This window comes from Siphateles boraxobius, unplaced genomic scaffold (genome assembly GCF_051911475.1).
Source record: "Siphateles boraxobius isolate OS27281-9 unplaced genomic scaffold, OSU_SipBor_1 214, whole genome shotgun sequence".
In the NCBI taxonomy this organism is placed as follows: Eukaryota; Metazoa; Chordata; class Actinopteri; order Cypriniformes; family Leuciscidae; genus Siphateles; species Siphateles boraxobius.
In genome coordinates, this window is record NW_027508827.1 from 297150 (window position 1) to 441328 (window position 144179).

Genomic DNA, 144179 nt, shown 5'->3' on the forward strand with positions numbered 1-144179 from the left:
GCGGCATTTCCTGCCCAAGCGCTCCAGCTCATCGCAGAGCAGACAGAGGCCGCCGCAGCCGCAGCGGGCTAGAACAGCCCCCACCGCCTCTCAGCCCGCGCCTCAGGCTGACGCTCGACGCCGCTCGCGCTCTCACAACCGCAAGCCGCCTTCTGAGCGACGGGGTCCTCGGCCCAAGATTGTGCTGAACCCCGAGCCTCGAAAGCCGTCCTAGCCACAAGAATGAAAAGAGAGAGTGCGTGTCTCGCAAAAGCCGGACCACTCTCTCTGCAAAAGCTCAAGCATTACCCAGTCCCCTTACAGGCGGCTGGATATGTTCATACAGCAGTCAATGGGCCAGTCACAGAGCTCGCTCACCTGCAAACAAACGCCGTTTATACGGCGACGCACAGAAAACACAAAAAGAGTCTTTTTCTGCCTGTGTCACTAAGGGTTCACATGTCCACAAGGTGTGCATTCCCAGATACTGTCAAAACAGTGCCAAATTCATTCCCAGCTCAAGCTGCGCACCCCATGAATGTAGATCACGTGCCTACGGTCATGTACGCACCACTACACACAAGCACTGTTCACACAGTTATAAATTCATCCCCAGTAAAAGCGGGAAACATTATAAAAGTGACGCGTGTGCCTACCACTGTTTATGCACCCCCACTTATAAACACTGTCCTTACAGTGTCAAACACAACCCCAGCCCAGGCTGCGAGTTTTACAGACACAGCGCGCGCTGCTGTAATCACACACGCGCCCATTCACTCAGCTGCTCAGCGCGCGCCCGCGCCTCTGAGAGCTATGAGCTCAGGCGATTCGCTGGCCGGGTCCCTGCGTCACAGCGGCCCGCCCCTAGCCTGTATTCAGCCCATATCTGTACACACAGCGGCATGGGAAAATATTCCAGATATGCTGAAATGGGTATTGAATATAGTAAAGCACGGATACTCGCTCCAGTTCGCTCGCAGACCACCACGTTTTACGACTGTGGTCGAGACGAAAGTGAGAAAAGAGTGCTCGCATGTTCTACGCACCGAGGTGCGCAAACTAATAGAAAAGGGCGCTGTGGAAACTGTTCCCCCCTCTCTGAGCGAGGCAGGTTTTTACAGCCGCTATTTTCTCGTCCCGAAAAAGGATGGCGGTCTCCGCCCCATCCTAGATCTCAGACACCTGAACAAAGCACTAATGATTCGCTCGTTCAGAATGTTAACAACCAAGCATATCCTCGCGCAAGTACGCCCAGGAGATTGGTTTCTCTCAGTGGATCTGAAAGATGCTTACTTTCACATTCCAATAGCGCCTCATCACAGGCCGTTTCTGAGATTCGCTTTCGAGGGACAGTCGTACCAGTACACAGTACTTCCGTTCGGCCTGTCCCTGGCTCCCCGTACATTCACGAAATGTATGGATGCAGCACTTTCCCCCCTAAGGCGAAGGGGAGTGCGAATACTGAATTATCTCGACGATTGGCTGATTCTAGCACAATCAGAGAGTCAGTTAATAACACACAGATCTTGGATTATCAGCCATTTAGAATGCCTGGGTCTAAGAATCAATTTTGCAAAAAGCATACTATCTCCCAGCCAGAGGATTTCTTTCCTGGGAATAGTTCTAGACTCGATGCAAATGACAGCGCGTCTCTCATCAGAGCGCGCGCTCACCATCCGGCGCCTTGCAACATCATTCAGGGCGGGCGCGCTCGCCCCCGTCAAGCGGTTTCAGAGGATGCTCGGTCTCATGACCTCAGCATCGGCCGTACTCCAGCTAGGATTGTTGCATATGCGCCCTCTCCAACGCTGGCTCAAGAGCCGCGTCCCTACTCACGCGTGGCGTTCGGGCCACCTTTTAATCAGAGCGAACCACGGCTGTATAAAAGCCCTGACGCACTGGAAAGCCGCCGACTGGTACCAGTCAGGCGTGAGTCTGGGTGTGAACACAAGGAGAAAGATGATAACGACAGATGCCTCCAAAATAGGTTGGGGGGCCCTTTACGAGGGCAGGCCTGTCTCCGGCTTTTGGTCAAACCCGGAGAAGCGCCTACACATAAACTGTCTGGAAATGAAAGCGGTGGCTTTGGCTCTCAGAGCCCTGCTCCCACAGCTGAGAAACGAACACGTCTTGGTCCGAACGGACAACATGACGGTAGTATCGTACATAAATCGCCAGGGTGGACTCAGGTCGAGCTCCATGCATTCAATGGCCAGGAGACTCATTTTATGGTCCCAGCACAACTTGCGCTCGCTGAGAGCAGCGCATGTGCCAGGTGCCCTGAACCAGGGGGCGGACATGCTATCCAGAGACAAAATTCTCCCAGGAGAATGGGCTCTCAACCCGCTGACGATTCACTGGTTATGGAAAACCTTTGGCAAAGCGGAGATCGACCTCTTCGCCTCCAAGGAGAACGCGCACTGCCCTCTTTTCTTCACGAAAAGCATGGATGCGCTCGCCCAGAGCTGGCCGAGCCGTCCCTTATATGCCTTTCCCCCGATCGCGATGCTACCGCAGGTCATCAGTCGGGTCAGAGAGGAGAAAGACGCAGTGCTGCTGATAGCCCCACTCTGGAAGAACCAAACATGGTTTCCAGATCTGATGCAAATGCAATCTGCACCACGGCCGATTCCACTGAGGCCAGACCTCCTCAGTCAGGCCAACGGGATGATATTTCATCCCCGCCCCGATCTGTGGGCCCTTCATGCATGGCCCCTCAACGGGTTCCCAGGAACCTCACGAGCGGAGCACTAAAAACCATCGCTGAGGCGCGGGCGCCCTCCACGAGACGCTTATATGCCCAGAAATGGAAAGTGTTCAGTGTCTGGTGTAATGCCAAGGGCCTGAACCCTGAAACATGCGAGATTACGAACGTACTCGCTTTTCTACAAGGGCTTCTGGAGGCGGGCCGCGCCCCCTCCACGCTCAAAGTATATGTGGCGGCCATCACAGCATCACACGACCCTGTAATGGAACGTCCATTGGGAAGAAACGACCTAATTATTCGTTTCCTAAGGGGCGCTAGGAGGATGAACCCTTCACGCCCCCCCTCAGTGCCGATCTGGGACCTAGCTACTGTCCTAGACGCTCTTAAAGGGCCTCCGTTCGAACCACTCCGAACCGTGCACCTTAAACAGCTCTCGCTCAAGACTGCGCTCTTGCTGGCACTAGCCTCGGTCAAGAGAGTGGGCGACCTGCACGCGCTTTCGACAAGCGCTGCCTGCCTAGAATTCGGACCTAACGACTGCAGGGTCGTCCTTAGACCGAAACATGGGTATATTCCTAAAGTGCTCACCACTCCCTTCAGAGCACAGGTTATCTCCCTAACTGCGCTATCGTCCCCAGCAGACGAACACGACGCTAATCTACTCTGCCCCGTTAGGGCTCTCAGAGTGTATTTGGAGCGTTCTGCCCTATTCAGACAGACAGAACAACTGTTTGTATGCTTTGGCGGCCGTACGAAAGGTTCCGCCGTTTCAAAGCAGAGAATCTCTCACTGGATAGTTGAAGCTATAGCGCTGGCTTATGAAGCTAAGGGACTTCAATGCCCCTGGGGAGTCAAAGCACACTCCACCAGGAGTGTGGCTTCTTCCTGGGCATGGTCGAGCGGGATACCGATCGAGGATATTTGTGCGGCGGCAGGCTGGGCCTCACCGTCCACATTTATCAGGTTCTACAACCTACAGGTCCCGACACTGCATTCCAATGTACTATCAGCATGATGCTAGTTGAACTACGAGTTCGTATCTAGATTATGTATGTGCTTGTGTCACACTGAGCGCCTTCTAGCCGCTCTGTATTCTTTCCCACATATAAAGCTCGCCTCTGCCGGCTAGTTGGATGATAACTTTGCTTTTTTAGCTCAGGCACCTGCCTCTGGCTATCATAAGGCGAAGTTCAGCACGCACGGCGTTTTGCATGGTGTTCCCATAGCGTAAGCTACTTACGCAATAGGAGAGACCTCTCGAAAGGGAACGACTCGGTTACTAACGTAACCTCGGTTCCCTGAGAGGAGGGAACGAGTATTGCGTAAGCTGCCGTGCTTGTGCTTGGTTAGTTCGCTTCAGTCGTTTTAACCTAAAGAACTCTCATGACGGGGCGCCCAATATATAGCTGTTGGCCACGCCCATCTTGGCGGGCTCTGACGCGCGCGGGCGCGAAGCGCGCTCATTGGTCGCGCATTCAGAGTCGCCCCGTCATTGGTTCGAGCAAGTTGCCGCAGCACAGCCAATGACCGAGCTGCCTTCGTTCATTGCTGTCAGCTGTGCAGCTGCAATGCGTTTTACATAAAGACTTCAATATTCTCGAGAAAAGGAGTTTTCCCATAGCGTAAGCTACTTACGCAATACTCGTTCCCTCCTCTCAGGGAACCGAGGTTACGTTAGTAACCGAGTCGTTTTGGTTGGTAAAAACCCTGAAATTATTTCTAACCCATTACTTAAACTAGGCTACATTTACCACAGATTTTTAACCTTATTCTAACATGCATTTTCCTGGTCTTTAGTTTAGATACCCAAGCGCTTGTTACCTGGGGCCTTCAAGCTTCACATCCAGATCCAGGTAAGAAAAACTTTAGAATTTATACAATTACAGCTATAACTTTTCACAGGTAAGTAAAACATTGGTAAAATTGCAAACAATAGTGTGGGCTCCATACAATTACATTTTTTTTCTACGTTTTTATGTACCAACCACCAATAGAAGGCAGATATGATCACCTTTCTGTCTCCTCCCCACAACATACAGTAAAAATCACCAAATAGAGCAGTTTCTTATTATCTGTCAGTCTTTCTCTTAGGCAGTTTGGTAAGCTGTCAGTTGCCACTAACATTTACTCAACTTTTGTCTGTGATCATTTAAGTTCCTGAATCCTTAATCTAGTTATATATATATTGTAGAACGTCCTGGTTGCGTATGCAACCCACGTCTGACGTTCTTGACTGAAAGGGAACTAAAAACTTCCAGGCTTTAAAAAGTGTATCATAAAAATTAAATTGGAGAAAAATTCAATTAAATGTGGCTTCAGCAGACACCCACAACACTGACACCTGCACGTAGGGGATGCTATAATTGACAGGTGAACAAAATGTAATGCACCATTACACTGAATAAAATGACAGATTTCTTTCAAATTTGATCTGGGTGAAAACACTTAGAATAATGTAAGTACACAACTCAAAGTATATAACTGTTTTTTGTAGACATTTTAATACAAAAAGTTACATATTGCTTTAAATTATTTATGTGGGTTAATTAGTGGTGCAACGGATCAATATCTTCGGTTCGGCACACACGTGATCCGCTGATTGATTTATGAAAAAAACAAAATTTTTAATTAAATTATAATTCACAAAACTTTCTTAACCATCAGACTGTTTATTTTATGCTGTGCCACACTTAGTGGATGTTCACATTGCTTAATTATTGTAAATGGCCCATAGTTGTGAGGACGGGACACATAAGACAACAAACTTTACTAATGATTAAATTTCATTCTTGCATTTTTCATACTTAACAATAACTATATAGTGAATATGTTCCTTTGCTGCTTGACGCTGTCCATGATTTTTATTTGATTAACAACTAATTTGTATCCAAAACTCTCATGTTGTTTAAATCACAGAAAAAAACATATCATTTTTTGTATGCAACTAAGATGGTATACTTCTTTTTTACAGATCTGTGAAGAGTTCCTGACAATCAGCGGCATATCACTTGAGTCGACATTTATGTCACAGTTGGACAGGCATACTTCAAAGCTGTTGTCACTTTTCAACGCAAAAGGAGGAGCCGCTGGTCAAAGAATCAAGTCCCAAATGATGACACTCATCCAGGTAAGAGGAAAAAATGGTCTTATGTAAAACATTTTACATCCAAAATGTATTCTCTATCATGTGCTTAGACAGCAATATTTCACCTTGTTCCTAATGGGAAGGATGTTGGTGTCTGTGTATCTGCAGCATATGTTGAAATCTACTAAGCCAGTTATTATGACACATGGTGAGCACATTCATATTACCCAGAGGCTGATCATAACACCCTACATTGTCAGAATGTTTTTTTTTCTGAGATGCTGGTGATAGTGTGATATCTTGTAGTACAGTGGGGTATGTATAGTAGGACCTTTTATATCAATTGAATGGTTGCAATACGGAGGTTCTGTGGTTTGTGCCACTGTCATCCGGCTGTGAAATTTGATCAGATTATACTTTTTGACAGGATCCATCTGCCTCTGCGGAGAAAAGGAGAGAAGTGGTCCTGAGATTCCTGATTGAGTACATGGGGGAGAGACAGGAAGTCCTCATCAGTGTCCACCACGTATGTATTGTGCTTAAAGCTACTTAGAGCGTCTATTTTTCTGTCTGTTCTACTGAGCACAGTTATGTCCAAAAGACGTGTTTTCAACGTCTTTGTCACAAAAGTCGTATGTTGAAAACACATCCACTGAGGAGCCAGAATGAAAGTTATGACGTCTTTTTTTGACGTGTTCCTTAAGTCCAATATAGACGTTCATAGACGTTCACCTCCATTCGATATTAAACACTAGTTCAGATGTGGACCTATTTAACATAGAATAAATTGTCTAAATGGGACATTATATTGTTTCTGGACCAAATAAACACTTTCAGGATGCCTTAAATTAAAAGTCATGTTTATTTCAATGTAATTTCCATTTGTATTTGCAAAGCAACTGTCAGACATTGCGTGTCTTTGTCCATCTTAGCATCTGTAATTCACACATCTTTATATCGTGAGAGAAATCAGATTCGAACCAGGGACCTTCAGCTGCCTGCCTTAAGCTGAAGAAATAAAATACAGATACTTTGACTATTTCTGTCAGATGTCTACAGAAGTTCTTATTGAGAATTAATAGAGGTTTAGATGTTGATATTTATGTTTCATTTGAAGTCACCATTGTGGTGATCAGTGTTTGCTTTAGTTGTGCTCTTGATCCTCGCACGCCTTGTATTATCTTTTCTTTGACTGCTGTAACTGTTTTTAAAACGCAATTGTTATGGCAAAGAATGCCAAGATAAAGTGAGATAAGGTGTTTTCAGGTCCTTGTTGATGAAATCAGTACAAAACAAGCATTTAATGTTGTGTTTTTAAATTTACTGTTAATAGTTGGCATATATAGCCACCAGCCTTGTGAAACTGTAGTATCGACACCAATAGCATTAATATGATCATGTATTCTGATGGTGTCTAAAAAGCATGTGGACACGATGTTTTGAGCGAGTGTATCAAGTATAGTCGCACACAGACATCAAGATTTTTACATATGTGCCAATGGTGACAATAAAAATAAAAAAGCTTGGTAATCACAAATTAGTTTTGTACTATGAAGCTACCCATCATGCATTGCATCATGAAGCTTTTTAGTTTTTTTGATCGTCACCATTGTTATGATTCATATGCAAAATCTTAATGTCTGTGTGTGACTACATGATTCACCCGCTCAAAACATCGTGTGCACATGCTTTTTATTCACCATCAGGATATGTGATCATTGTTATGCTATTGATGCCAATGGTACAGTTTCACAAGGCTGGTGGCTTTAAATGCCAACTATTAACAGTAAATTTAAAAGGCAACATTAGATGTTTGTTTTGTGATGATTTTGTCATCAACAAGGACCTGAAAACCTGATATCACTTGATCTTGGTATTCTTTGCCATTACAACTGTTTTTCAACCACACAATTACAGCAGTCAAAGAAAAGTTAATACAAGGCGTACGAGGATCAAGAGCCCAACTAAAGCTAACACTAACTACCACAATGGTGACTTCAAATGAAACATAAATATCAACATCTAAACCTCTATTAATTCTCAATAAGAGCTTCTGTAGACATCTGACAGAAATAGTCAAAGTATTTATATTTTATGTCTTCTACTTAGGGCAGGCAGCTTAAGGTCCCTAGTTCGAATCTGATTTCTCTCACGATCCAAATGTGTAAATTACGATTATTAATGTGTGAGTGAAGTTTCTTTTCATGATTTTTCAACAAACGCACTCTGAGTTGGTTTGCAATTTCAAATGAAAATTACATTGAAATAAATGTGAGTTTTAATTTAATACATCCAAAGAGTGTTAATTTGGTCCAGAAACAGCATAAATTATGTTGAAAATATGTCCACATTTTCCACAGGTTCCATGAACGTTCATTACAGAACACGTCAAAAATATATATCATAAAAACATTCATTCTGGATCCTCAGTGGACGTCTTGTAACGTACGACTTTGTGACAAAGACGTCGAAAAGACGTATTTTGAACATAATTTTGCTTAGTGGGTGTATTACTATTTTGATGATAAGGGGTAATTACGTTTGCTCTTGAAAGATATTTAAACTTTGTAGCTTAATAAACAGTAATGTGATGACCAATCAGGGACAGGCAAGGCCAATTGCATTGTTTCATTGTAATGCATCCTTTGAACCAGAATAAGACAGTAGATTATGATAGTTTAATATATTAAACAACATAAAAAAGTTTGTCCAGAAAACTTTGTTTAACATGTAGCTGTGACATTTTGGAGAATTTTGTTGGACTAACATGCATTTTTATGTAGATTCACATTTATTTACAATTCCTAATATATGTGACTCAAAAAGCACAGTATGCTGGACAAATGGTCATTTCATTTTTTACAGTGTACCCACACTCTATGGCATTGTCATGGTAGACTTCACTCTGGTCACATGCTCTAGTCACAGTATCCGTCTAGTATTCACTACCTTTAGCAACAAAAGTACAATTATGACTTTCTGTCTTATGTCTTCTACCGGTCTGCTATATTCCTCTCATTACCCGTTTGTCTGACTCTTGATTCTTTTTTGTCTTCACCAATGGAATCGTGCTGACACAGAGGTGCACGCTGAGCTTGGCAGTTGCCCACTGAAAATGTACATGTGCCATCATCCCGACACGATTGGTATTATGATAGAAGGACAGCCCGTGGTCAGAGGTGTGCCACACCTGTCTAAAGCATGCTGCCTCCTGTTTGGACTTACCTATGCTCTCGACCTCAAGTATCACTCAAAACTGGTGTATACTTTTGAGATATATCAGAGGCTTTTTGTGGGATTGGACCCCATGCGTCCCAAGCCATCATCCAAGTATGCTAATCTCCTCACTAAGTTGTCATAGATGATTTCTCAATGGCATGTGCCATTGTTTGCCATCATTTGAAAAAAATGTATCACTTTGGTAGGTGAGTTTACTAAATACAAACTTCAGCTTTTAACATTCCAGGGACACTTCACTTTTTTTGGAAATAGGCTCATTTTACAAAACAAACGAGTTTTACCGTTTTCGAATCCATTCAGCCGATCTCCGGGTCTGCGGGTACCTCTTTTAGTATAGTTTAGCATATAGATCATTGAATTGGATTAGACTATTAGCAGCTCTCTTAAAAAAATTACCAAAGAGTTTCGATATTTTTCCTATTTAAAACTTGACTCTTCTGTTACATCGTGTACCAAGACCAACGGAAAATGAAAAGTTGCAATTTTCTAGGCCGATATGGCTAGGAACTACACTCTCATTCCTGCGTAATAATCAAGAAACACTCGCCGCCTTACCATGAGTGCAGCGGCACAATGATATAACGCAGCGCCTGAAATAGTCCACAGCTGCGTTATATCATTGTGCCGCTGCACTCATGGTACGGCAGCAAAGTTTCTTGATTATTACGCAGGAATGGGAGTATAGTTCCTAGCCATATCGGCCTAGAAAATTGCAACTTTTCATTTTCCGTTGGTCTTGGTACACGATGTAACAGAAGAGTCAAGTTTTAAATAGGAAAAATATCGAAACTCTTTGGTAATTTTTTTAAGAGAGCTGCTAATAGTCTAATCCAATTCAATGATCTATATGCTAAACTATACTAAAAGAGGTACCCCCAGACCCGGAGATCGGCTGAATGGATTAGAAAACGGTAAAACTCAACTGTTTAACTCAGAGAGAGTTGTAAAATGAGCCAATTTCCAAAAAAAGTGGAGTATCCCTTTAAGACTCATTTGACAGGTACGAGTTGCTCAGGTTATTTCCTTTTGTGTTCATTGTTCAGTGCCTTAATTAATGTGGACTTTGGACTGTGTTCTGTGCCGATCATTACCTCATGAGGTATATTCTCAACATTGTTGTGTGCACAATTTTGTTCAAAATATAGAAATACTGTAATAATTTTTTACATTGCAGTTCGTATGTGATACAATGTGATGTTATGGCTCACATTTACCTTTATCCAAACATTGCAGATTGGGCAGTTTGGATATTTCACAGTACGGTTCAGAACAGGTTGAAAATACACTTATACAGTGTTTTATATTATACTGTACATGTGCGGCCACATATATTTGCTGTTTTGTAGTCACTGTTAAAAGTGACAATGGTTAACATTGAATAAATGTTATTGTCTTCAATCTATCTTCTCATCTTTTTCTTCAATTGAATTTGTAATTGTTATTGACAAATTCTGTTTATGTAAAGTTAATCACTGAACTGCTTAGAATATACACATTTAGATTTATTTTCTGAGGTTATATCCATGACTCAATTAAAATGTTTATTCACATATGTTTAAGTTAATTTTACTAAGAAAATAAAGTTCATAAAACCTAATTAAAATGAGTGCAGGTTACTTGTAGCAAACTATAAAAACATTACCTGTACCAATAATAGTAGGTTTATCTAACTGAGTAATATTAGTATTATTAGTTAACTCAACTTGATTTTATTGCGTTCATATTAAGTAATGTTAAAGTGTTCAATATACTTAAAGGCTGCAAGTTGACTCAACCTAAAACATCCAATGCAGCCACTTGCCTCACTTTTTATAAGTTTTATAAGAAACGCTGTTTAGTTGTTCAGTGTTATGCAGGTTAAACGTCGTAATTAGCCAGCATAGGACGCAAATGAAAATAAAATTTGATATTTGTGATATTTAAACTGTGTAGCCTATTATTAATGAATATATTAAATATATTGTTCCTGTTTTATATATTTTAACCAGTGCTAATTTAAATACAATTAATGCATTTAAATGGATGAATAAATAAACATGTTGCCCAATTGTTATTTTCTTTATTTGTCTTTATTTATTATATTTGCAATGAAACGGTAAGTTACCTTTACATCATTAAAAATGGGTGTCTCAACTGTACCATGGTACTGTCTCAACTGGACCACATATCAATACAGTTGAGACAAAAAAGCACCTTATTTTTAAGAGCTAATTGTGGAAAATATAAACTCCGTATGGGTATTATTGATTGATAATATCTTAGTGTACAAGCTAATGAAATGTCATGTGGAAATCCACTTCTTTTGAGTATCTATTTTTGTGTGAAAAATCAAAACGCAAAAAGCGTCTCAACTACATCTTGAAAGAGCCGGGACATTTTGTAATATAACTTGTCGGAAATTGTATTCGTCTGAAAGAAGAAAGTCTTGATGACTTGAGGAGGGTGAGTACAAACAGAGTCTGAACAAATATTATTGGCTTAACTTCCTGCACTCTTTGAATAGCTAATACAATCTCCATTATCTGTTGTAAAAACTGATCCTCTTCTGAATGCTGACTCTCTCTCTGAATAAATGCTGAAGCTGAATATCCTGATTCTCTGATCCATCTGGAGCATTGAGGAGTTTTATACACACTGTTGAACAACAACCTTCTTAGATGCAGATTTATAATTCTTAACCGTATATTAAAGATAAAAATAGACTTGAGGTGTGGGAAGCAACCAGTGCCGCCATCGTTACTATCTAGAGCAATTATATACTCTTTATTTGTTATATCCCTAAAAAGTGCCTAATAATATTTATATGCTGAAATAATATCGGCATTATAATTATTATGACTATGATTAGATGCTTTATTTTTGGTTTGGCTATTTGTGGTGCTCTACACACAGCTATAGACTGTAAAAGGCGCACAGCGCGTGATGGAGCGGCGGCGCTGGTTTTGCGTTTCTGTTTGACTGCGGGGATGATTGGATTATTCTGGAACATTTGTGACTTTGTGGCACGTTTTGTCATTCTGCTCTATTGTCAGCAGATGTCACTGTTAACTGCATTCAGGGCGTTATTTGTTTTTCTCCCATTTCACCCATTATTCTTTCTCAAATGTTGAACAATTTTGGCACACAAGACACCTAACCTCATGTAACGGTGAATGTATTGTAAACGCATAGTTCATTAATGGCTACTAAATTAATTTATGTAGGCTATGGACTGTTAAGTGCATCAGTGCCCAAAATAAAACCTAGCTGGGTGGATGTCAATTTAATTAATCAGCAAACTAAAAGCTGCATGTTCAAATGGTCTATTAAACATAGAGGTAGGCTATCTGGAATTTCAGATTAATTTAGTTAATCAGGCATGAATATATTGTTTATCCTATTTTTTTAACAATCATAATCAGTTAACAATCATTGCGCGATTTACAAACTTAAACCATATAGTTAAAAGCACTAGCTCTTATATAAAAGACTTGTTTTAGAATAACTGCAGGGAGGCCTTATGCCATTTTATTTTTTATCTATTACTCTTTGATAAAGCAACCAGACTAGAAAGTTTAATACCCCACCTTTTTCATATTTCACGTAATTATCAAGCACTCAACTATGATAGCTAAAGACATATATTTATAGTTCATTGCAATTAATTTGACTTTTCTTCTCTGTTTGGCGTAATTTCACAGCACAGTTCCGGGAGCATCCAGAAACTTCCTCTCAGTTGAGCGCTGACGTGACGCGGCCGCTTTCTGTGTTTTGATTGGTCTGATTCACTGGACTTTTCCAGAAATGTATCGAGTGCGCGCTCTGGTGTATTTAAAGAGCGGATGGGTGGCAGATAATACGAAACTCATCAGAAGAAAAGCGATCTGTGAATCTAGCGATAAAAACCCTAGTCTGTATTGACTTTTTCCGTGACGAGGTGTAAATTAATTTTATTGAAGAGTCGCTCTACGGTAAGTCTACATTTATTTTACTTTAGGGTCTAGGTTAAATGCATTGTGTAGCCTAGTACCACTCATGCATCTACTTAATATGTTTCAATATTTGCTTTGTATGTTACTATTTTATTACATGCAGAGAGTCTATCTCCTGAATAAACAAGCAGGAGGCCAGTTGCATAAACTTTAAGACTGACTGTATCTTATGAACTAGTCTGACCAACCAGCAGTTTACCAAGATTTAAGTGAATTTTGAATTCAAATTAGACTGATCTACCATTTTATGTAACTTTATGTAACTTAAAAGAGAAATTTAGATGTAAGACTAGTCTGAGCAGTTTATGCAACTGTCCACTGTATTCACTGTTACACTTTATTTTTGCATTAAGAAAAACAGTTTGTTACTATTATACTCTAAGAGTACAATACCTATTTTCTTTGTACAATAGTATATATTTATATATATTCAGAAAAATTCTTATTTTTCTTTTTTGTGTTTTCCTAGTTTTTAACTAGTAACCAAGACATGTCATCAGCAAAAGGAGTAGCCATTGGCATTGACCTGGGCACCACCTACTCCTGTGTGGGGGTGTTTCAGCATGGAAAAGTGGAGATCATCGCCAATGACCAGGGGAACAGAACAACACCCAGCTATGTTGCCTTCACTGACACAGAGAGGCTCATTGGAGATGCAGCTAAAAACCAGGTGGCCATGAACCCCAACAACACCGTGTTTGATGCCAAGAGGCTGATTGGCAGGAAGTTTGATGACCCAGTAGTGCAGTCTGACATGAAGCACTGGTCCTTCCAAGTCGTTAGTGATAGCGGAAAGCCACAGGTTCAAGTCGAATACAAAGGAGAAAACAAGACATTTAATCCCGAAGAAATTTCCTCTATGGTCTTGATGAAGATGAAGGAGATTGCTGAAGCTTATCTGGGGCAGAAGGTGACAAATGCAGTCGTCACAGTTCCTGCCTATTTCAATGACTCGCAGAGGCAAGCCACTAAAGACGCTGGAGTGATCGCTGGGCTCAATGTCCTCAGAATCATCAACGAGCCCACGGCTGCCGCCATCGCCTACGGCCTTGACAAAGGCAAAGGAGCAGAACGCAACGTCCTGATCTTTGACCTGGGTGGAGGCACCTTTGACGTGTCCATCCTGACCATTGAAGATGGCATCTTTGAGGTGAAGGCCACAGCCGGAGACACTCATCTGGGTGGCGAGGACTTTGACAACCGCATGGTGAATCACTTTGTAGAAGAGTTCAAGAGGAAGCACAAGAAGGACATCAGTCAGAGCAAGAGAGCACTGAGGAGGCTGCGGACAGCGTGCGAGCGAGCCAAGAGAACCCTCTCCTCCAGCTCTCAGGCCAGCGTTGAGATCGACTCACTGTACGAGGGCATTGACTTCTACACGTCCATCACCAGAGCACGCTTTGAAGAGATGTGCTCAGACCTCTTCAGGGGAACACTTGAGCCTGTGGAGAAAGCCCTGAGAGACGCCAAGATGGACAAGTCTCAGATCCATGATATTGTGTTGGTTGGTGGTTCCACAAGAATCCCAAAGGTCCAGAAGATTCTGCAGGATTTTTTCAACGGCAGGGACTTGAACAAGAGCATCAACCCAGATGAGGCAGTGGCTTATGGTGCAGCGGTACAAGCCGCCATCCTCATGGGTGACACATCTGGAAATGTCCAGGACCTGCTGCTGCTGGATGTTGCGCCACTATCTTTGGGCCTCGAGACTGCAGGTGGAGTCATGACGGCCCTCATCAAACGCAACACCACCATCCCCACCAAACAGACCCAGACCTTCACCACCTACTCCGACAACCAGCCCGGGGTCCTGATCCAGGTGTATGAGGGAGAGAGGGCCATGACAAAAGACAACAACCTGCTGGGTAAATTTGAGCTCACAGGAATTCCACCTGCACCACGTGGAGTCCCGCAGATTGAAGTGACCTTTGATATTGACGCCAACGGAATCCTAAATGTGTCGGCGGTGGACAAAAGCACTGGAAAAGAGAACAAGATCACCATCACCAATGACAAGGGCAGACTGAGCAAAGAGGAGATTGAGAGGATGGTGCAGGACGCAGACAAGTACAAAGCTGAAGATGATCTGCAAAGAGAGAAGATTGCTGCCAAAAACTCCCTGGAGTCGTACGCCTTCAACATGAAGAGCAGTGTGGAAGAGGAGAACCTGAAAGGCAAGATCAGTGAGGATGACAAGAAGAAAGTCATTGAGAAATGCAACGACGCCATCAGCTGGCTAGAGAGCAACCAGCTGGCGGATAAGGAGGAGTATGAACATCAGCTGAAGGAGCTGGAGAAAGTCTGCAACCCAATCATCACTAAGCTTTATCAGGACGGGACGCCGGCTGGAGGCTGTGGAGCTCAGGCACGCGGCGGGCCAGGGGCCGCTTCCCAGGGACCCACTATTGAAGAGGTGGATTAAAGCTATCACTGATATATGTCATGTGTCAGAACTCACTTAAACTTTGAGCAAGGATTTTTTAAATGACATTGCTGCTCTAATAGTCTAATATTAATGAATCCTAAACTACTGTATTTTATGTACTCAATTTGTATATACTGTTAAGATGTAAATAATAAAAGCATGATTATCTTTTATGGACAATGAACATTGTTCAAGTTTTTTTTATTAAATATTAAATGTTTTCTCATTCAGAAGGTCTAGTCATGTGGTTTCTTTTTTCAGTTATAGTAGTTAACATGTGTAAAGTGCTCTCTTTCTTACACTCTTCACAAACACACTTGCAACCATATGAAATGAAATGTGCACTTTTTTAATTTGTTAATATAAGTTCAGTTATTTTGTTCTGTTGTTGTTACGCAGTTTGTTTATTTTACATTGCAGCTGTTCTTAAACAGATTTCAGACAAGTTTACTGACCTTGGTGTTTTGTGTTCCTGGTAAGAGTTTTAATGTATTGTGAAGATATAATGAAAAAATAATTTTGAAAAAAAAAAAAAATTGTTGAGGTGTAAGATGAAGGTAAAATCTCACCCTAAACTACAGACTGCAAGACAAATCATATTTAAGCATGTTAATCATGTTAATGAAAATGTTACTCTAAAGTCAGAGTAGAATATGCCAAAAATAAACATTAGGACATTTTCCTATCTTAAGAGGGGTTAGTGAGTATTTTCACAGACAAGTATGACATCATGCAACAGCCAGACACACACACACACACACACACACACACACACACACACACACACACACACACACACACACACACACACACACACACACACACACACACACACACACACACACACACACACACATTTGATTTCTTTATTTGAATCCACCAATCAAATTTCTTACAGAAAGGGTTCAAATATTCTCAGAGATAACACAGCTTTGACATTCAAGGGTACATAAAGCATCTCTTACGCCACACAGCAAGGCTGCCTATCACAGCAGATATAGAGCAAAATTTTGCCAGCTGTTTAGACTTTCCTTTGGGTAGCCCTGCCAGTCTCAGTCCACTAACAGCCGATTTGTGGACATGTCCCAGGCTGCCAAATATCAATGCCACAAACTTACATGCATAGCCTAGGTCACTAATCTTTGCAAGGAGGGGTTGGTATTTAGTCATTTTTTCTAAAAAAGGCTATGTCCATATACAAATCATAAGCACAACCTATTTCAAGGACTAGCACCTCCTATCTATCTGTATCCATGAGCACAACGTCAGGGGTGTTAGGGATGTTTCTAAACAAATCATCAGAGCTGTTAAACCAGTCCGGTATTACTCGTGAATGTTTATACATAGGCATATTTTTTGGAAATATGTTTTGAACAGCACTTGCAATGAGATCTACAATACGGTCATGGCGTGCTGTGTAACCCTTTGTACATATTACAGCCATTTACAATATGGGCAACTGATTCAAGGTGATAAAAGAGTTAGGAATCCTAAATGTGTGTGTGTGTGTGTGTGCATACGAGGTGCATACGAGAGACGCCACATCATGGCAATTTAAAATCTTTAACATCTCGCCCGTTGTAACTGCCATCGTTAATGCAGCAGAGAAACTATGCTTTGGACATTAGTACTGAACACACACACACACACACACACACACACACACACACACACACACACACACACACACACACACACACACACACACACACACACACACACACACCACACTACAGGGTGAGTATTAGAGATAGAGAAAGGGAGATTTTTCAAAAATATGCAGCGAAGCAAAGCGATTCATTGCAAAATTGATTTTCTTAATCAGAATTTTTTTTTTCACATTTCTGAAAAATGACAAGTTGTCATGTTTATTTATATAGCACTTTGTATAATGCAGATTGTTGTTTTCCAGTTTATTACTGTGAAGCTGCTTTGACACTGGAGAATTCATAAATTATGAAACCGGTTCAATAAAGCAGCTCTACAGGAGACGAGTCATTATCCAGCTCAATTCAGTTAAAATTTTGTTCACATCTGACAGTGTCAGTGAAGTTGATAATAGGCCTATAACGGAAAAAGTGTATTTTAACCCCAGCTGAGCATGCCAAAGGCAACATCCTCCTGAGAAGCAAAACTGTGTAAAATCATTTTCAGAGAATCTCTCTTGTAGTGTATCTGATTTTTTTCTTTTTCTTTTTTTTTGTTGTTGCTTGCAACAAGAAATAAAACCCTAGAACTTGCCAATGGGGTTACATAAATAAATAACCGTTTAATCTGTCTGAAACTCAGGTTTACCATTCAATGAGGTCTACTGTGCTAGCAAATGTGCAGAGGGCGCTTGTGAGACAGAACCTTTTTGCCTATTAATAGCACTGAGGCCATGAGGCGCTGGAGAGTGACACACACACACACAGACGCACACACACACACACACACACACACACACACACACACACACACACACACACACACACACACACACACACACACACACACACACACACACACACACACTGTATGATCCTGCAGCACTGCCAGTCTGTGCTCCAGAATGAGGCTCAGGCGCCATCGTTACTATCTAGAGCAAATAAATACTCTTGTTCCGCCAGTTTTGTTATATACATCCCTAAAAATTGCCTAATAATATTTCTATACTGAAATAATATCTGCATCATAATTATTATGATATGATGATTGGTTTTTCATTATGCTTATATTTTTGGTGGCCTTCACACAGTGCGTGATGGAGCGGCGGCGCTGGAAGCAAACAATATATGCTATTACAATAGAGGAACTGACTGGAGTTTCTGTAATGTCCTCTTAACATCTCTAGTTGCTGTCCTACAAAAAACGTGTGACATTATCATTCACATACCAGCACTCTTTTAGTATTTCTTATTCTTCTTTTGATGTTTTATGGCGGTTGGTAAACCAGTTCATGGTGCGTAATCCGTATGTGGAGTGTGAGGGGATGATATCATGGGAAAATAATAATAATACAACAACAACAAAAAATTCCACCTATATTCTATTAGGCCTATATAACTTTGTTATTTTCATGAAATGTATAAGAGCTTTATAACCGTTATTAGAAGTGTTTAGCACATTCTGTAATGTCAGAGAATTAATGCCAGCAGATTTTAATTCCTCTTTTTCCTGAGTCTTTCACTTGCCCTACAGTTATTCAGCACATGCTTTACACTGGAAGTCCACAATGATTACACTGACCGGATGGATGTTTTCCTATCATCTGGAGAGATTTATTAAGAGTAGAGTGTCCAATTCTCAATCGAGATATAACTGCATCATCCTTTCCATTACCATAATCAGTTCTTACATGGCCAACTTGTTTGTGTATATTATACAATTGTCCTTTGTTTCCTTTATCCCATCTCTCTGACAGCTAATTTAACTTAACCTTTAATTTCTGGTTCACTCAAATGTCTGTGTATGTCTATATTTGTAAGTAAATTTTGGCACGCATAGAAATTTGACTCTAATTCTCATTTGGCAGATTCTCTACAAACTACTTCTATTAATATATCTTCCCTATTCAGATGTCCCATTCAATATAACTGTGGAAGTTGTGTGTAAGTACTGTTGTAGGTTTGATTTCTTCTACCCACTGTAAGGCTCTCTGAATAGTCGCCGTCTCAGTTGCATATACTAATATATTGTTAGCAGTTCTTTTTGCAGATTTAAAGTGAGGAATATACGTCAGTGTCTGTACGCCCAGTTTCTGGGTCTTTAGAAGCATCTGTATAAATCTGCAAAACATATAAAGTGTTTAGTTTTTAAATACTGCTGCACTATTGTCTCTTTTGGAACATTTTTTCTGGTTTTCATTTATTAGCTAAAGTATTTGCAAATCAACTGTTGGCATTGAGAAGAACCGAGGTGGATAGACTGGCAGAGCCACTGTGGGGCTAATATTGATATTACTGATGCCTATTTGTTGAGCCTGCTGTCCAGCCATAGCTATTCAGATATGTCTGCTCATATAACAGCAGTTTTACAATATATGTTTGACATGGTGATTAGTAAAATGACCTTTAATACCAATCAGTCCTTTTAATATTATTTAACTGCATGGTCTTAACCGTCACAAATACTTGTGCATAAATATTCCCGCCAGAAAGGGCGTTGGGCTTTGGAGCGATGTTCAGTGATTGGTTTAAATTTTAACAGACTCTAAGCCAATGGGCGACTCCCGCTCTCGGTTAAAGACAGTATGTGGAGGCGTTTATCTTCATTCTGTTCACTTCCACTGTGAAAGTTTTAGTAACAGAATATAAAAATGAGCGGCAGAGGTAAAACCGGCGGCAAAGCTCGAGCAAAGGCCAAGACTCGCTCGTCCAGGGCAGGACTGCAGTTCCCCGTCGGTCGTGTCCACAGGCTCCTCCGCAAAGGCAACTACGCCGAGCGCGTCGGTGCCGGAGCTCCTGTGTATCTGGCGGCTGTGCTCGAGTATCTGACCGCGGAGATCCTGGAGTTGGCTGGAAACGCCGCTCGGGACAACAAGAAGACCCGCATCATCCCCCGGCACCTGCAGCTGGCGGTGCGCAATGACGAGGAGCTGAACAAGCTTCTGGGCGGAGTGACCATCGCTCAGGGCGGCGTGTTGCCCAACATCCAGGCCGTGCTGCTGCCCAAGAAGACCGAGAAGCCCGCCAAGGGCAAATAACCGCTCCGGTCCCTCACTGACGAACAACGGCTCTTTTAAGAGCCACTCATCTGATCTGAAAGAGAGCGCTTTTCACGACATTTACCAACACTTAAATCTCTCTTGGTTGAGAAAAAGTGACCATTAATCTATTCTATGCTTATTCTGCAATGTAATTATAGTAGCCAAAATGTGTGCATGCCTATCGTAAACGTATGATAATCCCCTAGTATGTTTAGCAGAGACCGTGTGAAATGTTGCTGCCCCCAATCCATCTTCTCTAATAATAAATATACGTGTCTACTAAGCTCTGGTAATGTATGTGACCTTACTATATCCAAAGTAAAAAGCAAAATACATCTGTGCTTCTGTGGTTTTCTAGTATAACAAACTAAACAATGTTACTGTGGGTCCTCTGCTCTACTGAACGATCCTTTATTTTACAGACGGATGGGTAGTGTGTCTTATTTGACAGCAGTGATTTTATACAGACTGTAATGTGATTTTGTTTTGATCCGAGATCTGCACAATCGCTGGGAATTAAGGCGAGTAATTCAGAACAAATAAATAAAGCCACGTGAGGTTTGAGAATAAAGCCTATAGGTTTGATTGATGAGCAAAATAGTAAACAGAACAAAGCATCTCGAGCGGGAAACACTCCGCTTGCTTGAAAATAAGAAACGCGCAGTCATTGGCTTGCAGTCATAAGCACACGTCACACACTAGCCAATCACAAGCCTCTGCATCATCGTGACACTGTGAGCTCGTGACGGTCCAATGCTATAAAAACAGGCGTGTAACAGAAAGCGGCATTTCCAGCTCAAGCAGGACCGAGAGAGGAGAAACTGCATCGATGGCAAGAACTAAGCAGACCGCTCGTAAATCCACCGGTGGCAAAGCCCCGAGGAAGCAGCTCGCGACTAAAGCAGCGCGGAAGAGCGCGCCCGCCACCGGCGGCGTCAAGAAGCCCCATCGGTACCGGCCCGGGACCGTGGCTCTGCGGGAGATCCGTCGCTATCAGAAGTCCACCGAGCTGCTGATCCGCAAACTGCCTTTCCAGCGGCTGGTGAGAGAAATCGCCCAGGACTTCAAGACGGACCTGCGCTTCCAGAGCTCCGCGGTCATGGCCCTGCAGGAGTCCAGCGAGGCTTATCTGGTGGGTCTGTTTGAGGACACCAACCTGTGCGCCATCCACGCCAAGAGAGTCACCATCATGCCCAAGGACATCCAGCTGGCGCGCCGCATCCGCGGAGAGCGCGCTTAAACCCGCAACTGCTGTGCACGCGCGTCAAACCCCAACGGCTCTTTTAAGAGCCACATCATTTACTATAAACGAGACAATTTCAACTTTGACGTAGAATATAAAAAAACAAGACCCAGTGCAGTGTGGGATCTGATTTCAGTAAAAGATAGATTTGGGCTATTATGAGGGTGGGAAAATGTGCGGTTATACTGTTTCCTCAAATATGCAATTGGCCACTTCTGTTTCATTTGATCAGAGTTTATGGCATTTGGATCAGACAGCCAGTGATTAACACAACTACATGATTCCAATGTGCTTGTTTTCATTAAGCAGAAACAAATTCATGTTATAAATGTTTTCATTATGTATATGCATATTACTTTATACACACAAAACCATTATATGCGTGAATCTGAACTGGACAAGGATTTCAGATATTGCCATCGTTGTGGGAATATTTTGTCCCTATAATGTAGGATTTATTGAACATTTACGTTTTAGTTTCAGACTATCACGCATACACAGAGAGAGATTGGGCATAATTAGATGTCACTATTAACAATTTTACTATAAGCAATATTGGTATTTTTATATCTCGTGTCCCTCTTTGTTTACTTTGCTGAGCTTGTAGAACAGCACTGAGCCTTAACCAGTTCTACTATATATTATATTATTTGAAGAAATGATTAATTAAATATTTGATATAAAACAAGGGAAAGGCTCCTGCAGATCGGAGTGGCGGTTACATTTTTCGCGCTCTATATTTTGGGGGAGGGGCGCGCCCTATGTGACGCGGTGCTGCTTTCTGTCAGGTCCTGTAAGCAAGTGTAAATTGCATCCCTTCAACACTGATCATCCATTCCATTCTACACTATCAGTACTATATCTCCTTACCATGTCTGGAAGAGGTAAAGGCGGGAAAGGGCTCGGTAAAGGAGGCGCGAAGCGTCACCGTAAAGTACTGCGTGATAACATTCAGGGAATCACCAAACCCGCTATTCGGCGTCTGGCTCGCCGCGGCGGCGTCAAGCGCATCTCCGGGCTGATCTACGAGGAGACCCGCGGTGTGTTGAAGGTGTTTCTGGAGAACGTGATCCGCGATGCCGTCACCTACACTGAGCACGCCAAGAGAAAGACCGTCACCGCCATGGATGTCGTGTACGCGCTGAAGCGACAGGGACGCACCTTGTACGGCTTCGGGGGATAAACGCCTGACACAGGAGAAACTGACGAACCAACGGCTCTTTTAAGAGCCACACATCTTCTCATTTAAAGAGTCCATGTTTTAGCAGTTTTTGTCAAAACTTATTTTTTTTTAATAAAGTTGTTACACGTTATCATCGAGAGTTTAGGGTTACGTATTGCGTATGATACATGTATTATTTTGTTATTCAAATTGGCTTTTATTTGCTATTACTGTGGTTTAACTTTTAACAACGGTTTCATGAATCAATGAAGTTCTGAGAAAAATCTGCTTTTAAAGGGAGTCTGACCATTATTGATCTCTTTTCTCCTAAACTCCTTGAAATGTGGTTATAATGGGTTTTAATTAAACCATTGTGCACACTGTGTCTAAAACCGCTTATTTTATCAGAATATTACTAAAATCTATAAATAAAAAGAGCGTGAAATGAAACATAGGTAACACTGTCGTTCAAACATGGGGCGGTGGGCGGGGCTATTATTTAACCACCTGTGATTGGCCCTCGATCCACTCGTGATGCTTTGAGTTGTCCAATGAAACACGAGTTTACGGGTTCGGCCAATGGAAACAGGCAATCAGAAGGACTCCGTGTCTCCTTGTAAATTAGCATAGTGCAGTGAATAAAAGCCTCAGTGTCGCTGCTGAGTTCTTCACACTGACTCGTCAGCTCTGAGATCATTCCTCATCATGCCTGAGCCAGCCAAGCCCGCGCCTAAGAAAGGCTCCAAGAAGGCCGTCACCAAGAGCGCCGCGAAGGGAGGGAAGAAGCGCAGAAAGTCCAGGAAGGAGAGCTACGCCATCTACGTCTACAAAGTGCTGAAGCAGGTTCACCCTGACACCGGCATCTCCTCCAAGGCGATGGGCATCATGAACTCTTTCGTCAACGACATCTTCGAGCGCATCGCCGGTGAGGCGTCTCGTCTCGCTCACTACAACAAGCGCTCCACCATCACGTCGAGAGAGATCCAGACCGCCGTGCGTCTGCTGCTGCCCGGAGAGCTGGCCAAACACGCCGTGTCTGAGGGCACCAAGGCCGTCACCAAGTACACCAGCTCCAAGTGGAGGCCAGAGGCGCTCACACAAAGGCTCTTTTAAGAGCCACTCACAACATCCTGTAAAAGAGCTGATGATGCTTGCAGAATCTTATTGAAAAATCTTTTAAACTTTAAATGTTACATGTGTTGAATAGTGTTTGAAACAGTTAGTAACCCAATTTTGTTTTTTATAAACTATCTTGTGTTTGTAGCTTGATGCATGTTTTATCTAAATTAGTGACCTGTGGTTTTGCAAAAATGACAACTGTAGTTTAAGTAGACTACAGATTAATATGGCAAATTAGATAATTAATTCAAAGATAATGGGATATTTATATTTTTTAGAATTAGTTCTTTAGTGTTGGATAATTATTAACTTAAAAACACCTAAACTAGATTAACTATGCCACAGTTTTGATATATTTCAAGTTAATTTAATTGATATAGAATATTTTACAATGGCCACTGGCTGACTAAAGAGCTTCACAAAAAAGAACAAAATAATAATACCTTCATATAACTCAAGTGAAGCAAAGCTTAGAGCATCCTTGAAACAGAAGGAGCAAAACAGTATCAGACTCAAATTAAAAAAACGTACGACAAAAATAGTAAAACAGTATCAGACAGATAAATGCTGTCTGCAATACATACTGTAAGTCTATTTAAAACTGAAACCATCTTTGCTTATTAACAGGAGCTGGGCATCAATCCTGAAAGAGGCTCAAACACCAAGAAGCGGACAACAATGAATCCTCATGTGAGCACCTTTTTGAGGAAACTTATTGCCTTTGAGTGGGAATCATAGTTTTTTTTTGCAGCGGTAGTTTCAGGCTCAGTTTTGAGTAGCCTTGTTCTTTTTGTAATTTTTCAAGACAACTTTGCACTACAAGATTGTTACACAATGCTGTTGCGTGTGGACTCATTATAATGTTTGAGACTGAGAGGAGCGCCAGACCCCTTTACGACATTCCTTCATCGCTCTCTCCCTCGCTCTCTTATCTTGGCATGACGGCCTCATTCCCATCCTGTCCATCACTGCTATTGTGACACAGCTAGCTGAATAGTTGAATTGTGAGAAAGGTAGTAATTGCAAGTTTGCACAATTTCTCTGCATTTTTTGCATTTTAAGATGGCTTATGACTAGAAAGTTGAATTTCTTGAACTCTTGAAGTTCTTGGCATCTGCTGTACATTGAAAAGTATTTATTTGTTTACATTGGGCTAACATTGACTTTACCTCAGAGTTGTTTGTTGGGGGGAGGGGGTTAATTGTACAGTGATTGTAAATTCACAGTAAATGGAAGCTTCATCTGCATTACTTTTACAGTAAGTTACTGGACAATTTTAGCATGACTTCCACAGTATACATTGGAAATTCACAGTAAATTCTTGTCAACTTGTACATTACTTTCACAGTACACACTGTAAAAGTACAGGGCCTTGTTGTAATGATTTACAGCAAAAGATTGTAATTCCCCAGTAATGCACTGTAATATCACAGTAATTGCTTTGTCATTGAAGCTGTGAAGTTACAGTATACAGTTGTGCTTTTACAACAATGCATTGTAATATCACAGATATAAAATTACAGTAAATTGCTGTGATTATATTTCACAGTATATTGCTGTAATTCTTACTGTGAAAGTCATGCACAATTTATCCAATTATTTATTTTAAATTCACAACGAAAAATTTCGCAGTGTAGTGTTGTAGTTCCTGTTGAATTTTGTCATTGGCTCTTTTATTGTTTTGGTTAACTCTCCGTTGTTTGCGTTTCTGTCTTTGCTCCCGTTTTGAAAGTTGTGAGATTACTTTAAGCTTTCCTGTTTCTTTTCTTCTTTTGTATCTTTCCTTTTCTCTGTCAATGTACTGCTGATATTTTACAGGATCTTCCATCAATTTTTCTATAATCTATAGACCTTTCAGTTGATTTCTTGGGAGCCATTCTGGTTAAAAAATAAGAAAAAATAGTTTTAGGAAGTAAAGCATCTGACTTAACTTTCATTGTAAAATCACACTATTATGCTTCTTTAACGTAATTTATAAACGCATAACATGATATAGATAGTGACACAGAACATGTCATTACCACCATCACTTGTCATTACCATCACAACAAGTTGTGTGTTGGTAATGACGTGTTGCGGTAATGACATTTTTTATTTTTTTCAGGAAAAAAGACACTTTTTCAGACATCAAATTACACTGTTCTTTCATGATTGACATGTGCTCCCCTGCTAGTCTTCATTTCCATGGTTACGGCATAAACAAGTCTTACCCTCAAAAATATCCTTGTTGTAATCATAGACTGTCACGGTAATGACAGTATTGTTGTGGACAATACTAAATTGTTAAAAAATATTCACAGATTTCACAGATATGAACCCAAATTATGCATCAAGTGCCTTTTTAAGTTACTGTTTAAACATATATTGTGATTTTTTAATGAACTGATAACATTTTATCACATTTTCAGAGCAGATAAGTTTTAAAGTCTGGGTTGGGGACAAGGCCTGAGTAGCCAAATATTAGTGATGAAAACATTTTTAAAAATGGAAATATACTGATTTTAGTGTATAACATTGTTTGGTGGTGCAATAAATATTATTTGAAATAACTAACTATTTATTTTATAATATAATATGTTTACATGAATGTATAACTTGGGGACATTCATGTTCCCCCATAGAATCACCCATACATATATCGCCTATTTTATTTTTGTTTTTGTTGTTTTAAACAGAAAATCATTTGTTAATCAAACGTTTAGCTGTCGGCCTTTATGATAGAACTATTGTGCTTTTTGTTCACGGTTCTAACGGTGTATGGGTTGACTACATTTTTCAACGTTTTTGTTTTGTAGCAGTGAAAAAAAAACTACCAACATTAGCTAGAAACAGTATTAAAGTAGTAGTAAAGAGTTGAGAAGAGAGCCGTGGAACTGCTCAGTTAGCTTCAGAGTCACTGGTAAATGTCACATTGTAATTATTTTACAATGACTGGTAGGCTACTGTCTGTATTATTGCTTAACACAATTTTTGCGAGTTCAGTTCAATTCTTGATTTAAAAAAATTCTCTCACATAATGCTGTACATACCAGCAGAATACCGGCACATGTCTGGTTGCAACTGTTGAAAATCTGCATAACTCAGGGTAACAGATCTGCCTAATAAGGGATTTATAAGGATTTGTATGGTCTGTCCTTGCAGCTGACTTGAACCTAGATGCCGTCAGCCTACCAGCCCTCATGTCAAACCATAGCCTCGACTTTCCCTGTTGTCGTGTCTCTTCCTCAACTTTTACTGCCTACAACATTGTGAATTATAGAAGATGAAATTAATGACACCTTCAAGCACATGTTAGTCATATGAGATTAAGAGGGATGACTATACCTGCTCTGGGGTGACTTCCATATCATTGAATACCACATCACATTTTTTCTCAAGGTCCGAGGCAGACAGCTTCGGTTCTGGGCACTGTATAACTCAGTCAGGGGCTGTTGTAGACCCAGAGACACCACCTTTGGTTGAAACTGTTTACAGTAGTGCGGCAATATACCTCTCTTCTCTGAAGGTTTGGAGTTGCATTATCCAGAGTCTTGTAGAATTGTCCAATAGCTGCTACAGACACACCAACTTTATTCACAGATGGACAACCTGAATGCCTTTGGTTGTTTACAGGAGGAAGTCCCCACTGTCTGGGCCCATTAGTGCAGCTTTTGTCTTCCAGATGTTTAACAGCAGAGTCTATTGCGTACAGCAGAGCTGTTACGCCGGAGCACACATCTCCCGGCCCGCTTTACATGTACAGTGGCCGCACAAGACTGTCCCATCTTTCTTCAAGGATACCCATGGTTGTAGTTGGGTTTCAGACAGTGACTGGCTATGATGCACCTACAATTACAGAAAGTGGCATAAATACATTATTCGTACATGAATGTTATTGTGATGTTATTGTTTACTGCTACAGTGAAACCATAAATGTACCTTGTGAATACATCTTAATCACTATGCTGTTTAACTGGTTGAATCTTAACATACGCTACAGCGAATTTAATCACATAAGAAGATGCTAGATGTTACAATTATATGTGGTTACTAATCACAGACACTCCGTGATTTACTACATGGATTAACGTGTGATCGATAATTAATGACTGCAGAGCTGGGATGCGTCCAGGCATCCATTAAAAAGCCACGGCCGACCATGTCCTCTAAGATCATAGCCTACGTGTTATATAAATCTTTACTTAAGTAAAGAATAGATGTTAATATAAAATAAACCACATTGATGTCTTACCTTTGCCATTATGAAGTACCACCCCCCACCGTTAGCGTAGCATCACGTACCTGTAACCCAGCCAGCTACAAAGAACTGGTAAGCATCCAGACTTTTAAAAGCTTTGAGATCAGCCCCAATGTATGTGGATACCCCGTTTACCACATAGTGGTACAAATCGTGTGGGCTGAAGTCGGGCAGACTCTGTGATTTAATGAGGTCCGTGAAAACTGAGGGAGGAAGAAGGTACGGGTCGGTATCCAAACCTCTTCAACTCTCCAACTTCTCCAAATACCTCTCTTTGTGAGCACAGATGCCCTACCTCGACCGATAACGGCGCTACAACTTCTCCAATAGAAGACATGACGTTTAGTGGTAACGTTATCTATTTGTAACTATTTAAAACTAATCAAACTTCCCGCTCGTCTACTACTGTTAAGCCTGTGCGTCCAGTGATTTTGCCGTCCAGCATGAAGTCGTCACGTGGTCGTGGTCACGTGTTTGCAAAGTGTCTATAAACACAGCTCATTATTCCATTCGGCCCGATTGCTCTGATAGACTGGGCGACTGTCACTCGTTGCTATGACTACCAGCACTGCTGCTACAGGAGCTGCCCACATGCGCGCACTTGGTTGACTCGCTCATTATGGAAGAGGAGAGGCCCGTACCGACCGCAAGCCACGAAGTCTCACAATTATGGCAGAGAAAGAGCAGTCAAAAAGGTATTTTATTACCTGTGATTCTGACATGAGGTCACTCAATCGCACTGCGCTCCTCTCCGCTCCGCTCTGGTAAACGCGTCCTCCAGCTGAGCGGTTGGCTTTGCGCGTTCAAGTGTTTTGGGGTGTGGGTTTGGAATGAGCTCAGAAGGAAGGGGGTGGGAGTTTTTCTGTTGGATACTTTCAAAATCTAGCAGTTTTTTGCTAGTTTCTCAGACTTACCTACCCCGCCTTTAATTATAGGCCATGGAAAACAAGTGAGTTTTTAGAAGTGACTTGAAAGTGATCACAGAATGGGCTTTCCTAAGTTCTAATGGCAAATTGTTCCACAACCTAGGATTGAACCGTTGACCACAGAAATGCTTGATCCCTCTGCGTTTGAGTCTAGGATGTGGGACTAATAACAGGATCTTATCGCTGAGATTTATAAACAAATAAAAGTATTTTAAAATCAATTCTGAAAATAATGGGCATCAATGAAGGGACCTCATATACTATACTACTTATAATAATACTCACTTTTAATTGAATATACTTACTAATACACTTTATGTATCCACTTACTATTAACATTACTACTAATAATAGCAATGTTAATAGTATGTGGATAAATAACGAAGACAGTATTGAAGCCATTATTGCAGGAGCACAATGCAGTGATTGGTGTAAAGACAGGGCTTGCGTGTACAGACGAGCAGCGCTGAGGGAATGCAGGAACATCAAACCTGGAGCCGAAACATCTGAGTCAGATCAACTTCAGGCCAGAACAGCAATACAGTGTTAACTGAGGGTCAACCACTCCCAAATACATCACATCATGTGTCACACGCAGACTTCAGAGACAGTGTGGACAAATCCCCCCTCCAACCACTGTTCGTCCTGAACAACACTTTATTCGGGAACTGTTATAATGCCTCAGCATCAGCAGCATCAGCAGAACAAGCACTAGTTACAGTGCAGTTGATGACAGGATTCTTCAGCCACATCAGACACACAATACGAGCTTAGCTGTAACTCATGAAGGCATTCATACGCTGAAGTTAGTGATGCCCAAGCAGCTCAATTACAATTAGATATCAGAGAGCAAAGTGCCTCTGATTTGTGGCACAACTGTAAAAGACTTAAAGCAAGTTCTGCAAAAAGGTTCCCGTCCATGCAACCACAAGCAGTGACACATTTCTATGTGAGCACATATACCCCTCATTTCGTGGTAACTATGCGACTAACTATAGAAAAGGAAATGAATGTAGAGCCGAGAGCTAAAAGAAGAGAGCATGAGCATTACTCATAGGCACTGTTGTAAGTGTGCAAGAAGCATGGCTCTCTGCCAGTCCTGAACACTTTTTCTATAATATATGTTGTACTGGGGAAATTCCTCTTGACGGCTGCAGGAATGGTTGCCTGAATAGTTTCTCTTGGAAGCCATGGAATTAGAGTCATTTTTATCATTTTTTAGAATTAAATCATTTTTAAAAACTCCTAGTTTCCACTGACCGCAGTTTCCCCTCAGCTGGAGAGTACACCTTCTCACAGTGTCACTGCACCGCTTCAGCTTCATTCTCAGTTGAGAATATATGTGCTATTGGATGACCAGAGTAATGTGTCTTTAGCCAGATCAACCGTCTTTGATATTTTCCAACCCAAGGTGATGCTTGTGCATATACACTGAAGACATGCTCTGGAACGACAGATTCTGCAGGAGGAGAGCAAGTGCTTTCAGTGTAGGATCGACAGATGGAGAAGTTCACTTATCACTACCAACTCTCACTGAATGAGACTTAATTCCTGACTACGGGATGAAATCCCGACTCCAGAAGCTCATGCCGTCTTAAAGCTGTAGATGAGCAGACTCCATGGCTTCAGCATCACTCGCATGAGGGACGAGGCAGTCGATGCTCTTCACACTGAACCCTTCGCTCAACGTCTGACTCGTTTATTATCTGTGTGAATCGAAACATTCAGACTTTCACATCAGAACTATGAGGGTAAATTTCAGCTTACAAACATGAATATTTTGTTCTCAAATTCATATCTACAAGCTCTTGAGTTTCGCTACTCTTTTACCTTCATACACATATTCATTTAAAACGTGAATTCTAACTTTAAAACTTTCCAGCTAACAAGAGCAAGTTTAGTTATGTCTGTTTTTACAGGAATGGAAGAGACAAAAACTTTTCTTTTAACCCAGGATTTTTCATGCTCTTTATTGTCACATGTGAACAAGAAAGAAATAAGTGATATTTAATTGCGTAACATATACACACTGCAAAGCCAAACTTCTGAATGTTTTATGCCAGTATAATGTGAGCCGACACTGATGTGATTCTCAGACGGACGTCTCTCTGTAGAAGAAACCGCTGATATACAAGCTGAAAGCAGGAGATCATTTCATGAGCTTCTGCATGAAGATGAAGGTTTTCAGACAGAAATCCAGCGGATAATCTCTATCTGTACTGAAGCTGTGATGATATAGATGAGATTCTGTGCTCTGACCGACAGACCAGATGATGATTCACAATCAATCTCATTCATATTCACAGAACATTCAACAAATATCTGCTCGTTCACACACAAGTACACATTTCCCCCAAACACCAGATATGCTGATATGATGAGCTAATGATCTGCATCATTAATGTTTATTTGTGAAGGTCTTGTTCTAGTTCACAGAGGCGTAAAGTTCATCCTGCGGTTCTTCTCTTCCTCTGACGGCAGCGTAAGTCACTGTATCATTATGATCCTGAAAGCACAGCACAGATTCTGTCCATCAGTGTTTGAACAGCAGCGATTATTATTATTATTATTATTATTATTATTATTATTATTATTATTATTATTATTAGAGCATGAGCTTCATTTATCTGAGAGTCAGTGATGATGGACAGTGATGAAGAATAAGGGAATGCGCTGGTATCGACTCACATTGAGGGATTTTACTGGTTTCGTACTGGAAAAAGAGACCTCAGAATAAGTCACTTCATCTGTCTGCTCCTAAACATCAATGCAAACATTCAGAGAGTCAAGTTTAACACACAGAACACACACATCTCTCACTATAATATGTAGAATAACACAAAAGCTTTTAAATCACACGATTGAACAGACAGTGACTGAAATGTCTGATGATTTAGTGACTCACGTCGGCTCTTGGATCAGGAGGAATGGACATGTTGATCGTCTCATACGTCCCTTCATGTTCATTCTCATCTTTGACCTTCAGACAACAAACAGTTAAACTGCACGAATTACACTTTATTGAGCTTTAAAGACAGTAATCAAATCTTAATCACATCATTACTGAACTCACCGCAGAGTCGCCAGTCCCTCTTTTATTATCTGAAAACAAGTGCCTCGTGAAATATGATTTTTTATGGAAAAATACAATGTTAAGTATTATTTTCTAGATTTTCAACAATCAGATTTTGTTGAAGCATTAAAATGAATAATAAAAATGATTGTAGACTTGATAACTCGTTGAGATTGACATTATAGGATTTCTCAGCAGGAATAAACTTTCATATAATCCACATGTTTCTGTGATACTTACAGTCTGAACATGATGTGTGTGTTTGCTCGTCTGAACTGTTTTTAATTGTTATAAAGGAGTAAATCTGAAAACTCACCAGCTGTTTTTCTGCAGATCAGCCAGAGAAGAGCAAGAAGGAAAACAGCGACTGCAGCGACAGAAATCCCTATGACTGAAGAAGAGATCGAGCACAGAGTCAGAGACGGACAGGACAGATTGGGGACAATTATAGACAAAGACAAAACACTGTGATTATGTACCTTGTGTGTGTGTGTGTATGGTGTTGTTGTTGAGCTGAAAAGGATGAATGTTAGTTAAGATGCATCTAAATAATATCCAGGATGAGGAGGACACGAGGTGAGGCGTAGCAAACCTAGCAACTTAAACTTTATTTGACCAAACTAATCCAGCATGAGAACCCACACTGCAAAATCCCCAGATTGCATTTACCTCTGAGAGCACATATGGTCCCACTGTAAAGAATGTTAAAGTTAAGCCGGTGCACATTGTGTGATTTTGGCCACAATTTGGCCGTCTGAGACAAATTTAGCAAATCCTAAAAGACATATCCTTGACTAAAATCTGAAGTCTTTGATGGTTAGTTTGACATGTTCACCGACAGACGATTCATGACCGTTGCGATCAGATTTTACCTCAGATGAAATTCTGGCAGTGTCAGAAGATTTGACTCAGTCCTGCAGTGACTTCTGCTACGACGACCGTCAAACTCTCTTCGTTTTTCAAGACGAGCCGTGACCAAAATTGACGTCAGAGATTTCTTTGAAGCCACCAATTAAATCCTGCGTCTAATGCAGCTCACGGTCACCGAACAAAATCATCCATCGATGATGTAAAACTCCAGATGAGTTTTCTTGCATACGTCCGTTTTTAACACGTCTTGACTGTCGTACAGTCTGACATTAATGACAACTGAGATCTTACAGTGTGACATGGCTTACAGCGAGGATCATGTTCGTACAGTCTGACAAGCAACAATGGTAAAGGACTATTATAAATCGCACAGTGTGCACCCGGCTTAATGAGAGTTATAAGAAGTTAATGAGATAACTAAGGGATTAATAGATCATATTAACCAACAATACTTTCTTGCCACAGAGCAGACATTCTGACACAGACATCAAGAATCAACACATGTATCTCAACAGTGATGACATGCTTCATGCCGCAATGCATGCTGGGAGCCACCCATAGTATAAACTCATGTCTCCCAGCATGCATTGCGACATGAAGCATGTCACACCACACAACTCTATATAGTATGATATTGGACTTAATCTTGTATTATTATTATTAATACTGTACATTCTGTATTTTGGTATGTTTCTCTTTCCTTTTTTGTCCTCCTCTTGTGTTCCCTAATATGGCTAGGAACTATACTCTCATTCCTGCGTAATAATCAAGATACTTTACTGCCGGATCATGAGTGCAGCAGGCGTAATGATATGACGCAGCGCCTGAAAATAAGCTAACTTCCGTCAACTGCGCTGCGTTATATCATTGCACCGCTGCACTCATGATCCGGCAGTAAAGCTTCTTGATTATTACGCAGGAATGAGAGTATAGTTCCTAGCCATATCAGCCTAGAAAATCGCAACTTTACATTTTCCGTCGGTCTTAGTGCACGATGTAACTCCAGAAGAGTCAAGTTTTAAATATGAAAAATATCAAAACACTTTGGTCTTTTTTTTTTAGAAATGCTAACGGTCTTGTCCACTTCAATGATCAGGGCTCTCAAGTTTTATCAAAAGTTTAGAGTGAGATTTAGGGGAGGAGCCACCCAAATATTTGCAGCAGCGGTCCCTCGACCCAACCAAATTCGCTTCAATTTTTGCTAGCAGTTCAATTTTGCCTATTGTTCTTAATTGACCAGCACAAATGGAAATTATAACAATTGTTAAATCTGATAAAAAGACAAATTCATCCAAATAAAATAAATAGTTATATTTAAAAAATACAAATTTATTGCAAAATAAAAATAAATTTGACCCCAAACAAGCCAACTGAACATCAGTGCTCAATGTACATAACATTGTGTCATAACAACTTGCCCTGAGCATGTATGTCAAGACCCAAACCGGTCACCTTTACAGGGGTCATCGGATGCCCATTTTCCACAAGTTGGTATGATTCTTTTGGGTCTTCATGTAAAGTTTGTAACATACTTTGGTTAAAATTTCTCAATGGTTGTTTAAAACAACACCCTTTTTACCTCTTCAAAAACAGCTCTGTTCACAGTGACCCGTTTCGGTGCATGTCTCTTTAAATGATAATGAGCAACAACTTTTTGGCTTTTTGAGGATTAAAAAATAGTGAATGGATTTTTTTCATTGCATGGTGATTGTGTCCACACACTACAAAGACACATTTATTTGCAAATACCATATAAAAGTGTATTTTACATCCGATGACCCCTTTAAAAGCAGTTGGAGAGTTTTTGAATGCATCAAAAATAATTTAGCTCGAATGTGCCTATACTCCTCAACATCAGCTCTCACTGTCTTTGATCACAGGCAAGAGATTTCGTCCAGGAATCGTAAAATCAAAATGCTCAAAAAATCAAAAATAAATGAAGATGTCCGCAAACCGCATTCATCAGATCGTGCTCTTTCAACTTCCACTCCGTGTGTGCGCGTGTTGTCTAGTAACGAACGTGCTTGCAGCGGGAACACATAATTTTCCCGAAAACAACTAATTCTAATTTCTGATTGGCTGGTAGCTAACATTTAACTCTGTATAACTAGAGACAGATCCTATGAACTCGGCAGAGAACTTCCCTCCGTTTGCCTGCGTCTCGTCCATTAATTGTAGCCTATAGCGGGACAAGTTCCCTTAGGCCGTGTGTCCACCAAAGCGTTTTTAGCCGGCTGAAAACGCTGGACGCTCTGCTGAAAACGCCTAGCTGTGGGCGCTTGAGAGCGTTTTGGCAGCGCTGCGTTTTTTCAGTTGAGACGATTCGTTGCTATGATACAGAATATCCGCAGCCCAGTTTACTTGTAACTGATTTCGCGGATAATTTTGTTTCATACTAAAAATTTATTTTTCATCCACTTTGTTCGGTTAGCTCTGCTGGTTGACGTCGTTGTACAGAAAGAATGTTGTGACAGTTGGTCGTGTGGTATTTGTCCCGCCCCTCCTCCACTGTGATTGGACGGCTGTGTAAAAATTGACAGTGATGAGCGCAGCGTTTTACCCAAAGTTGAACATTTTTCAACTCTCGGCGACCATTAAAAAGCGCCGGGCGCTCAGCGCTTGAGCGTTAAATACTCGCTCAGCGCCTCGTTACGCTCATGGCGTTTAAAAAACGCGGCGCTCCCATTGAAAACAATTGGAATTTTACGCCAGCTGCGTGAAAAAACGCTTTGGTGGACACACGGCCTTACTCCTCAGCGTGAGAAATACAAGGTGTGGCGTGTGAGCGTGTGAACGGGTTGAAATGCGTGTGTCTGAGAGCCCTGTCAATGATGTATGCTAAGCTATGCTAAAAGTGGTACCGCCAGAACCGGAGATCGGCTGAATGGATTCAAAAACGGTAAAATCAACAGTTTAATTCTGTTGGAGTTGTAAAATGATCCTATTTCCAAAAAAAGTGGAGTATCCCTTTAAGGTCCAAAATATTATTTTTAAAAAGATATTTAAATCAGTGTATTTCATATTGGGGTCATAAGACACTCAGACTTGATGAATAACTGAAGTTTTATATGTTAAACTTGTTGCCGAACACATTACGAGTGCATGGCTTATTTTGTGTTTCTCTCTTTTGTTGTATATTTGTTTTGTTTACTTTGACATGTATGTTTTTGATAATTGTGTGCTTGGACTAGCAGTATTTTATGTCTGTTTGGTGTTGTTCATGTCTCTACAGTGAATGCGCTTCATGGATGAGCTCAACATATCGTCTTCATGTGAGGATTTCTGGGAGAATCGAGTGAAAGAGCCGGAGTGTTATATGAACACACTCTCACTGTTTATACTGAACATGACATACAATATGCATAAGTACGCTAATTACACACCATTAAAGTCCATGAAATGAAACTAAAACAACATCTCAATGTGACGATCATCCTGTAGAATCTGCCAGTCATATTGTGAGTAGTTAACACTGAAGATAACTCCAGCATTATGCAGTGAAAAGCACTGATGTGAGAAAGACAGTGATGATGTACCTTTAGAAACGTGTGTGTTTATAGTTGAGGGATCCTGAGAGTGTGTGTTGTGGACTGGATTCACTGCTGTCGTTGAATCAGCTTGAGCTGTGAAGACCAATGTTACTTCAGATGATTATTACTGTACAATATGACCATCATATTTTAACTTTGATCATCATATTACATAAAAAGTTAATGTTTTTGCTGTCAAGTTTCAATTCCTGTATTATTTCCAGCATCACTTTTTGGACTGTAACGTCACTGCAGTTCATTAGTTTGAAGCAATGCTTTGAGTTTCTCTTCTGTGAGAGTCAAAGCTTTTGTTCCTCAGTTTGTTCTGGTTCAGTGATACTGATAGACCCCAGTGTTACTGACATTATGAGGCTCTTCTAACACTGTTTTCTCACCTGAATACTTGACAGTGTATGTGACCGAGGTCTGGAGTTGATCTCTGCGAGTAAGCTGACATCTCCACTCTCTGTTGTTATCTTCATTCAGGAGTGTTGTAGTCAGAGTGATCATACAGTGATGTTGATATGATGATGATAATATCTGATATCTGGAGTCTGTCTTCAGATCAACACCAGTCTGATTCACCCACAACAGTTTAAATCCCTCATAACGGACCAAATAATCACAGGAGAATCCAGTATATGAATAAAACTGACAGGAGAGAGTCACAGAGCGGCCTGGAATGATCTCAGTCTGTGAGGATGAAGATGATGAAGATGATGATGATGATGATGATGATGATGATGATGGAGACACTGAAACTGAACACAAAACACAATCACAGACTCTTCAATCATCATCTGAGATCAAGTGAAGAATTTGCCCTTTTTAAATTCACCACATTATTATAAACTTACCATGAAGAACATGCAGATAAACATGTGTATCAGTTCCTGTTTGGTGATATTGTCTGTAATTCACATATTGTTGGCAGCTGTATAATCCATAATCTTCTTCTGTGACGTTCTTGATGTTCAGAGAGCAGTCAGACTTCAGACTCAGTCTCTCGTGTCTCTCTGTGTCTTTATTCTTTATCCCTAAAGTAATCAGTTCAACTACTGCTGAATGTCTGAAGCTGCTGTAGATCCATGTAGTTGATTTGCAGTCAGAAAGAGCTTTATTACAGGACAGACTCACATTTACACCAGAACTGATGAACACATCCACTCCACTGGAGCCTGAAACACAGTATATCTCAGTGATCATTATGATAGATATTAATACATGAAAACATAAATCCCACCAGGATAAACAGCAGAAGTTGTAAATCCTAGTATTCCTCACTGTTGCTCAGGAGTGCCAGACTGCGTGTGAAAGTGTTAAAGCTGTGTTGTACAGCCCCAGTTTCGGCTGCTCGGAGTTTCGATCTCTTGAGTTGGAAGTTGACGCAAGCGCGGATACATCGAGTTACTGGAGCAGTTTTGCTTCAGGACGGCGAGGATGTGGAGAATCCAGTGTGCTTTTCCTCCCGTGAGTTTAAGAAACATCAAGCCAATTACTCTACAGTTGAAAAGGAAACGTTGGCGTTGTTGTTTGCAGTTCTGTGAAGTTTCTTTAGGCTCTTCCACCCTGCCCACTATTGTCTATCGATCACAACTCCCTTGCTTTACTTTCCCGTATGTATAATGCTAATCAACGTCTGATGCGCTGGCCTTTATTTCAGACTTATAACCTTGAAAAACAATACCTGTTTCGTTTTCAGTTATTTGTACTTTTGGTTATTTCTCAAAAGCTTTGTTAGTGTGTTATGATGATCATGTGAAACCGAATTCCTTTGCCGTCCTATTTCCTGTGTTATTCCTGTATTATCCTGTATTATTGAGTATTTGAGAGCGGTAACGCTGTGTTCGGCTGGATAGAGGAAAGGGAAGTGATGTCACGTGACGTACATCTCACACACTTACTTCTGATTTATTTAGTTTAGACACACTAGGTTTAGGGGCTTGTGCCATTCACTGTCATCTCTGTTCTGATAGATAGAGTAGGGAAGTATACGACATCTCGGACGCTGAAGACTTTTCTTTCTACATTTTTCTTTTTTATTAGGAAGGTTTAGTTGAAACGGCTGAGATCCTTTTTGTTTTATTATTTGTTTGTCTTTGTTTCATTCTTTTCTTTTGTGTTGGCAGAACTTGGCACTGTCCAGTTTTCCCTTTTTCCTCCCCAGATCGCGTAATTTTTCTTCTTTCTTATATATATATATATATATATATATATATATATATATATATATATATATATATATATATATAGTTTTTGTATTTGTTTTATTTTATTTTTAAAATCTTTGATTGTTCGCCGGTTCCCGCCTCCTTCTTCCCTGAATCTCAACCCTCAGGTGGTCTTCGTTTCGGAGTCACACTTGTACTCTTCCCGGTCAGATGTGACCGGAAACCTAAAAATGAAACTTTCTCCATCCCAGTAAAACCAATGCAATTTATTTTTGTTCAATAATAGTTTTTCTTTTTAATTTTGTATTTTGAGAGAATTTGATGTTACTTATTAATATTTGTGCCATTTTTTGCCATTGAAAATAATAATCAAAAAATCAAAAAATTTTCCTATTTTTTTAAAATATTTTTTTCTATTATTGCAGTATTTCAGATTAACAGAGAGACGAGACCTTCTAAATCCAATTCTTTAAGTCAGATTAGCGCCATCTGTTGAGAGAAAATAACATTAAACATGTAATTTCATGGTGTAACCAGTAGATGCCTGTATAGCTCTCTATGGAGAGGCTTGTGAATTCTCTAGTTGTTTTTGGACAAAATTACTTACTTTTAAGATATGGATTTGAATGTATTTTTTGAAATTGTCAAATAATACTTTTTGCCATGGTTTATAAATTTTTTTTTAAATAAATTTGATGTGAAGTGTACACGTTTTTGCATTATTACTACAGTCAAACCTGAATACAGGGAAAGCATTTTGTTACAGGTGACATTACAATTCAATAAAAAAACACAAAAAAAACAGTAATGCTTTTTTACAGCTTATTATTATTATTTATATTATTATATGTTATTATTATTATTATTTTTAAACATTAATTTGTTATTATTTTTAAACATTACATTATTATTTTAATAATTTTAATAATTATTATATTATTTATAATATTATATACTATATTTATAATAATAATTAATTGTTATGTTTTTCACTATGTGTGTGTGTGTGTGTGTTGTGTGTGTGTGTGTGTGTGTGTGTGTGTGTGTGTGTGTGTGTGTGTGTGTGTGTGTGTGTGTGTGTGTGTGTGTGTGTGTGTGTGTGTGTGTGTGTGTGTGTGTGTGTGTGTGTGTGTTTGCACTCTTGGTGTTTTATAGTGTCGCCCCTTCATTCTTGAACACTTTTTTTCTGCATCGTGGCCAATTTGTAGATTATAATTCTCTGACTTTTTGTGTTTTTGTCAATTTCCCATTCATTTCCTATGGTCGGTCATTTTTGACCGAAGAGTACAAGTGTGACTATTTTTTTTACGACCACTTAGCCTGCTCGGATCATGACCTCAATTATTTTGTGTGATCACATACCTAATGCCATACAAGATACCAAGTTTCGTAACGTTCAGATCAAGCTGTGATTTTTAAAAATTCAAAACGAAAAATGTTTCGATCAGAAATGAACGAAGAGCACCTGAGGACCCTGTTACATATATATATATATATATATATATATATATATATATATATATGCCGATCATTGCACATAATACATTTGTTCCCCTGTTCTCCTGCTGTTTCTCAGTGTCTTATTCACTCTCTCAGTATTTTAATGGTAATTGTTTAAGGTTGGCTAATGTTCTCCTTCTAATTCCCTAGACTTTTAAATCAGTGAAGGGTCGAAACACTCACTTAAAGCAAACAACAAACTCTCCAGAATAAACTATTAGTCTTTATCAGATGTTCGAATCACTGACACACTCTTAATATGAAGATAATGCTTCATCATCAGATGTTTGAGTGACACTATGTCCAGTATCAGGAATAATACAGTATGATCTGTGTGTATCAATACACAACTCTGAGATCACAACGTGAATGTGTGCAAGAATAAACTGAGCGTGTTCAAATGAACTCTTTCCAGACTAATTCCACTAAATATCTTTAGAGAAAATACAGATTTCTTTACCTGTGAGAAGTGAAGAGAGAATGATCAGTCCCAGCAGACACAGATCACACTTATCAGACATTTCTGTTTCTGTCAGTCTTTCTCTTCATTATATATTACAGCTCTTTCTCTTCGTTATATATTACAGCTCTTCCTCTTCGTTATATATAGTTACAGCTCCTCCTCTTCATTATATATTACAGCTCTTTCTCTTCATTATATATAGTTACAGCTCCTCCTCTACATTATATATAGTTACAGCTCCTTCCTCTGTTCTGATAAACTGAGTGTTTATATCCGGCTATAGTTGCTATAGTGACACAAAGCCACAGTGAAGTGTGTGTGTGTGTGTGTGTGTAGAGAACTGTTCTCTTAGTGCTGCTTTGTGCTTTTAAACAGGGCAGTGTCACTGAATTAAACTCTATACAAAAAGAGATTAAACGGGAAATAGAAAGGTGTAAATTGGGGTACAAAGATAAAGTAGAAAGACAACTAAGTAATAATAATTAGGACTCAGCCTGGGACAGTGTCAAGAATATTGTTGGACTTAATGACAAATCAAGGAATGAGACATTTTTAGGAGGTTTTACGGCAGATTCTGCCCTGGCACAGGAGTTTAATAAGTTGTATTCTAGGTTCGATGTCCACGACTATAGTAAAGAAATGGGTGCATTAAGGGACAGTCTAATTAGCTCTGATCCTTTTACTCCTTTAACCCTAACCCTACCCCAGACCTAAACCTACACATACTCTGTGCGTGTTATATTTACGCTAAAGGGTGCCATGTGCGTAGGATATGTACGCTTTGGCAAAAGCGTCGTATATGACGCAATGGGATGAGAACGGTCTAACTGGGATGAGGAAGAGGTGGCAAGACCCACAGTTAACATTTATGATGGCCCACAGCCATACATTTAGATGTTTAGACGTGAGAGGGCGAATGAGGAAATACCGAGAGCCGATGGCCGTCAAAGACAAATAAATGCATGGTCAGAGGAGAATGAATGGAGAGTTGGTGTAGTGTCCTGGTGAGTTGCTATCCGTTTGTGCTACACATAGCTTATTCACACTTCAGGCAGGATCATGGCCCCCTTCAAGCCAGCACGCACGAGTATGTTCATGGTTTATGTTTACTTTACCAATCTTTTTACAGGGAGTCCTTTGAACAACAGCTATAGGTGACAAGAGATGTGTTGCATGCACAAACATGCATAAGAGACAGGCTTCAAATGACGTTTCCAACCTACTTACAGAGTTTAAGTCTTACAAATCTTTCCTACTTATCCCTAGGCAATACCGGTACACTGCGTACAGGCAGGCTATACGCTGGGCTTATGGAGTTTTAGGGAGGAGTATAAGGAAGCCTCTAGCCTCTTGTGTGGTTTCAACCATAAGGCAAAACTTCCAAAGTGGTGACCAGACCTATCAGGGCTTTCAATGGCCTCGTTTGAATGAGAATGCATAAAAATAATTCTGTAAATAAATATTAATGAATAAATATTCTGTTGTGATCGCCCAATTGCCCTTAAAATGTTATAAAGTACACAGAACACATGCATTTTAATAAGTAAAAACAGTTTATTGGCATTGCTTATAAGGGTTACTACATTTATTTGTATAGCACTTTTCATACATGGAATGCAACGCTTTAATTTCATTAGTACTCTGGCAGAAGCATTATTTATCAATTGTAGCTTCGCTAAAGAACTCTTCGAAAGGCCAGTGTACATAGCATTGCAGTAATCAAGATGGGAGAAAATAAAAATATGTATGAGTTGCTTAGCATCATCCAAGGATAAAAATGTATTTCTCAGATGCCTGCAAAAGTGTGGTCTTACCTGAGGGTCAACTGATGGTTCTCGTACTCACTCACACTCACTTACACACACACACACACACACACACGCACGCACACACACTCTTTCATGAATGCATATGCAGTGTTACATGCAAAAGCACATCAATCTGCCACACAGTGAGCCCTGACAACACCACACACAGACGTTGACAAGGCACAGGTAAAATGATTGGTAAATTATTTTGAATTACATACAACAAATTTCATGCAAATAACAGACAGAGGAGCAGACATGCAGCATGCAGGACCCCGTGAATGGGGTACAGCGACAATTATTGCCACTTACAAAGACGAAAAAATGTAATGATTTAGTGCAAAGTAAAACCAAAGCAACAGCACACAAAGAAAAAACAAAAGATCCAGAATACAGGAAACCACCACCAAATGAGATGACAGGGACAGAAGGAAAGAAGATGACTAAATAAATACTTACTAAAATAAATTAAAATAAAAGAAATGCTTACAACTAAATCATTGGAATTGTCTGTGGAAAAATAAATTAATAATGTGAATTTAGTTTCTCTTGTAGCGTGACTGCCGGGCTAGGAAGAGGCTGACGGCCTCCTCCTTAGGAACCTGTTCAAAGGATTTGGCGATGGGGGCGCGTGCATCGGAGGACAAATTAGCGCTAACCCCTCGAAGAGCTGCAGGTGAATGGGTGTAGCTTTCCTGAAGGGCCTTCATCAATGATGTTGTATAACCTGCAGACATAATAATAATAATAATATTTAATAAAGATCATTGCCAGTGATCACAGATGTCTCGTGAGCCATCTCAAAATATGATAGAACTGCATGACACTGCTTACCGTATGAGGCTGCCTCTTTGATGGGACGCACCACATGGGCACCTTTTCTGAAGCGCGGATACCGCACGCAGTACTTCTCCGTCCAATCACTTCTCCATCCCATCACTTCTCCTTGCTGTCTCCCGGTTGCCATTGTGATTATAATGCAGCGCCGCTAAGAGAAGCCTACAAAATAACACATTTACAGGCTATGTATTAATTTAATCAATGTGTATGGAAATGTTCTGATTGCATAGATACTGGCAATGTTTTAGACTATATGATAATATCTACCCCTTAAAATACCCAAGTTTTACCGTGAGACCATCGGGGGGGGCTTCAAAGAACACTGTGTCCCAGCGTCAGAAGTGGAGGAGGGCAAGGGCTGATCCCCAGTATAGACACTCTCCACAGTGTCTACACTGTCCAGAGTCTCCTGCTGTGAGGCGTCTATCAACATCTTGCAAAAACAAATATGAAAAAGGGTCAGCAAAATGCAAGGGTGTAGTGGTGAAATAAGAGGTGGGTAAACTATGAATACTTAGAAGTGATTCGCAAGCACATTGGGTGCACAAGCACATTGCAGGAGCACATTAAACATTTAATCATTTATTTTCAACTTGGAAGTTCTGAGAATTATTTACTTATCTTTGAAATTCCAAGATGATAAGTAAATATTCCCAGTCATTTCATAAGTCCATCAATAAAATGGGACGTGTGTGCTACAACTACAGTAGTTACCCAGTGTAAACAATAATCTATGGCACAGCCGTACCAAAATCAAAACAGTGCGAGTGGGTGAGAAAAATGCTAAGAGGGTACACAAGAGAAAAAAGGTTGGGAACCACTGACTTAGATTGCAGTACTGTGGACCCAGATATGCGATACTAAATGTTTTACTTGCGTTTAGCCTTCACTACAGCCCTGGCGACATGGTCACGGTCAAATATATGTGAAAGAGAACCGTAACAGTCAAAAAAACAAACCGCGAACACACCATTGCAAAAGCCGCTTGATCTGATCCAAACACTCATGATGATATGGACTTTTACCTCAGGGCAATTTTGTTATTATCCTAATTTTTATTCGTGAATCACGAAATATGCTCTTCTAATGTCAGAGTGATCGTGCTTGTAAATTAGTGGAGGCTGTGTCAAAGGGAGCACGGTATACAAAAGACACAGAGCTAGCTAACCCGCAGCTTGTAAACATTAACGTTAGCATGATGCTTACCGTGGCAATTTCTCGCTTGCGGCAGGCGGTGTCTCTCGACCTCGGGACAGGGCAAGCAGAGAGGTTTGCGTTCACAGACGGCACGGCGGTAGGAAGTAATTTAGCACTTCTCTCACTCTTGAAACCAAGTGAGAACCTCTTGGCGTCCCCTGGGTTGTAATCCTCCTCTTTGAAATGCGCGCTGCATATTCTCGACTAGGCGGTGACAGAGCTAGCTGAAAAATCTGCCCGCCTAATCTTCACAAACTGCACCCAGCTTCGGAAGATCGCTTTGTCCTTGGGGAAGGAATGGACCCTATATCCAGTTTTGCTGGAGTTCTTGCACCTGCCACAAACACATTAATAAACCATTTTGACTAACGTTATTTATGATCTACTCTTTATCTATAAGCTATCTGTTATGATATCTCTCACTATATATGCTATGCTTATCTATCTATTTATTTATTGTTATCTATCCATCTATCGTTATCTATCTATCTTTACTTATAAATCTGTCACAGTCACTCTTTCACTAGCTAGCTACTCCTCGTATCACTCTCCCTCAATGGTAAGGCGGGTCGCGGGCTTTCGTCTGTCGTCCAACAGTCAGCGAGTACCTCATGTGACGTCATGGAATGCATTGTGGGAGAAATAAGAATCATCGCTAAGCTGTAGCTAAATGCTAACATATCACCTACTTTTCCGTATTATATTTTAATTGTTGAGTACCCTACAACATCAAATACAATGGGTAACTGCTTAAATGTTTATTACCAACTAGAAAATTGCCCAAAAAAAATAAACCTGCACCATGGCCTTTAAATGCGACCTTTTGTGATCTCCTGTGTGAACGAGAATGTGAAATGACGGAGAAGTGACCCGCATGCGCAGAAGAGTACTCAACGGTCAACAACGTCCAAATATTAATTAAATCAGAAACCTCGCTTCCCTTCCATTGACTGGTCTCAGCATCGTCCGCCAGTTATTTATCTTCTCATTCCCGCCTACTTCAACGCAGAATTATGATGTTTGTCGCATATCAATGACGTGCAGGTCGGACACATGTGACCTGGCCGTTCAGATTTAAGTCGCATTTCAAAAGATCGGATACATATCGGATTTGACTTCCGAAAAGACGATTATAGATGGAAAAGAGGTTGAATTTCTGGAGTCGTACAAGTACCTGGGAATTATTATTGATAAGTTGACCTTTGAACAAAATACAGACATGCTGAGTACGAAAAGTCAGCAACACCTTTTCTGACTGCGAAAGCTAGCTAAGTTTCAAGTGGACAGATCGATGACATGGTTTTACAAACCTTTTATTGAATTCATTTGATTCATGAATTCAATGAATGATTCGTTTATGTATTTGTTGGTATGCTTCTCTTTGTTTAAACCAGTAAAATACATTAGCAATGGTAAATAAAGTTAGCAGCAAAATCATCGGGATTCAGCAGCTAAAACTAACTGAACTGTTCAACAGACATGTACTTAAAAAGGAAGAATCCATCATGTCTGATAGTTCTCACCCCTTATATGCTGACTTTAAGATGCTGGCTTCTGGTTATCGCTTCAGTCTGCCACCATTCAGCCTAAAAAGAGACATAACCATTCCAATAACTGCGAAATGCCGCTTTAAAGGATGTTGTGAGTGGCTCTTAAAAGAGCCTTTGTGTGAGCGCCTCTGGCCTCTACTTGGAGCTGGTGTACTTGGTGACGGCCTTGGTGCCCTCAGACACGGCGTGTTTGGCCAGCTCTCCGGGCAGCAACAGACGCACGGCGGTCTGGATCTCTCTCGACGTGATGGTGGAGCGCTTGTTGTAGTGAGCGAGACGAGACGCCTCACCGGCGATGCGCTCGAAGATGTCGTTGACGAAAGAGTTCATGATGCCCATCGCCTTGGAGGAGATGCCGGTGTCAGGGTGAACCTGCTTCAGCACTTTGTAGACGTAGATGGCGTAGCTCTCTTTCCTGGACTTTCTGCGCTTCTTCCCTCCCTTCGCGGCGCTCTTGGTGACGGCCTTCTTGGAGCCTTTCTTAGGCGCGGGCTTGGCTGGTTCAGGCATAATGAGGAAAGATCTCAGAGCTGACGAGTCAGTGTGTAAAACTCAGCTGAGACACTGAGGGTTTTATTCACTGCACTATGCTAATTTACAAGGAGACACGGAGTCCTTCTGATTGCCTGTTTTCATTGGCCGAACCTATAAACTCGTGTTTCATTGGACAACTCAAAGCATCACGAGTGGATTGAGGGCCAATCACAGGTGGTTACATAATAGCCGCGCCCACCGCCCCATGTTTGAACGACGGTGTTACCGGTTTCATTTCACGCTCTTTTTATTTATAGATTATAGTAACATTCTGATAAAATAAGCGGTTCTAGACATAGTGTGCACCATTGTTTAATTAAAACCCGTTATAACCACATTTCAAGGAGTTTAGGAGAAGAGATCAATAATGGTCAGACTCCCTTTAAAAGCAGCTTTTTCTCAGAACTTCATTGATTCATGATACCGTTGTTAAAAGTTAAACCACAGTAATGTAGTAACACAGTAACCACAGTAACGACTTTATAAAAAGGATTTTTTTTAAATTTAGTCAAACACTGCTAAAACATGGACTCTTTCAGTGAGAGAGTGTGTGGCTCTTAAAAGAGCCGTTGGGTTGGTCAGTTTCTCCTGTGTCAGGCGTTTATCCCCCGAAGCCGTACAAGGTGCGTCCCTGTCTCTTCAGCGCGTACACGACATCCATGGCGGTGACGGTCTTTCTCTTGGCGTGCTCGGTGTAGGTGACGGCATCGCGGATCACGTTCTCCAGGAAAACCTTCAACACACCGCGGGTCTCCTCGTAGATCAGCCCGGAGATGCGCTTTACGCCGCCGCGGCGAGCCAGACGCCGAATGGCGGGTTTGGTGATTCCCTGGATGTTATCGCGCAGAACTTTACGGTGACGCTTCGCGCCTCCTTTACCAAGCCCTTTGCCGCCTTTGCCTCTTCCAGACATGGTAACGTGCAGATGTACAGATAGTGTAGAATGGAATGGATGATCAGTGGTGAAGGGATGCAATTTACACTTGCTTACAGGACCTGGCAGAAACCAGCATAGCGTCACATAGGGCGCGCCCCTCCCCCAAAATATAGAGCGCGAAAAATGTAACCGCCACTCCGATCTGCAGGAGCCTTTCCCTTGTTTTATATCAAATATTTAATTAATCATTTCTTCAAATAATATAATATATATTAGAACTGGTTAATGCTCAGTTTACTTTACTCAGCAAAGTAAACAAAGAGGGACACGAGACATAAAAATCCAAATATTGTTTATAGTGACATCTATTTATGCCCTATCTCTGTGTATGCGTGATAGTCTGAAACTAAAACGTAAATGTTCACTAAATCCTACATTATAGGGACAAAATATTCCCACAAAGATGGCAATATCTGAAATCCTTGTCCAGTTCAGATTCAGGCATATAATGGTTTTGTTAAAGTGATATGCATATACATAATGAAAACATTTATAATATGAATTTGTTTCTGCTTAATGAAAACAAGCACATTGGAATCATGTAGTTGTGTTAATCACTGGCTGTCTGATCCAAATGCCATAAACTCTGATCAAATGAAACAGAAGTGGCCAATTGCATATTTGAGGAAACAGTATAACCGCACATTTTCCCACCCTCATAATAACCCTGATCTATCTTTTACTGAAATCAGATCCCACACTGCACTGGGTCTTGTTTTTTTTAATATTCTGCGTCAAAGTTAAAATTGTCTCGTTTATAGTAAGTGATGTGGCTCTTAAACGAGCCGTTGGGGTTTGAACGCGCGTGCTCAGCAGCGGCGGGATTAAGCGCGCTCTCCGCGGATGCGGCGCGCCAGCTGGATGTCCTTGGGCATGATGGTGACTCTCTTGGCGTGGATGGCGCACAGGTTGGTGTCCTCAAACAGACCCACCAGATAAGCCTCGCTGGCCTCCTGCAGGGCCATGACCGCGGAGCTCTGGAAGCGCAGGTCCGTCTTGAAGTCCTGGGCGATTTCTCTCACCAGCCGCTGGAAAGGCAGTTTGCGGATCAGCAGCTCGGTGGACTTCTGATAGCGGCGGATCTCCCGCAGAGCCACGGTCCCGGGCCGGTACCGATGGGGCTTCTTGACACCGCCGGTGGCGGGCGCGCTCTTTCGCGCTGCTTTAGTCGCGAGCTGCTTCCTCGGGGCTTTGCCACCGGTGGATTTACGAGCGGTCTGCTTAGTTCTTGCCATCGCTGCAGTTTCTCCTCTCTCGGTCCTGCTTGAGCTGGAAATGCCGCCTTTTGTTACACGCCTGCTTTTATAGCATTGGACCGTCACGAGCTCACAGTGTCACGATGATGCAGAGGCTTGTGATTGGCTAGTGTGTGACGTTTGCTTGTGACTGCAAGCCAATGACTGCGCGTTTCTTATTTTCAAGCAAGCGGCGTGTTTCCCGCTCAAGATGCTTTGTTCTGTTTACTATTTTGCTCATCAAACCTTTATTCTCAAACCTCACGTGGCTTTGTTTATTTGTTCTGAATTACTCGCCTTAATTCCCAGCGATTGTGCCATCCGTCTGTAAAATAAAGGATCGTTCAGTAGAGCAGAGGACCCACAGTAACATTGTTTAGTTTGTTACACTAGAAAACCACAGAAGCAGAGATGTATTTTGCTTTTTATTTTGGATATAGTAAGGTCACATACATTACCAGAGCTTAGTAGACACGTATATTTATTATTAGAGAAGATGGGTTGGGGGCAGCAACATTTCACACGGTCTCTGCTAAACATACTAGGGGATTATCATACGTTTACGATAGGCATGCACAGATTTTGGCTACTATAATTACATTGCAGAATAAATTAATGGTCACTTTTTTCTCAACCAAGAGAAGTTAAACTGTTGGTAAATGTTATGAAAAGAGCTCTCTATCAGATCAGATGAGTGGCTCTTAAAAGAGCCGTTGTTCGTCAGTGAGGGACCGGAGCGGTTATTTGCCCTTGGCGGGCTTCTCGGTCTTCTTGGGCAGCAGCACGGCCTGGATGTTGGGCAACACGCCGCCCTGAGCGATGGTCACTCCGCCCAGAAGCTTGTTCAGCTCCTCGTCATTGCGCACCGCCAGCTGCAGGTGCCGGGGGATGATGCGGGTCTTCTTGTTGTCCCGAGCGGCGTTTCCAGCCAACTCCAGGATCTCCGCGGTCAGATACTCGAGCACAGCCGCCAGATACACAGGAGCTCCGGCACCGACGCGCTCGGCGTAGTTGCCTTTACGGAGGAGCCTGTGGACACGACCGACGGGGAACTGCAGTCCTGCCCTGGACGAGCGAGTCTTGGCCTTTGCTCGGGCTTTGCCGCCGGTTTTACCTCTGCCGCTCATTTTTATGTTTTGTTCCTAAAACTTTCACAGTGGAAGTGAAGAGAATGACGATAAACGCCTCCACATACTGTATTTAAATTCGAGCACCAGTCGCCCATTGGCTTAGAGTCTGTTAAGATTTAAACCAATCACTGAACTTCGCTCCAAAGCCCAACGCCCTTTCTGGCGGGAATATTTATGCACAAGTATTTGTGACGGTTAAGACCATGCAGTTAAATAATATTAAAAGGACTGATTGGTATTAAAGGTCATTTTACTAATCACCATGTCAAACATATATTGTAAAACTGCTGTTATATGAGCAGACATATCTGAATAGCTATGGCTGGACAGCAGGCTCAACAAATAGGCATCAGTAATATCAATATTAGCCCCACAGTGGCTCTGCCAGTCTAGCCACCTCGGTTCTTCTCAATACCAACAGTTGATTTGCAAATACTTAAGCCAATAAATGAAAACCAGAAAAATGTTCCCAAAGAGACAATAGTGCAGCAGTATTTAAAAACTAAATACTTGTTATGTTATATGTTTTGCAGATTTATACAGATGCTTCTAAAGACCCAGAAACTGGGCGTACAGAAACTGACGTATATTCCTCACTTTAAATATAAATCTGCAAAAAGAACTGCTAACAATATATTAGTATATGCAACTGAGATGGAGGCTGTTCAGAGAGCCTTACAGTGGGTGGAAGAAATCAAACCTACAACAGTACTTACACACAACTTCCACAGTTATATTGAATGGGACATCTGAATAGGGAAGATATATTAATAGAAGTAGTTTTTAGAGAATCTGCCAAATGAGAATTAGGGTCAAATTTCTATGCGTGCCAAAATTTACTTACAAATATAGACATACACAGACTTTTGAGTAAATCAGAAATTAAAGGTTAAGTTAAATTAGCTGTCAGAGAGATGGGATAAAGGAAACAAAGGACAATTGTATAATATACATAAACAAGTTGGCCATGTAAGAACTGATTATGGTAATGGAAAGGATGATGCAGTTATATCTCGATTGAGAATTAGACACTCTACTCTTAATAAATCTCTCCAGATGATAGGAAAACATCCATCCGGTCAGTGTAATCATTGTGGACTTCCAGTGTAAAGCATGTGCTGAATAACTGTAGGGCAAGTGAAAGACTCCAGGAAAAAGAGGAATTAAAATCTGCTGGCATTAATTCTCTGACATTACAGAATGTGCTAAACATTTCTAATAACGGTTATAGAGCTCTTATGCGTTTCATGAAAATAACAAAGTTATATAGGCCTAATAGAATATAGGTGGAATGTTTTGTTGTTGTTGTATTATTATTATTTTCCCATGATATCATCACCTCACACTCCACATATGGATTACGCACCATAAACTGGTTTACCAACCGCCATAAAACATCAAAAGAAGAATAAGAAATACTAAAAGAGTGCTGGTATGTGAATGATAATGTCACACGTTTTTTGTAGGACAGCAACTAGAGATGTTATGAGGACATTACAGAAACTCCAGTCAGTTCCTCTATTGTAATAGCATATATTGTTTGCTTCCAGCGCCGCCGCTCCATCACGCACTGTGTGAAGGCCACCAAAAATATAAGCATAATGAAAAACCAATCATCATATCATAATAATTATGATGCAGATATTATTTCAGTATAGAAATATTATTAGGCACTTTTTAGGGATGTATATAACAAAACTGGCGGAACAAGAGTATTTATTTGCTCTAGATAGTAACGATGGCGTCTGAGCCTCATTCTGGAGCACAGACTGGCAGTGCTGCAGGATCATACAGTGTGTGTGTGTGTGTGTGTGTGTGTGTGTGTGTGTGTGTGTGTGTGTGTGTGTGCGTCACCCTCCAGCGCCTCATGGCCTCAGTGCTATTCAGGGTCATCAGTCTGTGTTGACTGGTCCACATTCAGTCAGGCTCACACTGCAGCAGGAATGTTTAGATGGACATAGCAAATTGTATGGGTGTCTTTAAGCAATTTATCTGAAGAACATTTTATGGGCAAAAAGGTTCTGTTTGGTTATACCATAGATATATACACAAGATGTCGCCTTCGGGTTCTAAGCATGCGTCAAAACCGCCGCCATCTTGGAACAGGGGTCTAGTCATAGGAAGTAGGTAACGCTGGATTCATGGATGATGCTGGACTTTTGTTCTGCGTATGGATGTTCACCTTTACAGTCTATGATGTTCACACGAACCAAATCTAAAATCCAGACAGCAAGGGATTACATTACACAAGAATGTGAAATTTTGTACATTTTTTACAATTTCTCTGGACTCAGTGATAAATAAATGTCTGACCGTTGGAACGAACCGAAACAAGAAAATCGCATTCATGACGATTTATGGTGATTTTATTTGCTTTAGACCTTTTCCTACATGACTGATGCATTAAAGAGGAGGCGCTCCCCTGATCCATGATGGCGGCTCTATTGACGCATTTGTTCCAATGAACTGCCGTAGCCAAAGCGACATCTAGTGTTTATATCTATGTGGTAATACAAGCACATTGTATAGTTATTTACTCACTGAATATTGAAGTGCTGGAGTAGAATAGCCCGGCTCTCACAAGCGCCTTCTGCACATTTGCTAGCACAGTAGACCTCATTGAATGGTAAACCTGAGTTTCAGACAGATTAAACTGTTATTTATTTATTTAGCCCCATTGGCAAGTTCTAGGGTTTTATTTCTTGTTGCAAGCAAAAAAAAAAAAAAAAAAAATCAAATACATTCCAAGAGAGATTCTCTGAAAATGATTTTACACAGTTTTGCTTCTCAGGAGGATGTTGCCTTTGGCATGCTCAGCTGGGGTTAAAATACACTTTTTCCGTTATAGGCCTATTATCAACTTCACTGACACTGTCAGATGTGAACAAAATTTGAACTGAATTGAGCTGGATAATGACTCGTCTCCTGTAGAGCTGCTTTATTGAACTGATTTCATAATTTATGAATTCTCCAACATTATCAACAGTGTCAAAGCAGCTTCACAGTAATAAACTGGAAAACAACAATCTGCATTATACAAAGTGCTATATAAATAAACATGACAACTTGTCATTTTTCAGAAATGTGAAAAAAAAGAAATTCTGATTAAGAAAATCAATTTTGCAATGAATCGCTTTGCTTCGCTGCATATTTTTGAAAAATCTCCCTTTCTCTATCTCTATACTCACCCTGTAGTGTGTGTGTGTGTGTGTGTGTGTGTGTGTGTGTGTGTGTGTGTGTGTGTGTGTGTGTGTGTGTGTGTGTGTGTGTCTGGCTGTTGCATGATGTCATACTTGTCTGTGAAAATACTCACTAACCCCTCTTAAGATAGGAAAATGTCCTAATGTTTATTTTTGGCATATTCTACTCTGACTTTAGAGTAACATTTTCATTAACATGATTAACATGCTTTAATATGATTTGTCTTGCAGTCTGTAGTTTAGGGTGAGATTTTACCTTCATCTTACACCTCAAAAAAGACCCATTTTTTTAAACACAATATAGCATTTATTTTTTCATTATATCTTCACAATACATTAAAACTCTTACCAGGAACACAAAACACCAAGTTCAGTAAACTTGTTCTGAAATCTGTTTAGGAACAGCTGCAATGTAAAATAAACAAACGGAGTAACAACAACAGAACAAAATAACTGAACTTATATTAACAAATTAAAAAAGTGCATCATGTTTTATATTATCATTTCATATGGTTGCAAGTGTGTTTGTGAAGAGTGTAAGAAAGAGAGCACTTTACACATGTTAACTACTATAACTGAAAAAAGAAACCACATGACTAGACCTTCTGAATGAAACATTTCATATTTAATAAAAAAAACTTGAACAATGTTCATTGTCCATAAAAGATAATCATGCTTGTATTATTTACATCTTAACAGTATATACAAATTGAGTACATAAAATACAGTAGTTTAGGATTCATTAATATTAGACTATTAGAGCAGCAATGTCATTTAAAAAATCCTTGCTCAAAGTTTAAGTGAGTTCTGACACATGACATATCAGTGATAACTTTAATCCACCTCTTCAATAGTGGGTCCCTGGGAAGCGGCCCCTGGCCCGCCGCGTGCCTGAGCTCCACAGCCTCCAGCCGGCGTCCCGTCCTGATAAAGCTTAGTGATGATTGGGTTGCAGACTTTCTCCAGCTCCTTCAGCTGATGTTCATACTCCTCCTTATCCGCCAGCTGGTTGCTCTCTAGCCAGCTGATGGCGTTGTTGCATTTCTCAATGACTTTCTTCTTGTCATCCTCACTGATCTTGCCTTTCAGGTTCTCCTCTTCCACACTGCTCTTCATGTTAAAGGCGTACGACTCCAGGGAGTTTTTGGCAGCAATCTTCTCTCTTTGCAGATCATCTTCAGCTTTGTACTTGTCTGCGTCCTGCACCATCCTCTCAATCTCCTCTTTGCTCAGTCTGCCCTTGTCATTGGTGATGGTGATCTTGTTCTCTTTTCCAGTGCTTTTGTCCACCGCCGACACATTTAGGATTCCGTTGGCGTCAATATCAAAGGTCACTTCAATCTGCGGGACTCCACGTGGTGCAGGTGGAATTCCTGTGAGCTCAAATTTACCCAGCAGGTTGTTGTCTTTTGTCATGGCCCTCTCTCCCTCATACACCTGGATCAGGACCCCGGGCTGGTTGTCGGAGTAGGTGGTGAAGGTCTGGGTCTGTTTGGTGGGGATGGTGGTGTTGCGTTTGATGAGGGCCGTCATGACTCCACCTGCAGTCTCGAGGCCCAAAGATAGTGGCGCAACATCCAGCAGCAGCAGGTCCTGGACATTTCCAGATGTGTCACCCATGAGGATGGCGGCTTGCACCGCTGCACCATAAGCCACTGCCTCATCTGGGTTGATGCTCTTGTTCAAGTCCCTGCCGTTGAAAAAATCCTGCAGAATCTTCTGGACCTTTGGGATTCTTGTGGAACCACCAACCAACACAATATCATGGATCTGAGACTTGTCCATCTTGGCGTCTCTCAGGGCTTTCTCCACAGGCTCAAGTGTTCCCCTGAAGAGGTCTGAGCACATCTCTTCAAAGCGTGCTCTGGTGATGGACGTGTAGAAGTCAATGCCCTCGTACAGTGAGTCGATCTCCACGCTGGCCTGAGAGCTGGAGGAGAGGGTTCTCTTGGCTCGCTCGCACGCTGTCCGCAGCCTCCTCAGTGCTCTCTTGCTCTGACTGATGTCCTTCTTGTGCTTCCTCTTGAACTCTTCTACAAAGTGATTCACCATGCGGTTGTCAAAGTCCTCGCCACCCAGATGAGTGTCTCCGGCTGTGGCCTTCACCTCAAAGATGCCATCTTCAATGGTCAGGATGGACACGTCAAAGGTGCCTCCACCCAGGTCAAAGATCAGGACGTTGCGTTCTGCTCCTTTGCCTTTGTCAAGGCCGTAGGCGATGGCGGCAGCCGTGGGCTCGTTGATGATTCTGAGGACATTGAGCCCAGCGATCACTCCAGCGTCTTTAGTGGCTTGCCTCTGCGAGTCATTGAAATAGGCAGGAACTGTGACGACTGCATTTGTCACCTTCTGCCCCAGATAAGCTTCAGCAATCTCCTTCATCTTAATCAAGACCATAGAGGAAATTTCTTCGGGATTAAATGTCTTGTTTTCTCCTTTGTATTCGACTTGAACCTGTGGCTTTCCGCTATCACTGACGACTTGGAAGGACCAGTGCTTCATGTCAGACTGCACTACTGGGTCATCAAACTTCCTGCCAATCAGCCTCTTTGCATCAAACACGGTGTTGTTGGGGTTCATGGCCACCTGGTTTTTAGCTGCATCTCCAATGAGCCTCTCTGTGTCAGTGAAGGCAACATAGCTGGGTGTTGTTCTGTTCCCCTGGTCATTGGCGATGATCTCCACTTTTCCATGCTGAAACACCCCCACACAGGAGTAGGTGGTGCCCAGGTCAATGCCAATGGCTACTCCTTTTGCTGATGACATGTCTTGGTTACTAGTTAAAAACTAGGAAAACACAAAAAAGAAAAATAAGAATTTTTCTGAATATAAACTGTTGTACAAAGAAAATAGGTATTGTACTCTTAGAGTATAATAGTAACAAAATGTTTTTCTTAATGCAAAAATAAAGTGTAACAGTGAATACAGTGGACAGTTGCATAAACTGCTTAGACTAGTCTTACATATTAGTCGTCTAAATTTCTCTTTTAAGTTACATAAAATGGTAGATCAGTCTAATTTGAATTCAAAATTCACTTAAATCTTGGTAAACTGCTGGTTGGTCAGACTAGTTCTTAAGACACAGTCAGTCTTAAAGGTGGCTAAGTTTATGCAATTGCCCCCTGCTTGTTTATTCAGGAGATAGACTCTCTGCATGTAATAAAATAGTAACATACAAAGCAAATATTGAAACCTATTAAGTAGATGCATGAGTGGTACTAGGCTACACAATTCATTTAACCTAGACCCTAAAGTAAAATAAATGTAGACTTACCGTTGAGCGATTCTTCAATCAAATTAATATACACCTCGTCACGGAAAAAGTCAGTACAGACTGGGGTTTTTATCGCTAGATTCACAGATCGCTTTTCTTCTGATGAGTTTCGTATTATCTGCCACCCATCCGCTCCTTAAATACACCAGAGCGCGCACTCGATACATTTCTGGAAAAGTCCAGTGAATCAGACCAATCAAAACACAGAAAGCGGCCGCGTCACGTCAGCGCTCAACTGAGAGGAAGTTTCTGGATGCTTCCGGAACTGTGCTGTGAAATTACGCCAAACAGAGAAGAAAAGTCAAATTATTTGCAATGAAATATAAAAAAATGTCTTTAGTTATCATAGTCGAGTGCTTGATAATTACGTGAAATATGAAAAAGGTGGGGTTTTAAACTTTCTTGTCTGGTCGCTTTTTCATAGAGTAAAAGATAAAAATAAAATGTCATTAGGCCTCCCTGCAGTTATTCTAAAACAAGTCTTTTATATAAGAGCTAGTGCTTTTAACTATGGTTTAAGTTTGTAAATCGCGCAATGATTGTTAACTGATCATGATTGTTAAAAACATTGGGTAGGCTAAACAATATATTCACTCTAAATTGAACTTTTTGTTGGGTTTGTAGGAAGCCATCAGTTTCCCAGACTTAAATGTCAAGTTATTTGAATAAAACATCTTGTGTTCACTATAATTAATCCAGTTTGGAGTAAAGCTTTAAGCTTAATTCCCCCAGGGCAACACGATTGTTATAATAAAATATCAGACAGTTATAGCCAGGGTATGTTAATGATGGAATAAACTATAATTTGTATAAAGATCTTGACATATTTTCTCAATTTTACGCATTGAATTGGCTAATTATATTACAGTGTAGCCTAATTAACTAAATTAGTCTGAAATGCCAAATATACCTCTATGTTTAATAGACCATTTGAACATGCAGCTTTAGTTTGCTGCATGATTAATTAAATTGACTTTCACCCAGATAGGTTTTATTTTGGCCACTGATGCACTTAACAGTCCATAGCCTACATAAATTAATTCAGTAGCCATTAATGAACTATTCGTTTATAATTAATTCACCGTTACATGAGGTTAGGTGTCTTGTGTGCCAGAATTGCTCAACATTTGAGAAAGAATAATGGGTGAAATGGGAGAAAAACAAATAACGCCCTGAATGCAGTTAACAGTGACCTCTGCTGACAATAGAGCAGAATGACAAAACGTGCCACAAAGTCACAAATGTTCCAGAATAATCCAATCATCCCCGCAGTCAAACAGAAACGCAAAACCAGCGCCGCCGCTCCATCACGCGCTGTGCGCCTTTTACAGTCTATAGCTGTGTGTAGAGCACCACAAATAGCCTAACCAAAAATAAAGCATCTAATCATAGTCATAATAATTATAATGCCGATATTATTTCAGTATATAAATATTATTAGGCACTTAGGCACTTTTTAATATAACAAAGCATGAGGACAAAGAGTAGCCTAGTAACATTTACATTACATTTATTCATTTAGCTGACGCTTTAGACTTACAATTGCTATATATGTCAGAGGCCTCTGGAGCAACTAGGGGTTAAGTGTCTTGCTCAGGGACACATTGGTGTCTCACAGTGGATTCAAACCCGGGTCTCTCACATCAGAGGCGTCTATTTTTTATCTTTAATATACGGTTAAGAATTATAAATCTGCACATAAGGAGGTTGTTGTTCAACACTGTGTAGATAAAACTCCTCAATGCTCCAGATGGATCAGAGAATCAGGATATTCAGCTTCAGCATTTATTCAGAGAGAGAGTCAGCATTCAGAAGAGGATCAGTTTTTACAACAGATAATGGAGATTTTATTAGCTATTTAAAGAGTGCAGGAATTTAAGCCAATAATATTTGTTCAGACTCATATTGCATAAGTAATTTTATTTTATTATTTTTTTAATCTTCCCATGAATGCTTCACATTCCAGTACAACCACCATTAAACCATAGAAGAAGAAAACTATTGAGACAGAAGAGATGACAGAAACCATTGAAATATTCCTGATAAAAAATAATCAGATGTGTACAAAACAGATGATAAGAGAAAATAGATTCATAACTATTAATTTAACGTTGTGTTTTTTTACTCTGTGCACACAGTCACAACTGAAAATGATATAGAACAACGATTTAATAAGCTCTTCAAATTACATCATCAATATCAACTTCATCAACGTCAACAGCTGAAGGCCCTGATGTTTTCAGGTTTATAAGAGGTTCTTACACACAACTGTCGCCTTTCTTCACCTTTTTCACCATCTGCTTTTGGCTGGCTTAGTTGGGGACATATTTGGGATTTTATATTTAACAATATTATTACAACATTATTTTCCTGTTATCTCCGTGAAGCTGCTTTAAAACAATCTGTATTGTAAAAAGCGCTAAAAAAAGGTGACTAGACTTGACAACTGAGACCCAGCAAAACAAAACATTAGAATTGTTTCAACATCATTGAATGTTTCAAGTGAACAAACCGGACCAGACCAATCTATCCGATCTTTGACCGATCAATCAAACATAATAGACTATTGCAAATACAGGACTATGTTGTGAATTAGCATTTGTAGTGGTTAAAATGAGAGTATGACCCATGCTATCTCTTGCTCTAAATGATAAGCATCTCATTTAAATAAGCAACAACATCTGACACAATAATTTCCATAATTTCTATTCACATGGTTCCATATATGTATGAGATAAATGGCGAATCCTTTATGAAAGTTTTTATGTCTTGATGAACGGTTAAATGCATGTTTAATGAGTTAAAACATTAATACTGTGTGATCAGATGTATATATTTATGATTATGATGATGATGATTATAAGGCCAGAGATGAGATCACAGACAGACTCGGGATGATGTTCTTGTGCTTCAAGCGGCCCAAAACAACATCTGTATCAAAGCAGAGCTGAACACACAGAGGACGCTTCACACTTTTACAGTAAAAAATGTTGTAGCATCAAGCAATATATAATAAGTCATATCACAGTTACATTTGAAGTATTGTTTTTAGATTGGGAGGATATTCTGATTAATCATCGGTCCACTTAATTGGACATCATGCATCACTAGCTATATTTGAGCTACAGTTCATAGCTCTGTATGCTACACAGTAACACATTTGTTAATGCTCAATGATTATAGCAGGTATTTCTCAATGAACAAAGTTATTCACAGTCTCACCATAAGCCCTACTCTTCTGCACAATGGTAACGATCAAAACTACAACATAATAGAAACTTTTATATGTCAAACATGATAGAACATTAAACATTAACATATGTTTCCTATACTCAAAAACATGAAATAACACTTAAATTCAATATTTACTCTTCATATCCAGCCATGTGCAGAGCATGGGAACTAACAATGGTGTCTTTAAATAAAACCACATAATTGAAGCAATTCTCTTAAAATAAAAGGTTGCCTTTTTTCCTTAATTGTATCAGCTTAATCGGTTTCTCAATTAAAGCCTCAAAACTGTGTCTGTTAAACAAATTAGGAAAATGAATCTCTTGGTTTTATCAGTGAAATGTTCTCAATATTTGTTTCATATCTGAAACTGAAGCAGTTTTCACACAGCGATGATGTCTACACATCTGGAGTTTCATCTGTAAAAACAGCACATTCTGTTGAACAATGCATCCAGTGTACAGTCTTACTTTTATAATGTTCTCTGTACAATGATATTTATTGAAATAATAATAAAAGTTATATACCATTTAAATTGTTTGCCTTTTTTCCTCTTTCTCTTGTGGTCTTTTCTGTGTCTGACCTTCTCTTATTCTTCCTCATCTTTGTTTTTCTTGTCTTCCTCCCATCTCTCTCTTCACATTATTTCTCCTGAGATTCCCTGTAGTCTGTGTGTACATTTAAATAAACTTTGGATTTTGGTTCTTGCTTCCAGTGTTTCAACACAACAGTGACAATATTGTTTTCCAGCCTTTTCAAGAATTCAGCACATGTCTGTTTAATGACAGGTAAAACTGTAGGGTTATCAAATCACACATTTATATTAAATTATGCTTTTTCATGCATCATAAAGTTTGCACAAGAAACTGTAACGGGAGTCCTGTAGATTCAGGCTCTACAAGAACAATAAATGACAGGAATATGTGACTATTAATGTGTGTTTTATTACAGGACTTTCTTCCTCTGTTTGCTTTATAGATTGTGCCTTTGTTTTTCATTATTATTTCATTTTCATCTATAATTTAGTCATTTTAAACTCTTTATGCTTTATATCTGTGGACCAGCAAACTTATATGGACCAACAACACTTTTATATAGGCTAATATAACATGTAGGGTCTGTTTACAGCACCTTTTTAACACACAATAAAAAATAAATATAATTTTTCAATAGCAAAATTATTTCAATTTAAGCTCATCAATGTCTAAAGTTTGTTATTTTAGATGGAGAAGTTTCTCAGTTTTGGTTCAGAGTTAAAGAGAAATGTTTGGTTTCACGTGCGAGACACAAAATATCCTCACTAATAGTGAAAGATCAGGAAGATTATGATTTACATATTTTCTGTTGTTCTGTGACAAGAAATGGGGCTTTCATGACAAAGATAAATATATGTGTCAGAAAACTAGTATTTATAGTATGACTAAAACACCAACGTCTGTGCAAATATATCAAACATATACTGTAAATATGATGACTATTTTATGAATTAGTTAGAATGAGTAACAAGTGCTTTATTATTTACATTCCATGATTGAGCAGATTATTGTATCCAAAGAGACTTACGAAGGAAATACAAAGCAAACACAAAAATGCTATAAATACAAAGTTTCAAACATTGTCCAGAAAAGTAGAAGCTAGACCAAGGAGGGAAATAAGAAATAGAGAAAAATGGAAGTTGTTTTTCAGTCACTTGCTTTAATAGAGAAACTCATTCAGAGCTTTAACACAGTCATCATTCACAAGCCGAAAACTGAGAAACAAATGACGATGTACTTTTTTATTTACATGATGTGATGTACATCAGCAAAACAAGTAAAAACATTAACACTATATGATCAGACGTATATATTTATGATTATGATGATGATGATTATAAGGCCAGAGATGAGAGTCACAGACAGACTCGAGATGATGTTCTTGTGCTTCAAGCGGCCCAAAACAACATCTGTATCAAAGCCTCCTCACGACCCTCACTGATGCTGATTTCATTAAAGTCTCTTTCAGACTGTTTGTTGAAAACACAGAGGACGCCTTCAGACTTTTACACACTTTTACAGTAAAACTTTCCATCAAATTTACACGCGGCTTTTCCCCGCGGCTGATGCTCGCCTTGAATTTTATATGATAGAGTCGAAAGAAACATTTCCTCTTCGCGTGTTTTAGTCTCTAATGAAAGCCCAGAACCTCTGCTTGCTGTTCACTTTGTTTTGACTGAGAAAAAATATTTAATCGCTCCAGTTTTGGCCCAAATGTAAGAGAAGAAAACACAAGAGTCCGCGGCTCGTGGACGCGCACAGACACAGAGCGGGCGGGTTGAGTCTACGAGGTTCTCATGTGTTGTTTAAAGGCGCAGCGCCGCGCGAGCGCTATTCATTCACTGCTGAAAGCAAACCGTGTGTGAAACTCAGCAAATCATCCGATTAGAGAGAGTGAGATTATGGCAGAAACCGCACCCGCCCCGGCTGCTGCCGCCCCGGTCAAAGCGCCCAAGAAGAAGTCCGCTGCGAAAGCCAAGAAAGCAGGTCCAGGCGTCGGCGAGCTGATCGTCAAAGCGGTGTCCGCGTCCAAGGAGAGGAGTGGCGTGTCCCTCGCCGCGCTGAAGAAAGCGCTCGCTGCCAGCGGCTACGACGTGGAGAAGAACAACTCCCGCGTCAAGATCGCCATCAAGAGCCTGGTGACTAAAGGTACCCTGGTGCAGGTCAAAGGAACCGGCGCTTCAGGCTCCTTCAAGCTCAACAAGCAGCAAGCCGAGAGCAAGAAGAAGCCCGCGGCCAAGAAAGCGGCTCCTAAAGCGAAGAAGCCCGCGGCCAAGAAACCCGCCGCTGCCAAGAAGCCCAAGAGCGCCGCAGCAAAGAAGCCCGCAGCCGCTAAGAAATCGCCCAAGAAGGCCAAGAAACCCGCCGCCAAGCCCGCTAAGAAGGCGACGAAGAGCCCCAAGAAGGCGAAGAAGCCCGCGGCCGCTAAGAAAGCAGCCAAGAGCCCGAAAAAGGCCAAAGCGGCGAAACCGAAGGCGGCAAAGCCTCAAGTCGCCAAGCCTAAACGGGGACCTCCCAAGAAGAGATAAACATCTACTTTCAACATCCCTATCAACGGCTCTTTTAAGAGCCACCCACTAACTCTGAGTAAAGAGCAAAACTCGTGTATTCTATAAATGTGTTGGTTTTGAAAGCAAATAGCCAAGATGTGTCTTTCAGCTACTTGGACTCATGCAATCTGAACGAACAATAGGACACGCTTTTTGCATCTAAGATTAGTCAGAGATTTGAAAAATTTTAAACCATTTTTTATGCATAGAAATGACCAAAAAGCTTATGAGGGTTCGTCAGTGATCAGTTCACATAAGAAATTAAATTGTATGACAATACAGAATATCTACACATAACACTATATTGGACAGTTGTGACAATACAAACAATAAGCAGTGGTACAACCTCCAGTATTACAATAGGAACATAATGCTGTACAGTATCGGGTCAATGTGCACAGAATATACAGTGTGTGAAAGGTGTAACCGTTTAATAAAGTCTATTTTTGTATCTATTTGAATTTTCTCCCACATATTTCAATGGTTTTATCTATTCTGTCTGTCACATACTTGTGCATAAATATTCCCGCCAGAAAAGGGGGATGGGTTTCGGAGGGAAGTTCAGTGATTGGTTTAAATATGAACATACTCTAAGCCAATGGGCGACTGGCGCTCTAGTTTAAAGACAGTATGTGGAGGCGCTGATCTTCATTCTGTTCACTTCCACTGTGAAAGTTTGATAAACTAATCGTTAAAATGAGCGGAAGAGGCAAAACCGGTGGCAAAGCTCGAGCAAAGGCCAAGACTCGCTCCTCCAGGGCAGGACTGCAGTTCCCCGTCGGCCGTGTCCACAGGCTCCTCCGCAAAGGCAACTACGCCGAGCGCGTCGGTGCCGGAGCTCCTGTGTATCTGGCGGCTGTGCTCGAGTATCTGACCGCGGAGATCCTGGAGTTGGCTGGAAACGCCGCTCGGGACAACAAGAAGACCCGCATCATCCCCCGGCACCTGCAGCTGGCGGTGCGCAATGACGAGGAGCTGAACAAGCTTTTGGGCGGAGTGACTATCGCTCAGGGCGGCGTGTTGCCCAACATCCAGGCCGTGCTGCTGCCCAAGAAGACCGAGAAGCCCGCCAAGGGCAAATAACCGCTCCGGTCCCTCACTGACGAACAACGGCTCTTTTAAGAGCCACTCATCTGATCTGATAGAGAGCGCTTTTCAGTAAGAGCCATACACATGGTTTATCCGCTTGGTTGTGGATCAATATTATTTGTTTAAATGTTAACCTAGGAACCTATCTCTCCTAATTTTAATTCTCTGTAGTAGGCTACACAATATATCAACGAGAAAACATGTTTGACCTGCAGAAAATTGGACACGACCTAAATTTAAACATTTTCAATTTAATTACATTTGTTGCAACATTGTACCACAATGGATGAATTGAAACATTTGACATTTTCACTTAGAAAAAATAATTAAATATTGAAAACATCAATTTCTTTGCCCAGACACTTAAGCTCATTCAGTTTTTAAATGTAATATTTAATAAATTGTATTTCTTATCCAGCTGTTTCTCTCAGCCAACATTGTACCATAGAGGAACACAATTATTACCAAACCATCATATTAAGCTCTCTCACTCACTCTCTCTCACTCTCTCTCTCTCTCTCTCTCTCTGTGCAGGATTCACTCACTATATCCTCTTCCTCACAGTGTGACTCCTCATCAGCTGCTGGTGTTATACCTGTGTTATATAAAATGTGCAATCATAATGTGGATGGATGACATGCAATTCTAACTGTCCATGATGGCATATACTAATAAAAATGGTTATTTGTTAAAAATATGTTTGTTGTTTCTCTGACAATATATTATCACAGAATACCATAGCTGTAGTTGGTGTATAAAGACCTCTACTTCAAATTTGTATCTAAACATCAAAATTGTCACATGTTGTGACTGTGTGTGACCTCACTGACAAATGCGGAACAACTAGTTCATGCGTTCATGACATCAAGGCTAGATTATTGTAATGCTCTACTGGGTGGTTGCCCTGCACGCTTAATAAACAAACTACAGCTAGTTCAAAACGCAGCCGCTAGAGTTCTTACCAGAACCAGGAAGTACGACCATATTAGCCCGGTTCTGTCAACACTGCATTGGCTCCCTATTAAACATCGTATAAATGTTAAAATATTGCTGATTACTTACAAAGCACTAAATGGTTTAGCTCCCCAGTACTTGAGCGAGCTCTTAACGCATTATAGTCCTTCACGTCTATTGCGATCTCAAAACTCCGGCCAGTTGATAATACCTGGAATATATAAATCGACTGCTGGCGGTAGATCCTTTTCCTATTTAGCACCAAAACTCTGGAACAATCTTCCTAACATTGTCCGGGAAGCAGACACAGTCTGTCAGTTCAAAGCTAGACTAAAAACACATCTCTTTGACCTAGCATTCACATAACACTCAATAGACTTCTATAATTCAATGTTAGGCTGCTTAGATTAGGTCAGCCGGAACTGGGAACACTTCCCTCAAATCCTGATGTACTCGTTACATCATAAGAAGAATGGCATCTACGCTAATTTTAGTGTCTTTGTTTATCCCGAGGTTTTCCCGCAGCCTGCCGGATCCAGGCCGTTTCCAGATCTGACGAAGGACTTTCGCCTGGACCCGATGACAATGCAGTGCTGAAGTGCCAACTAGCCTCTCCCTATAGAGGATCCCTATACCACTCTACAGATAAAGCCTTGTGGAATATTTCGGTTCGCGTACCTACCCGAAGTGATAAGATAAAATAAAAATTCTGCATCTAAATTTATAGACAAGTAGTTTGTTTAGGCATGGTGTGTAAGGAATTACAAACCTGCGCACATATATTCAAACGCACATAACTATAGAATCAATTCTTAATGCGCATGTGAACGCCATCAGCGTCTATCACAGGTTCACGTTTAAAGTCTGTTTAGAGAGAACGGTGTCGTCTTTGCGGCCCCTAATTTAATAACAAATGATCATTTAGACGGAAGTGAATCAATCAAAACTAACTTTAGCTGGAAAAATTTTTTTCAAGAGCCATTATAAAACCAAACCAATCTCTGTTACCTTAAATTATATGTTTATCTCTGTAAAGCTGCTTTGAAACAATCTACATTGCTAAAAGCGCGATATAAATGAGGATGACTTGACTCACTAACATGACAATATATCTCAGCAAAGTGTTTGATATAAGTAACAGAATTAGGCATTTTTAATAGACATAGAAAGTGTTGATGTCTCAAGCAAGTTCTGGCCAAATACAGTTTGTATGTAAAATGGCCGTCATATGGTGTGACATTGCAATCTATATTATGAACGGGCAATATTTCGGACACCATTATGATGAAGAGGTCCTCACTCAACCAGGAAGTTGCAGTGTCATCTCTGGAGCGGTTCGGAAGGTCGAGGCGAGTTCTGACTTTTACATTTTTAAAAAAGCATCTGATATGCTCACTAGTGGTCAATGTCTTATGGTGTGACATTATTTACATAAAGATGAAACACTTTTTTTTTTTATTTTACAAATTTTACTTATTAATTCTTAAAAATCACCAGTGGGTCACAGGGTCCATTTGGCCCTGTCTTGTCTTCATTATATATGCTTCCCTTGGAATTAAAAAAAAAATAAAAATTAAATATGGTATTTCTTACCATCTATTTTCCTTTAAGTCCTAATCGTACTGTTTCTGGTGTTATTGCTTTATGTGTTTGGGATGTACAGCACTTTGGAGTTACTGTGTCTGTAAAGTGCTCTATAAATAAATAAATACAATAGAATGTGTGACCCGTGTCGTCTTCTGTAATATCTGTATTGGTTTCTATGGGTTTACGCATTTATCATTGTCCAGTCATGTTCTCTATTTCTTTGCTTTAAAGGTTATGCAAACATATAGAACATATTACATTTCTTCCACAACGTCAATTTTGCAAAAATAACTATATTCATAGCCTCATATATTTCAGAAGGTCAAACACACTTGTTCACACTGTCAGTCCAAACACGATCACTTCAGTACTGTTAATGTACACCCCCCCCCCTCTCTCTACGTGCTCAAACTCCTGAAATTCACAAATATATAACAATTACACAACATTATACATGCTTTGATATCATTTGATAAATGTCTCCGACGTTTGACTAAATGTAGACTGATAATATTTTTTACTGTAAAACAATTATAATTGTTGTTACAAAACACACTCTCTTCTAATTTTAAAATGTTCATCTTGAAGGTTCTTGACGTGAGATGTTTGATTTATTCATATTTCTTAAATAACGTTTAAAGTTTTAAAACGATGTTAGTATGTTTGATGATTTTTATTCTTATTAATGTTAACTGAATGAAGTCATTGAATGTTGAATGCATATAAAATACACTTTTTTGCATTGACAAATTGTGGCGCTGCGGTTCATCAGTGTGACACTACATCATTTGGTGTGACATTCAGAATTCTGACAATAAAAAAACTTTTTTTAGTTATAAATTATGAAGAAAGTAAATGGAACGCAAGAGAAACAGTGTCAGCAAGAGTCACAAGCATTTAGATATATTTATAAGGGGGATTTAACATAATTAATCTAAAATATCTGGAAAGGCTGAGGAGAGATGTCTTACTTTGCAAGATGATTTAGAAAAATATTTTTGTTATTTCCTCTAAAACATTTGATGATATATAATGTTAAATTCTTGAAAAATACTTCTTTACTAACCAGTGAAGGTGATTCATATTTTTGTGGGTGATTAACTGGAAGCAAATGAGAGAAAATAAAGACTGTAATGTGATTTTGTTCTGATCCGAGATCTGCACAATCGCTGGGAATTACGGCGAATATTTCAGAACAAATAAATAAAGCAATGTGAGGTTTGAGAATAAAGCCTATAGGTTTGATTGATGAGCAAAATGGTCAACAGAACAAAGCATCTTGCGCGGGAAACACTCCGCTTGTTTGAAAATAAGAAACGCGCAGTCATTGGCTTGCAGTCATAAGCATACGTAACACACTAGCCAATCAAAAGCCTCTCTAGCATCGTGACACTGTAAGCTCGCGACGGTCCAATACTATAAAAACAGGCGTGTAACAGAAAGCGGCATTTCCAGCTCGAGCAGGACCGAGAGAAGAGAAACTGCAGCGATGGCAAGAACTAAGCAGACCGCTCGTAAATCCACCGGTGGTAAAGCCCCGAGGAAGCAGCTCGCGACTAAAGCAGCGCGGAAGAGCGCGCCCGCCACCGGCGGCGTCAAGAAGCCCCATCGGTACCGGCCCGGGACCGTGGCTCTGCGGGAGATCCGCCGCTATCAGAAGTCCACCGAGCTGCTGATCCGCAAACTGCCTTTCCAGCGGCTGGTGAGGGAAATCGCCCAGGACTTCAAGACGGACCTGCGCTTCCAGAGTTCCGCGGTCATGGCCCTGCAGGAGTCCAGCGAGGCTTATCTGGTGGGTCTGTTTGAGGACACCAACCTGTGCGCCATCCACGCCAAGAGAGTCACCATCATGCCCAAGGACATCCAGCTGGCGCGCCGCATCCGCGGAGAGCGCGCATAAACCCGCCGCTGCTGTGCACGCGCGGCATACCCCAACGGCTCTTTTAAGAGCCACATCACATACTACAAACGAGACAATTTCCACTCTTACGCTGAATATAAAGCGACAGGGTCCAATGCAGTTTGTGGTATGATTTAAGAGAAAGGGTTCGGGGCTAATAGGTTATGCTGTGCACGCGCGTCAAACCCCAACGGCTCTTTTAAGAGCCACATCACTTACTATAAACGAGACAATTTCCACTTTAACGCTGAATATAAAGCGACAGGGTCCAATACAGTGTGGGATCTGATTTCAGTAAAAGATAGATCTGGGCAATAATGCGGGGGGAAGAGGCATATGCAAAATACTGTTTTCTAAAACCTACAATTAGTGACTTCTGTTTCATTTGATCGAGTTTATGGCGTTTGGATCAGACAGTGATTAACACAACTAAATGATGCCAATGCTATTTTCATTAAGCCCAAAGAATTTCATGATATAAAGGTTTTCTTTATGGAAGCGCATATTATCATTTTAACAAAACCAATATATGCGTGAACGTGTGAGTGAATCTGAACTGGACAAGGATTTCAGATATTCCCATCTTTGTATTAGGAAAATACCATATACATAAAAAGTGGGCTCAAGGTAAACCAAATTTTCCACATTTTATAAATGACTTTAAATTATATGTACATCTTTTGGAACAAACTAAAAACAAAAAAGCAATGAAAACATGCAATGCTTTGAAAACACTGGATTTTATGTAAAAAAATAATAATATTATTTTTTATTATTATTTTTTATTTTTTTCTTCTTTTTTTTGGCAGTTAATGTAATATTGTGAATATGTGATACCTCTGTTCTTGTGGCATTGAATAATAATAAAAAATAAAAAAATAAAAAAAAAGCTAAAAAAAGAGAAAAAAAAATATTCCCATCTTTGTGGGAATATTTTGTCCCCATAATGTAGGATTTAGTAAACATTAAAATCAGGGACACATGTACAAAGGAAATAAATTATATGATCTGAAAAAATGATTAATTAAACATGTTATATAAAACAAGGGAAAGGCTCCTGCAGATCGGAGTGTCGGTTAAATCTTTCGCGCTCTACATTTTGGGGGAGGGGCGCGTATATATATATATGACGCGGTGCTGGTTTCTGTCAGGTCCTGTAAGCAAGTGTAAATTGCATCCCTTCAGCACTCATCAACCATTCATCACCATCAGTGCATCCTCTCAACGATCTTGAGAACATGTCTGGAAGAGGCAAAGGCGGGAAAGGGCTCGGTAAAGGAGGCGCGAAGCGTCACCGTAAAGTTCTGCGCGATAATATCCAGGGAATCACCAAACCCGCCATTCGGCGTCTGGCTCGCCGCGGCGGCGTCAAGCGTATCTCCGGGCTGATCTACGAGGAGACCCGCGGTGTGTTGAAGGTGTTTCTGGAGAACGTGATCCGCGATGCTGTCACCTACACCGAGCACGCCAAGAGAAAGACCGTCACCGCCATGGATGTCGTGTACGCGCTGAAGCGACAGGGACGCACCTTGTACGGCTTCGGGGGATAAACGCCTGAAACAGAAGAAACTGACGAATCCAACGGCTCTTTTAAGAGCCACACAAACTCCCACTTAAAGAGTCCATGTTTTAGCAGTGTTAAACATAATTGATTATAAAAGCTATATTATAAAGTCCCTAGATTTAATGAGGGTTTAAAGTAATGTATAGAGACTACCAGCACTTATCTTTTCTACCCAATCAGATCAGAAATTATATTTAAGCAGAAGTGAAAATGCAGAAAAAAATGTTTATTGTTCAAATGGCCTTTTGTTAGCTATTCCTGTAGTTTAACTTTAAACAGTTCAACGGTTTCATGAATCAATGAAGTTCTGAGAAGCTGTTTTTAAAGGGTCATGAAACCCTAAACCAAATTTTCTGAGATTTTAACAGAGGTATGTGTGTTGAACACCATTGAAGACAATGTTAGCATCTTTTAGATTTAATAGTAGGGTGAAAATGGTTAAATTTTAGTTTTTTTCCACTATTTTCGTCTTCCGGGTTTAAAATCTTCATCGCAGGCTGTGACGTGGCAGAGCACAGTGTAGTGCGTTGATGACTCATCGGTCTCTCATAATTATTAATGAGACTGAGTTTTTATATACTATGAGAAGGCACTGACTACGTTTACATGCAGCCAATATTCGGGTTAAGGTCGGGTTAAGGTCACTATTCGGGTTTCTGGAACAATCTGTTACCTTAAATTATATGTTTATCTCTGTAAAGCTGCTTTGAAACAATCTACATTGTTAAAAGCGCTATATAAATGAGGATGACTTGACTTGACATTAGGAATAACCCGTTTACATGCGTGAGCAGAGAGAGTTACTCCTGTATACATGGAATTGCAATATCCCGATGTAAACGGCGACGCGCGGTTAGCGTCTCGACGCACGGACAACCTTAAGTTGCAATATGCGTCATTTCCGATTCTTCTTCCTGTATCCAAAGACGACAACAGCAGCAGCCGCACGCGGATAATGAATAGTTCGGCGCAGATAGCGATCGCCTTTGTTTGCGCTGTGGTGCTGGTACTGACCTCGCTCCAAAAGTATGCTGTGCTGCGTCTCGCCATGTTTACTTCCGGTATACTGCACGCGGGTTTTTGTATGTGCCGAGAAGTTCCTCTACTCAAAAGACTAAGATTCCTTGCGAATAGAACATGCGCCGAACACAAATCATTACAAATCATAACACAAATCTACCAGGGCTAGACTCTGGCTCCAGGCGGTTGGTTGGCCATCAACCACGGACACATCTAATCTGTACGTGTGCCGCAAGCATTTTACCCGAGAGAGCTTCGAGAACTGGAGAATGGTGGACTTCGGCCTTGTTGACGACCAATGCAAGTTACGTCTTGCGAGTAATGCGGTACCAAGTCCCGAGGACTTTTCTATCCCTTCAGAGGTATGTGTGTGTCTAAAATGTAACCCTGGTCATTTTACTTGCCTTTTGTTAAATAAGTGCTCGTTATAACATTTTTGATATTTCGATAATTGTATGCTTAATTCGTCTAATTAAATATGTGTCATTGGGGTTCAGGGGGCGCGTAGATCTATAGGCTATATGGACGGAACTTTTTTTTAAGCGGAAAATTAATTATTTTCAAATATATGCATTTATAGTGTGTATATAAACAAATATATATTTTAGAATTACATTATTAGACATGTACAATAATATGTTTTAAATAGAATTACTATTACTGTAGGCTAATATATGTAGTAGGGCATTCAGTTACTTTTGAAAGGACAATAATAAAGTGTCAATGTATTTCACTAGACTTTAACTTTGCCAGCAATAAAAAAAAAAGTAGCATTTCCTCACGTTTTACCGCTGATTTTTAGAGACAGTCGATATGCATGGGCCACTGGCTGATGACAGTAACAATTATCACTATATGCTGTTTCAACCAAAGGCATCTTGCGCTGCAGAGGAGTAATAGCAATCATCAGAAGGAAGCAACTTGTGTGAAGACCACCCAAAGGGGATTGCTTTGAAAACTTGATAAGTAGTATAAAGCCGCATTTCCACCGCAATTACCAGGAACTATTTGTCCCAGGAACTTTTTTCATAGGAACTTTTTTTTGCCCCAGACCGGTTGCCTACTGCGTTTACACCGCGGTCTAAAGTACCGGGAAGATTATGTAAATTAGTCTGGTGACGTTGAACTGCGATCTATTGGTTTACTAACGAGGTAATTAACAAAACGTCAGAAAAGAGACGAGCATTAATACTAAAGCGTATTCAGAAAGCTCGTAATGCTAGATATAAAAGTAGACAACGTTTGTCATCAGCTATAGTGGACAATGACCGTGAGATGGATGGGACGAACCCGCGCCATCGGGCAGAAAGAACAAGATTGGTAAGAAATTAATCCACCAAAATTAACAAGAGTTGTGAATAATGTTATTATCGATTACATCAATTTATTTTTTGCAACTTTTGTGTGTTTTAGATATGGGAGTACTATCGAATGCGTCGTGTTTCGCGATCGGTTTGGATGCACACTAGAACAACAGAATGGTGGGACAGCGTGGTTCCAACTTTCACCGAAGCACAGTGGATAAAGAATTTCCGGATGTCTAAGGATACTTTTCTGTACCTCTGTCGTCGATTGCAACCCCAACTGGAGAGACATGACACAAACTACCGACATTGTGTACCCATTCAAAAAAGAATCGCCATTGCACTGTGGAAACTTGCGACCAACTCTGAGTATAGAAGCATCTCTCATTTATTTGGAGTCGGAGTTGCTACTGTGTGTCACTGTGTTCACGATTTCTGCTCATCTGTTGAGAAGGTACTCATACAAGAAGTTATCCAGTTACCAAACAGTGAAAAGTTGAAAGAAATGGCGACGTATTTTGAGTGCAGATGGGGTTTGCCACAGTGTGTAGGTGCAATTGATGGATCACACATCCCCATTCTTGGACCAGAGGAGTACCACACAGAGTACTTCAACCGAAAGGGCTGGCATTCGATCATCCTACAAGCTGTTGTGGACGGAAGAGGCCTCTTTTGGAATGTTTTTTTAGGAGCGCCAGGGAGCCTGCATGATGCCAGAGTGCTACGTTTGTCAGGATTGTGGGACCTAGTGGATCGGGGTTTGTTACTACCTGATGTAACCAAGAACATTTGTGGACATGATGTGGGGTACTATGTCCTTGGTGATGCAGCCTATCCTTTGAAGAGCTGGCTGATGAAACCTTTCACCGACAACGGACGACTGACACCCCAACTACTTGTGTACAACCATAAAACAAGCAGAGCCAGGGTGGTGGTTGAGAATGCTTTTGGCAGACTAAAGGGCAGATGGAGGTGTTTGCTAAAACGAAATGACTGCAATACACACAAGGTCGAATCCCTGGTGATCGCATGTTGTGTTCTGCATAACCTCTGTGAAATGAATGGTGATGAGTTCAGAGAATGGACTACGGGTACATTCAACCAGCCTGACGGGGCACTGTCATCCACTGTAGAGGCCGAGGGTCTTGATGCACGTACAGGCCTAATGAAGTTTTTGACTACAGTGTAGGAAACGGCACTATCACTGGATACACACCATAAAGTGTTTTTTTTTTTTTTTTGGTAAGGGAAAAATAACCTTCAGGTGCTGTAATGCACTTTTTTAGGCTGTTTACACCTGTTGTACATTGTTTTTGCTGTGTAACACTTTTTTTTTGTAAATAAAAATGATTACTTCTAAATCATGCTTTGATTTTAATTTATTCTGTTATAACCTTCTGTTTACAGGTGAAACTTGAAAATTAGAATAACATGCAAAACTTTATTTCAGTAATTCAACTTAAATGCAATGTGAGATATTTCAGCTATGAAAATCAAATTCAAAATTAGAATAAATGTGAAGTTTTCATAAGCTGTAAGCCATATAGTCATAATTATAACAGGCTTGAAAATGTAATACACCTTGCATGTAATGAGTCCATATACGAGTTTCACCTTTAAGTTGAATTACTGAAACAACTTTGCACAATACTTCTAAATTTGAGTTTCACCTGTATATTTGGCTGTCAAATATTAAATGTAATTTCATGAGTGACTTAAATTACCTACACTTTGCTTATTTTAACCTGTGCACTTTCACCGGAAATGTTTTACAACTAACCAGCACTTCAAAACCTTATGTAAGAGCTCAAATTACCATTGAGATGAAAAGGCACTTGATCTCAAAGTGACATTTTACAAACTTTATTTAACACAAGGCAAGTACTGCTTACTAAATATATATATTTTAAAATACAATCATGTGAAAATAAATAAATTACGAGAACAGTAATATATTGTGTAAAGAAAAACAAATACAAATGTATTTTTGAACAACTGGACAAACTGTCCAAGAACAGACAGAAACCTGGCCCTCTGCAGGAATGCAAACAATATATAAAAATTAGAATTGTGCAAAGAAAATAAAAAATGCAAATGTTCAATTTAAAATGCAATCTCAGAGTTCAAGTGGCTACTTTTTGAATGACTGGGCAAACTGTCCAAGAACAGACAGAAACCCGGCCTGAAAGTCCCTCTGCTGCCGTCTGCTTTCTTCAGCTTCCGACTGCAGGAACGCCAACTCCTGCCTCCTCATCTCTCTTTCCTCAGCCTGGCTCTCAAGTAACGGCTGCACATATTTGTCACGCTGTTCTTGTCCAAGCTGCAGGGCGGTCCGGTTAGAATCTTCCATGTCCCTCAGCGCATCAAGGAAGTCACAATCCCTTTTCCTCTTCCCTAAGTGGAGAAACGCATGACAATAAATACACAAGCCCACCCTGAAAACCATAAAATATGTATTTTAAGTGTTTTCATTACAAAATATTAAATTCAAAACTTTGCCATCATGCTTGGACTTGGTGCTTGTAACTCAAGGACAATGGTGACACCAGAATAAACATAATTCTGAAGCTGAAAATACTGAATTATTTTAGACGAATATGTTTAACATTGGTAACATAGATGTTTGGCATTATTAGGACCCACAAATATTCCCCCATTGCATTATATTATACATTAATATCAACATAATTTTAATGTAGTACTGACACTAAAAAACTCTGAAAACCTGAAATTTTTTCTCACACAGTCATTTTATTTTGGGTGAACTGTCCACGATACGTATTGTTGCATTTTTGTATTGCAATATATTGTTGCACGATATATGTAGAATTACAACCCACTATCAAGTGGTGCAGAGCACGATTCATGATTATCTGGATCTTGCACATATGGTTGAGCCCACAAAGGGCCTAAAATATTACAGATTTATATTGAAAATGTTTGAGTGGGATCATATAGTGTATTTTTGTTTTTGTAAAAACTCCTAATTCAATGTTGATTTAGCACATATACTGCAGTTATATGTCCTGATGTCATTGGAGGACACAGAATCCTTTATGAACAAATATAGCAAATATGTGTGAGATAGGGTTAGGGTTAGGGTAACCCTAATCCTACTTCAAAATATTTAAATATACCGCAAAGTAGGAAAATCAGAAGCTAAATCTATAATAATGAAAGAAGTTATGAGAATGTGGCAGGAACAATATAATAGAGGAAACATGAATACTGGTTTATGTAATAGTTGCAGGTACCTGATCAACAGAGCATATGATGTGATAGGAAAATTAGGGTTAGGGTTGTTAACCCTAGCACAAAATACAGCAAAGTTATACAGAAAGTTACAGCAAGTAGGAAGCTATAATCGATAATAAGAAAGAAGTTATGAGAATGTGGCAGGAAGAGGAAGGGAGTTGGGGTAAGGGTATGCAGAAAGAGGAAACCATCAAGATTTTGGTTAGGACACACTGCAAACTCTGCACCTGATCAGCAGAGTGTTGTGCAATAAATATGATAGCAGTAGTCAAGAGAAAAATTTAGGACATGGGAGAGACTTGCCTTGCATTAAGCGCTAGCACTTGCATAGCATTTGCATATTGTTTATCTGCTTCTATTGTTCTCATTTGTAAGTTGCTTGGATCAGCTAAATGAATGTAAATGTAAATGAGACTTATTAAAAGAAATGTTAAATAAACCGTTATTTATTTGAGTTTCTGAGAGCTGCTGGATAAAATACATACACTACCGGTCAAAAGTTTAGATCGTTAAGATTTTTAATGTTTTTAAAAGAAATATCTTCTGCTCACCAAGGCTGCATTTATTTGATTAAAAATACAAACAAAAACAGTCGTATTGTGAAATATTATTACAATTTAAAACAGCTGTAATTTATTCCTGTGAAGCTGAATTTTCAACATCACTTCAGTGTCACATGATACTTTAGAAATCACTATAATATGATGATCTGATGATCAAAAAACATTTATGATCAATGTTGAAAACAGTTTTTTTTTTTCATGATGCTATGATGAATAGAAAGTTCAAAAGAACAGCATTTATCTGAAATTGAAAGCTTTTGTAACATTAAACACTACCCTTCAAAGGTTTGGGGTCAGAATAACAGTAGGCCTATAACAATAATTTTATTTTTGGGGGAAAGAAATAAAATAAATCAATACTTTTATTCATCAAGAATGAGTTAAACTGATCAAACGTTACAGTAAAGACATTTATAATGTTAGAAATTATAATTTTCTTCATAATAATAACAATAGCATCAGCATGATCAGTCATAAACTGGGGGTGGCACGGTGGCATCATGGCGCACTAAAACAGTTTGCGACCATTTTGCGACCACCGTTAAAGAAAAAAAAAACAAAGAAGAAGAATCGCCCACGATATACGTCACACCGCAACATCACGTCAAGGTATCAAGCGAGGCTGCAGACGTTGATATCCAGAGACTCTGCTTTTATTGAACGAAATCCCCAAAACAGGTACGTACAAAAACATTAATTTGATATGTTATTCAGTTGACATCAGATGAAGTGAATTAAGTCACATATGCCTCTTAATACCTAAATACTTCTTAAAACGGAGGCATTTTGCGCGGGGTCGACAAACGCGCCGGCGTTGCATACAGACTTAGCTAAGAATTTAAGAAAATTACAAATTTATCGAAACAAAACTTTGTGCTTAAACAACGTTAATTCTGACCCTCCGTTAACTTTTTTTCTGGAGCACGTGTCTAATAACAAAACTCAGCAAACAGAGGCATAGGCTAAGGCTAAGCAATATATCTTTATAATATAAGTGGCTACTTTTAAATGATCGAATTCAAAACTAATATAAATATTTTCTGTTTATGTAATCTGTATAAAAAGAGAGAGATGCATGTCTGTCGTTCTCTCATCTGCTAACTGTTGCTAATTGTAGGCCTTATATGTGAACACGTGAAGAGCGCGTGCTTTTCAAAATGTTCTGAGGCAATCCATGAAAACCTGTCAATGTCCACATCAGCTCGATAAAACATATCAAATTTAATCAGATTCATGTAATTTATGTCGTCTTGTGACGATATAAGGAATACTCATTGCGTAATAGTAAGTTAATATAATGTTAATCTTGGAAAAATCGACATCAGAAGTGGTTTATTTTCACTTCGAGGAGAATTGGATCCAGCTGTGAATAGTAAGTTATTCTTATGTGCTAAATTGTTCTAATCGCTATATGAAATAATGTCTGAAAAACCGCAAAATGAGTGTTTAAATATTTAAATGTCGTGATATGTATTTGTAAGCAACGTATAACTGCAAATTAAAATGTATATGCTCTATATTAATGTACAGACGAAATATGTTTAGACAATTTTCGTATACTAGTTTTGGGTAGATTATAAATAAAATATACTTATAAATATGCTATACATTTAATCTAGTTTAAGGTAAAAATTGTATAATCTATCCAAACCTAGTGAACGAAAATTGTCAAAAATAGACAAATAGTTTTGGATAGATTTATGCATTTTTTACTGTAAACTAGACTAAATATATAGTCTTTTGTCAAAAATAAAGTAGGTAACGTTATGTTGAATTATCTACTGATGTTATAGTGTTTGTTCCAATTCAAATACTTTGAAATATGTTTGATAAAACGTATACTTTTACAAAGACAGATTACGCTTGAACTACTGTTAAAATTGTAATTCTGTTTGACTTGTATGTGAAAACTTTAATAAAATGGCAAAACATTTATATTATAAACAAAATCTTACCCATTAAATATTTTTTTATTGTGTTTTATTAGTGACGAATTTGGGGAGAGAATAAATATTCCAAAACTTTGTGAAAATACAGTATGAGAATTAACTGTGTCCTCTAAGATGTTTTCTGAAATACTCTTAGAAAAAGTCTTAAATGTTGGACTGATATGCCCATTAATTTTAAGAGTTTATCCTAAATTGGCACATTTTTAGTCATAAATTTTTTTTTAATACGGCCCCTGATCTGTATATTTCTGTCTATAAAATAGATGTAGAATTTGAAATATTCTTCTTTATCTCTTTTTTTAGGTTGAAGCAATAAAGACAGAAAAAGAGGTAAGTTTATGTTGAAGCAGAAAACCTTTATCGTACGTTGTTTCTCAAACGAAATCAATTGTACTAGGAACTAGTTTGAGCACAAACTAGGGCTGCTCGATTATGTAAAAAATCATAATCACAATATTTTTGGTCAGTATTGAAACCATTATTATGAATCTCAAATACATTAAAGGGATAGTTCACTTTGAAATTATTTTTTGATATGTTTTAGCTTACCTCAAGGGCATCCAAGATGTAGGTGTCTTTGTGTCCACAGTATTTTAAATTTTGATATTTTTAGGTCAAACCGTTCTTGTCTGTCAGTCATATAATGCAGGCCTATGGTCAACCACCTCAAGAGCATGCACAGAGAAGTCCAAATTAAACATGATTTAATGACTCGTAAATGTAAGTACACATTGATGGCCTAAGAGACGAAACGAGCGGTTTGTGTGAGAAAACGAACAGTATTTATATCGTTTTTACCTCTTGTAACCACAGCCACGTCGAAGTGATCTGAGGGCGCGGGCGCTTCGGTCTTTTCCGGAAAGTGCCGTAAGTGATCTCTCGCGCGTGTACGTGTTCTCGCGCGTGTTCCACTTTTTTTGGGAAATAGGCTCATTTTACAACTCCCCCAGAGTTAAACAGTGGACTCTAACCGTTTTTGAATCCATTCAGCCGATCTCCAGGTCTTTAGAAGAATGTTACATTGACTGGTCCCATTGACTTTCATAGTATATCTTTTTTCCTACTATGGAAGTCAATGGGACCAAAAACTGTCTGGTTACTGACATTCTTCTAAAGACCCAGAGATTGGCTGAATGGATTCGAAAGCGGTAAAAATCAACTGTTTTACTCTGGTGTAGTTGTAAAATTAGCCTATTCCCAAAAAAAGTGGAGTATCCCTTTAAAACAGTGTTTGATTATTGCAATTTTAATAACTCACTGTAAATCCTGTCCAGCCAGCAACACATGTGACACATGCGTGCAGTGCGCAATATTTTATTTATTTATTTATTAGAGAAGGAATGGCGGAAGGCATTGGCTTTTTGCTTTTAAAGGTATAGTTCAATTTAAAATGAAAATTCTGTCATCATATACTCACCCTCAAGTTGTTTTAAACCTGTATGAATTTCTTTCTTCTGCTTAACACAACATATTTTTTGAAGAATGTCAGTACCCAAACAGTTAACTGGAGCTGTTTGGTTACTGACATTCTTCAAAATATCTTGTTTTGTTTTTAGCAGAAGAAAGAACCATCAACTTTGAGGGTGAGGGTCAACTTGAGAATTTTCATTTTGACTATCCCTTTAAAAGACAAACAAATTTTACATGCTTTTAAAGTGATTTTAACATGCTTTTTACGTGCTTTTAAAGTCCTTTTAAATTTTTTAAAAAAGTTAAAAGGACTTTTACGTGCTTTTCCCAAATCACTGAAGTGACCTCGACGTCCACGTTAGCAATAGACATTCCCGAAAATTCTTCTCCTGATTCACAAATACTTCGTAAACGTCAGATTTGATAGTGAAATGTGAGTGTTAATGAATTCCAACCAGTCGTAAATGGGACGCACGTGGACGCTCATAAATACTGCCCATTGACGACTATATGGGCATCATATTATTATGACACCAAGCGAAGGATTTCAACATGTCTTGTCAAAAGTGAATGAAAAAGAAAAAAAATCAGATGCAGAAATTGAGGTTGTACATCTAAAGTATATTCACATAGCCTAGCCTATTCTCCATGGTTCGCTTCATAATAATTCTATGGCGTTTCTCTTCCAGCTGAGTCAGCGTCACCTTTTTTGCACGTTCGTTCTCCCGCCCTTCAATCAATGTAGCAGTTTCCGGAGAGCGTTTTTTTTTTTTTTTTTTTTTTTACTTTGTAAATTATTATAATATTTTTATTGTTTTTTACTTAGTAACGGATGTGATTTAAAATGTAGCGAAGTACAATACTTCAAACAAAACGTACTTAAGTAAAATTACAGATTTTAAAAAATACTTGAAAAAGTAGAATTACACAAAAAAACTACTCAACTACGTAACGCGAGTAAATGTAATTCGTTACTTTCCACCTCTGCCAAGAAGGCAGCACATAGATACACATTAACAGACAACAAGCAGACAGGGATGCATAGAAATATAAAAAATACAGAAAAAAATGTTTTAACATTCAATCTGAGAGAGTTATGGCTTCGGAAGGGGCGGATGTGCGCGTGTCATCCAGAACACAAGCCAAAATAAGAGTGTTCTTGCAAAAAAAGAACATATACTAGAACATACTATTTTGGTGATTGTTGGGAGCCAATATTGAAATTCAATTAATTGCACAGCCCTAGCTGAAACCCCTCTTCATCATTACACCAACAAGTACTGATGACTGATTTTTGTTTTAATTTGAAAATAAAGTATAATCAATCAAATTTATGCTATAGTCCAACTACGTCACGTAAACCTTGACTAATGCATGACTCTTTCAGTGACATTCTATTCATACATAGATTTAGAGCTTTGAGAACTGTTGGCATAGCAAAACATTTTATTGTGAGGAAGGACATTTCAGAATCGAATTCAGGATCAAACTATGTATTACAGATGGCTTATTTAAAAGCATGGCGCAAAAGGAAGGCAGAGATGGATCAGTTCCTGCATTCTGACAGTGATGATGACCATGAAAGTCAGAGATCAGTTCACGATAGATCAACCTGTGGCTTACATAACCAGGCTGACAGTGCAAGCAGTTTTGAATGCATTTATTCAGCAACTGAAAGTTCAACAGATGAATCAGACTTTGACACTGATGTAGAGAATGCGTCTTCTGATTCAGAAAAAGAAGTTCTAAATGATGATGCTGAATTGGATGTTCCCGATTTAGAAGAGAACTTAAGACAATGGTCTACAAAGAACAAAACCACACAAAGATCCTTAAATGAATTACTGACAATATTAAGAAAGCAAGGACACCTGCTACCAAAGGATGCAAGAACACTCCTTGCTACACCACGAGCCGTAGGATCTGAGCCAAAATGTGGTGGGCAATATATTTATTATGGGTTGGAAAAGGGGATTTGCCATTTACTAACTCAGAAAATGACTTTCAGACATGATCATGATTCAATAAACCTCAGCATCAATATTGATGGTGTCCCACTCTTTAAAAGCAGCAAAGTCCAGTTCTGGCCAATACTTGCGAAGTTTCACAACTTTGAGCCATTTGTGGTAGCTCTCTTTTGTGGAGACAAGAAACCGTATCCTCTTGAAGAATATCTTGATGATTTTTTGATGGAGTGTAAACATCTCACAGACAATGGTATAATTCACGAAGAGAAGACCTACACAGTTAACATTCAAGCATTGATCTGTGACGCACCAGCAAAAGCTTATCTGAAGCGCATTAAGAATCATAATGCCTATCACAGTTGTGAGAGATGCATCACCAAAGGTGCTTATGTCACAAGAAGAGTGGTATTCAATGAACAGGGATGCCCCTTGCGAACAGATGAAGCTTTCAGTGCAGTAGAGTACAATAACCATCAAACTGGAACCAGCCCCTTCATTGCTGCTGGAATTTCTTGTGTTAGCTCATTTGTCCTGGACTATATGCATATGGTCAACTTGGGAGTAGTTCGACGGATGTTAATATTCTTGACTCGGGGCCCAACACTTTGCCGCTTATCTGTAAGGCAAAAGGAACAAATATCGCAAAAGCTAAATGGACTAAGAGGAAAAATGCTTAGTGAATTTGCTCGGCAGCCCCGCGGTCTAGAAGAGCTGGACAGGTGGAAGGCCACAGAATTTCGGCAGTTTTTGTTGTATACTGGACCAGTTGTATTAAAGAATGTGTTATCTCCTGAAAGATACTACCATTTCCTGTCTTTGACAGTAGCCATGTCAATTATGTTGGACTCTGATGAGAGCACTCGCAATGCATACCTTCAATATGCCCATGAACTCATCTCACACTTTGTCATCCGCTGTGCTGACCTGTACGGAAAGTATTTTTCAGTATACAATGTACATGGACTGATTCACCTTCATGAGGATGTCCGCCACTTCAATTGCTCATTGAATGACATTTCTGGTTTCCCTTTTGAAAACCATCTCCAACAAATAAAGAAAAATGTACGGAGTGGGAAAAATCCCCTTGCACAGGTGACCAGGCGATTATCAGAGATTGAATATGCAAACGCTAGCAAGAGCAAAACACAGCCTGAAGCACGGCCCCGAATGTTTGTTTCTACAAAGGAAAAGGACAGTTGTTTTCTCTTGCGAGGTGAAAGATTTGCTTTTATCAGAGAAAGAAGAGGAGATGGGATTGTGTTATGCGATGTCCTGCACCAGCGTAACACATCAGCGTTGTTTGAAAAGCCATGCAGCTCAAAACTGCTAAATATAGTGTACACAAGAAATGGACGAGGCAGGATGAAAAGACGACAACTGCTTGAAACTGATCTGCTCCGCAAGGTGGCCTGCCTCCCTCATGAAAATGGTGGTTCTGTCCTCATACCTCTCCTCCATGGTATAGAACACAGAATTTGAAGGTTGGCAGTTTAATCTTAATTAACCTCTTTGTAGATGTACCATTGTATATTTTTTCATAACTGAGTTCAGAGCACTTAAAGGTGGATTCAACAATGTTAAACAATGTTTGAAATTTGGCAGATGGTGCACAAAACACAGCCAATCATTAGTAAGGGGCATATATACTCACAATGATGTGGTGTGGTGGAGGGGAATAATTCATTTCTGGTGGCATTTTTGTTTGTAGCAGTTTTATAGATAAGTAGTGTGGAAAAGTGCTAACACTTTATGAATGTGATTTTACTTACCAGATCATGGTGTATGCCAGGGCTGTGTGGGTGGAGCATGGCAAGGAAGTGGAGAGAACTGCCCCAGACAACTGGATTGATGTCGACAACAAAACTATTAGATGGCCAAAAAAAGGGGAAAAGGCAGCTTTCCTCAATCAACACCCCCCTCAGGATGACTGGATGACATTCACCTTGGTGAAGCGTAAAATGACCTCTGGTAAGTTTTTGCAAATGATCTAATGAGATTCATTCCTCTGTCAAAATAAAAATTGTAAGGCAAAAATTGTCAGGTGAGCACCCTTATTAAGATGCTAGTAGTATGGTCATTTTTATTGTACGGTAATTGTAGTGTCTGTGTCTTTAACCTTACAGTTAACATTCATGAATGTGATGATTATGACATGACGAGCTGTGTTGAGGAGGAGGAAAAAAATGAGGAAGTACAAGGAAGGAAAAAGACCAAACGCAAGTTTGATGACTATGTTCTCGGTATGCTTCTATGATAATTGTTCAGAATCAAATTCTATACACTGAATTCATTTGAGGCACTCTAGTTTTAGGTCACTTAAAAAAAAGTAAATGTTAATTTGTACAATTACAGAATCTGACGATTTGGAGGAAGAAGAGAACGTGACTGGTAGTGATTTCCCAAGCTGTTAACATTGCACACCTATGTAGTTCTTATAGAATTGCAATGTTTTAATATTACAAATGCTTTTTTTATGACTGGTACTCCCATTTATTTAATAAACTGCATCTGTCTAGGTGCCATTATCAAGGCGCCCTCTTTTCCCATTCCACCAACAAAGGTGACAAAGTCCATCCAGATGGAGTCTGCTAGCAAAAAAGTCACTGGTAAGTATCCCTCACTTGAATCTACTAATTTCTTACATCTTTTTGCATATTTATAACATGAACGTAGTTACAAAATGCAGCATTAACAGGTCTAACTTTGAACATCTGTTTAAGGATAACAGTAGCATAATTTTCTAATTAGCTTCTTGTCAGCAGTTTAAACCGACATGGAGACTTTTACATATGTGGTACTTTTTGTTTTCAGAATTTCAAAAAAAAGTTTTGACAAAGCTAGTTGACATCCACCTCGAGGTGAGAAGGCTGGGGAGAAGCGAGCCTCCCCTGTCGTCTGCCCACATCGAGCAGCTAGAAACGATGGACGAGTTTAAAAGAGAGGAGGAACGCCTCAAAGATAAAGATGCCTTTGAGTCCCTGGTATGCACAATCTAGAAGTGATATAATTTTATGCACCATTTAATTTATAAATATTATTCTGTGGTATATAAGTCAGCACTTGTTAAAGGCTATTGTTTTTCTAACATGTCAGGAATGTTACACCCTCTCTTTAAAGGTGCTTCAACTCAGCAGAATTGGAGGGAGAGATCTGAGAGATGGAATACATAAAATTTTAGACAGGTATTTTTAACAAGATCCCTACATATAGGAACATGTTACATGCAGAACACAAAACGCGTTACAGTTATTGTCACAGTTTGCTGGTCGACGGAGGATCTGACGCATCTTAACCAACTTATACTAAACACTTTATTCACTAGACCACTGTCCGAAACAAGAAAGCTGTGGAAAAATAGAAAAAGCTCCAGAAAACTGCATTGACGGCCATTTTCATATTTCATTTAAAAAAAATTAAACAAATGTAAGTTGCCTCTGTCATCCGCCCATATAGTGCAGCTGGAGACAATGGAGGAGATTAAATGCTTATTAATTATCTGAAATGCAATCATGAGTCCTCTAAGAAATTTGATGTGTAAGGTATAAAGAGGAGGGGATTTCACAAGTGCAGGGACAGGAAAGTATGTCATTGAAGCTATAAAATGGTCAACTCTGTTGTTTTCTGGAATCGATTAAACAGAACCACATCTCTTTAGTCTACTCTTGGCACTCTCACCCATGCTACAGTTCCTGTAGATTACCACACACGTGTCATTTCTAATTGGTGAATTTGTTTCCTCAGGCTCTTCACCAACCGGCTAATGTCGAGTTTTAACATGAAGGGGAAGGGGAAGAAGCAAAAACTGCCTCTAGAATCAACCAAAACGTTTGAAGCAATTAAAGGTACACAGCAGTTTCCCACGTCATTTAAGTTTAACACTAACTCGCTTGTTTTCACTACCTCAACATATTCTAGTGTCAGTGTTAGCAAAAATATTGCAGTCTTACACCTTCCTAACATACAGCGAAGCGAGTTTACAGAACCAGTCTTCAGTCAGGTGTATGCTGCCATATACCACAACAGTCACCATGGGTCTGTGCAGTATTGCCACTTAGTTGATATTTGACAGGAGGAATAAGGAACTTCTCACCTGGATGTTTTCACATAAAAAAGATTGTATGTGAAGTCATTGCAATGTAACACTGGTTTTCTATATATATATAAAAATGTATATATTTTTTTGTTTTTGTTCAACTCTTGCAGCTGCTGTCTTGAAATGGGACGCAAATGCGACTGAGGCTACAATCAAGCTCCATGCCGCAGACCACCTAAAGCATGCGCCGGGAAGGAAGGGAGGGCCTGGGCACACGGGTTTAAAAATTATATAATTTAGGGGATATTATTATAATTTTTTTTTTATTAAATTAATTTTATTTATTCATCAGAATGTTCAGCGCTGAGAAGAATGGGAGGGGGAGGGCATACAGGGGTGGTGAAATTTTGTGTAGTTAAGGGTAAATTCTATCTTATATTCTATATTTTTGTTCACTTGCTTTTTGTTCATTGTTTCAAGTTTGTTTTAGTAATCAGCCTGTTCAGATTTTGTTTAAATCATTAAAGATGTAAAAAAAAACAACAACATTGGCATTTCAAACTATTTATTTATATTTTTGTCCTTTTTAATAGATCAGATGTCATTTATTTCCAATAAGGATACTAAAATGTATTTGCATATCAGGTGCGGGGATAGGTCATTTATTTACAATTTTAAAGCAGTAGTGCACACTGCTTTCACTATGACTCGAGTGAGTTTTATTGTATACCATGTGGTCATCCAACCAACCTTGTAACCTGATGAAGGTTTGATGACCAAAACATGGTCAAATAAAGCTAATAGGGTTAGAGGATAAGACAGGCCTCATTAACAATTAAAATAATACAGTTGATTTGTGACATCTGAAATCAAGAAATATGTCAACAAATTGTGTGAATGTCCTCTAGACATCTGTAGGTGACATTGAAATGACTTAAAAACTTTTATTTAGAACCCAGTAAAGATGTTGGACGTCAATAATGATAATTTTAAAAGTTCAATGTGTACGTCTATAGTAAACATTAAAAAGTAAACATTAAAAAGATGTTGCAAAAACTTTCATTCTGGCTCTTCAGTGGACGTCTTTTGAACGTTCACGTTTTGTCACTTGGACCTAAACAGTGAACGTCAAAAAGACGTCTAAAAAAGACGTTGCAAAAACTTTCATTCTGGCTCCTCAGTGGACGTCTTCTTAACATTCACTTTTTATGTCACTTGGACGTCCATAGTTAACGTTCAAAAGACGTCTAAAATAGACGTTCAAGCTGACTCTTCATTGGACGTCTTTTGAACGTTCACTTTTTATGTCACTTGGACGTCAACATTGAACGTCAAAAAGACGTCTAAAAAAGACGTTGCAAAAACTTTCATTCTGGCTACTCAGTGGACGTCTTCTGAACGTTCAACAAAGACGTTGTAATTACGTCGTTTTGACGTGTCCGTGTTTGCTGGGATAATTACACCCCTAGTTTTGAAGTATATTTTTATCAATAGACAACGTTGTTTAATACCTCGTCGTGTGTGTGTTTCGGCGGAAGACATGGGACGAGGGCTACTGGTGATTGCAGGGGAAAACACGCTGGTCTCTGTTGCCTGCACATCATTGGGGCCATTCATTTCATCAGTAAAAACACGTTGAAAAAAGTTAGTTTGTTTTATCACTGCAAAGAGTTTAATACAATATCATGTAGAGGTGTGATAATTTACCTTCAACCGACTGGTCCTCAGATTCATGAATGGATTCCAAAAATGCAATTGCCGAGTCTTTTGTCACCGCTGCTCCAGAGAATGCCGGCCTGTGTCCCAACAACGTGTCCAGGCGGTCAAACCACTTGTTAGTACGCCGATCGGATCCGCTTCTATTGTTGTGATCCTTGACTTTTTTGTAGTCTTGTTTTAATTTTTTTAACTTCTCTCTGCACTGTTTTCCAGTGTGAACAATGCCCAGCTCGTATAACCGACTCGATATTTTCAGGTATACCTTTTCATTGCGGATTGCCGTTTCCAGTTCCCGCTGGATTTCTTCTTCCGCAAATACGCTTATTAAAGCCTGGACCTCGTCGTCGGTCCAGCGGTCTTATTTTTTGGTAAACTCCATATTAATTTCCCGACAACTCTTTACTGCACGAAGCCAGGAAGCGAGGTTTTTAAAAATGGCGGCTAAAATAAAATGCTGTGTGGAGTCAACCAATCAATTGTGACTTGAGCTCAACCAATCAGCATGTTCAGCGCACAAGTCCCACCCCGAAAGTTCCTGAACTCTGAAAAAGTACTACCTCGCCAGCAGGGACTTTCTGGGGGGGGAATTTTTACCCGGAACTTCATATATGGCTCGTTTCCACTGAGCAGTACGGTACAGTACGGTTCGGGTCGGGTCAGTAAACCATGATCCAGCTAGCGTTTCCACCGCCAACAGTACCCTACTTGATAGGCGTGGTGTTTGCCGGAAAGAAGCGATCAACGTGATTTTCGCGCGAAGAATAAAGCGACAAAGTAAACACTAATGGATGGCATACAGCAGATCTTGTCCTTGCTTCTCGTCATGTTTGTCACAAGAAGACAAGCGCCGAGATTAGGCATTTCTCAATACCAAGCATGTAAAGTTCTCAGCAGAAGGACTCCCGAGGACGCGAGTCCGGTAATTCTCCAAATGGAACAGCGCGTTCTTGAAAGCGTCACTCAGCTCGCTCTGCATGTACATTTTAGGCAACAATAAAACGAAATATGTTATAAAACACCACTCTGCCTCTTTTCGTTTTCATTTAAATAAATTTTAAACATTATAGGCACACAAATGTGGTTCAGGCAATGTATAGACCTGATTATATACATGTTTAACGTTAGCCTATTTATAACAAAACGAAATATAAAACACAACCCTGCATCTTTTCGTTTAAATTAAAAAAAATATTAAACATATTCCAGGCAATATGTGCATTTGTACAAATGTTGCAATAAACAACATTACAGTGATAATCTTGTAATAAAAAATGACAAAACTCAACCCTATTTCTTTTTGTTAAATTTCAGTTCTATCAGTAATAGCAATTATAAAAGTATAAGTAAAAGGTAACGTTACAAGAAGCTATACAATAAGAAATAAAGCAAACAATTCAGTCAAATATACAAATTCAGCGCTAGTCTAACGTTAACTTTACAACGGAAAAGTTATAGCCTAAATATATGAAACTTCACTCAGCCCTCAGCCAAAACGATTGGCCAGGGAACGAATTATCGATTCACGAGACCAAAGATCACCCGTTAGATATACACAAGACGAATTACCACTAGCTGCTACAGAGTCAGCGGCAAACGTCAGAACGACTAGCCGAGGAAAGGCTGTTCCAGGTGGGGAACATGAGCGCCGAGCGCCCGGTGATTGCCTAGAATGGATCAAATTATCATAAATCATTATAAATAAACCGCAGATTTGAGCTTTAAACAACTACATTCTCGCCTCAAAAACTCTTAAAACTACATTTCGTGAAAGAATAACCGTAGTATTATATTCCAACTGTATATTAAAAAATGGCGCTTCTTATGTTGCCATTCCCCTAGCGCAAGTGACGATCTCTGTCAACCAATCAGCGTTCTGCAGTGAGTCTAGCTCCACCCTTTAGTACCGTACCACTGTGCTAGGTACCCCAACGGAAGGGTACCCAAAAAGTGGTACGGTACGGTTCGGCTTTTTGGTACCATTCACAACTTTTGACAGTGGAAACGCAAATAATTGCGTACCGTACCGAACTGTACCGTACCGTACCGCTCAGTGGAAACGAGCCATTAGACCCTGGTAGAGGTCTGCACTCCCGCGGGTGACGCAAAACAGTGCGGCGCGGGACAAATTTTTAAAGGTCATTGCGGGAGCGGGCGGGATGATGAGGTGCACTTGCGGGTGCGGGCGGGAGGGATGATACGCTGCACTCCCGCAAATTAAATATGAGTATAAAGTAAAATATATAAATGATTAAAGTAGCGTACATAATTTGTAGTTGTGAGGGAGATTCTGATTGGCAGCAATAAAAACGTTTTAAGCAGCCTAAACTTGTGAATGTTGTCGGGTAGGGCGGGGCCTAATCTCACGCACACTTGTTTAGAGACAATTCCTTTCCTGCTGCTCCGAGTTCGAATTCGAAAGCTAGTTCAAGTTCAAAATAGACAGCATGGACGAGGAACAGAGCGCCTCTAGTGCTTCAGATAAAGTACTGTTGTGAATATTATGCTGTTCGTAATATGGGACCAATAAATATGTTACCAAGTATTGGTAAGGAATTTTGTGTGCACGCATTTTTTTCCCCAAGACCTTTCGTCAGACAGAAAGTGCGGGCGGGAGCGGGACATTATATCACAGATGCGGGCGGGAGCGGTACTAAAAATGACAAATCTTTGCGGGAGCGGGACTGAACACTGCGGGAGCGGGCGGGAGCGGGTCTGAAAATTGTGTCCCGCGCAGACCTCTAGACCCTGCGGTGTAAACACACCGAGTACCACCCCAAAGTTCCTAGTTCCTGGGGAAAGTTCCTGCGGTGGAAACGCGGCTATAGTGGACATGCAGTGCAACAATCATTTTTCCATTTAGTTTGTTAGTCCGAGTTGTCAAATAGTTTTTTTCTTCCTTGAGAAAAGTTTATAGTTAAAGCAGTTTATTAAGCTAAAAAAAAACTATAAGAATTTGCCTCAGAAATTTTTTTATTTTATTTCGGCAGGCAATACATGTTAGACATTCCTGACGTTGTCAAAGTTCAGATTCACTTTTGGGACTATAGCTATAATGGGATTGAACATTGTCAGATGGCGAAAGAGATTCACAGACAAGTTTTATATTTTAGAATTTTTATTTATATTGATCTATTTGCATTTTATACGTGGATTTATGTTGGTGTCTTCAATTTTATTTGTACACTTTGTATTTGTATGTAAGTTTTGCTTACATATTTTTCATAATTGTGTCAGTCATGATAGTCCCAGATATAGTAATGCACATTGAAGGTCAAAATTACTTTGACTAATTATATTTAAAAACCAAAGGTGAATAAAGTTAATTAAAGTGACTTGAGTAGTTTTTTTTTTTTTTTAACAGAGCAACTAAGTTCCAGTCGTTAAGTACAATCAACACAAATGGATTACATTAGCAAAGCTTATTTCTGTTTAATAAATTGAACTTAATCAGGTCATGTTAGTTCAAGCTATAGTCATTAAATTCAAGACAATAATTGTTGTTATAAGATCGTTTTAACTCAACCATATGAGAACATCACAAGGACGTTCCATGAACGTTGTTCTAAGAACTTTTTCACTCAACATTATGAGAACATCACAAGAAAGTTCAGTGAACGTTGCTATAAGAACGTTTTCATTCAACATTACGAGAAAATCACAAGGACGTTCCATGAACGTTGTTCTAAGAACGTTTTCACTCAAAATTATGAGAACATTATGAGAACATCACAAGAACGTTCAGTGAAAGTTGTTATAAGAACGTTTTCACTCAACAGTATGAAAACATCAGTCAAGAAGAAATAACATCACAAGGACGTTCTAAAAACTTTGTTCTAAGAACATTTTCACTCAACATTATGAGAACATCACAAGAACGTTCAGTGAAAGTTGTTCTAAGAACGTTTTCACTCAACATTATGAGAACATCACAAGAACGTTCAGTGAAAGTTGTTCTAAGAACGTTTTCACTAAACATTATGAGAACATCACAGGAACGTTCAGTGAACGTTGTTATAAGAACGTTTTCACTCAACCGTATGAGAACATCACAAGGACGTTCCATGAACGTTGTTCTAAGAACGTTTTCACTCAACATTATGAGAACATCACAAGGACGTTCAGTGAATGTTGTTATAAGAACGTTTTCACTCAACATTACGAGAAAATCACAAGGACGTTCCATGAACGTTGTTCTAAGAACATTTTTAGTCAACATTATGAGAACATTATGAGAACATCACAAGAACGTTCAGTGAACGTTGTTATAAGAAAGTTTTCACTCAACATTATGAGAACATCACAAGAACGTTCAGCGAACATTATTATAAGAACTTTTTCACTCAACATTATGAGAAAATCACAAGAACGTTCAGCGAACATTATTATAAGAACTTTTTCACTCAACATTATGAGAACATCAGTCAAGAACAAATAATATTACAAGCACGTTCTTAAAACTTTGTTCTAAGAACGTTTTTCTCTCAACGTTACGAGAATGTATTTTAACTCTATATACATTATAAGAACGTTCCAAAAATGTCCCGGGTTACGTATGTAACCCTAGTTCCCCGAAGGGACGGACGCTGCGTGTAATCGCAGTGGGAACGCCCCCCAGCGTAGCGCGTCTGAAGCATGAATGAAATCAGTCAATGGAGCGTCACAGCGGGTGACGTCACCGACCAGGAAGCTATAAATATCCCCTGAATACACAAGCCACCAGCTTCTAATGTTACTGAAGCAAGCGATCCAAGGGGATGCCGAGAGTATGGCAGGACACGCAGCGTCCGTCCCTTCGGGGAACTAGGGTTACATACGTAACCCGGGACGTTCCCCTTCAGGGACTACCGCTGCGTGTAATCGCAGTGGGAACGCAATACCCACATCCCCATACGACCTGGGACCATAGGAGAATCTGACGTGCCAGTTTGTAAAGTGGGCGAGAACGCAGACCCCCCTGATGGTTGATATAAGAGACCACCGATGTGTTGTCTGTTCGAACAAGAACATGGTGGCCCCTTAGGTCTGGGAGGAAGTGTTTCAGAGCCTGAAACACTGCCAACATCTCTAGACAATTTATGTGCCATAGACGGTGATGGTCCCCCCACAGACCCCGAGCTGGGCGACCACTCATGATCGCCCCCCACCCCGTGAGAGAGGCATCTGTCGTTAGCATAACGCGACGACAAGGAGCTCCCAACACCGGGCCTTGGGACAGAAACCGAGGATCTTTCCACATAACCAGGGCGCGAAGACATCATCGCGAACTCATGATCATGCGAAACGGATTTCCCCTCGGGGAGAATCCCCTGGTTCTGAGCCACCACTGTAACGGTCTCATGTGCAGGAGGCCAAAAGGTATCACGTTGGACGCAGCTGCCATGAGACCTAACAGTCTCTGGAACTGTTTTACAGTGGACGACTGGCCTAGCTTGACCTGATCTACTGCGGCGAGAATCGAAGCAACACGAGCAGGTGACAACTGTGCCTGCATCGTCGTCGAATCCCACACTACACCGAGAAAAGTGGTTCTCTGTAATGGAGAAAGAACACTCTTCTTGGCGTTGAGCCTCAACCCCAACCTCTTGATGTGAGCAAGAACGACATCTCGGTGCCGAACCGCCTGCTGTTCTGATTGAGCTAGAATTAACCAATCGTCTATATAGTTCAGAATACGAATGCCCTGCAGCCTCAGCGGGGCTATAGCTGCATCCATACACTTCGTGAACGTGCGGGGTGACAGTGCTAGGGCAAACGGAAGAACCCGATATTGGTACGCTTCGCCCCCGAAAGCGAACCTCAGGAACTTCCTGTGTTGAGGGAGGATGGATACATGGAAGTAGGCGTCCTTTAGGTCTATCGTGACAAACCAGTCCTCGGATCTGATTTGTGACACGATCTGTTTGAGAGTGAGCATCTTGAATTTGAGCTTCCCTACAGTGCGATTTAAGAGACGCAGATCTAGAATGGGACGCAGCCCTCCATCTTTTTTCGGAACGATGAAGTACCGGCTGTAGTATCCTAACTCCCTGCTGGGCGGAGGAACCCGTTCTATAGCCCCTTTGTGCAGCAGAGTTTCTACCTCCTGTTCTAATACCAGAGCCTGCTCGGGGCCCACCACCGTGGGTAGAACCCCTCTGAACCGAGGTGGACGCGTTCTGAACTGAATAGCGTACCCGTTCTTTATAATATTCAGGACCCACTGAGAAACATTGGGAAGCATTTCCCATTCCGCCAGGAACTCTACTAAGGGAACCAGCCTCTCGAGGCTGGCCTCTGGATGAACATCCCGAGTGACAGACACAGCGCCCTGTAACATACTGGCAGGAAACAGCTGGTCTGAGCACTCCACAACCCTCCTCGGAGGGGGCGAGCGTCCCTCGGGAAATCGCTCGCCGAGTCTCTCTACGCCCTGTATAGGCAGGGTTAGTAGAACAGACCCCTGAGGGCATCGAGAAAGACAGGGCGCCGTGTTTTTGAGCGGCGAACTCAAGTCTTTCCCGATGGGGACCACCCTAAGAGTCCAGACGTTCAGCCCGTCAGGACTTTTTCGACGCGGCCTTCCTGGCGACAATGACTGACCTCAGATCAGTCCTGCCCCGAGAAGGCCGTGCCGGAGAGCGCCCCGCCTCGTCCCTCCAGTTTGTCTGCGGGGGGGCACGAGACGCGACACTCCGCTTCTGCTGTGCTCTTTTAGAAGACGAACTCGACGGCTGGGACTGCCCTCGCTCAGCAGCCCCAGTGACGCGCACTTTGAGAGGGATAAACTTATGAAAAGCAGCCGCCTGTTTTTTCTCTTCCTGGAACCTCTCAGTGACAGAGTGAAGAGCGTCACCGAAGAGGCCCGCAGGCGAAACAGGAGCATTTAATAGGAGAGATTTATCTTTTTCTTTCATAGAGGTTTGACTCAACCATAAATGCCTTTCTGTGGCCACCATGGCTGCCATAGACCGGCCAACAGATTTAGCTGTTTCCCTGGTGGCCCGGAGAGTGAGATCAGCAGTCTGCCTGAGCTCATTGATCATATCTGCCGAAATTTCTCCCCCCTCACACACATCTTTGAGCAGGTCAGCCTGATAAGCCTGCATAATGGCCATTGTATGCAAACATGCAGCCGCCTGCCCAGCCGCCGAGTAAGCCTTCCCCACCAGCACAGAAGTATTTTTCAGTGGTCTAGAAGGAAGAGCCGGTGCTTTAAGCGAAGATGCCGAGGCAGGAGAGAGATAGCTCGCGAGCGTCTCCTCCGCCTTCGGCATCGTCACATATCCAGCAGACTTTGCACCAAAAATATTACCATAAGCATTGGATTGATTGGTATATATTCTGCTCGAAACCGGTCTAACCCAGGTCTTTGAAACCTCAGCATGAAGGTCTGGGAAGAACGGTAAGCACCGGCGAGAAGGCTGAGGACGTGCAGAGAGAAATCTATCATCTAGTTTGCTTTTATTTCTAGATTCTTGTTTATCAGTTGGCCATTCAATACTGAGTTTTTCAACAGCCCGAGATAACACATCCATTAAACCTTCTTCAGCAGTATAATGAAGTGAGCTAGTTTCCTCTGATGCCAAACTTTCGACATCCAGATCCTCAGAACTGGATAATCTAAGTTCCACATCATCATGTGCCTCCACCCGGGCAGAAGTAACCGCCGCAGCGCGTGCTTCCAGAGCCGGGTGAGAGGCACTGGATCCCGCCGGAGAAAGCTGAGATAGGGCGGGGCCCGTCTCAGCGTCGCCGGTGAGATCCATCTGCGAACCCCAAGTCAAGCGCCGCCGCTCTGCCTCAACAGAAGCGGGACCCGAGCCCTGGGGAGCTCGCAACAAACCACTCTCCTCAAAGAGCGATCGCCGCGAGCGCAGAGTTCTCAAAGGAAAACGCTCGCAATGCTCACAATCGACTCCCTCGAGAGCTGACTGGGCATGCTGAACTCCCAAACAAGCTACACATAACTCGTGAGAATCCCTAGCCGTGATGTAACGTGTACAGGGGGGAACACACTTTCTATACTGCTCGCTCATTTTGGTTTTTTTATATATATATATATATATAGTGAAAACTCCTGACAAAATCAGACAAACACAATCGAAAGATATCAGACACACACAGAGCGCTGCTGAAGTAACAGAAGCTGGTGGCTTGTGTATTCAGGGGATATTTATAGCTTCCTGGTCGGTGACGTCACCCGCTGTGACGCTCCATTGACTGATTTCATTCATGCTTCAGACGCGCTACGCTGGGGGGCGTTCCCACTGCGATTACACGCAGCGGTAGTCCCTGAAGGGGAACATTATTTCAGGAAGGTTTTTTACTAACATTTACACAACTTTTACATAACGTTAGCGAAAGTTATGGGAACGTTCCCTGTTAGCTGGGAAATTGATATCATGGTGCCCGCTGGGATGTGGAGAAACTCTTCCTGAAGACATTTAATATCTGCTTTACAGACACTCATGAAGTGTGTGCAAATACTTTCTGTATCACCAGCTGATGTTAATCAATTTGAAATACTTTAAAAAGGTTTTTAGAATTAATTTTCTACAAGTTAGTCATGGATAGTGGAATCCTTTTTAGTAACAAACCATTTGTATCACTAATAATGTAATGATTTTATTTCTAGATTTTAACGTCATGCGGAAAACTGCTAAAAGAAAGAAGTGAGTCTAACTGTAATTCTCTTGCACTGCCAGTGTCACTATAGCAACTATAAGCCGGATATAAACACTCAGTTTATCAGAACAGAGGAAAGAGCTGTAACTATATATAATGAAGAGAAAGAGCTGTAATATATAATGAAGAGAAAGAGCTGTAATATATAATGAAGAGAAAGAGCTGTAATATATAATGAAGAGAAAGAGCTGTAATATATAATGAAGAGAAAGACTGACAGAAACAGAAATGTCTGATAAGTGTGATCTGTGTCTGCTGGGACTGATCATTCTCTCTTCACTTCTCACAGGTAAAGAAATCTGTATTTTCTCTAAAGATATTTAGTGGAATTAGTCTGGAAAGAGTTCATTTGAACACGCTCAGTTTATTCTTGCACACATTCACGTTGTGATCTCAGAGTTGTGTATTGATACCTACAGATCATACTGTATTATTCCTGATACTGGACATAGTGTCACTCAAACATCTGATGATGAAGCATTATCTTCATATTAAGAGTGTGTCAGTGATTCGAACATCTGATAAAGACTAATAGTTTATTCTGGAGAGTGTGTTGTTTGCTTTAAGTGAGTGTTTCGACCCTTCACTGATTTAAAAGTCTAGGGAATTAGAAGGAGAACATTAGCCAACCTTCAACAATTACCATTAAAATACTGAGAGAGTGAATAAGACACTGAGAAACAGCAGGAGAACAGGGGAACAAATGTATTATGTGCAATGATCGGCATATATATATGTCAGAGATCAGCCAGGTTCCATCACCACACAATCACAGAGATCACTATCACCTGGTACTGTCAGAGATCAGCCAGTTTCCATCACCACACAATCACAGAGATCACTATCACCTGAGTATTAATCACCACACACCTGCACGTCATCAGATCCTCTTCACAGTCTGTATATAAGCACTCGTCAACCAAAGTCACATTGTCTGGTCTCGTTTATAGATGTTCAGACTCTCTTCAAGACAGACTAACCTGCTATCCAGCAATCTCTCCTTGAACTCCAGCGATCTCTCCCTGATCTCCGACGATCTCTCCATTCCTCACCTCAGGCTCCTGCTATCTTCCTACGTTCTCCAGCGATCTCTCCGTCCCTCTCCTAAAGCATCAGAGATCCATCTATTACCTTCTCTATCACTCATCATCACCAGTGAGGACAGTCTATTGGTATTTCCATCATCCACCTTCCAGCACTGTCATCTATTTCCTCTGACTGTGTTTACTTTTCATCTGTTATACCAATAAACCTGTTTATCATCAATTCACCTGTTTACTCTGGAGTCTGTTCCGTAACAGAAGACCAGACCAACACAGCTGCAATATGAGTTCCCCTGAATCATTCGAAGAACTGGTGGACGTCCTCAAACATGCACTATCTTCAGCTACTTCCGCATCATCCGACACCGATCCTTCTTCACCACCCGCCGTCGTCAGTCCCATGGCCACTCCAGCGCCCTTCTCTGGCGTGGCGGATGAGTGTGAGGGATTTCTACTACAATGTTCACTGGCCATGGAGATGCAGTCACCGCGCTATCCCACCGAATGCGCGAAAATCGCGTATATCATTTCCTTGCAGACGGGACGAGCGCTGCATTGGGCCCAAACTATCTGGAATCAAGATACTACAGTCACACAAAACACCACAACTTTGTTGCTCACTTCCGGGAGGTCTTCGGAATTCCGGATGGCGATTCAACCACGGGTGAGAAACTATATCACCTCAAACAAAATGCTGATTCTGTCTCCGATTACACTCTTAAGTTTAGAACACTAGCAACAGCCAGCGGGTGGAACGAGCGTTCGCTCCTTACCACTTATCGGCAAGGTTTGAATCCGCGGTTGCGACTGCATCTCGCTGCATACGATGATGCCATTGGTCTTGAAAGGTTCATGCATCTCGCCATACGCACCGATCGTCGCATGCAACCATGCCTAGGAGATCTACAGGGCCAGTTTTCTCCTCTTCCGTCTCGTCAACCCGAACTAACCAGTTCTCAAGAGCCAGTTCCCATGCAAGTTGACAACACCCGTCTTTCACGTTCTGTGCGACAGAGGAGGATGGCCCAGGGTCTCTGTTTATACTGTGGCGATGCAGGACACCTCATTTCCGTCTGCCCCATTCGTCCACCACGTCCATGGGTGAGTGTAATCCATAACTTCCCCAGCAGTATGAAACCACTTACTACTCAAGTAACTATTTCAACTTCCCATCTCTCGATTCCAGTCTACGCCCTTCTCGACTCCGGGTCCGCCGGCAACTTCATCTCCGACTCCCTCTGCCGCCAGCTCAACCTCCCGAAGAGGCGCAATCCGGTCCAATATCAAGTTCAGTCAATAATCGGTAAGCCACTCAACAAAAATAATGTACGTTACACAATAGGACCCATCCAGTTACAGGTTGGACTCCTTCACATCGAATCCATTTCCCTCCTGGTTCTGGAAAACTCCACTGCGGATATAGTTCTGGGACTTCCATGGTTGGCACAACACAATCCATCACTTTCCTGGACCACCGGAGAAATCCTGAAGTGGGGCGATAAGTGTTTCCCAAACTGTTTTTCATGTCTTCCTCGACCCGTTACTCCTCTTCCCATCCACTCCACATCCATCGAGAGCCCGGTAGAGAAACAGTCGGTTGAAACTCCTACCTGTTACGCTCACTTCAGTGACGTCTTCTGCCCTAACAAGGCTTCATCACTACCACCTCACAGGCATTGGGATTGCGCCATAGACCTCCTACCGGATGAATCAGTGCCCCACGGTAAGATCTATCCACTCTCACTTCCGGAACAGAAGGCCATGGAAGAATACATCGCCGAGGCGCTCCAACAAGGCTACATCCGACCTTCCACTTCCCCTGCTGCTTCTAGTTTTTTCTTTGTAGCCAAGAAGGATGGAGGCTTGCGGCCCTGCATAGATTACAGAGCACTCAATAACATCACCGTCAAGTTCCGTTACCCACTTCCTCTCGTCCCAACAGCCCTGGAACAACTTTGTGGCGCCGCCGTGTTTACTAAATTGGACCTCCGCAGCGCATATAACCTCGTCCGGATACGTGAGGGGGACGAGTGGAAGACAGCCTTTGTGACACCTGCTGGCCACTATGAGTACCTGATCATGCCGTATGGTCTAGTAAACGCCCCCTCCGTATTCCAGGATTTCATGCACGAGGTGCTCCGGGATTTCCTTCATCACTCAGTTATGGTTTACATTGATGATATTCTGATTTACTCCCGGAGTCTGGCCGAACATCGCCATCACGTTGTGGAGGTCCTTCAACGTCTCCGAGAACACCAGCTCTTCCTCAAAGCTGAGAAATGTACTTTCCATCAACCATCCGTAATGTTTCTCGGTTACAACATCAGTAAGCATGGTATCCAGATGGACGAGGGGAAGGTAAATGCGGTCCGGAACTGGCCCACACAAACCACCATCAAGGAGTTACAATGTTTTCTGGGATTTTCTAACTTCTATCGCCGGTTTATCCACAACTACAGTTCCATCACGTCACCCCTAACCAACCTCCCCCGGAAGAAACCCAAGTCTCTGTCCTGGACACCTGCAGCCACCATAGCTTTCCAAAGCTTAAAGAACTCCTTCACAAGTGCACCGCTCCTTACCCATCCAGATCCCAACAAGCCTTTCATCGTAGAGGTGGATGCCTCCACTACAGGGGTAGGAGCGGTACTCTCACAGCCGCAGGGGAACCCCGCCCGTCTCCATCCATGCGCTTACTTTTCAAAGAAACTTTCCCCAGCGGAGATTAATTATGACATCGGCAATAGAGAACTCCTAGCCATCAAGCTCGCTCTGGAAGAATGGAGACACTGGTTGGAGGGTGCCAAGGGACGATTCACAGTTCTCACTGATCATAAGAATCTTCAATATCTCCGGGAGGCCAAACGTCTTAATCCTCGGCAGGCGAGGTGGGCTTTGTTCTTCACTCGTTTTAACTTCAACATCTCATATCGTCCAGGTACGAAGAACCTTAAAGCAGACGCTCTATCTCGTCTCTACAATCCTGAGGAAAACACAGAGGACCCTGAACCCATCTTGCCCCAAAAGATTCTTCTGAGTCCCATTAAATGGTCCCTACATCAACAGATCACTTCCTCCAGTGTCTCTAAGCCATCTCCACTGGGATGTCCACCCGGTCACATCTTTGTTCCTCTGTCACAACGCAATAACCTTATGCACTCAGCACACTCTTCCGTGGGCACTGGTCATCCAGGGGCCAATCGCACCCTCTCACTGCTACAAGATCCCTTCTGGTGGCCCAACATGGCCAGGGATGTGAGAGGGTTCGTCCAGGGATGCTCAGACTGTGCTATCACCAAAAGCCAGAACCATCTTCCCTCCGGCAAGCTCCTTCCATTGCCTATTCCCCAACGCCCTTGGTCACACCTAGGAGTAGATTTCGCAACTGACCTACCAACCTCCGAGGGTAACACCTGCATCTCTGTGTGGAGATGGAACCTGGCTGATCTCTGACAATCACAGAGATCACTATCACCTGGTACTGTCAGAGATCAGCCAGTTTCCATCACCACACAATCACAGAGATCACTATCACCTGAGTATTAATCACCACACACCTGAACGTCATCAGATCCTCTTCACAGTCTGTATATGAGCACTCGTCAACCAAAGTCACATTGTCTGGTCTCGTTTATAGATGTTCAGACTCTCTTCAAAACAGACTAACCTGCTATCCAGCAATCTCTCCTTGAACTCCAGCGATCTCTCCCTGATCTCCGACGATCTCTCCATTCCTCACCTCAGGCTCCTGCTATCTTCCTACGTTCTCCAGCGATCTCTCCGTCCCTCTCCTAAAGCATCAGAGATCCATCTATTACCTTCTATATCACTCATCATCACCAGTGAGGACAGTCTATTGGTATTTCCATCATCCACCTTCCATCACTGTCATCTATTTCCTCTGACTGAGGTTTATTGGTATAACAGATGAAAAGAAAACAGTTTATCATCAATTCACCTGTTTACTCTGGAGTCTGTTCCGTAACTATATATATATACACACACACACACACACACACACACACACACATATATATATATATGGAAGAAGAAAAATGAAGCGATCTGGGTAGGAAAAAGGGAAAACTGGACAGTGCTAACACAAAGAAAATAATAAAACAAAAAGGATCTTTCTCAGCCGTTTCAACTAAACCTTCTTAATACAAAAGAAAAATGTAGAAAGAAAAGTCTTCAGTGTCCGAGACGTCGTATACTTCCCTACTCTATCTATCAGAACAGAAATGACAGCGAATGGCACAAGCCCCTAAACCTAGTGTGTCTAAACTAAATAAATCAGAACTAAGTGTGTGAGATGTACGTCACGTGACATCACTTCCCTTTCATCTATCCAGCCGAACACAGCGTTACCGCTCTCAAATACTCAATAATAAAGGAAATAGGACGGCAAAGGAATTTGGTTTCACATGATAATCATACTAACAGTTAGTTAATCATGTAGTAATTTAGGGCATAACATATCGCCGGCGTTTAGTCGTCTCTTCACAGGCGTCGAGTCGTCTCTTCACAGGCGTTTAGTCATCTTATCGCAGGTGTTGGGGCATCTGAGATCTCCATGAGAGGCTGGATACAAACCGGAGCTGACGAACGCTATTTACCTTGGGACTAGCATCCCGAGATAACAGCAGAAAAGCAGATGGGAGATAATTAGCATAGCTGCTGTTCATAAATTTAATGTTGCAAATGTGGCCCAGTTATCTTAATACACATCTGGGCCAAGTTTGGCAAAGATATGGTACTGTGGCACTGGCACATCTGGATGTGAGCCAAAACTGGCCCACATATAATGTTGCAAATGTGGCCCAGTTATCTTATAACACTTTTGGGCCAGGTTTGGCAAAGATATGGCTAAGTGACCACTGGCTCATCTGGATGTGAGCCAAAAGTGGCCCACATATAATGTTGCAAATGTGGCCCAGTTATCTTAAAACACATCTGGGCCAGGTTTGGCAAAGAATAGGCTCAGTGACCACTGGCTCATCTGGATGTTAGCCAAAACTGGCCCACATATAATGTTGCATATGTGGCCCAGTTATCTCAAAACATATCTGGGCCAGGTTTGGCAAAGCTATGGCTCAGTGACAACTGGCTCATCTGGATGTGAGCCAAAAGTGGCCCACATATAATGTTACAAATGTGGCCCAATTATTTTATAACACTTCTGGGCCAGGTTTGGCAAAGATATGGCTAAGTGACCACTGGCTCATCTGGATGTGAGCCAAAAGTGGCCCACATATAATGTTGCAAATGTGGCCCAGTTATCTTAGCCATATCTTTGCCAAACCTGTCCCAGATGTGTATTAAGCGAGCACTAGCTCATCTGGATGTGAAACAAAAGTGGCCCACATATAATGCTGCAAATGTGGCCCAGTTATCTTAAAACATATCTGGGCCAGTTTTGGAAAAGATATGGGTCAGTGACCACTGGCTCATCTGGATGTGAACCAAAAGTGGCCAACATATAACGTTGCAAATGTGGCCCAATTATCTCAAAACATATCTGGGCCAGTTTTGGCAAAGATATGGTACAGTGGCACTAACACATCTGGATGTGAGCCAAAAGTGGCCCACATATAATGTTGCAAATGTGGCCCAGTTATCTTAATACACATCTGGGCCAGGTTTGGCAAAGATATGGCTAAGCGAGCACAAGCTCATCTGGATGTGAAACAAAAGTGGCCCACATGTAATATTGCAAATGTGGCCCAGTTATCTCAAAACATATCTGGGCCAGGTTTGGCAAAGATATGGCTCAGCGAACACTGGCTCATCTGGATGTGAGCCAAAAGTGGCCCACATATAATGTTGCAAATGTGGCCCAGTTATCTCAAAACATATCTGGGCCAGGTTTGGCAAAGATATGGCTCAGCGAGCACTGGCTCATCTGGATGTGAGCCAAAAGTGGCCCACATATAATATTGCAAATGTGGCCCAGTTATCGCAAAACATATCTGGGCCAGGTTTGGCAAAGATATGGGTCAGTGACCACTGGCTCATCTGAATGTGAGCCAAAAGTGGCCCAACTATAATGTTGCAAATGTGGCCCAGTTATCTTAAATCACATCTGGGCCAAGTTTGGCAAAGAAAAGGCTCAGTGACCACTGGCTCATCTGGATGTGAGCCAAAAGTGGCCCACATATAATGTTACAAATGTGGCCCAATTATTTTATAACACATATGGGCCACGTTTGGCAAAGATATGGCTCAGCGACCACTGGCTCATCTGGATGTGAGCCAAAAGTGGACCACATATAATGTTGCAAATGTGGCCCAGTTATCTTAAAACTCATCTGGGCCAGGTTTGGCAAAGATATGGCTCAGCGAGCACTGGCTCATCTGGATGTGAACCAAAAGTGGCCCACATGTAATATTGCAAATGTGGCCCAGTTATCTCAAAACATATCTGGGCCAGGTTTGGCAAAGATATGGCTCAGCGAACACTGGCTCATCCGGATGTGAGCCAAAAGTGGCCCACATATAATGTTGCAAATGTGGCCCAGTTATCTCAAAACATATCTGGGCCAGGTTTGGCAAAGATATGGCTCAGCGAGCACTGGCTCATCTGGATGTGAGCCAAAAGTGGCCCACATATAATATTGCAAATGTGGCCCAGTTATCGCAAAACATATCTGGGCCAGGTTTGGCAAAGATATGGGTCAGTGACCACGAGCCAAAAGTGGCCCAAATATATTGTTGCAAATGTGGCCCAATTATCTTATAACACATCTTGGCCAGGTTTGGCAAAGATATGGCTCAGTGAGCACTGGCTCATCTTGATGTGAGCCAAAAGTGGCCCACATATAATGCTGCAAATGAGACCCAGTTATCTTAAAATGTATTTTGGCCAGTTTTGGCAAAGATATGGTACAGTAGCACTGCCTCATCTGGGTGTGAGCCGAAAGTGCCACCCATATGACATGGCAAATATGGCCCATATAATTCATAACAATTTGGGCCACATTTGGAAAATATATGACACAGTCAGCATTGGCTAATCAGGGTGTAAGTCAAACTTGGCCCACATTCGAAATATGCTCCCCAAAAATTTAAATCAACCTGGTAAGTCCATTTCTGGCTTAGATGCAACACTTCTAACAATGGCTAATTTAGCTTGAAAAGGACAGACTTTGAAACTGCCTTGAATTTTTTTTTTTTAACAATTTTTTTTGGGGATAGATGCAGCAGACACTTAGGCTGTGTGTCGTGTCCAACAATGCGGGGGTTTTTTTTCACGTGACTGGTGTGTTTCTTCAGTTGTTTTCAAGAGAATGCCACGTTTTTAAAACGCCATGAATGTAGAGGCGCTGAGCAAAACATTATACGTTTTTTTTTCTGGCTATAAAGCGCTGAACACGTTTTTTACAGATCTGTGAGAGTTAAAGAATGTTCAACTTTGGTTAAATCGCTGCGCTCCTCACTGTCACTTTCTACCAGACCGTCCAATCACAATGGAGGAGGGGCGGGAAAAATACCACACCGACCAACTGTCACAACATTCTTTCTGTAAAACATCAAATAGCAGAGTAGATGGAAAAATAATATTTCTGGTCTCCGAACATACGTGTCTATACCATATGACATCCGTACTATACAAACATTATTAGTATTATACAAATTATCAGCGAAATCAGTTACAAGTAAACTGTGCCACGGATATTCTGTATAGCAACAAAGCGTCTCAACAAAAAAACAACAACAACAAAAACTCTGCACTGCCAAAACACTTTCAATTGCCCACAGCTAGGCGTTTTCAGCAGATTGCCAAGCATTTTCAGCTGGCTAAAAACGCTTTGGTGGACACATGGCCTTAGGCTGGATGTGAGACTACATGTACTTACATCTATGACATATATGCTATTGCTGACATTTGTTTGATAGGTAGAGAGTCTAAAAAAGTTCAAGTGTCTAAGTTCAAACATATGAAGAGTTTATTTATGGTTTTGGGATGTGATACTTTAGTTTGCTGTTTCTGCAAAGCTTGGGGCACAATGATTTTGCCAATGTCCCTGTATCAACATATTTTTGTAGATCTTGGAACATCATTCATGTCCATAAAAATAGTCCTAACCCTAACACTAACCCTAACCCTAACCCTACAATCAGAGGGAAATTTTAATAACACTGATCTAGAAGCATGATTGAAAGCCTAAACTTGGCATAACTTCAAACTTCAATTCTAATTGGTCGATATGAATGCTGTTCCAGGATTAATAAAGATGTTGAGCCAGAAACATGTTGTAGCCTACTAGGTGAAACCTCGCTTGTCTTGCTAGCAGTGTCATCTAGGCCTAACTTCTAGAGCAGACCTTCCAAACTTCCAATGGGACCTCAAGATGAGTTAAAATTATGACAAATTAGTCAAGCAAGATATTTCTTATTATTTGGCTATTTTTATAACAAATGTATTGGATTTGTTGTGGAGAATAGGACTATAAGGAGACATTGAAGTAAAAAAGGTTGTGATTCACTGTTCCTATGTCTCAAGTGACCCCACAAAGGGTAATATTTTAAAACCCCCTTAAAATATTCAAATATTTACAATATAATCAAATTAAAATATTTCAATATTTTCAATATTTTAATATATAAATGTGTAATATATAATATAATCAAATCTATATAATTTTATTTACTTTTTATATAATTTTATTTTGATTTAATACTGTGAAGCTGCTTTGATACAATCTGTATTGTGAAAAGCGCTATACAAATATACTTGACTTGACTTGACTTGAATATCGAAAATATAAAAAAATATTGTAATATTTTAAAATTAAATAAACATATTTTAAATAATTCAATTCAATTCAAATTTATTTGTATAGCGCTTTTCACAATACTTATTGTTTCAAAGCAGCTTTACAGAATGTGCATTTCAGAAATGTACATAGAAAAAAATACAGTTAGTTAATCATGTAGTAATTTAGGGCATAACATATCGCCGGCGTCGAGTCGTCTCTTCACAGGCGTCGAGTCCTCTCTTCACAGGCGTCGAGTCGTCTCTTCACAGGCGTCGAGGCGTCGAGTCGTCTCTTCACAGCAGCGAGGCGTCGAGTCGTCTCTTCACAGGCGTCGAGTCGTCTCTTCACAGGCGTCGAGTCGTCTCTTCACAGGCGTTTAGTCATCTTATCGCAGGTGTTGGGGATCTTAGGTCTCCGTGAGACGCTGGATACAAGCCGGAGCTGACGAACGCTATTTACCTCGGGACTAGCGTCCCGAAATAACAGCAGAAAAGCAGATGGGAGATAATTAGCATAGCTGCTGTTCGTAATATTAATGCATTCGATCTGATTCAACAGTGGTATAAAAGGTAAGCATTAAGTGAATGCTTGGCTAAAGAGATGCGTCTTTAATCTAGTTTTAAACTGGGACAGCGAGTCTGAGCCTCGAACAATATCAGGAAGGCTATTCCAGAGTTTAGGAGCTAAATGCGAGAACGCCCTCCCTCCTTTAGTGGACTTAGATATCCTAGGAATGACCAGAAGCCTCGAATTTAGTGATCTTAAAGAACGCGATGGATTGTATGGCGATAGAAGGTCTGTTAAATACACAGGAGCTAAACCATTTAGAGCTTTATAAGTCAGTAGGAATACTTTGTAATTGATACGGAACTTAATAGGTAACCAGTGTAGAGATGATAAAATAGGTCTTATATGATCATATTTTCTTGACCTAGTAAGAACTCTAGCGGCTGCATTTTGCACTAACTGTTGCTTGTTTATTGAGGATGCAGGACAGCTAATAAAGCATTACAGTAATCTAGTCTGGATGTCATGAATGCATGAACTAACTTTTCTGCATCAGAAACAGATAGCATGTTACGTAGCTTAGCAATGTTTCTAAGGTGGAAAAAGGCTGTTATTGTAACATATGAAATATGATTTTCGAAAGACAAGTTGCGGTCTAGTATAACACCCAGGTCTTTTACTGTAGTGGATAAAGTAACAGGACATCCTTCTAAATTAAAGTTGTATTGTACAAGGTTTTGTGGGTAGTTTTTTGGACCAATAAGTAATACCTCCGTTTTATCTGAATTTAATAGCAGGAAATTACAGGTCATCCAGCATTTTATATCTTTCATACACTCTTTCAATTTAGATGAGTTAGTGTTTTCATCTGGTCGTGATGAAATATATAATTGAGTGTCATCAGCATAACAGTGGAAATTAATTCAATGTTTTCTTATAATATTACCAAGTGGCAGCATATATATTGAGAATAGCAGAGGGCCTAACACCGATCCTTGCGGCACTCCATAGTCTACTGACGTTATCTTTGATTTTTCCCCATTTAAACAGACAAAATGGTAACGGTCTGATAAGTACGATCTATACCAGCTTAATGCCTGTCCCTGAACTCCAGTGTAGTTTTGTAGTCGATCCAAAAGTATTAAATGATCTATAGTGTCGAACGCAGCGCTAAGATCGAGTAGAACTAGTATTGAGATACAGCCTTGGTCAGAAGCTAAAAGTAAATCATTTGTAATTTTAACTAGCGCAGTTTCTGTGCTATGATGCGGTCTGAATCCTGACTGAAATTTTTCATAGATATCATTTTCTTGCAAGAAAGAGCACAATTGAGCGGACACAACTTTTTCTAGTATTTTAGACATAAATGGAAGAATTGAGATCGGTCTGTAATTTGCTAGGTTATTTGGATCTAATTGCGGTTTCTTAATGAGAGGTTTTATTACTGCCAGCTTGAATATTTTTGGAACATGACATAAAGATAAAGACGAGTTAATAATATTGAGAAGAGGCTCTTCCACTACAGGTAACACTATTTTCAGTAGTTTAGTGGGCATTGGATCTAATAAACATGTTGTTGGTTTAGATGCAATGACAAGTTTATTTAGCTCTTCCTGTCCTATATTTGTAAAGCGGTGTAGTTGTTCTTGAGGGGTGATAATTGAGGCTGAATCATAAGACACCATAAAAGAGTGTACATTTACAATTGTGTTACGGATGCTTTCTATTTTCTCAGTGAAGAAATTCATAAAATCATTACTACTATACTGTAACGGAATATTTTGCTCTGGTGATGTTTGTTTATTTGTTAGTCTAGCCACGGTGTTGAATAAAAACCTTGGATTATTTTGGTTATTTTCTATTAGTTTGCGGAGATGCTCAGCCCTGGCTGCTTTTAGAGCCTTTTTATAACGTGACATACTGTCTTTCCACGCGAATCTAAAGACCTCTAAATTAGTTTGTTTCCATTTACGCTCTAAGTTACGAGTTTCTCTCTTGATAACATGCGTAGCACTGTTGTACCATGGTGCTTTAGTTTTCTCTCTAACCTTTTTTAATCTAATTGGTGCAACAATATCTAGTGTACTAGAGAAAATGGTGCTCAAACTGCTTGTCATTTCCTCTAGTTCATCTGTTTGTTTGGGTTCACTGAGCAGCTGAGATAGATCAGGTAAGCTATTTGAGAATCTATCTATAGTGGTTGGAACGATTGTTCTGCCTGGCCTATAACGTGGCGCAACATGACAAATTTCAGCAGTACGTATTATGCAAGTTATCATGTAATGATCAGTGACATCATCACTTTGCGGTACAATATCTATATCGGTTGGGTTGGTTCCATATGATATAATTAAATCTAGTGTATGATTTAGACGATGAGTGGGACCACTGACGTTTTGCGTGACCCCAAAGGAGTTTAATAAATCTGTAAACGCAGCCCCTAACGCATCATTTGTGTTATCTACGTGTATGTTAAAATCTCCAACAATTATTGCTTTATCGACATTGACCAATAGATCTGAGAGAAAGTCTGCAAACTCTTTTAGGAAATCAGCATAGGGCCCTGGAGGTCTATATACAGTAGCCAAAGCTAGAGATAATTGGGATTTCTTTCTTACATCTAAGAGCGTAACATTTAGCACAAGTACTTCAAACGAATTAAACCTATGACGAGTTTTCTGAGTAACATTTAGAATATCTCTATAGATTGTTGCAACACCGCCGCCACGACCGATCAGACGGGGCTCATGCTTATAACAGTATCCTGGTGGAGTAGACTCATTTAGACCGAAATAATCATTTGGTTTAAGCCAGGTTTCAGTAAGGCAAAGTACATCGAAACTATTATCTGTGACCATTTCGTTTACAATAACCGCCTTAGGTGTGAGCGATCTAATGTTTAGAAGACCTGGCTTTAGAAATTGTTTTTGTTCACTGATATTGAGATTTTCTGGTTTAATTACAATAAGATTTTTCCTAGATCCTACAGTAGATTTATTGTTTGGCCTCACTAAACGAGGAATAGACACAGTTTCTATATAATGTTCTACACTACTTATATCAATTAAGTTGGGACAGCAAAGACTGTGATTTGGACTTTGACTTACTAGTCATATGGTGTGTAACGTCTTGGAGATGTTGTCCGACAGAACAGCCGCTCCGATTCTGCTGGGGTGCAGGCCATCACCATGGTAGAGCCTAGGTCGCTCCCAGAACAGATTCCAATTATTTACAAAGAGCAGTTTCTGTTCATTACACAATGACATTAACCATTCATTTAGTGCAAATAATCTACTGAACCTTTCTTGTCCTAGTCGGTACGTGGGAAGCGGTCCAGACACGATGATCGTTGCTTCAGGCGATGTGCTGCGTACCGTCTCGATCAGACTCCTGTAGTCCTTCTTCAGAACCTCCGTCTGCCGCAGCCTGATGTCGTTCACTCCCGCGTGCAGCACAACAGCTCCGACGCGCTCGTCACCGTTCAGGATCTCGGGAACATGTGCAGCGACATCTAGAACACGAGCACCAGGAAAGCAGTGAGTGCGCACCTTACGCTTACCTGAGGTAGCACGGACATGACGGACTCCAGCTCCAACAACACCGAATGCAGCTCGAATGTGTCCTCACCTGCACTCAGAGGTAACGTTAGACACACATCCGATATGTTGGCCATTATAACAGATGAACAGTATATTAGTAGTGATACTACCAATATCACTACTAATTTAGGACTAGAATCCTGGATATAACCCGTATCCTTTCAGTGAAACGGGTGTAAATGAGACGATCAAGAGGCGAGAGGCCACGCGTGCAATGCTAGCGGGCTAAAGGCTAGTAGCGGAGATTCGGAAAGTTGGATCTAAGTAGCGAAATCAAAGCAATCCGATTGTTTTTTATAAGGAAAAGTATCGAAGATAAGTTCACATGCTATAAAAAAAGAAAGTTTATAAATGAGTGGTAAAGAAGAAAATCAAGGATTTATGAATCAATTCGACAGAGCTCCAAACACAAACCGCCGCCTCATGATGATGATGATAATGATGATGAAGTGATGATAGTGATGATGAAGTGGTGATGATGATGATGAAGAAGAAGTGATGATGATGAAGTGATGATGATGATGATGAAGAAGTGATTATGATGAAGTGATGATGATGATGATGAAGTGATTATGATGATGAAGTGATGATGATGAAGTGATGATGATGATGATGATGAAGTGATGATGATGATGATGATGATGATGATGAAGTGATGATGATGAAGTGATGATGATGATAAAGTGATGATGATGATGATGATGAAGTGATGATGATGAAGTGATGATGATGAAGTGACGATGATGATGATGAAGTGATGATGATGATGATGAAGTGATGATGATGATGATGATAAAGTGATGATGATGATGAAGTGATGATGGTGATGATGAAGTGGTGATGATGATGATGATGAAGAATAAGAAGTGATGATGATGATGATGATGATGTGATGATGATGATAATGAAGTGATGATGATGATGAAGTGATGATGATGAAGTGATGATGATGATGATGAAGTGATGATGATGATGATGATGATGATGATGATGATGAAGTGATGATGATGATGATGATGAAGTGATTGTGATGAAGTGATGATGATGATAAAGTGATGATGATGATGATGAAGTGATGATGATGAAGTGATGATGATGAAGTGATGATGATGATGATGAAGTGATGATGATGAAGTGATGATGATGATGATGAAGTGATGATGATGATGATGATGATGAAGTGATGATGATGATGATGATGATGATGATGATGAAGTGATGATGATGATGATGATGAAGTGATTGTGATGAAGTGATGATGATGATAAAGTGATGATGATGATGATGAAGTGATGATGATGAAGTGATGATGATGAAGTGATGATGATGAAGTGATGATGATGATGATGAAGTGATGATGATGAAGTGATGATGATGATGATGAAGTGATGATGATGATGATGATGATGAAGTGATGATGATGATGATAAAGTGATGATGATGATGATGAAGTGATGATGATGATGATGATGATGAAGTGATGATGATGATGATAAAGTGATGATGATGATGATGAAGTGATGATGATGATGATGATGATGAAGTGATGATGATGATGATAAAGTGATGATGATGATGATGAAGTGATGATGATGAAGTGATGATGATGATGATGAAGTGATGATGATGATGATGATGATGATGATGATGATGATGATTATGAAGTGATGATGATGATGAAGTGATGAAGTGATGATGATGAAGTGATGATGATGATGATGATGATGAAGTGATGATGATGATGATGATGATGATGATGATGATGATGATGATGATGATGAAGTGATGATGATGATGATAAAGTGATGATGATGATGATGAAGTGATGATGATGATGATGAAGTGATGATGATACATTAAATGTGTACATGTTCTTTACAAGGAAAGGATACACAGTGGGAAAGTGGATTGTACCATGTGTAAGCATGAGGTATACATTCCACTTCAAACATAAACATGTTTTTCTACCTTACAAGGAAGTTGAAAGTCGCTCAGTGGTGTATATAAGCTCAATCCTTTCTGTACTGACTCAGAGAAACATAAAGACATGATGGGGTGAGAGATTAGAGAAATGGGGAACAGAGAAATCTGGAATGAAGACTTCTCCTGTAGCCTTATTCTAATATCCCTGTTTCTCTCTGTCTGACACATGATACATAAACAATAGAGATCTCTTGTTAAAGTAACTGGTGTAGCTTCTGTGATTCATCAATATGGGGAAAGCATGATTTTAAATCTACACCTTCCTGACATAAAACACTGATAATGAGACTGCCACCAGAAGCTCTTTCCTCATGGACATAAACACTGCGCGCCAGAAATGACGTCACTTCCAGGTCCCAGAATGACACACTTAGTTAGATGTCAGTCTCTTCTCCTTTATATACCGATCGATATTGGTAAAAGCGCTATATAAATGAAGGTGACTTGACTTGAGACCTGAATCAACTAATCAAGGTCTTTGAGTTCACTTGAATATCACAGTCAGGTGTGTGTGAGGAACCCTGCTTTATGTAAAATCATTGAAATAAAATTTAGCAGCACTGAACCAATCAAATTAAAAGTGAATTTGTAAATGGTTTGCAGCAACTATAGCAAACAGTTATAGGAAAAAGTTGAGCAATTCAGTTGTAGAAAAGAGGAGGAACTGTTTTCTGAATGTGTGTGAGTTCAAACCGGTGTTTGTTTGTGTGTGTGTGTGTGTGTGTGTGTGTGTGTGTGTGTGTGTGTGTGTGTGTGTGTGTGTGTGTGTGTGTGTGTGTGTGTGTGGTGTGTGGTGTGTGTGGTGTGTGTGGTGTGTGTGTGTGTGTGTGTGTGTGTGTGTGTGTGTGCTCTTTCTCTTCATTATATATTACAGCTCTTTCTCTTCGTTATATATAGTTACAGCTCCTCCTCTACATTATATATAGTTACAGCTCCTTCCTCTGTTCTGATAAACTGAGTGTTTATATCCGGCTATAGTTGCTATAGTGACACAAAGCCACAGTGAAGTGTTGCTCTCTGTGTGTGTATGTGTGTGTGTGTGTGTGTGTGTGTGTGTGTGTGTGTGTGTGTGTGTGTGTGTGTGTGTGTGTGTGTGTGTGTGTGTGTGTGTGTGTGTGTGTGTGTGTGTGTGTGAGTTCTCGACGCCAGCGATGACGTACTTCTGAAACACCATTACTGTCGACAGCAAGTCCGATCCGATACGGCATGATCGGTATCTTTGTTCTCGGTATCAAGAAATCTATCAAGACCAGTTTCATTACAAAAGGAAATATTTAAAGATATTATAATATTTTAAAATGTTATTATATATTTTTGAGCACGAGGAAGAAGCATCTTGAGTATCTTCTGAACATGGTGACGATGACACACACTGACTTTCATAATTTCATAAACAGCTCAACCTGTGTCACGAGGAGAGGGAAAATGACTGGCGTTTGGTGTTTGTCTGTTAATAAAGGAGTCTGGATCTGATCTATTTCTCAGGGCTGGAGAGAGTAAAGCAGAACATTATAATCCATGTGGAGAAACTCTTCCTGAAGACATTTAATATCTGCTTTACAGACGCTCATGAAGTGTGTGCAAATACTTTCTGTTCCACCAAACTGATGTTAATCATTTTGAAATACTTTAAAAAGGTTTTTAGAATTAATTTTCTACAAGTTAGTCATGCATTGTGGAAACCTTTTTAGTAACAAACTTATTGTATCATTAATAATGTAATGATTTTATTTCTAGATTTTAACGTCATGCAGAAAACTGCTAAAAGAAAGAAGTGAGTCTAACAGTAATTCTCTCGTGTGCAAAAGAGGCAAATAAACTGTTCAGATCAGATGTGTTCACACACACACAACACACACACACTCTCACACACACACAACACACACACACTCTCACACACACACAACACACACACACTCTCACACACACACACACACGCACGCACGCACGCACGCACGCACGCACGCACGCACGCACACACACACACACACACACACACACACACACACACACACACACACACACACACACACATACACACACAGAGAGCAACACTTCACTGTGACTTTGTGTCACTATAGCAACTATAGCCGGATATAAACACTCAGTTTATCAGAACAGAGGAAGGAGCTGTAACTATATATAATGAAGAGGAGGAGCTGTAACTATATATAATGAAGAGAAAGAGCTGTAATATATAATGAAGAGAAAGAGCTGTAATATATAATGAAGAGAAAGAGCTGTAATATATAATGAAGAGAAAGACTGACAGAAACAGAAATGTCTGATAAGTGTGATCTGTGTCTGCTGGGACTGATCATTCTCTCTTCACTTCTCACAGGTAAAGAAATCTGTATTTTCTCTAAAGATATTTAGTGGAATTAGTCTGGAAAGAGTTCATTTGAACACGCTCAGTTTATTCTTGCACACATTCACGTTGTGATCTGAGAGTTGTGTATTGATACACACAGATCATACTGTATTATTCCTGATACTGGACATAGTGTCACTCAAACATCTGATGATGAAGCATTATCTTCATATTAAGAGTGTGTCAGTGATTTGAACATCTGATAAAGACTAATAGTTTATTCTGGAGAGTTTGTTGTTTGCTTTAAGTGAGTGTTTCGACCCTTCACTGATTTAAAAGTCTAGGGAATTAGAAGGAGAACATTAGCCAACCTTAAACAATTACCATTAAAATACTGAGAGAGTGAATAAGACACTGAGAAACAGCAGGAGAACAGGGGAACAAATGTATTATGTGCAATGATCGGCATATATATATATATATATATATATATATATATATATATAACAGGGTCCTCAGGTGCTCTTCGTCATTTCTGACCGAAACATTTTTCGTTTTGAATTTTTAAAAATCACAGCTTGATCGGAACGTTACGAAACTTGGTATCTTGTATGGCATTAGGTATGTGATCACACAAAATAATTGAGGTCATGATCCGAGCAGGCTAAGTGGTCGTAAAAAAAATAGTCACACTTGTACTCTTCGGTCAAAAATGACCGACCATAGGAAATGAATGGGAAATTGACAAAAACACAAAAAGTCAGAGAATTATAATCTACAAATTGGCCACGATGCAGAAAAAAAGTGTTCAAGAATGAAGGGGCGACACTATAAAACACCAAGAGTGCAAACCACACATACACACACACACACACACACACACACACAAACACACACACACACACACACACACACACACACACACACACACACACACACACACACACACACACACACACACACACACACACAAACGAAACGAAGACCACCTGAGGGTTGAGATTCAGGGAAGAAGGAGGCGGGAACCCGCGAACAATCAAAGATTTTAAAAATTTTTTTAAAAAAAAATAAAAAAACTATATATAGCCTATATATATACTCAATAATAAAGGAAATAGGACGGAAAAGGAATTCGATTTTACATGATCATCATAACACTAACAAAGCTTATAAGTAATAACCAAAAGTACCAATAACTGAAAACAAAACAGGTATTGTTTTTCAAGGTTATAAGTCTGTACAAATAAAGCCCAGCGCATCAGACGTTGATTAGCATTATACATACGGGAAAGTAAAGCAAGGGAGTTGTGATCGATAGACAATAGTGGGCAGGGTGGAAGAGCCTAAAGAAACTTCACAGAACTGCAAACAACAACGCCAACGTTTCCTTTTCAACTGTAGAGTAATTGGCTTGATGTTTCTTAAACTCACGGGAGGAAAAGCACACTGGATTCTCCACATCCTCGCCGTCCTGAAGCAAAACTGCTCCAGTAACTCGATGTATCCGCGCTTGCGTCAACTTCCAACTCAAGAGATCGAAACTCAGAGCAGCCGAAACTGGGGCTGTACAACACAGCTTTAACACTTTCACACGCAGTCTGGCACTCCTGAGCAACAGTGAGGAATACTAGGATTTACAACTTCTTCTTTTTATGCTGGTGGGATTTATGTTTTCATGTATTAATATCTATCATAATGATCACTAAGATATACTGTGTTTCAGGCTCCAGTGGAGAGGATCATGTGTTCATCAGTTCTGGTGTAAATGTGAGTCTGTCCTGTAATAAAGCTCTTTCTGACTGCAAATCAACTACATGGATCTACTCTAACACATTCAGAAATTCAGCAGGAGTTGAACTGATTACTTTAGGGATAAAGAATAAAAACACAGATAGACATGAGAGACTGAGTCTGGAGTCTGACTGCTCTCTGAACATCAAGAACGTCACAGAAGAAGATTATGGATCTTACACCTGCCAACAATATGTGAATTACAGACAATATCACCAAACAGGAACTGATACACATGTTTTTCTGCATGTTCTTCATGGTAAGTTCAGATTATGTGGTCAATTTAAAAGGGCAAATTCTCAGATGATGATTGAAGAGTCTGTGATTTGTGTCTTGTGTTCAGTTTCAGTGTCTCCATCATCATCATCTTCGTCATCATCATCATCATCCTCATCATCCTCCCAGACTGAGATCAGTCCAGGCCGCTCTGTGACTCTCTCCTGTCAGTTGTATTCATATACTGTAGTCTCCTGTGATAATTGGTTCAGTTCTGAGGGATTTGAGCTGTTGTGGGTGAATCAGACTGGTGTCGATCTGAAGACAGACTCCAGATATCAGATATTATACTTATCATCAGATCACTGTATGATCACTCTGACTACAACACTCCTGAATGAAGATAACAACAGAGAGTGGAGATGTCAGCTTACTCACAGAGATCAACTCCAGACCTCAGTCACATACACTGTCAAGTATTCAGGTGAGAAAACAGTGTTAGAAGAGCCTCATAATGTCAGTAACACTGGGGTCTATCAGTATCACTGAACCAGAACAAACTGAGGAACAAAAGCTTCTTTGACTTTCACAGAAGAGAAACGTCTCAGGTTATGACTGTAACCATAGTTCCCTGAAAAAAAGGGAACAAGACGATGCGTCAGCGCCCTCAGCGTGAATGCATCTGAAGCATCTATGTCAACTAGTCCAATGGAAAGAATGATCTTCACGGGCTGGTGACGTCATGACCAGGATATGATAAAAGCGCATCCGGTGCAAACCGTCATTAGCTTCGAAATTTGCCGAAGCAAGCCGATCACAAAGATGCAGGAAGTATGGCAGGGTGACGCATCGTCTCGTTCCCTTTCTCAGGGAACTATGGTTACAGTCCTAACCTGAGAGGGTTCCCTTTCGAGGGAACTCGTGATGCGTCAATGACGCTTTGGGAACGAGAATACCCAAATCGCCAGACTTTCAAATGCCTGAGTGTCAGCCTCTATTCACTCTAAACCAAGCACCTGGGACCCTGGGGCAGCATCCAGGTTCAAGCTGTAAAACTTCACGAAAGTGAGCGGTGAGGACCAGCCCGCCGCATCACAAACGTCTTGGAGAGAAACCCCACATATTAGAGCTTTGGAGGCCGCCATACTCCTTGTAGAGTGGGCTCTGACCTCCAAGGGGCATGGTAGGTCAGAGGAATCTTAAGTAAGTGAAATAGCCTCGACTAACCACTTGCTAACCGTCTGTTTAGAAGCAGTAAGCCCTTTCTTAGGTGATCCAAAACAAACAAATAGCTGATCGTTCCTTCTCCACGGAGAAGTCCGGTGAACATAAGTGTCGAGTGATCGCACTGGACACAAAATGTTCAGCTTTTCCTGGTCCAAAGAGGTAAAAGGATGAGGGTAGAAAGCCTGAAGCACAATAGGCCTCGGAATCATGGTCGGCACCTCAGGGACGTATCCCTGTTTTGGATAAAGGAAAGCCTTGACCATCCCCGGTGCAAACTCAAGGCAGGTGGGGGAAACCGAAAGGGCCTGAAGGTCTCCGACTCTTTTGAGGGACGAAATAGCTAGCAGAAAGATGGTCTTGAGAGTAAGACATTTTTCTGAAACTGAATCTAAGGTCTCGAAGGGAGCCCCAGACAGGTCTTCTAGGACTATTGCCAGGTCCCAAGCCGGCACCCTAGTGCTAGTTGCAGGCCTCAGCCTCAAGGTGCCACGAAGGAAACGAGTAATCAGGGGGTCTCGCCCCAGAGATATACCACCCACCAGGGCGTGGAAAGCCGCAATGGCCACCACTTACACCTTAAGCGTGGATGGACATAAACCTGATGTAAAACGCTGTTGTAGAAACTCAAGTACTGTGTTAACTCAACAGTTAAAAGGATCCCACTGGGGTTGATGACACCAAGAACGTCCCGGGTTACGTATGTAACCCTAGTTCCCCGAAGGGACGGACGCTGCGTGTAATCGCAGTGGGAACGCCCCCCAGCGTAGCGCGTCTGAAGCATGAATGAAATCAGTCAATGGAGCGTCACAGCGGGTGACGTCACCGACCAGGAAGCTATAAATATCCCCTGAATACACAAGCCACCAGCTTCTAATGTTACTGAAGCAAGCGATCCAAGGGGATGCCGAGAGTGTGGCAGGACACCCAGCGTCCGTCCCTTCGGGGAACTAGGGTTACATACGTAACCCGGGACGTTCCCCTTCAGGGACTACCGCTGCGTGTAATCGCAGTTGGAACGCAATACCCACATCCCCATACGACCAAATCCCCGTCGTGTGTCATAAGGAGACACAAGCCGACGAGAGAACCTGAGCCCCGGGAGTGGAGCTAAGGTCAAGGGAATAAAATCTGACGAAAGTGTGCGGTGAGGACCAGCCTGCCGCATCACAAACGTCCTAAAGAGAAGCTCCTGAAAGAAGAGCTGTAGAAGCAGCCATACTCCGGGTGGAATGAGCCCTTACAGCCAAAGGTGAAGGCTGATGGGCCGAACCGTAAGCAAGCGAGATGGCCTCGACCACCCACTTGCTCATCCTTTGCTTAGATGCTGGACACCCCTTCTTAGGTGACCCAAAACAGACAAACAATTGTTCTGATTTCCTCCACAGGGCAGCTCTGTGGACATACGCATCTAAAGCCCTAACAGGACACAGCAAATTAAGTTTCTCCTGGTCTGACGTCAAAAAAGGCGGAGGACAGAAAGCCTGCAGAACTATAGGTCTAACCGAAGTGGTTGGTACCTTAGGAACATACCCTGGTCTCGGACAGAGAAAAGCTTTTACCATACCGGGAGCAAATTCCAGGCACGAGGGAGCCACCGAAAGTGCTTGAATATCTCCAATTCTTTTTAGAGACGAGATAGCAAGAAGAAGGATAGTCTTTAGTGTAAGGAACTTTTCCGAAACTTCCTCGATGGGCTCGAAAGGAGCTAGGGAGAGACCTTCCAAGACGATGGCCAGATCCCAAGCTGGTACCCTCGTGCGGACTGCAGGCCTCAGCCTCAAGGTGCCACGAAGGAAGCGAGATACAAGTGGGTGTCTCCCGAGAGAACCTCCACTCGAAGGGTCGTGGTAAGCAGCTAAGGCCGCCACATACACCTTCAGTGTGGAGTGAGATAACCCTGTGGAGAGCCGGTCCTGCAGGAAATCCAGCACTGTACCAACCGGGCAGTTAACTGGGTCCTGCTGGCGCTCTCCACACCAAGAGGTGAAAAGTTTCCACCTCGCGGCATATAACTTCCTTGTGGCGGGAGCTCTGGATTGGAGGATGGTCTCAACGACCTCAGTCGAGAGACCAGAATCTATGAGCTGGGCCCCCTCAGAGGCCAAGCCCACAGCCTCCATAGTTCTGGGCGGGGTGAAAGATCGACCCACTCGCCTGAGAGAGTAGATCTCTCCTGATCGGTATCTCTAGGGGAGAGCCGTCGAGGAGAGACACTAGGTCCGCAAACCATACTCGGGCCGGCCAGAACGGGGCTATTAGCAGAAGACTGAGCCCGTCCCGGCGAACCCTCTCCAGAACTCCCGGGAGCAGAGCGATCGGGGGAAAAGCGTACAGACGTGACCTCGGCCACGGATGTACCATCGCGTCCAACCCCAGTGGGGCTGGCAGGCTGAGAGAGAACCACAGTGGACAATGTGATGTCTCTCTGGAAGCAAATAGATCTACCTCGGCACGACCGAAATGTTCCCATAGGAGCTCCACCACCTCGGGGTGAAGACTCCATTCCCCGGGCCTCGGCCCCTGCCTCGACAGGATGTCTGCCCCCTGATTTAAGTACCCTGGGAGATAAATAGCTCTCAAAGAAAGAATTCTCCCCTGGGACCATAGGAGAATCTGACGTGCCAGTTTGTAAAGTGGGCGAGAACGCAGACCCCCCTGATGGTTGATATAAGAGACCACCGATGTGTTGTCTGTTCGAACAAGAACATGGTGGCCCCTTAGGTCTGGGAGGAAGTGTTTCAGAGCCTGAAACACTGCCAACATCTCTAGACAATTTATGTGCCATAGACGGTGATGGTCCCCCCACAGACCCCGAGCTGGGCGACCACTCATGATCGCCCCCCACCCCGTGAGAGAGGCATTAGCATAACGCGACGACAAGGAGCTCCCAACACCGGGCCTTGGGAAAGAAACCGAGGATCTTTCCACATAACCAGGGCGCGAAGACATCGTCGCGAACTCATGATCATGCGAAACGGATTTCCCCTCGGGGAGAATCCCCTGGTTCTGAGCCACCACTGTAACGGTCTCATGTGCAGGAGGCCAAAAGGTATCACGTTGGACGCAGCTGCCATGAGACCTAACAGTCTCTGGAACTGTTTTACAGTGGACGACTGGCCTAGCTTGACCTGATCTACTGCGGCGAGAATCGAAGCAACACGAGCAGGTGACAACTGTGCCTGCATCGTCGTCGAATCCCACACTACACCGAGAAAAGTGGTTCTCTGTAATGGAGAAAGAACACTCTTCTTGGCGTTGAGCCTCAACCCCAACCTCTTGATGTGAGCAAGAACGACATCTCGGTGCCGAACCGCCTGCTGTTCTGATTGAGCTAGAATTAACCAATCGTCTATATAGTTCAGAATACGAATGCCCTGCAGCCTCAGCGGGGCTATAGCTGCATCCATACACTTCGTGAACGTGCGGGGTGACAGTGCTAGGCCAAACGGAAGAACCCGATATTGGTACGCTTCGCCCCCGAAAGCGAACCTCAGGAACTTCCTGTGTTGAGGGAGGATGGATACATGGAAGTAGGCGTCCTTTAGGTCTATTGTGACAAACCAGTCCTCGGATCTGATTTGTGACACGATCTGTTTGAGAGTGAGCATCTTGAATTTGAGCTTCCCTACAGTGCGATTTAAGAGACGCAGATCTAGAATGGGACGCAGCCCTCCATCTTTTTTCGGAACGATGAAGTACCGGCTGTAGTATCCTAACTCCCTGCTGGGCGGAGGAACCCGTTCTATAGCCCCTTTGTGCAGCAGAGTTTCTACCTCCTGTTCTAATACCAGAGCCTGCTCGGGGCCCACCACCGTGGGCAGAACCCCTCTGAACCGAGGTGGACGCGTTCTGAACTGAATAGCGTACCCGTTCTTTATAATATTCAGGACCCACTGAGAAACATTGGGAAGCATTTCCCATTCCGCCAGGAACTCTACTAAGGGAACCAGCCTCTCGAGGCTGGCCTCTGGATGAACATCCCGAGTGACAGACACAGCGCCCTGTAACATACTGGCAGGAAACAGCTGGTCTGAGCACTCCACAACCCTCCTCGGAGGGGGCGAGCGTCCCTCGGGAAATCGCTCGCCGAGTCTCTCTACGCCCTGTATAGGCAGGGTTAGTAGAACAGACCCCTGAGGGCATCGAGAAAGACAGGGCGCCGTGTTTTTGGGCGGCGAACTCAAGTCTTTCCCGATGGGGACCACCCTCAGAGTCCTGACGTTCAGCCCGTCAGGACTTTTTCGACGCGGCCTTCCTGGCGACAATGACCGACCTCAGATCAGTCCTGCCCCGAGAAGGCCGCGCCGGAGAGCGCCCCGCCTCGTCCCTCCAGTTTGTCTGCGGGGGGGCACGAGACGCGACACTCCGCTTCTGCTGTGCTCTTTTAGAAGATGAACTCGACGGCTGGGACTGCCCTCGCTCAGCAGCCCCAGTGACGCGCACTTTGAGAGGGATAAACTTATGAAAAGCAGCCGCCTGTTTTTTCTCTTCCTGGAACCTCTTAGTGACAGAGTGAAGAGCGTCACCGAAGAGGCCCGCAGGCGAAACAGGAGCATTTAATAAGAGAGATTTATCTTTTTCTTTCATAGAGGTTTGACTCAACCATAAATGCCTTTCTGTGGCCACCATGGCTGCCATAGACCGGCCAACAGATTTAGCTGTTTCCCTGGTGGCCCGGAGAGTGAGATCAGCAGTCTACCTGAGCTCATTGATCATATCTGCCGAAATTTCTCCCCCCTCACACACATCTTTGAGCAGGTCAGCCTGATAAGCCTGCATAATGGCCATTGTATGCAAACATGCAGCCGCCTGCCCAGCCGCCGAGTAAGCCTTCCCCACCAGCACAGAAGTATTTTTCAGTGGTCTAGAAGGAAGAGCCGGTGCTTTAAGCGAAGATGCCGAGGCAGGAGAGAGATAGCTCGCGAGCGTCTCCTCCGCCTTCGGCATCGTCACATATCCAGCAGACTTTGCACCAAAAATACTACCATAAGCATTGGATTGATTGGTATATATTCTGCTCGAAACCGGTCTAACCCAGGTCTTTGAAACCTCAGCATGAAGGTCTGGGAAGAATGGTAAGCACCGGCGAGAAGGCTGAGGACGTGCAGAGAGAAATCTATCATCTAGTTTGCTTTTATTTCTAGATTCTTGTTTATCAGTTGGCCATTCAATACTGAGTTTTTCAACAGCCCGAGATAACACATCCATTAAACCTTCTTCAGCAGTATAATGAAGTGAGCTAGTTTCCTCTGATGCCAAACTTTCGACATCCAGATCCTCAGAACTGGATAATCTAAGTTCCACATCATCGCGTGCCTCCACCCGGGCAGAAGTAACCGCCGCAGCGCGTGCTTCCAGAGCCGGGTGAGAGGCACTGGATCCCGCCGGAGAAAGCTGAGATAGGGCGGGGCCCGTCTCAGCGTCGCCGGTGAGATCCATCTGCGAACCCCAAGTCAAGCGCCGCCGCTCTGCCTCAACAGAAGCGGGACCCGAGCCCTGGGGAGCTCGCAACAAACCACTCTCCTCAAAGAGCGATCGCCGCGAGCGCAGAGTTCTCAAAGGAAAACGCTCGCAATGCTCACAATCGACTCCCTCGAGAGCCGACTGGGCATGCTGAACTCCCAAACAAGCTACACATAACTCGTGAGAATCCCTACCCGTGATGTAACGTGTACAGGGGGGAACACACTTTCTATACTGCTCGCTCATTTTGGTTTTTTAATATATATATATATATATAGTGAAAACTCCTGACAAATCAGACAAACACAATCGAAAGATATCAGACACACACAGAGCGCTGCTGAAGTAACAGAAGCTGGTGGCTTGTGTATTCAGGGGATATTTATAGCTTCCTGGTCGGTGACGTCACCCGCTGTGACGCTCCATTGACTGATTTCATTCATGCTTCAGACGCGCTACGCTGGGGGGCGTTCCCACTGCGATTACACGCAGCGGTAGTCCCTGAAGGGGAACTAAGAAACTCTCCATTTTAATAAATAAAGTTTCCTCGTAGAAGGAGCTCTAGAGCTTAGAATGGTCTCAACAACCTTGGTTGAGAGACCACTCTCTATGAGTTGGGCCCCCTCAGAAGCCAAACCCACAGTTTCCAAATCTCTGGCTGGGGTGAAATATTGTGCCCCCAGCTTGAGACAGAAGGTCTTTCCTGATCGGAATCTCCAAGGGAGGGCCGTCGAGAAGGTGAATGAGGTCCGCAAACCAAATTCGGCTCGGCCAGCGTGGTACTGGTTGAGTGAGGGAGAACCAGAGTTGACAGTGCGTCGTATGCTAAGATGCAAACAGATCCACTTCTGCTCGGCCATAAAATTCCCATATTAGCTCCACTGCCTCGGGGTGGAGTCTCCAGTCCCCTGGCCTCAGCCCCTGCCTCGACAGGGTGTCCGCTCCTATATTCTGGCCCCCTGGAGTATACACTGCCCTCAGAGAGAGTATTTTCCCCAGGGACCATAGGAGGATCTGGTGCGCCAGTTTGCAAAGCGGATGCGAACGCAGACCCCCCCTGTCGGTTCAAGTAAGAGACCACCGATGTGCTGTCTGTCCGGACAAGCACATGATGGCCTCTCAGATCTGGGAGGAAATGTCTCAACGCAATGAAGACAGCCATCATCTCCAGGCAATTTATGTGCCAAGAGAGATGATGACTCCTCCACAGACCCTGAGCCGAGCGGCCTCCATTATCATTCCCCAACCGGTGAGGGAAGCATCTGTCGAGATAGTAACTCGATGACAAAGAGCTCCCAACACCGGACCCTGGGTCAAGAACCAGTGTTTCCTCCATATAACCAAGGCGCGGAGGCACCACTGCGTGATCTTGATTATACGAAGTGGGTTTCCCCTCGGGGAGAAACCTCTGGTCCTGAGCCACCACTGCAAAGGTATCATGTACAGCAGGCCAAAAGGTGTCACGTTGGACGCTGCTGCCAAAAGACCTAACAGTCTCTCGAACTGTTTCATAGTGCGTGACTGGCCTAGCTTTAGCTCTTTCGTGGCTGTAAGGATAGCAGCTACACGAGCGGGCGATAGAACAGCTGGCATCGTGACTGAATCCCAGACCAAACCAAGAAAAGTGGTTCTCTGTACTGGAGAAAGCACGCTCTTCTTGGCATTGAGCCTCAACCCCAACATTTGCATATGAGCGAGGACGACACCTCGGTGCCGAGCCGCTAACTATAATGATTCCGCTAGAATCAGCCAGTCGTCTATGTAGTTCAGAATACGTATGCCCTGCAGCCTGAGCGGGACCAGAGCTGCATCTACGCATTTCGTGAACGTGCGGGGTGATAAAGCTAGACCGAAAGGAAGTACCCAATACTGGTATTCTTTGCCCCCGAAAGAAAACCTCAGGAACTTCCTGTGCTGACTGAGGATGGAGACATGGAAGTAAGCGTCTTTCAGATCTATTTTGACTTTGAGATCTATCGTGACAAACCAGTCCTCGGATCTGATTTGGGTCACTATCTGTTTGAGTGTTAGCATCTTGGACTTGATTTTCTGTACTGAACGATTCAGCAGACAAAGATCTAAAATGGTACGCAACCCTCCATCCTTTTTTGGAACAATGAAATAACGGCTGTAAAAACCCGATTCTCTGTCGGGTTAGTACACCTGTTCTATAGCTTCTTTCGGGATGCTCGGGATGCACTATCGTGAGTAACACCCCGTTGTAGTGTGGGGGACGAGAACCGAACTGGATTCTGTATCCCTTTTCTATTATCTGCTGAACCCCCTGAGATATATTTGTCAGTAGTTTCCACGCTGCCAGACAATCTACTAAGACACCCAGCCTCTCCAGTGACGTCAGGACCTTTTCTTTTGCACCGAAGCCTTCTTAGTCTGAAGAACGGTCCTCAGATCCGGCTTAGGCTTAGACAACTTCGGTTGAGAGTGCTGCGTCTGCTTCCAGTGTTTCTGTGGAGGTGCACGAGGCACAACACTATATTTTTGCTGCGCATGATATGAGGAGCCTGACGGCTGGGGCTGCTCATGTGCAGCAGCCCCAGGGGGTTGGACACGGCGAGGGAGAAATTTTTTGAATGCCTCCGATTGTTTTTTAGCCTCCTGGAATCTGTCGACGACCGAAGTAAAAGCGTTGCCAAAGAGACCAGAAGGATCAACCGGGGCATCCAGGAGAAAAGCACGGTCTTTCTTTTTTATCTCCGCGAGATTTAACCAGAGGTGACTCTCAGTGGCCACCAGGGCTGCCATAGACCGCCCAATTGCTCTGGCGGTCTCCTTGGTAGCCCTGAGAGACAGATCTGTGGCCCGACGAAGTTCTCGAACCTAATCGGGCCCAACTCCCTCACTCCTGTCAATATCCCCCAGCAGGTCAGCCTGGTAAGCCTGAAGCACTGCCATAGTGTGAAGGCATGCTCCAGCCTGACCTTCTGCCGTATATGCTTTGCCCACTAAAGCTGATGTTGTCTTTGGTGGCTTCGTGGGCAAAGCCGAGGCCTTCAGAGACTATGCTGGCCCGGGTGACAGATAGCTTGCGAGCGTCTGTTCAGCCGAGGGCATCGAATTATAACCATAATCTTTCAACCCCTTAATACCTGAATAAATATGAACTTGAGTATGGTTTATTCCACGATCTGGACAGCTCACTGTGCAGATCGGGGTAAAAAAGGAAGGCCTTGTGGTGGAAGTGAAACATTAGATGGGAGGAAACGCTCGTCTAATTTGCTTTTGGGATGAGCGCCTCGTTTCTCGGCTGGCCAATCAATATGTAATTTATTAACAGTGATCACTTCCACCAGCTCCTCATATGCTGGGGAAAGAGGTGGCGAATCTCTTTCCCCTGTGTGTGTGCTTTGATTTTCGATGCTAAGCACGTCTAACTACTCGGAGCTAGAGCACTGAAGCATTAGGCTCTCCCCGGGCAGAAGAAACCGTGGGGCGGGCTTCTGACACCGGAGGGAGAGCACCGGATCCTCCAGATAAGGAAGGAGATAAGGCCCGGGGACCCGTCTCCAACCCCTCTGAAAGATCCTTTTGCAATCCCCAGGAATGCATTCGCCGTGTTGCCTCGGCAACAGCGGGTCCTGCACCTTGAGGATCGCGAGCCCGGCCACTTTCATCGAAAAGCGCCAGGTGAGAGCGGAACATGTGAAGCGGAAGCATTTCGCAATGCTGGCAATCAGCCCCCTCGAAGGCTGACACCGCATGCTCCACTCCCAAACAAACTACACAAAGCTGTGTGTCACCACCCGTGAAATAACACGGGCAGGGAGAGGCACAGAGTTTGTATAGTTGTTTCGCCATCTTTCCAAATATATATATATATATATATATATATATATATATATATATATATATATCAAAGACAACAGTAAATATAACAGACAGAGACACAGACCGCTTGCTGAGGCAACAGAAGCTAATGCCCGTTTGCACCGGATGCGCTTTTATCATATCCTGGTCATGACGTCACCCGCCCGTGACGATCATTCTTTCCATTGGATTAGTTGACATAGATGCTTCAGACGCATTCACGCTGGGGGCGTTCCCAAAGCGTTGTTGACCCATCGCGAGTTCCCTCGAAAGGGAACTCAAAGCATTGCTTCAAACTAATGAACTGCAGTGAAGTTACAGTCCAAAAGTGATGCTGGAAATAATACAGGAATTGAAACTTGACAGCAAACATATTAACTTTGTATGTAATATGATGATCAAAGTTAAAATATGATGGTCATATTGTACAGTAACAATCATCTGAACTAACATTGGTCTTCACAGCTCAAGCTGATTCAACGACAGCAGTGAATCCAGTCCACATCACACACTCTCAGGATCCCTCAACTATAAATGGGGGCAGTCATGGCCTAATGGTAACAGAGTTGGACTGGTGACTCAACGTTGCTGGTTCGATTCCAGTACCGGCAGGAATATGACTGAGGTGTCCTTGAGCAAGGCATCTAACCCCCAATCGCTCCCCGGGCGCCACTCAAGGCTGCCCGCTGCTCCGGGTGTGTGTATCCACGTTTGCAGTGTGTGTGTGTTCACTACTCACTACTCTGCTCCTAATGTGTGTGCACTTACTTGGATGGGTTAAATGCAGAGGTCAAATTCCAAGTATGGGTTACTATACTTGGCCATCACGTGTCACTTTCACTTTCACTTAAACACACACGTTTCTAAAGGTACATCATCACCGTGTTTCTCACATCAGTGCTTTTCACTGCATAATGCTGGAGTTATTTTCAGTGTTAACTGATCACAATATGACTGGCAGATTCAACAGGATGATTGTCACATTGAGTTGTTGTTTTAGTTTCATTTGATGGACTTTAATGGTGTGTAATTAGCGTACTTATGCATATTCTATGTCATGTTCAGTATAAACAGTGAGAGTGTGTTCATATAACACTCCGGTTCTTTCACTCGATTCTCCCAGAAATCCTCACATGAAGACGATACGTTGAGCTCATCAATGCAGCGCATTCACTGTAGAGACATGAACAACACCAAACCGAGGGCGGGGCTGAGCAGCGGGGCGTGCACATGAGACCCGCGTTTCAATAGCACGCGCAATAGTTCACGTTAGCAGATAATGAGTTGCCACGAGAACGACTGACATCTCTATCTTTTGATACAGATTACATAAACAGAGAATATTTGTTTTTATTTTTAATTAGACAATTTAACTGACCTAAAGGATTATTAGGAACACCTGTTCGATTTTTCATTAATGCAATTATCTAATCAACCAATCACATGGCAATTGCTTAAATGCATTTAGGGGTGTGGTCCTGGTCAAGACAATCTCCTGAACTCCAAACTGAGTGTCAGACTGGGAAAGAAAGGTGATTTAAGCAATTTTGAGCATGGCATGGTTGTTTGTGAAGCCACAACATGCACAACCTTGAGGCAGATGGGCTACAACAGCAGGAGACCCCACCGGGTACCACTCATCTCCACTACAAATAGGAAAAAGAGGCTACAATTTGCAAGAGCTCACCAAAATTGGACAGTTGAAGACTGTAAAAATGTTGCCTGGTCTGATGAGTCTCGATTTCTGTTGAGACATTCAGATGGTAGAGTCAGAATTTGGCGCAAACAGAATGAGAACATGGATCCATCATGCCTTGTTACCACTGTGCAGGCTGGTGGTGTTGGTGTAATGGTGTGGGGGATGTTTTCTTGGCACACTTTAGGCCCCTTAGTGCCAAATGGGCATCGTTTAAATGCCACGGCCTACCTGAGCATTGTTTCTGACCATGTCCATTCCTTTATGGCCACCATGTACCCATCCTCTGATGGCTACTTCCAGCAGGATAATGCACCATGTCACAAAGCTCGAATCATTTCAAATTGGTTTCTTGAACATGACAATGAGTTCACTGTACTAAAATGGCCCCCACAGTCACCAGATCTCAACCCAATAGAGCATCTTTGGGATGTGGTGGAACGGGAGCTTCGTGCCCTGGATGTGCATCTCACAAATCTCCATCAACTGCAAGATGCTATCCCATCAATATGGGCCAATATTTCTAAAGAATGCTTTCAGCACCTTGTTGAATCAATGCCACGTAGAATGAAGGCAGTTCTGAAGGCGAAAGGGGTCAAACACAGAATTAGTATGCTGTTCCTAATGATCCTTTAGGTGAGTGTATATTGCTTATGCCTGTGTGAATAGTATTCGCTGACTTTTGTTTCAGTTTAGAGACGTGCTCCAGAATAAAAAGAGACAGAGAGGCCGAAAGCACACCCGGGATATTTTCTTTATTTTACAAAAGCACAATGTTTTGATTCGATTGTAAGTGGGCACATAAAAAAGTAGACATTTTACAGTTTATTTTTTCATATTTCTTAAGTCTGTAGGACCATAAATGATGGAGTATTTTAAGTCTATTTTGCTGCTATGTGAAAAAATCCAGCAAAACCTGCCGGCCCGTTTGTCGACCCCTGACTGTTAACTTTAGCCTAATAGGAAGGAACATAAATTGTGATTTAACATATATGCTCACTCACATCAAGCCGGCGCTGCGGTGGTGGAGTCCATGCAGGAGGAGCAGCGTTTGGCACTGCGTCGCTTTTCAGCGCGAGAAGAGCCAGCAACACTACACCTACGTCCCATCCTAACCACTGTACTAACTTGAAGCTATCCTAACTGATGCAATACTATGCTACTAACTAGCTATGCTTCTAACAATATTACACTAACAACTATGCTAATTAACTACCTAGGTTACACAAAATAATCTAAATAACTATATAAATGCTATGCTAACTAGATGCTAATACACGCTATCCTGATCGTTTTCAATACTCGCAATTCCAACTCCTGACTCGCTACAGTGGTTTTGACGGAACCAGATGTTTTTATACAGGCGCTGAGCCTATGTCGAGGGCTGGTGAGCTGACGCCTGCTTACGTCACATGACACCACAACTTCCAATAGGAAAACTCCACTGCAGTAGCACCGTTCAACCTGAAGAGGGCAGCACTCAGTCGTTTTTACACCATATATTGTAGAATTAAAACACTTTATACCCAAATGTCAAAAAAATTACTCGAATCAATGAACAGCACTAATAAAGCACCAGTCTTACAGATCATTAACTAAAAACAGTTGTTTTAGGGTTTAGTTACCCTTTAAATGCGACTCGAATGTTCAGCGCGCACCCATTAAAACATGGCAGTTATGCCGAATTTTCATGAATATACATCTAGAATTAAAAAATGTAAAATACAGATGGAGAGAATTATGTGAAAAAAATATAAAATGTCCTGAAACTTATTTGTTTTTTAAGAGAATTGTAGGCTTAATGTAAATGGAATGAGAATATGAAAGCAGTTATAGGCCATAATACAAAAGTAGGGAACATATTGCAAAGACACACTAGCCATGTTTCCATCCACACCTTTTTATCCGAATTAAGTGATATCGAATGAAAAATGCCTTATGGAAACAGTAAAATACGATTAAATTTCATGAATATCGACTCAAATGAAATACGTTCGGTCTCATCGGATTTTATCTTGATCGATATACGGCAAATGCGATAAAAGCTGATGGAAACGTTATTTGCCGAATAAATAATGAATTGCGATTAAGTTTTAGGCCCTTTTATGGTTGCAACACGCCACAAAACATAGAAGAAGACGAGTTCATTTCCGGCCAGTATTCATGGCGGATGTCAACAAAGACAGATGTAAGTGGACAAAGCAAAAACATGCTTCAACCAAAGGGTTTCCGTGAAGTGTCTCTGAACCACGATCTCCCAGAACTGATGGAGCGCTGTCGTTCCCACACCACAGGCTGCCTCCGTTGTCGTCGGGCATTTACGTCCATCTGCATCATCATAGCAATGTGTTTATAGAGTCGTTGTTTTCTTATGTTAGGTTTGCTTGTTAATACGTGGCTTGGTTGAATTCTAATGTAGAATGTGGTGTGTTATTTCTTGTTAACAGACTGCGGAGCTGCTAAGTATAACACACCGTTGCCATGGACGCAGTTCAGAGACGGAACAGACTATTTTCTTTAGCAGAAGCACCACTCGTTTTAAATCAATAAACTCCTTTTTAAGTTAATATTTTGTGTCAAATTATTGATTTATTTGGTAGGTAGCCATGTAATAAGCAGGATAATGTATAGCGAGGCGGTTGTTAGCGAATACAACCCCTTCAGGCTAACAACCGCCTGGCATATACATTTTCCCTTACATATGTCGCTATCAGCTGGCACATAAGCACTATTTGGCTCCGTTTTGTCTAGCAAAACTTTGTTCGCAAAAGTTTGCTTGAATGTTGTTCGATTCAGTGCGAAAATGAATGGAAACACCTTAAAATTTCTCAAATCAATTCGATATACCAATTTGATCGCAAAACAGCATGTGACGTCATTACGTACAGGTTTTTATTCGCTTTAAAGCCGTTGGATGGAAACACACTTTCACCAGCTTTATTCGCATGAGTTTTTTTACCGAACTTCAGATAATTCGGTTGACAAGAGGATGGAAACATGGCTACTGATTACAAACTTCACATGATATAAGGCACAAATATATTTTGACATATGTACACATATTTACACGAAGAACAATTTAAGATTTCTGTTATAAGCATTTTTAAAATATATTTTCAAAATATATTTCAATATATTTAATAGTGTATCACATATATGTGAATATATGACATTTCTGTATGGGTAAACTTCTGCCTAGCCCCCCTTAAATATTTGCCTCACATGTGGGACCTCAGTGAGAATAAAATATAACTAACTAATATATACTAATAAACAGCAGATATCCTCATAATATGCATGTTTTATAAGCAACTAGTTAATAGTGAGAATTATATCCTAAACTAAAGTGTTTCTTGTGTTAAAGCACACACTCATTGGGAGCTGAGCGCCGCTAAAATCCTAGAATCGGCGTGTGTGAAGCTGGAGTATTATGTGATGATGATGTTGTGTATATGTGCATTATGTGTAGAACTGAACTAACAGACGTGATCCACAGATCCAGCTGATACAGCATCAGAAACTGCTGGATTATTATACAGAGGTACGACACGTTCATTTATACTGACAGCTTTATAACATTAAACTATCAGTCAGTCTGTAAATGCTTCATCAGTAACTGTTGATAGTGTAATAGCCTTGACTTCAGTCATGTACAGTTTCTCTTCTTCCTCTCATGTTTCCTGCAGTGATTGTGAGTATTGTTGAGATCGCAGTGTTTGCTGCTCCTACTGTGATTCTTCTTCAGATCATCTGTGCAAGAAGAGCTGGTGAGTTTGAGCTGCACACAATCTGATGATTCACACTCATCTGATCTGAACAATCTGCAATCATGATAAAAACACACACGAGAGCTCAGTCAATGCTTTTATTTTGCAGGGAGGAAGGACTCGAAGCACCCAGAGGAAATAGAGATGCCTACAATATTACAGTAAAACACTGATGAGTTTAGAGCGAATCTGCAACTATATTTACAATAGCAAAAACCATTTTACATAAAATAGCCAAATTTATTTTCATTTATATGGGTTTTATGGATATATTTGCCTACAGTGTTGAAAGTTATTTTCTTGTGCTTCATATTGTTACGATCCCTGGTCTAGGTCAGGGTGTAAAATAAACAACAAAACCAATTCCTTTAGTTAGCTTGAGTTTATTGCTTTTTTCTTGCCCTCTGAGTTGTTTTCAGGCCGCATTGTGTTGACATTCATGAAACAATATCTTGAAAATACAGAATCAAACAATCAAACAAGCAGGGGAAAATATTGGAAGCAAGATCTTCAGGGGTGAGGTAATGCCAAAACAATAAACCAAACAGAATTATAATTACAAATTATTATTTGTAACCACCAAAACAATTCTTAATCCCCAAATTAACATGGCGCACGTGACAAGGCATCAGCAAGTATATTTTCACACCCCTTCTTGTGCCGAATTTCCAAGTTAAAACCTTGTATCAACAAAGACCAGCGCATCAGTCTTTGATTCGAATTTGACATTCGAAAAAGGAAAACCAGGGGATTATGGTCAGTAACACCAGGATAGGGACATTACAAGCATCAAGATAAATTTCGAAATGCTGAAGTGCAAGCAACAGCGCAAGAGCCTCTTTCTCGATTGTGCTATAATGTTGCTGCGATTTCGTAAATTTCCTTGAAAAATAACATACCGGGTGATCAATTCCCACAGCATCCTCCTGAATAAGTACTGCCCCTGCTCCCACCTCACTCGCATCCACTTCCAATTTAAATGGTTGTGAAAAATTTGGAGCTGATAGAACTGGGGCACTACACAGCAGCGTTTTAACCGCATCAAAAGCTGACTGACACTCTTAAGTCCACTCAAACACTCTAGATTGACTCAGTAAGTTGGTAAGGGGTGATGCAACTTCAGCAAAGTTCTTGCAAAAAGCACGGTAATACCCCGTCATTCCCAAGAAGCGGCGCAACTCTCGTTTCGTTTTAGAAGCGGGAAAATCAATAATACACTCAACTTTTATATTAATAAGGCCGCACTTGCCCTTGACCCACACATTTCCCAAGGTATGTCACAACAGCTTTACCAAACTCACATTCAGCAAGATTTAATGTAAGCGATGCATCACTTAGTCGATGAAAAACACTTAACCGTAACACCCCCACCCTTAAAATTACAAATTATTATTTGTAACCACCAAAACAATTCTTAATCCCCAAATTAACATGGTGCACGTGACAAGGCATCAGCAAGTATATTTTCACACCCATTCTTGTGCCGAATTTCCAAGTTAAAACCTTGTATCAACAAAGACCAGCGCATCAGTCTTTGATTCGAATTTGACATTCGAAAAAGGAAAACCATTCCTTTTGACATTCGAAAAAGGAACTTGACATTCGAAAAAGGAAAACACTTAGTTGATGAACAAACGACAATGTCATCCAGGTATGCCTCACAGTTTCCTAACCCAGCTGGCACTATCCTCATCAGGCGTTGGAAAGTGGCGGGTGCATTTCGTATCCCGAAAGCCATCCTCTTGTATTCTAGGAAGTGATCAGGTGTAACAAAGGCAGAGATTTCTGAAGCCCTGGCGGTCAAAGGTACCTGCCAGTAACCTTTTAACAGGTCGAGCTTAGTCACAAACTTTGCAGAGCCAACCCTATCAATGCAATCATCCATCCTTGGTAAAGGATAGGAATCGGGTTTCGTTATGGAATTTACCTTGCGGTATTCGGTGCAGAATCGAAATTTGCCATCTGATTTACAGGGCACCAACAGACAGGATGAGCTCCATGAACTGGAACTTGGCACAGCAAAACCATGTTCTAACAAATATGCAGTCTCTTCTTGCATTATTTCTCTCTTGATGGGATTTACACGATAGGAATTCTGCTTGATAGGAGAGCAATCACCCACATCAATATCATGCACCAACACTGTAGTTTGACTTGGCACATCAGAAAAAAGAGCAGGAAACTTTTTAATGAGCGCAATAACATCACTTTGACAAGCTTCACTCAAGTAACACAGATGGGACTTTAAATCCACTAAAAGCTTTGAATTGTCCAACTGAGCACACAATACATCTCGCATTCGCAGCCCATCATCCTCAGGACAGTAAACGGCTGCCATAGCAGGAGAGATGGAATCAGTGGGGTTTTTTTTGCATATTCCGAACGTCATCCTTTTGAACTACATCCCTCATTACATAGGCTTTTAGCATATTAATGTGACACACTCGGATCTTTCATTTTCTGTCAGGAGTATTAATGACATAATCAGTGTCACTTAATTTCCGCTTGATTGTGTAGGGACCTGAGAACTTTGCCTGCAATGGCGACCCTGGAAGAGGAAGAAAGACAAGCACCAAATCATCTTCCTGAAAACTTCGAAAGACATTTTAACCTGAGTGCAGCCCAATTCCGAAAGTGCCACTTCACGAGCTCAGTGTAGGCGTTCTCTGAACGAATTCACATACTCAAGTACGCTAGTTTGGGGGGTTGTTTCTGCCAGCAACTGTTCACGAAACAGTTTTAACGGGCCCCGCACAGTGTGCCCAAACACTAATTTGGCAGGACTAAAACCTAAGGATTCCTGAACGGTCTCTCGTACCGCAAACGTGACCAAGGGAACACCCTCATCCCAATCTTTCCCAGTTTCAAAACAGTACGTACGCAACATACTTTTCAGGGTCTGATGAAAGCGTTCCAGTGCTCCCTGTGACTCTGGATGGTAAGCATTAGAAAGTTTATGCTTTACTGACAAACAGTCCAGAACCTGAGAAAACAGCTTGGAGGTGAAATTTGTACCTTGATCCGACTGTATCACTCTAGGAATACCAAATGTAGAGAAAAATTTGACTAGCTCTTTAGTCACATTCTTAGCCCTGATGGTACGCATAGGAATCGCCTCAGGATACCACGTAGCAGCACACATTAGAGTCAGCAAATACTGATATCCAGACTTAGTCTTGGGTAATGGACCGACGCAATCAATAATAATTCTCTCAAATGGCTCCGACACAATTGGAATAGGATGGAGAGGAGCACTAGGAATTCCCTGATTAGGTTTACCAGTTAGCTTGCACACATGACAAGAACGGCAGTACTCTGAAACCATTTTTTTCAAGCCAGGCCAGTAAAAATAGTGAAGGATGCGACTAAAAGTCTTGTTTACTCCCAGGTGGCCAGAGAGAGCATGATCATGAGCTAAACACAAAATCTGTTCACGATAATTATGAGGAACCACTACCTGAAAAACAGTCTTCCAGCTCAGATCCTTCTCTGATGGAGACCACTTATGCATAAGCACTCCATCCTCCCAAACATAAGCCACATCCTTATCTGCTACTTCATCTTTTTGAACAGCCTCAGTGAGACATTTGACTAGAGACGGGTCAGCTTTCTGCGCAGCCGCCAGCTGTTCTTTGCCGGTTCCACACATAGACTCAAACTGGACTGCAACATCCTGGTCGAAATCACACCCCTTAGGAGAAACATCCCGCACACATTCCTCTCTGTCAACTTTATCAGTCATAAATGATACATTTAGACACATCTAAAACATCATCAAACTTCCTAGCCTGAGCACGGGTTACCGCATAAGCAGTAAAAACAGAAGGAAACTGTTGGCCCACATCAACCCGCCCACAAAACCCAATAAATTTGTATGCGGATTAATAGAGTTCCACGCAGAGGGCGCAATATGAACTAGAGCAACTCCCTCTGGTTTCTCAGATGGTTTATTGTGATTCCAGCGCTTACAATCTGCAATCAAATGACCCGGCTCACGACAGAAAAAACACATGCGCCTCTCTTCCTCAAGAGCCACATTTGTATTACGAAACACACTCGAGGCTGCCTCTCTGTTCTCTCGTTTTCCCTTACCCTTAAAAAAAAACCTTGAATCGTTTCTTACAGGAAATTCAACAGATGAACCATGTTTCTCTCTACACACAGACGGAGTAAAAACAGTTTTGTGCGTGAGCACAAATTCATCTGCCAAAACAGCGCCATTAGTCACGGATAAGACCTTCTGCTCATTCAGATACACAACGATGTCCTCTGAAACACAACTTTTAAAGTCCTCTAGCAACAAGAGTTCGCGTAATTGCTCAAATGTTGTAACTGCTTGCAGCACACCATTTGTCAAACAACACAGTTTTCTCGCGAGCAAACTCGCCAAATGTTTTACTGGAAATTTTCTGATGGTTTCTGAATTTCTGACGATAAGCTTCAGGTACTAATTCGTATGCTCTCAAAACAGCAGCTTTAACAGTATCGTAATTCAAACTTTGTTCAATAGGTAAAGATGTGCACACTTCCTGAGCTTTACATTGCAATAACAGCGACCACAACTCTTTTGGCCAATGTAATGTAGCTGCTATGCGCTCAAAAGCGACAAAATACGAGTCTACCTCCGTCTCTCTGAAAGGAGGAACAAGAGTAATGTATTTACTCACATCAAAGCTGGTCACAGACACACCAACAGAGGAGGTAATGGGTAGACTTTGATTCGCTGCAGGTGAAACTGGCAAACGAGGAGATGGTGGTCTAGATCTGGGCAGAGGCACAGGCACATTAAGTGGTAATTTGGCTTGTAGTTCCAACCTGCGTAAATTAAATTTGCTATCAGCCTCTAACTCCCGAGTCCGAAAAATAAAGAAGCTGTGCATCATAATCCTGTTTTTTTAACTGCAAGTACAACTCTTTCAATTTAATAGCTAGCATAGGATCAAATCGGGAATGACTAGGATCTATGCTATGAAAAGAAAAGGTATCTCCATCAACTGCTGCCTCAGCACCCGTCCCAGTTACTCCTTCCACAGATACATCAGGCAAAATTCTAGCCTCCACCAATTTGCTATACAACTTCTCTTTAACAACTTTTTTTCGCCCCTCCCTAGGAACAACAATATTAAAGAAATCTGCAATTTGTAACAAATCAGCTTTACGACATTTATTAAATTCCTCCGTGGTAGGAGACAACGTAAATGACGTTAAATCAAATTCCATGCTTACACTCCTCAAATTCGTCGCGCACCCAAGGAAAATTAACTTACCAGGCAACAAATGCATGTGAAACTAATATCAATTACCTTCATTGATATGCAGCGGACGTGCCCCCAATTTATGTTTCGATCCCTGGTCTAGGTCAAGGTGTAACATAAACAACAAAACCAATTCCTTTAGTTAGCTTGAGTTTATTGCTATTTTCTTGCCCTCTGAGTTGTTTTCAGGCCGCATTGTGTTTACATTCATAAAACAATATCTTGAAAATACAGAATCAAACAATCAAACAAGCAGGGGAAAAGATTGGAAGCAAGATCTTCAGGGGTGAGCTAATGCCAAAACAATAAACCAAACAGAACTAACTTTCCCACGAAAACTACCTTTCCTGTGAATCAAAAAAAAAAAAGAAACAAAACATACAATGAAATACCCTATCTCCTTAACTAGCACAATAACCAGGAGAAAAATAACGGCCTTTCGGCCTACAAAGAAAACGTCTCAGGTTACGTATGTAATCCTGGTTCCCTGATAGGGAACGAGACGCTGCGTTTGAGACGCGTTGGGAACGCTCTGCGTGATACGTCGTGAAGCACGTGTAAAATCAGTCCAATGGAAGCCCGCTACGACATAGGTGACGTCATTGACCAGGAAACTATAAAGCACCCTTGAAATCAGACCGCGACAGCTTCTGAAATGCCTGAAGCAAGTCGATCAGGGCATGCAGGAAGTATGGCAGGCAAACGCAGCGTCTCGTTCCCTATCAGGGAACCAGGGTTACATACGTAACCTGAGACGTTCCCTTTCAAGGGAACTCGAGCTGCGTTTGAGACGCGGTGGGAACCCCATCCCCACTATGCCATAATGACAAATGCCCGTTCTGTGTGAAGTCCTGCGCACACTAAGAAGCAAGCAACCTCGCCCCAGGAGTGGAGAGGTCAAGGTCATAAAACCTGACAAATGTATGCGGAGAGGACCATCCTGCCGCATTACACACGTCAAGAAGGGAAACTCCCGAAATAAAGGCCATAGAGGCCGCCATACTCCGAGTAGAATGGGCCCGCACAGCCATAGGTCAAGGCTGTCCGGCCGCTTCATAAGCCAATGAAATAGCCTCGACTATCCATTTACTCATCACCTGTTTAGATGCAGGGCATCCTCTCTTGAGTGACCCAAAACAAACAAATAATTGCTCAGATTTACGCCACAGAGCAGCTCTGTGAACGTAGGCATCTAAAGCCCGGACTGGACATAACAGGTTAAGCTGTTCCTGATCTGGGGTATTAAAGGGTGGAGGATAAAAGGCCTGCCGCACTATTGGGCCCCCAACATTTAGTGGGACCTCAGGAATATAACCCGGTCTAGGGTAGAGGAATGCTTTCACCATACCAGGTGCAAATTCCAGACATGAAGGAGCAACCGACAGAGCATGTAAATCACCAATTCTCTTGATAGATGAAATAGCAAGGAGAAATATAGTCTTTAGAGTGTGGAATTTTTCTGAAACCTCCTAGATGGGCTCGAAGGGAGCCAAGGCCAGACCCTCAAGTACAATGGCCAAATCCCAAGCCGGTGCTCTAGATTGCAGTGCAGGCCTGAGCCTCAATGTACCACGGAGAAAACATATAATAAGAGGATCACTCCCAAGAGAAGAAGCCCCGAGAGGGGTGATAAGCAGATATCGCCGCTACGTACACCTTTAAGGTGGAGGGAGATAATCCAGCAGAGAAACGGTCTTGTAGGAAATCGAGAACTGTACCAACCGAGCAGTTAACAAGATTAAAAAACGTTCTCCACGCCATGTAGTTTTCTCGTGGAAGGAGCTCTGGATTGAAGGACGGTCTCAACGACCTCAGTCGAGAGACCGGATTCTATGAGCTGGGCCCCCTCAGAGGCCAAGCCCACCGTTTCCACAACTCCGTTTAACCCTTTTCTATTATGTGCAGGACCCATAGAGAAATATTTGGCAGAAGTTTCCACGCTGCCAGAAATTCCGATAAGGGCACCAGTCTCTCGAGACTGGCCTCTGGATTTGATTGAGCAATCATTTCGGTGCCCTGAAGCGGCGAACCGGCAGGGAACAACCGAACTGACCGTTCTACAACCCTCCTCAGAGGATTGCACGGGGACGCTGACACCTCGTCGCCCTGAAGAAGTCCTGGGAGCATTGATATCGGGGGGAATGTGTACAGGTGCAGCCTCGGCCACACCTGCACCATAGCGTCCAGTCCGAGAGGAGCTGGATATGTGAGGGAAAACTATAGCGGATAATGGGTTGTATCGTATGATGTGAAAAGATCAACCTGAGCTTGACCAAAGATCTCCCATAGGAGCTCCACCACCTCGGGGTGAAGTCTCCATTCCCCGGGCCTCAGCCCCTGCCTCAACAGGATATCTGCTCTGATATACGAGATCGTCAGTGTGTTGTCCGGACCCTCCGTCGAGCGACCACTCATGATCACTCCCGACTTGTGAGGGAAGCATCCGTCGATAGCATTATGCGTCGACAAGAAACCCCCAGCACTGGGCCTGGGCAAGGAACCAAGGTTCTTCCACATGACCGAGGCACGTAGGCATAGCCGCGTGACCTTGATATTGCGAAAACGGATTTCCCCCTCGGAGAAAACCCCTTGGTCCTGAGCCACCACTGCAGGGATCTCATGTACAGAAGGCCAAAAGTAATTACGTTGGACACAGCTGCCATGAGACCCACAGTCTGAAACTGTTTCACAGTGAGTGACTGGCCTAGATAAACCCATAATACACCTAGAAAAGTGGTCCTCTGAGCTGGGAGGATCACACTCTTCTTGGCGTTGAGTGGCAACCCCAACATCTTTAAATGAGACAGAACGACATCTCGATGCCGAACTGCCATATGCTCAAATTGAGCTAGGATCAACCAATCGTCGATATAATATAATACGCGAATGCCCTGGAGTCTCAAAGGAGCCAGAGTAGCATCCACGCATTTTGTAAAGGTGCGGGGTGATAAACCTAGGCCAAACGGAAGAACCCGATACTGGTATGCTTCGCCCCCGTTTTTAAAGCGAACCTCAGGAACTTCCTGTGATGAGAATGGATAGATACTTGGAAGTACGCGTAAGTCTATTGTGACAAACCAGTCCTTGGACTGAATCTGTGATACAATCTGTTTGAGTGTAAGCATTCTGAACTTGAGTTTCTGAACTCTGCTGTTTAAATGGCGCATATCTAGAATAGGACGCAACCCTCCATCCTTCTTTGGAACAATGAAGTAACGGCTGTAAACCCCGACTCTCTGCTGGGAGGAGAAACCCTTTCTATAGCTCCTTTTTGAAGAAGTGTCAATACTTCATGCTCCATAACCAGAGCCTGCTGTGAGTCCACTACCGTAGGGAGGACCCCCTGAAATCTGGGCGGACGAGAACCGAGCTGAATTCTGTAACCCTTTTCTATTATGTGCAGGACCCATAGAGAAATATTTGGCAGAAGTTTCCACGCTGCCAGAAATTCCGATAAGGGAACCAGTCTCTCGAGACTGGCCTCTGGATTTGATTGAACAATCATTTCGGTGCCCTGAAGCGGCGAACCGGCAGGGAACAACCAAACTGACCATTCTACAACCCTCCTCAGAGGATTGGACGGGGACGCTGACACCTCGGCGCCCTGAAGCGGCGAACCGGCAGGAAACAACCGAACTGGCAGCGCTGCGACCCTCCTCAGAGAGTCGCACCCCAGAGAGCGCCGTTAGGAGAAACGATTTCTCAAAACTGTCCCTCTTTTTTCTTTTTTTCATTCGAAAGGACTTCTTGTCTAAGCTTTATTAGAGATGACGACAGTCCTCAGATCTTGCCTAGATCTAACTAGCTTAGTTCCTACGACCCTCCTCGGAGGATCCTAGGAAAAAGCAGGCACCTCGGCACCCTGAAACGGCGAACCGGCAGGGAGACCGAACTGACTGCTCTACGACCCTCCTCGGAGGATCGTATGGGGACGCTGACACCTCGGTGCCATGAACGGCGAACCGGCAGGGAACAACCGAACTGGCAGCGCTGCGACCCTCCTCAGAGAGTCGCACCCCAGAGGGCGCCGAGGAGAAACGATTTCTCAAAACCGTCCCAACCCCGGAGGGGACCACCCTTAGAAGCCTGATAGCCTCGGCATCAGGTCTTCTTCTTTGCACTCTATGCCAGTTTCAGGAACATAGATTGGTGAGGAAGAAACCTCTGGAACGCCGCTGAAAGGTGTAGTTTTCTTGAAAGCGGAGCGTCCAGAAGAACAGACATTTTTATCTTTATTTTTCTTTATTTTTATATTAGAAAAACATATACATATAAACATATATATATATATATATATATATATATATATATATATATATATATATATATATTAGAGGTGGGCATAGATTAATTTTTTTATCTAGATTAATCTCACTGGAATCTTGGAATTAATCTAGATTAATCTAGATTAAAATGGCTCATTTGAATTCTGCCGAAGGCATTCAGAATATGTGTGCTACCCAAATAATGTCTAAAAGTAAGTCTTTGAGAATAGTTTGCCTCGCGTAGGGATGTGAATTTCTGCCAAAAATGCCATTCGACAATAGAGGAGCAAAAGTCGAATATCGTTCAAAGAAAATTATAAAATAAAAGAAATAAATAAAACGCACAATTACAATGACAGAAAGGGAGGCCAATTTCATCTTTAGCGATTTGTCATCAAAGAAACTGTTTATTAATTGAACAAGTAACTAATTGAATAAGTTTTCGTCGTTTTTTTTTAAACATAGTAACTTAGGCTAATTGGAAGAAGAAAAAAATAATAAGCACGATGTAGCTACAGTCCTTTTTTCGCATCGCCAAACCAGATGCTAGTTAGATCGAAAAATAATGTCATATGTCATAATGATTTTATGTGAACCTGCCTTTACCGGCAAAAGCCTTTTTAAACAAACTAGTTTCAATCAATGTAAACTATTCGTGTGACTATGCCCCTGCGCAACACACATTACCGCGGGATGGCGGGTGTTCATTTCATAAACTGTACACAATGGACAGCTTAAGAAGATGTTCAACTAATAAAGATCTTCATCGCTGGCAAAAAATATGATGCATTTGCAGATTTGCTTTCACTAGACTAAACTGTAGCTCTTGGTGTTCTTAAATCTTCCTGTTACGACTCCGTGTCGAGTGTGATTGAACGCGCTTCAGTGATTCAGTGCGTGAGGAACTGAACAGAACTGATTCGCGAACCGATTTAGACAGATCTGCCAACTTGTTTGATGAAGTCTTTGAACAGAATCGACCCAAAAGAGTGATTCATTTGTAAATTGAGCATCGCTCATGCCCATAAAATACAGCGCGCTTGGAACTCATTTAACAACATGTAAAGTAACGAGAGGAACGATCGCCCAACGTAACATGTAAAAGTATACACCTTATGTGACAAACACACAGTACAACACCGGGGCAATCAAAGAGGCAGAGAGCACCCTCTACAGGAATTCCAGGGAATTTATAGTCCAGGCCTCTTCTCTGATCCAACCACCCATAGCGTTGCATTAAATCCAGGACCAATCCAGGACTTTTTAGGAGTGGGGGGGGGGGGGGTGTTTGTACTGTGTGCCAAACACACAGTACAACACCGGGGCAATCAAAGAGGCAGAGAGCACCCTCTACAGGAATTCCAGGGAATTTATAGTCCAGGCCTCTTCTCTGATCCAACCACCCATAGCGTTGCATTAGATCCAGGACCAATCCAGGACTTTTTAGGAGTGGGGGGGGGGGGGGGGGGGTGATGGGGGGAACAAGGGAAGCAAGAAGCTTGCACATAGGAAAGGATTAAGGTGGAGGTGCAGGTGTGCATTCCACACTCCCACCATCTTGGCTCCTTCCAGAAGGATTTCCGGTGGCATGAAAGAACCCATGACGACCTTCGTCTGAAAGGAGTTTTTTCATCAGGGTTTACTCCCCTAGCCACTGTACCCCTCCGGGTTTACCCACGTGGCAGTGGGGCTGCCTTCTTCAGACTTTTCCGCCATTTTGGTGGTTCTCTCACACCCACCATTTTCCGGCAGCTCCATCGTTGAGGCGTTTGGGATCACTCTTTGTCTGGCCTCTACCCTTTGACCTGTTCGGCATGGGTGGCCCTACCAGGAGTACAAGACTCCCACCGACATAGCTCTAGGGGTCACGGAGACACGCAAAGTGCCCCACCACGATAAGGTGGTGATCCGTCGGGACACTTCTCTGTCACACACACACACACACACACACACACACACACACACACACACACACACACACACACACACACACACACACACACACACACACACACACACACACACACACACACACTTTGTGTGACTGTATGTGTCACGGTGTGGGTTCATGTCTTGTTCCTGTCTGTCCTGTGTTTCCCTTGTCTTGTGTGAACTTTAGTTATTTCCTGTGCTGTGTCATGATTTGTAGTCCTTTGTAGTTTTTCTAGTTTATAAGTATCCCCAGGTGTTTCTGATTTACCACGCCCTCTTGTTATCTTGTTTAGCTCGTTTACTCCTGTATTTAAGCCCTGTGTTTCAGCCCTGTCTTTGTGAGTTTTTAATGTTGTAATGGTTGCTGTTTCTGTGTTCCTGGTCTGAGTTTCTTTTGTTTTTTATAAATAAATGTGCTTGCAATTGGATTCACTGCTCGCTTCATTCTTCCCGCATCGTTACAGAACAACTCACTGAATATGAATCCAGCAGCACGGATCTCGCCTGATCTACACAGGCTAGACCGGGAGTTCGCTGGACAGATCGCGGCTTTGGCCCTGGAAAGCCTTGATCTGTTCCAGTATACGTGGGGGTTTGTTCCTCTTGCTGCCTCCTGCTCCCTGGATGACGAGGCAATTAAAGTCTGTTACCGGCTGGGGGCTAAGGAGGTCAACCCGAGGGAACTCCCCGATCTCTCCGGTCTGGGCTGGAGAGATGCGCTCTCCAGATGTTTGGAGAGCTTCATCCCGTGTCACGCCAGGCCTTCACCGCTGGTCCCTGTTCCGGTGGTCCCAGTTCCGGTGGTCCCGAGTCCGGTGGTCCGGAGACGGAGGAGGAGGAGAAGAATGGCCTCCTCAACGACGTGTCCGGTTGCTCCTAAGCAAGAGACCGTCCAGCCAGAGACCGTCCAGCCAGAGATCGTCCAGCCAGAGCTTCACGTCAGCCACGTCCAGCCAGAGCTTCACGTCAGCCACGTCCAGCCAGAGCTTCACGTCAGCCACGTGGGAACGGCCTTTGTTAATGCAATGCACTTTTGCGTCGTTGTCACAATGCACTAAAATGCTGCTAGCGGCCCATTCTTTCCCCCACAGAAAAGCTGCTACTACGAGAGGGTAAAGCTCGAATAGAGCTGAGGATTGTGATATGTCCTGGA

General features: G+C 41.7%; 15 protein-coding genes, 1 long non-coding RNA gene and 1 pseudogene across 17 annotated transcripts; 11 read left to right on the plus strand and 6 right to left on the minus strand.

The window, feature by feature from the left end:
- Nucleotides 1–12805: 12805 nt before the first annotated feature.
- Nucleotides 12806–15637, plus strand: LOC143746196 (heat shock 70 kDa protein-like). The gene is made up of 2 exons (XM_077237960.1): nt 12806–12961; nt 13452–15637. The coding sequence occupies exon 2, from the start codon at nt 13473–13475 to the stop codon at nt 15402–15404; it is 1932 nt and encodes a 643-aa protein (XP_077094075.1). The 5' UTR covers nt 12806–12961; nt 13452–13472; the 3' UTR covers nt 15405–15637.
- Nucleotides 15638–19678: 4041 nt separating this feature from the next.
- LOC143746206 (histone H2A) lies at nt 19679–20137 on the plus strand. The gene has a single exon (XM_077237968.1). It carries the CDS (start codon nt 19705–19707, stop codon nt 20089–20091), a length of 387 nt encoding a protein of 128 aa, XP_077094083.1. The 5' UTR covers nt 19679–19704; the 3' UTR covers nt 20092–20137.
- Nucleotides 20138–20900: 763 nt separating this feature from the next.
- On the plus strand, nt 20901–21389 carry LOC143746165 (histone H3-like). The gene has a single exon (XM_077237927.1). It carries the CDS (start codon nt 20924–20926, stop codon nt 21332–21334), a length of 411 nt encoding a protein of 136 aa, XP_077094042.1. The 5' UTR covers nt 20901–20923; the 3' UTR covers nt 21335–21389.
- An 819-nt stretch (nt 21390–22208) lies between these two features.
- On the plus strand, nt 22209–22544 carry LOC143746166 (histone H4). Its single transcript, XM_077237928.1, has one exon. The coding sequence runs from the start codon at nt 22209–22211 to the stop codon at nt 22518–22520; it is 312 nt and encodes a 103-aa protein (XP_077094043.1). The 3' UTR covers nt 22521–22544.
- A 660-nt stretch (nt 22545–23204) lies between these two features.
- LOC143746235 (histone H2B-like) lies at nt 23205–23612 on the plus strand. Its single transcript, XM_077237997.1, has one exon. It carries the CDS (start codon nt 23205–23207, stop codon nt 23610–23612), a length of 408 nt encoding a protein of 135 aa, XP_077094112.1.
- Nucleotides 23613–30735: 7123 nt separating this feature from the next.
- Nucleotides 30736–37741, minus strand: LOC143746236 (uncharacterized). The gene is made up of 9 exons (XM_077237998.1): nt 37591–37741; nt 37112–37432; nt 36650–37015; nt 36261–36347; nt 32171–32245; nt 31855–31883; nt 31687–31761; nt 31470–31538; nt 30736–31287 (listed from the first exon to the last, which is right to left on the minus strand). The coding sequence occupies exons 1-9, from the start codon at nt 37739–37741 to the stop codon at nt 31207–31209; spliced, it is 1254 nt and encodes a 417-aa protein (XP_077094113.1). The 3' UTR covers nt 30736–31206.
- Nucleotides 37742–45872: 8131 nt separating this feature from the next.
- On the minus strand, nt 45873–46307 carry LOC143746210 (histone H2B-like). The gene has a single exon (XM_077237971.1). It carries the CDS (start codon nt 46291–46293, stop codon nt 45919–45921), a length of 375 nt encoding a protein of 124 aa, XP_077094086.1. The 5' UTR covers nt 46294–46307; the 3' UTR covers nt 45873–45918.
- Nucleotides 46308–46818: 511 nt separating this feature from the next.
- LOC143746167 (histone H4) lies at nt 46819–47230 on the minus strand. Its single transcript, XM_077237929.1, has one exon. It carries the CDS (start codon nt 47228–47230, stop codon nt 46919–46921), a length of 312 nt encoding a protein of 103 aa, XP_077094044.1. The 3' UTR covers nt 46819–46918.
- An 848-nt stretch (nt 47231–48078) lies between these two features.
- Nucleotides 48079–48515, minus strand: LOC143746168 (histone H3). The gene has a single exon (XM_077237930.1). The coding sequence runs from the start codon at nt 48487–48489 to the stop codon at nt 48079–48081; it is 411 nt and encodes a 136-aa protein (XP_077094045.1). The 5' UTR covers nt 48490–48515.
- Nucleotides 48516–49183: 668 nt separating this feature from the next.
- LOC143746204 (histone H2A) lies at nt 49184–52251 on the minus strand. The gene is made up of 3 exons (XM_077237966.1): nt 52161–52251; nt 51655–51834; nt 49184–51551 (listed from the first exon to the last, which is right to left on the minus strand). Exon 3 carries the CDS (start codon nt 49614–49616, stop codon nt 49230–49232), a length of 387 nt encoding a protein of 128 aa, XP_077094081.1. The 5' UTR covers nt 49617–51551; nt 51655–51834; nt 52161–52251; the 3' UTR covers nt 49184–49229.
- Nucleotides 52252–53103: 852 nt separating this feature from the next.
- Nucleotides 53104–56240, minus strand: LOC143746198 (heat shock 70 kDa protein-like). Its single transcript, XM_077237962.1, has 2 exons — nt 56094–56240; nt 53104–55606 (listed from the first exon to the last, which is right to left on the minus strand). Exon 2 carries the CDS (start codon nt 55583–55585, stop codon nt 53654–53656), a length of 1932 nt encoding a protein of 643 aa, XP_077094077.1. The 5' UTR covers nt 55586–55606; nt 56094–56240; the 3' UTR covers nt 53104–53653.
- Nucleotides 56241–61698: 5458 nt separating this feature from the next.
- LOC143746201 (histone H1 pseudogene) lies at nt 61699–62867 on the plus strand (annotated as a pseudogene). The gene has a single exon (XR_013206461.1). The product of XR_013206461.1 is annotated as a histone H1 pseudogene (transcript).
- A 130-nt stretch (nt 62868–62997) lies between these two features.
- Nucleotides 62998–63538, plus strand: LOC143746208 (histone H2A). The gene has a single exon (XM_077237969.1). It carries the CDS (start codon nt 63106–63108, stop codon nt 63490–63492), a length of 387 nt encoding a protein of 128 aa, XP_077094084.1. The 5' UTR covers nt 62998–63105; the 3' UTR covers nt 63493–63538.
- Nucleotides 63539–67505: 3967 nt separating this feature from the next.
- LOC143746170 (histone H3-like) lies at nt 67506–67939 on the plus strand. Its single transcript, XM_077237931.1, has one exon. It carries the CDS (start codon nt 67529–67531, stop codon nt 67937–67939), a length of 411 nt encoding a protein of 136 aa, XP_077094046.1. The 5' UTR covers nt 67506–67528.
- Nucleotides 67940–69143: 1204 nt separating this feature from the next.
- LOC143746171 (histone H4) lies at nt 69144–69630 on the plus strand. Its single transcript, XM_077237932.1, has one exon. It carries the CDS (start codon nt 69178–69180, stop codon nt 69487–69489), a length of 312 nt encoding a protein of 103 aa, XP_077094047.1. The 5' UTR covers nt 69144–69177; the 3' UTR covers nt 69490–69630.
- Nucleotides 69631–113475: 43845 nt separating this feature from the next.
- LOC143746199 (uncharacterized) lies at nt 113476–116147 on the plus strand. The gene is made up of 3 exons (XM_077237964.1): nt 113476–113619; nt 115313–115639; nt 115730–116147. Exons 1-3 carry the CDS (start codon nt 113559–113561, stop codon nt 116143–116145), a joined length of 804 nt encoding a protein of 267 aa, XP_077094079.1. The 5' UTR covers nt 113476–113558; the 3' UTR covers nt 116146–116147.
- A 15133-nt stretch (nt 116148–131280) lies between these two features.
- On the plus strand, nt 131281–131792 carry LOC143746211 (uncharacterized). The gene is made up of 3 exons (XR_013206462.1): nt 131281–131348; nt 131494–131574; nt 131684–131792. It is a non-coding gene; the product is annotated as an uncharacterized LOC143746211 (long non-coding RNA).
- The last annotated feature ends 12387 nt before the right edge of the window (nt 131793–144179 follow it).

Excerpts from the sequence above, each read along its gene's own strand:
- LOC143746196 (XM_077237960.1), top strand. The coding sequence starts at position 13,473 with ATGTCATCAGCAAAAGGAGTAGCCATTGGCATTGACCTGGGCACCACC.
- LOC143746206 (XM_077237968.1), top strand. The coding sequence starts at position 19,705 with ATGAGCGGCAGAGGTAAAACCGGCGGCAAAGCTCGAGCAAAGGCCAAG.
- LOC143746165 (XM_077237927.1), top strand. The coding sequence starts at position 20,924 with ATGGCAAGAACTAAGCAGACCGCTCGTAAATCCACCGGTGGCAAAGCC.
- LOC143746166 (XM_077237928.1), top strand. The coding sequence starts at position 22,209 with ATGTCTGGAAGAGGTAAAGGCGGGAAAGGGCTCGGTAAAGGAGGCGCG.
- LOC143746235 (XM_077237997.1), top strand. The coding sequence starts at position 23,205 with ATGCCTGAGCCAGCCAAGCCCGCGCCTAAGAAAGGCTCCAAGAAGGCC.
- LOC143746236 (XM_077237998.1), bottom strand. The coding sequence starts at position 37,741 with ATGTTTCTTAAACTCACGGGAGGAAAAGCACACTGGATTCTCCACATC. Across the intron at positions 32,246-36,260 it reads AAACACACACGTTTCTAAAG|TCATAGGGATTTCTGTCGCT; the intron begins GTACATCATCAC and ends TCTCTTCTTCAG. Across the intron at positions 31,762-31,854 it reads GAGGGACTGGCGACTCTGCG|GTCAAAGATGAGAATGAACA; the intron begins GTGAGTTCAGTA and ends TGTTGTCTGAAG.
- LOC143746210 (XM_077237971.1), bottom strand. The coding sequence starts at position 46,293 with ATGCCTGAACCAGCCAAGCCCGCGCCTAAGAAAGGCTCCAAGAAGGCC.
- LOC143746167 (XM_077237929.1), bottom strand. The coding sequence starts at position 47,230 with ATGTCTGGAAGAGGCAAAGGCGGCAAAGGGCTTGGTAAAGGAGGCGCG.
- LOC143746168 (XM_077237930.1), bottom strand. The coding sequence starts at position 48,489 with ATGGCAAGAACTAAGCAGACCGCTCGTAAATCCACCGGTGGCAAAGCC.
- LOC143746204 (XM_077237966.1), bottom strand. The coding sequence starts at position 49,616 with ATGAGCGGCAGAGGTAAAACCGGCGGCAAAGCCCGAGCAAAGGCCAAG.
- LOC143746198 (XM_077237962.1), bottom strand. The coding sequence starts at position 55,585 with ATGTCATCAGCAAAAGGAGTAGCCATTGGCATTGACCTGGGCACCACC.
- LOC143746208 (XM_077237969.1), top strand. The coding sequence starts at position 63,106 with ATGAGCGGAAGAGGCAAAACCGGTGGCAAAGCTCGAGCAAAGGCCAAG.
- LOC143746170 (XM_077237931.1), top strand. The coding sequence starts at position 67,529 with ATGGCAAGAACTAAGCAGACCGCTCGTAAATCCACCGGTGGTAAAGCC.
- LOC143746171 (XM_077237932.1), top strand. The coding sequence starts at position 69,178 with ATGTCTGGAAGAGGCAAAGGCGGGAAAGGGCTCGGTAAAGGAGGCGCG.
- LOC143746199 (XM_077237964.1), top strand. The coding sequence starts at position 113,559 with ATGTCTGATAAGTGTGATCTGTGTCTGCTGGGACTGATCATTCTCTCT. Across the intron at positions 113,620-115,312 it reads TCTCTCTTCACTTCTCACAG|GCTCCAGTGGAGAGGATCAT; the intron begins GTAAAGAAATCT and ends ACTGTGTTTCAG. Across the intron at positions 115,640-115,729 it reads TTTTCTGCATGTTCTTCATG|TGTCTCCATCATCATCATCT; the intron begins GTAAGTTCAGAT and ends GTTCAGTTTCAG.